The 137,955-nt window shown below is 40.1% G+C and overlaps 2 protein-coding genes across 5 annotated transcripts; both read left to right on the top strand.

Annotated features, from left to right (window-relative positions):
* Positions 1-28,925: 28,925 nt before the first annotated feature.
* Positions 28,926-135,530, top strand: LOC129766175 (ataxin-1). 4 transcript variants are annotated; one of them, XM_055766678.1, is made up of 7 exons: positions 28,926-29,783; positions 60,576-60,625; positions 110,385-111,163; positions 124,483-124,905; positions 124,964-125,734; positions 132,925-133,141; positions 133,212-135,530. In XM_055766678.1, the coding sequence occupies exons 3-7, from the start codon at positions 110,982-110,984 to the stop codon at positions 134,211-134,213; spliced, it is 2,595 nt and encodes an 864-aa protein (XP_055622653.1). In that variant the 5' UTR covers positions 28,926-29,783; positions 60,576-60,625; positions 110,385-110,981; the 3' UTR covers positions 134,214-135,530. The 4 variants fall into 4 exon arrangements, with proteins under 4 accessions (XP_055622653.1, XP_055622658.1, XP_055622668.1 ...); XM_055766683.1 differs by lacking the exon at positions 60,576-60,625; XM_055766693.1 differs by lacking the exons at positions 28,926-29,783; positions 60,576-60,625 and adding an exon at positions 85,344-85,362.
* Positions 105,357-106,865, top strand: LOC129761350 (uncharacterized). The gene has a single exon (XM_055759066.1). The coding sequence runs from the start codon at positions 105,357-105,359 to the stop codon at positions 106,863-106,865; it is 1,509 nt and encodes a 502-aa protein (XP_055615041.1).
* Positions 135,531-137,955: the final 2,425 nt, after the last annotated feature.

Here is a 137,955-nt window from a genome sequence, read left to right as displayed (position 1 = left end):
TCATAAAAAGTCGTGGTGTAAAAATAAAACACGTGTTGGACATAACCTGAAAATGTCAGTTGTTGGTGAAGGAAGCGGTCCTAATTCGGGCGCTGCTGTTAAGCAGGAGACAAATGGTGTGGTTCCTGTCGTTCGAGCTGGCATGTTTGGCCAGATCGAGCATTTCGTTATAGGAGAAAACTTCGAAGAATACATCAACCGCCTGGAGATGTTCTTCCTTGTAAACGACATGCCGGACAATAAAAAAGTCCCCGTCTTGTTTACTGTCGCTGGTCCCAGCCTGTATACAATCGCAGCCAGATTGTGTGCCCCAGAAGATCCACGCACGAAGTCATATGAGGATCTGGTTGATCTCCTCAAACAACATTTGGACCCTACCACGAATGTCGTTGCCGAAAGATATAAGTTCCGGAAGTGTGAGCAGCACGCATCTCAAGCCATTTCGGAATTTATCATCAGTCTGAAAGCCACCGCTCAATCATGTAAATTCGATGCATTCCTATCGGATGCACTACGAGATCAGTTCGTAGCAGGTATCTGTGATCAAAGTCTCCGGAAGAAGCTACTTACGGAGCAGGATCTAACCTTCGACAAAGCGTGTTCGCTAGCTCGAAGTTGGGAAGCTGCCTTGCATCAGAATAGAGAGATGTCGTATCAGTTACACCAAACGCTCGGAACGGTCAAGAAGGAGGTGCATCAGAAGTCGAGCGCCAAATGGAACCAAGAAAAGGCAGACAACAATAGGAGTCGTCCCGTCAAACAGGCATCAAAACCGTGCTTTCGGTGTAGTCGTCATCATGATCCGAACTCGTGCCCAGCACGCAACTGGTCGTGTTATTCATGTAGAAAGACAGGTCACATTTCCACATGTTGTCAAACAGTGAAGTCTGGAGGAAATAATCGCGTCGCCGAGATGTCTGAAGCCGTCGAGGTCTTACGTCTAAATATGTTTTATTCCCCTATCACGCCATCAGGGTCGAATTTGCCGTCAGCGAAAGCCGAGACAACGAATGAAGGAAAGCAGTTGAGCATCCTGGAACAACCTAAAACCTACAAATTTCCAGTCGGATCTTTAAATAAGATGGATTCTCCAGAATTTGTGTCGCTGGAATGCAATGGTCGTCGTATTGAATTTGAAGCGGATTGTGGCGCATGTCGCAGTGTAATCTCCGTGGATACGCATAAAAAATTTTTCCCCGGAACTAATCTGAAAGGTACGTTTTTGGAATTTATCTCGGTTTCAGGTCAGCGAATCAAGCCGCAGGGAACACTGGAGGTTAGTGTAACAACTCCGTCTGGTGTCAAAGGCCGGTTAGAATTGGTCGTCATTCGAACGGACAGAGAAGTCAATCCGTTACTGGGACGCGATGGGCTCGATTTGGTATTCCCGGAATGGAGGAAAACATTCAGTGTCAAGTCTGTAAGTAATATAGAATCTTTCTTCGAAACTGAACTCAGAACACATTTTCCGAAAATAGTCAGTGAGTCAGCAAATAACGCTATTGTTGGTTTTACCGCTGAGCTAGTGTTAAAACCAGATACTAGTCCCGTTTTTCACAAAGCATATTCAGTTCCATTCTCACTCCGAGAAAAAGTCGAGCTAGGTTTAGATACATTAGTACAAGATGGTATACTTATCCCAGTCCGATCGTCGCAGTGGGCGAATCCAATCGTAGTTGTTCCTAAAAAGGATGGCTCAGTGCGAATTTGTCTCGATGGAAAGGCAGTACTGAATCGTTATACCACTGTCGAACATTATCCTTTGCCAAGAATCGATGAGATCTTAGCAAAACTTGCTAATTGGAAAGTATTCTGTAAAATTGATTTATCCGGAGCTTATTTACAAGTTCAATTGTCAGAGTCATCTCAAGCGTTGTGTACCATTAATACACATCGTGGGCTTTTTCGTTATACGCGCATGCCGTTTGGTATAACTTCTGCCCCAGCGATTTTCCAATCGATTATAGACCAAATTCTCAACGATACACCTGGCCTTGCATACATTGACGACATCATAGTTGGTGGTGCAACGATCGAGGAATGTCGGCATAGTTTGTTTTTAGTACTAAAGAAATTGAATGACCATAATATCAGAATAAACGTGGCCAAATCGAGTTTCTTCAAAAACGAGATCGATTATCTCGGATATACCATAACGTCCGATGGTATCCGTCCGAGTGAGTCGAAAATAAGAGCTATTCTTGACGCGCCTCCACCACAAAATGTGAATCAGCTCCAAGCGTATCTTGGATTACTGAATTATTACCACAGATTTCTTCCGAATTTGTCTATTCATCTTCGTCCGTTGTACAATTTACTGCAGAAGAATAGACGATTCCTTTGGTCGTCTGAGTGTCAGCAAGCTTTCCAAGAAACTAAAAAATTACTAGTAGATAATGATCTTCTCGAACCGTATGATCCTGCGAAACCGATTACATTAGCTGTCGATGCTAGTCCGTATGGTGTAGGTGCTGTATTGTCTCACGTAGTCGAAAACGTAGAAAAGCCTATTTGTTTTGCTTCTTCTACACTCAGTTCAGCACAGATCAACTATGCTCAGGTCCACAAGGAAGCACTTGCAGTAATTTTTGGTATCACTAAATTCCATAAATTTCTTTATGGCGCAAAATTTAAATTAGTGACTGATAATACTGGCATAAAAGAAATTTTTAACCCGTCTAAGGGTACTTCTTCTATAGCTGCTGCCAGATTGCAACGATGGGCTCTAATATTGGCCGGATATAATTATACGATTGAACACCGTCCGGGAAAATTTATGCATCATGCTGATGCACTTTCACGTCTTCCTCTACCATGTTTAGCAGATGTTGAACATGTTGACCTCGGGATAAAAGCTTTTTCATCTAGTGGTTCTGAAGTTGTGAATATTGATGTTGTTCGTATTCATCAAAAGTCTGATTTGATCATATCCAAAATTTTCAAATTTGTGTCAGGTGGATGGCCTAAAAATGTTAATGAAGAAATTAAACCATATTATCAAATTAGAAGCCATCTAGGTGTCGATAGAGAAGTTATATATTTTGACGATAGGGTTGTTGTCCCGGATAGTCTGAAAAGTACCGTTCTAGCACAACTGCATTCAAATCACGATGGAGTAGTGAGAATGAAAATGCTAGGTAGAATGTACGTTTGGTGGAAAAATTTCGATAAGGATATAAACGATCATGTAAAACAATGTCTAGTTTGTCAGAAGCGACAGCCTGTCGCGAAAGAAGTCGTTGAATCAAAATGGCCAAAATGCGAACGTCCGTTTCAAAGACTTCATTTAGATTTCTTTTATTTCGCAGTGTGTGATTGATAATCATTGATAGTTTTTCGAAGTACATCGATGTCAGAATAATGAATGGTACAAATAGTCTACAATTAACGGAACAGCTAGAATCGTTTTTTGCTAGTTTCGGAATAGCAGAAGAAATCGTCACTGATAATGGCCCACCCTTCAACTCTGAATTTTTCGTGCGATTTCTGGAAGCAAATGGTGTAACCGTATCTAAATCTCCACCGTACCACCCCCAATCTAACGGGTTGGCCGAGAGAGGAGTAAGGACAGCAAAAGATGTATTAAAAAAGTTCCTACTTGATGATGAACAACAGTCGCTTTCGCTGTGTAGGAAGATTAATCGTTTCCTTATTAACTATCGAAATACGCCATCTACTGCTACAAATCGTACACCGTCGTCTTTTGTTTTCGCACATACACCACGTACGTTGACAAACAGCATAAATCCTCGTAAAGTTGAATTAGAATCCGTCGAGTCAAAACCTGCAGTTGGGTTGGATAAAAAAATTGATCAATCCCCACCAGAGATTAAAAATACCTACTGCGTTGGTGATAATGTGTTTTACCGAAATCACTTCAAGGAATTAGTGCGATGGATTCCCGCTAAAATCCTACAAAAACTTAGTCCACTCACGTATTTAATAAGCTTAGAAGGAAATGTTCGTTTAGTTCACGCAAACCAAATTCGAAAATCACACTTGACAGATGTATTTCATCCAGTTTTACCGATCGTTCAGCCTGGACAACAATCAGTCGAACAGAATAGTGAAAACCGCAACCAAGTGCAGGCGTCACCTGGAGTTTCATACGAGAACCAAACCGAGTTGGACAACCGAGAATCATCAAATGAAAACAAATCGTACGGATGTCCCAGTAACCAGTCGAAATCGCCGATTGTACGACGCTCTAATCGTTTAAGAGGACAACCGAGAGTAAAGTACCCGAAATAAGTGCTTGATAATTATGATTATGTCTTGTTTAAATTGAAAACAGTAATTCACATACAGTGATTAAGTAAGTTAGTATTTAGTTAATTTGTTTGTAAATGAAACTTAAAGCGAGGAGAGCTGTAGTGTATTTACACCAGTGTGTTACCGCTATAAAAAATTATAGCATCTAGGTTAATCAATCAATCCCGATTTGTAATCGGCCTCTTTCGTACCCGAACGACAAGCAGAGCAGACGTCTCGTAAAACTTAAAAAGAAACGGTTGATATAATAAATATTGTCTAACGAGTATCGTGCGCGTTTTACTCCGCCCAAACATTTCATAAACATCAATGTAACAAGCAAGTGTCACCGTCATCCTGAGTCTGTTTCATCCGATAACATCTACGCAGTGCCCATTGAGCAAAATGATATAGCCAGAAGCCATTCACAACTGAGCAATCACAGATTAAGTGAATCACAGAATCCTAATCGCCCATCTGTCGAACATAGTGAAGTCTGTTCCACTCAAGCAGCTAATTAGTGAAATAAAAGCGAAAGGAATCACAGCAGGATACGAACTCTGCCGAGATGGAATTAGGGTGGTACCAGCATCTAAATCTAAATAATCAGATCTAAAGCGCATCTGAAACAAACACAAGCAGACTTTTGCACTCACGATATGCAGTCTGACAAATTGTTCAAATCATTAGGCGTCGTGCACAAATTACGTAACGCGATAAGGGGGTAGAGAGGGGTGGAATGCGACGAAATCAAAGCTGAGTTGAGAGCACTACAGACTCCAACCGATCGCGGTGTTCTCAATGTCTCGCCGTGAAGATGTTAAAAAGCGACGAGATTTTTATACTTAGTGCACATTTAGCTGCAGTTCTCCAACTCTGGACCGCACCAATTATTGCCAATTGTCGACAGAGGACAACTGGTCGAATCAGGGATTTTTACAGTCGGAATCGAAGTCGGAGTTTGTTGGAAAGTTGGAAAGCCAAAAGTTCTTGAATTCTTACGCAAGTTCTACATGATCTCAAATGTGTCCTCCTTAGAAGATCAAATGTTTTTGACGTATATGGCGAATTTGGCGGGTTCATCTCTTGTGTCACGAAATTCACAAGTTAACATCGACCAATACGACACGTTTTGAGCGTATAGGCAGGACCAGGTGATTTTTTCGAATGTACGAATGGTACGAAAAAATGTCTTCAAATGTCTTCACTAAAATTCATAACTTACTTTTGAACAAAGTTTATTCAATGTTTATTCTAATTGGCATTTTTATATAGCACATCTCATAAAACTCATCTTGAGGTTATGAAGTTTATTTCAATAAATATGAACGAAGAATATATTCTGCAACTGGGAACTAAATTTTTGAGTTTAAAAATGATAATTGGCTTGATATACAGTTGTTTGAGTTATTATCGCGAGCGAGCGAATGACACTGAGACAAAAGCCCTACTTCCTACTTCTATTTTCGCCCAATGGAGTTTTGTAGAAATAATATCTCTCAAAAATTCACATACACTATCATACTGAAATGTCTTCGCTTATTTCATAATATCGTCACAAAATCAAATGTCTTTACAGTACGTCAAATGTCTTCAAAATGAAGACATGTTTTCAAACCTGTCATCCCTGGGCAGGACACTAGATCAGGCCAAAACAAAGTGAGATGTTCTTTTTTGTATATTTCCTCGTTCAGCCGTAAAATCTTCACATCCACAGATCGTCTTCCTCGAAAATTTCATAGTTTTCTAAATAAAACAAACTGACACCTTGCATTTTCTAGTAGCATCTCTGATGGTATGTTCGGCTGGCGCTCGAATTGCCAAAAAATTCTTGGCCATCTTGGGGACACCTTTCACGGCAACTTTTTTTTTATCGAAAAATCCTTTATATCCAAAATGCAAATGCAACCCCTGAGAAATTCCTGGACGGAAATCAATGTAATGTCCTAATTGAAATCCGTATTGTACGGTTTAAATGTCACCCATTGAAATGAGAGATTTCAACGCGAATAATTACACCTTCGATCTTCAAAAACCAGTTCATATTGCTAAGCACATCATTTATCGCCGTGTTTATAGGTAGATAACAAAACAGAACATTTACAGTCACTACCATTTGTAAAAAACAGGAAGTGGGTTATATCTATGGTTTAACCGCAAGGGTGACGTAGGACTATCGTTGATTTAGAGATCATTTGTATGAAGTTGAATCTGAATTCATTCTGAATGAATGAATATTTGGAAAACTTCGAAAACGAGAGCGTTACGTTGGAGGCACAAGGTTTTATGCATCCAATATTGGATACGGAAATATCCTACTGATGGGGAGGAATAATCTTCAGAAGCTATCCTGTTGATTGCGATTGATTGAAAAACCACAAAACCAAATGTATTTGGTCACAGTGTTACATGGATAGAAAACATTCAATTAAACTCTTTCACATGAATATATTTTGAAAATTCCCAAAGGAACTGGTAGATTATTTTCAGTAACGATTAGTTATTTCCACATTTTCCTCGATACTGGAAGCCCACCAGTGGTTAATGCCAACTCGATAACCACCTGTTAATAGCACTTGATTGAAACATATTTGGTCACAGTGTTACATGGATAGAAAACATTCAATTAAACTCTTTCACATGAATATATTTTGAAAATTCCCAAAGGAACTGGCAGATTATTTTCAGTAACGATTAGTTATTTCCACATTTTCCTCGATACTGGAAGCCCACCAGTGGTTAATACCAACTCGATAACCACCTGTTAATAGCACTTGATTGAAACATTTTTGGTCACAGTGTTACATGGATAGAAAACATTCAATTAAACTCTTTCACATGAATATATTTTGAAAATTCCCAAAGGAACTGGCAGATTATTTTCCAGCAATGATTAGATCTTTCCGGAACTTTCTCGATGCTGAATGGCATCCTAACGGAAAGAGTTCGGCGCGTGTATGTGTCGATCCTTTGCCGTCCACCTTCTCCAGCACGTTAGGCAACGATGTTGTCTTGTCGATGTCCTCACGAAAAATGAATGTGTCTCACCACCAGAATATCGCTTAAGTATGCTTTTTGTGTGTGATTGAATCGAGAGAAGGTGTGGTTTACGATGGCAATTTGGAAGGCAAACTAGAGGGGAATGAACTCTCTGAGCTCGGAACTTTCGGCGACTGAGCAATAATCGATTGCGGGCGCATACAATATTGGATACGGAAATATCCTACTGATGGGGAAGAATAATCTTCTGAAGCTATCCTGTTAATTGCGATTGATTGAAAAACCACAAAACCAAATGTATTTGGTCACAGTGTTACATGGATAGAAAACATTCAATTAAACTCTTTCACATGAATATATTTTGAAAATTCCCAGAGGAACTGGCAGATTATTTTCCAGCATTGATTAGATCTTTCCGGAACTTTCTCGATGCTGAATGGCATCCTAACGGAAAGAGTTCTGCGCGTGTATGTGTCGATCCTTCGCCGTCCACCTCCTCCAGCACGTTAGGCAACGATGTTGTCTTGTCGATGTCCTCACGAAAAATGAATGTGTCTCACCACCAGAATATCGCTTAAGTATGCTTTTTGTGTGTGATTGAATCGAGAGAAGGTGTGGTTTACGATGGCAATTTGGAAGGCAAACTAGAGGGGAATGAACTCTCTGAGCTCGGAACTTTCGGCGACTGAGCAATAATCGATTGCGGGCGCATACAATATTGGATACGGAAATATCCTACTGATGGGGAAGAATAATCTTCTGAAGCTATCCTGTTAATTGCGATTGATTGAAAAACCACAAAACCAAATGTATTTGGTCACAGTGTTACATGGATAGAAAACATTCAATTAAACTCTTTCAAATGAATATATTTTGAAAATTCCCAGAGGAACTGGCAGATTATTTTCAGTAACGATTAGTTATTTCCACATTTTCCTCGATACTGGAAGCCCACCAGTGGTTAATGCCAACTCGATAACCACCTGTTAATAGCACTTGATTGAAACATATTTGGTCACAGTGTTACATGGAATTAAACTCTTTCGCATGAATATATTTTGAAAATTCCCAAAGCAACTGGCAGATTATTTTCCAGCATTGATTAGATCTTTCCGGAACTTTCTCGATGCTGAATGGCATCCTAACGGAAAGAGTTCTGCGCGTGTATGTGTCGATCCTTCGCCGTCCACCTCCTCCAGCACGTTAGGCAACGATGTTGTCTTGTCGATGTCCTCACGAAAAATGAATGTGTCTCACCACCAGAATATCGCTTAAGTATGCTTTTTGTGTGTGATTGAATCGAGAGAAGGTGTGGTTTACGATGGCAATTTGGAAGGCAAACTAGAGGGGAATGAACTCTCTGAGCTCGGAACTTTCGGCGACTGAGTAATCGATTGCGGGCGCATACAATATTGGATACGGAAATATCCTACTGATGGGGAAGAATAATCTTCTGAAGCTATCCTGTTAATTGCGATTGATTGAAAAACCACAAAACCAAATGTATTTGGTCACAGTGTTACATGGATAGAAAACATTCAATTAAACTCTTTCACATGAATATATTTTGAAAATTCCCAGAGGAACTGGCAGATTATTTTCAGTAACGATTAGTTATTTCCACATTTTCCTCGATACTGGAAGCCCACCAGTGGTTAATACCAACTCGATAACCACCTGTTAATAGCACTTGATTGAAACATATTTGGTCACAGTGTTACATGGATAGAAAACATTCAATTAAACTCTTTCACATGAATATATTTTGAAAATTCCCAGAGGAACTGGCAGATTATTTTCAGTAACGATTAGTTATTTCCACATTTTCCTCGATACTGGAAGCCCACCAGTGGTTAATACCAACTCGATAACCACCTGTTAATAGCACTTGATTGAAACATATTTGGTCACAGTGTTACATGGATAGAAAACATTCAATTAAACTCTTTCACATGAATATATTTTGAAAATTCCCAGAGGAACTGGCAGATTATTTTCAGTAACGATTAGTTATTTCCACATTTTCCTCGATACTGGAAGCCCACCAGTGGTTAATACCAACTCGATAACCACCTGTTAATTGCACTTGATTGAAACATATTTGGTCACAGTGTTACATGGATAGAAAACATTCAATTAAACTCTTTCACATGAATATATTTTGAAAATTCCCAGAGGAACTGGCAGATTATTTTCAGTAACGATTAGTTATTTCCACATTTTCCTCGATACTGGAAGCCCACCAGTGGTTAATACCAACTCGATAACCACCTGTTAATAGCACTTGATTGAAACATATTTGGTCACAGTGTTACATGGATAGAAAACATTCAATTAAACTCTTTCACATGAATATATTTTGAAAATTCCCAAAGGAACTGGCAGATTATTTTCCAGCAATGATTAGATCTTTCCGGAACTTTCTCGATGCTGAATGGCATCCTAACGAAAAGAGTTCTGCGCGTGTATGTGTCGATCCTTCGCCGTCCACCTCCTCCAGCACGTTAGGCAACGATGTTTTTTTTTTTTTTTTTTTATCTGTATTATAGTGATTTTCAACTCATTTGGCTGGTTCGTCACTTTTTACTTCCATTTTTGGAAGAATGTCGGGAGTGAGAATTGAACTCGTGACCTTTAGCGTGAGAGGCATGGATGTTACCACTACGCCAGATCGCCTCCAGGCAACGATGTTGTCTTGTCGATGTCCTCACGAAAAAAAATGAATGTGTCTCACCACCAGAATATCGCTTAAGTATGCTTTTTGTGTGTGATTGAATCGAGAGAAGGTGTGGTTTACGATGGCAATTTGGAAGGCAAACTAGAGGGGAATGAACTCTCTGAGCTCGGAACTTTCGGCGACTGAGCAATAATCGATTGCGGGCGCATACAATATTGGATACGGAAATATCCTACTGATGGGGAAGAATAATCTTCTGAAGCTATCCTGTTAATTGCGATTGATTGAAAAACCACAAAACCAAATGTATTTGGTCACAGTGTTACATGGATAGAAAACATTCAATTAAACTCTTTCACATGAATATATTTTGAAAATTCCCAGAGGAACTGGCAGATTATTTTCAGTAACGATTAGTTATTTCCACATTTTCCTCGATACTGGAAGCCCACCAGTGGTTAATGCCAACTCGATAACCACCTGTTAATAGCACTTGATTGAAACATATTTGGTCACAGTGTTACATGGATAGAAAACATTCAATTAAACTCTTTCACATGAATATATTTTGAAAATTCCCAAAGGAACTGGCAGATTATTTTCCAGCATTGATTAGATCTTTCCGGAACTTTCTCGATGCTGAATGGCATCCTAACGGAAAGAGTTCTGCGCGTGTATGTGTCGATCCTTCGCCGTCCACCTCCTCCAGCACGTTAGGCAACGATGTTGTCTTGTCGATGTCCTCACGAAAAATGAATGTGTCTCACCACCAGAATATCGCTTAAGTATGCTTTTTGTGTGTGATTGAATCGAGAGAAGGTGTGGTTTACGATGGCAATTTGGAAGGCAAACTAGAGGGGAATGAACTCTCTGAGCTCGGAACTTTCGGCGACTGAGCAATAATCGATTGCGGGCGCATACAATATTGGATACGGAAATATCCTACTGATGGGGAAGAATAATCTTCTGAAGCTATCCTGTTAATTGCGATTGATTGAAAAACCACAAAACCAAATGTATTTGGTCACAGTGTTACATGGATAGAAAACATTCAATTAAACTCTTTCACATGAATATATTTTGAAAATTCCCAGAGGAACTGGCAGATTATTTTCAGTAACAATTAGATATTTCCACATTTTCCTCGATACTGGAAGCCCACCAGTGGTTAATGCCAACTCGATAACCACCTGTTAATAGCCGCGCGTGTATGTGTGTGTAGCGATGTCTTCCCAGGGAACCGTTTGTGGCATCACTCTCCTCCTGATAGATTCCCTTCTGGCCTAGGGTGCACAAACAGGCTCTTGGTGACACCGTTCATCCGCGCTTTCATGATAAATAAAGAGCTTCACCGCAACAGCGACAACATGCTCCAATCGCTGTTCAATTAGAACTGAGTGGATTTCCGAGCGCCGCTCGCTTATATACCGATTGGTGATTTCAATAGCCTGTTTTGAAAGCAATTTTAAGACTATTGAAACAAGTTTTTGGATCAAAAAGTAACAAGTATATAACGCGTAGACATTTTATCTTTCGAATGAAGTGTTTATCATACCATTTCGTTCAGTTGTTTAGGAGCTATTAACGCTCAAAATCTCGGTCTCCGGCGTAACGCTTTCGTTTTCGAAACTTTGATTTTACACCCCGGTATAGAAATGAAAGACGTAGTCCTACGTCAAAAAAGGTAATATTGCAAACAGTTTCCAATTGGTGGGTTCACCGATCGCCGTTGCCCGGGTCGTAAAAGCGATCCTGCTGAGTCGTCAAGTGCCGTACTGTTGTTCATTTGTTGGCCGTGCTTTTGTTACTTGATTTTTTACAATTCTGCTCTCCGTAGTAATCCACTTCTCTCCTTCACATGCTTCTTCATTCAACTTCAGTAAAACAACTCAAAAGTGGATACAAGCAAAAGGTAGAGGTCATCAAAACAAAACAAGAATAAGAAGGTGAAAGCGCTTGATGGGTATTAACTAACTAGAGATCACTTCTAGCCATTCAGCGGTTGGAAGATATGCAATGCTCCCGTGGCTGGAGTAATTCGAGATTATCATAACTGTTCTTGAAATCTTCTTGGAAGAATGAAGAGTCTAACATGTAGGTTTATTAAATCAAGGGGTAAACTCGAATAATACACATCTATTTCATCATCAGTACTTTTTATTTATAATCAACTTCAATGAAGATTCCAGTAAATGATTGATGTGGTTTTATCTTAGAATTTTTGCTCAAAGTTTTAGAAATATACCTGAATGTTCTTGAATTCAAATTTAGGTCGAAAAACAATATATTTGATTTGCATACTGTACTGAGGAAATGGAGAGCGTCTTGTTGTCTAGCCTTCACTCCTAGTACGCAATGTCAACAAAGCTGATTTCCACTCACATTTGCATGTGTTGATTCATTAGAGACTGGAAGGGATCTCTTGACACCATTTATCAGGGATGCTTCATTATGCACCCATGGCGTTTACACTTCTAAGCCGAAGAATTTAAATCACCCCCCATATTCCTTTCACACTTGAGCTTTTGTTTCATCTTTCCCTGGTTTTTATTGTTTTATTTTGGTAATAAATCCTATTCCCGAAAACCCTCGGCGGTTGGCTTACAGTCACTTCTCTCGATGTTCTCTTTTATCAACCTTTCGTCATCCATCGCTAAGAGCAGCCAGAGGAAAGCATCTCTATAAGTGTAATTTTACGTACAGGTAGAAGAAATGTCTGAGAGATACCAACTAATGTTGGCTGCCCATTTTTGAAGAACCATAATAATAGCCACTTGAGAATTTCTACACGCTTTTATACGCTTCCCTTGTTTTCCTATATTTTTTCACTTGAAAAATAACAATGAACTGTCATAAACAAGAATGGGATCGAAAAAGCATGTTTGGGAAAAAGGCACCAAAAGAATAAAAGTTGATCAATCGTAAGGACTAAACAGAATCAGATGAACGAACGGATCAGCAGATGAAGAGATGAGATGAAGAAGCGATTTTTGTAGAACAGCTTTGCGAAATTTTGAAGGAAACATTGATGGAAAGAGATTAACTCGTTATACAACGTTATACGGATCCAATTTCAATGAATCAGGATCAGAGTCCGCGAGTCTAAGCGAGCTTAAAAATGTATTGTTGAATTTTCAACATAAAATCTCGTAGAATCACATATAATGATCGTGGTAACATTATAACAATAGATAATAGAAATAAATCATATATTGGTTCATATTTTTCATTTGGTAGAATCATTTTATCAATGGCTGGAATTACATAGTTTACAAAATATTGGGTTGCCCGATTTTTTTGTTCTATACTAGCTGACTGGTTCAATCGCAGAACTCGCCATTACTTGATCAAGTAATTTTCTTATTACTTGTACCAAAACTCGTTATGAGAATTTAAACTTATTATCAGACATAATCCACTTGCAAATAACATTTTTCTCCGTTACATGAAATACATTCGAATACAACACACTAGGATTGGGCGATCTTTTATAAAAAAGATCGATCTTGACGGATCGATTTTCTAAACGACGTAGGGATCGATTCACAGATTTTATCGGTCCCCAAGAATCGATCTTTGCTGAATTGATCTTTTTTAAAGTCGAATGCCTTTTTCCAATTTATTTACTTGTTCTATATCTTTTTATATATTGTGTTATCTTTTCTTTAAACGTGGAATAAACATTTCACATTTCTATTCAAACATCAAAAGCATTTTATTCTGATTCTCAGGATGAAGGTCACAGAATAAACTTGAAAGTCCAGTTTCCAGGACATTCATCTTGAACCGTCATGGAAGCATCTGGAATAATATTAAGGTTTAGAATTTGATTAAATAAATTCAAAAATCGATGTTTTGCCACATCAGGGAAGTCTTTCAACAGGTTGAACGGAATTTTATCCGATCCTGGAACAGAATTGTCAAATGAAAGAAGAGGAAGAAAGAATTTTACCTTCGAAAACTCGGAATTAAGATCGCACCTATTTTGTGGGAACAATTTCTCTCGAACATTTTTTTTTGTACCGGAACGGAATCGGGACAAAATTTCCGTGCGAATCAAAAAATCCATCGATATGAATATTCCTCGATCATTCGTTAAAGAGCGATTTATCATGTTCCGAGACACTTTCCGTAATTTTTTCATTGACGTTTCTCGTGACAACCCTCCATCGAAATTTTGCCAATATGTACGTTTTTTCCTTTGATCAGGTTTTTAAATTGATTTTAAAATTGTCGATGGTTCCACGTTTCCGAAAAGATTTTTAATACATGCGATTTATCCCAGTAAAGCATAGCACACTGGCTATTTCACCATTGATTGGGAGGCCTTCGACAAATGGTGGAACCTGGAAAGGGTTTCGTTGGAGAATTCGACTCAGTGGTGATGGAAATTTTGTTTTGTAAGTGATCACTACCGTTGGGATTCTGGATTACATTCCACTTGCAATCTAACGATAGTGAATTCGAGCAAAGCGAAAGATAAAAAGCACATGGGTTTTCAGGCGGTTTAGGTATACGTGTTGTCTCCACATTGTTCAAAACGGTCGTATTGAAGTTGTCGTCGTATTGTTCTCCCCAGGCGGTTCAATGAGAGTTGAAGTCTCCTAAGATCAACCGTGATTCAACCGTGAGCACATGTCAGCAAGCAGCTGACAATGCAGATGTCTTTGCCTCTGATGTTTGCATGACAAGCAACAGCTTCGAGCCCCACAATAGCTCAATTCTGAAAAAAGAACGACACTTATTGATCCCCAATAGCACCCCTCCGTATCGGAAACTCTCGCAAAGCTGGAAGTGACGCTACTCAATGAAGGTACCACCAGCACCTTCTGGAAAAATGGCCGTGAATCTATCATCGACGTCATCTTTTGCACCGGTGGCGAGCACGGAGTGGAAAGTGTGCGAATCGTATACGCATAGTGATCACCAGGCGATCCGCTATAGGATCGGTCAGCCGAACCACGAGACAGTACGAAAAACAACAAGCTGCGTACGGAAGTGGAAGACGATGGCATTTGGCAAAAATCATTTCGTGCAAGCTCTTCGTCTAGATAGCAGAACTTCAGACTAAAACGTGGGAAATTTAACAGATTTTCTGATGAGAGCATGCGAAATGACCTTGCCGAGAAAAATCAACCCAAGGAATAAACGACTCCCAGCTTACTGGTGGAACGAATGAATCCGCAACCTTCGCGCTAATTATCTCCGAGTTAGAAGACGCGTCCAGCGAGCAAGAAACAGAGTAGACAGTAAGCAAGGTGTACCGAGCGGCTAGAGCCGCCTTGAAACGGGAAATAAAACTGAGAAAATCAAACTGTTTCAAGGAGCTATGTGGAGATGCAGACGCTAACCCATAGGGCGATGCTTATTGTTTCGTGATGGCGGGGATCAGAGGTCATGTGACGCCCGTCGAATCGTATCCCGAGAAGCTGAAGGTCATTGTAGAGGGATTATTCCCGAGACATGATCAAACTACTTGGCTATCCACACCGTACGAAGAGAATGCTGCTGAACATTCACGAGTTTCCAACGCGGAACTGGTAACAGCGTAGAAAATACAGCAGGTGAAAGCGTCCGGCCCCGACGTAATCCCCAATGTGGCCTTGAAAGTGGCGATACACGCGTTCCCGGACATTTTCAGGACAGTGCTACAGAAATGTGTAGATGATTGTAACTTTCCTAAACAATAGAAGATACAGAAATTAGTGTTGCTGCCGAAACCAGGAAAGCCCCGGGAATACCAACATCATATTGGCCTATATGCCTCCTGAATATGCTCGGAAAACTCTTGGAGAGAATTATCCTCAACCGGCTGATGAAATGTTCGGAGAGTGACCATGGTTTGTCAAAAATGCTGTTCGGTTTCCGGAAAGGCAGGTCGACTGTTGATGCCATCCGGACGATGATCGAAAAAACTGAGAAGTCATTAAAACACAAGCAGAGGAGTGACCGACTCTGCGCAGTAGTAACGATCGACGTGAAGAATGCGTTTAATAGCGCTAACTGGAACGTCAATTAGGGGTCTCTGCACCGTACGAAGGTTTCTGGGTATCTGTGTAGAAAGCAAGGAAGCTATTTCCAGAACTCCGCATTCTAATCTACGAAATGAGCAGAGGGCAGGTACCGATGAAGATAACGGCCGGAGTACCACAAGGCTCTATCCTGGGCCCAACGCTGTGGAACGTTATGTACAACGGTGTGATGTCATTAAAACTTCCCAAAGGCGTGGAGATCGTGGACTTCGCGGATAATACCGCTCCCAAAGTGACAGAGGAGACACTCGAAGAGGCGAGAATGCTTGCAATCGAGTCCATTGTCACAGTAGAGAACTGGTTGCACGCAGCGAAACTGCATATTGCTCATAATAATACGGAAGTTCTGTTAGTGAGTAACTGCAAAGCCGAGCAGCGGGCGGAAATTGCAGTCGAGAAATACGTGATAACTTCGAAGCGTATGCTGAGGTACTTGGGAGTCATAATCGGCGAACGGCTGGATTTCAATAACCACGTCGACTACGCTTGCGGAAAAGCAGAGAAATTTATTAGCACGATAGCGATGGTAATGCCGAACAACGCTGGACCAGTAGCAAACACGTCTTCTAGGTACTGTATCCTCGTCAATGCTACGGTACGGAGCGCCGTCCTGGTCTGCGGTTCTTGAAACCCATCGGAATCGTATAATACTGGACCGTACGTTTCGGCTCATGGCGATGCGAGTTGCGAGCGCGTACTGGACGATCTCGTTGGAATCAGTATGCGTTATCGCCGGCATGTTCCCGATTGGCATCACCCTAGCGGAAGATGGCGAAAGCCAAACTTTTGGGCATTACGGGCGACTAATTGTTCATATTAGACTGCAGTTTACCAACGTTGGCTGTATCGAAAAATCACAAGAAAATAAATGTAGTCGTAGACGATAAAACAAAGTTTTAAACCTCCTGTACTCGCGCGCATAATCATAACTCGTATACTCACGAACGGCCGAGCGTCGAACCATCGAGCGTCCAACATTCGCGTATCATCGTGTAGCGCCGGCGTGTTCGTGTAGATTCCGAATGCTTATTATTCGAACATTTCTTAATAGATCGGAAAGATGTTTGCATCAATTGATAGGAAATATGTAAACGCGTCTATCACAATTAATAAAATGTTATTTTCCATAAGATAAACAGTTGAATAACTGTAAAATGTCAAGCGTTATCTTAACGCCCTAACTGCCAAGTTTTGATTGGCCCGGTTAACGGTTTCCCCAACACAGACTTCAAAATCAATGTACCTGTGGGAATCCGCATTGCCAATATACATGCAAGCAGAGGGTATTTTAGTTCCCACCGAGTTGTGTTTTCCTAACACGGACTTCAAAATCAATGTGCCTTGGGGGAATCCACTTTACAAATACATGGAAGTTGGGGGTATTCTTGTTCCCACCGAGGAGGCGATCTGGCATAGTGGTAACATCCATACCTCTCACGCTCAAGATCACGAGTTCAATTCTCACTCCCGGCATTCTTCCAAAAATCGAAGTAAAAGAGACTAACCAGCCAAAAAAGGTGTTGAAAGTCATTATAATAGAGGAAAAAAATTGTTCACGCCGAGCTGTGTTTCCCTAACACGGACTTCACAATCAATGTGCCTGGGGGGAATCCGCTTTGCAAATACATGCACGCAGGAGTATTTTTGTTCACACCAAAATGTGTTTCCCTAAGATGGATTTCAAAATGAAGATGCCTGGGGAAATCCGCATTGCAAATATATGCAAGCTGCGACCGGAATATGTTTCCCTGAAACGTACTTCTAAGCTGAAAAGCCTGGGAAATCGTCATTTCAGATACTAGAAGTGAATGAACTTTCGCAATTCGAGAACTACGCAAACATGAGAGATGCAATAATTTCAGAGGGAAATGTAAAATACAATGATCGTTTGATAATTCTTCCGTTCACATATTTTGGTAGTCCTAGGCATCATATCAAACATAAAAGAACGGTAATCAAATTTTCTTGTAACGAAGGACATAATCTATTACAATGTATGAAATGATCTTACATGGCAGCTGTTCAAACTTTTTACTTATATTTTACTAATATGTTGAATTCAATCGAAATCGTAAATTGTTTCATTCAATCGATAATTTAATCAATACAATACAAATGCTTACTAAGACAACGGTAGTCTCACGTTAACCTTGCGTCAACAATGACTTTTCTGAGAGTTTTTTTTTCCAAAATATATATTTTTATCAAGGCTCATATGGCGTTAGCCTCACGGGGCCGGGAGTTCAATACTTTGACAATTTTTCTTATTATCTATGTTAGTAATATGTAACCGATTACTCGCGGTTGGCTCGAGGTTAGTATTACAAGTGTTTTCGTAATTCGGATGTTGTTGTCTCCAATATTCTGTACGTGTGCCCGACACGGGATACTTCCTATTGGGATGCAGCTGACCCTTAATCAGCAACGCCCCCCTAGTCTGTACCTCATATCTAGCGTGGTGCGTCTTTCTCGACTCGAGGAATCCAGGATAGAATGGTCACTAACCGGCGCAATCATCAGTTCATGTAGAGTTGTCATGAGCGGTACAACCTTTGGCTCTTGTTGAATGATCAGTGGATTGCACAACCTTTGGCCCGTGTATCTGTAAAGAGTGTGTGTATGTATTGCCGCGACTAATTAAAAGTTTATCGATCGGATAGGAGGGATATAAAACGGGGACACAACGAAGGAAACATCATTAAACGTTGACATCGGCGTTCCTGAGGAACAGGTATAGATGAAGCAGAAGATCAGGATCACGGCTACCTAAGATATCCCGGACGGGGATCTCCGATTGTCTGCCTTGTGCTCTCAGTGCTCTAGAGAGCTGAGAGCGAGCAGTATGGAACCGGATACACGACCAGACAACATGCTCGATGTCGTGGTAGCCATCGCCACAATCACAAAGATTGTTTGCTGCGAGCCCAATGCGATAGAGTTTTCTGAGAGTTCATTTATTTTAAACACTTAAATAAGCTAAATTCAGATGAAAAACACTTCAAACTCACTGAACTTTAGGATCACTAATGTTGTTTTTTCGTTAAAACGGGGAGAAGAAAGGGATGGTTTCAACTAAGCTGCGCCATGTTATAGTGTCAGTGTGTCGACTACCTTGAAAATCCTTGAAAATTAGGGAATATCAGGGGAATTCAAACAATGTCAGGGAAAGTCAGGGAATATCGTCACAAATCAGGAAAAAAATTAAATTCCGCTAATTGGAATTTTCATTGTTGCAGTTATTAAAAAGCTAATGATACCTAAAAAGTTGTATTTGACTAGATTGACTCTCTGTAGATCTTTCAGTATATGTTGTTTGCTTTTGTCAGTGGGTGAACTTAGTCCTTCCGAAGGACAAACAGCGCAAAAGTAGACGGCTTTAACATTAGCGATGTTTTACTGGCATTTGGCATCAGTATCTGCCGTTGAGCTTCAACCAATTCCCTTGCTTTTCTTTCTTTGAAAACTATTGATAAATTCATGCTTGAAAATCATACTATGAAAGCTGAAATCCTGTGTTGCCTGAGCTTTATGATAATGATTGGTGTTGGCGAGATTTCCAGGATCTTTTCAGCAGATCACGTATCGTTGTTGGACACAGCAAAAAGCTGTAAATATATGTTTTATTTATTCATTTCTTTTATAACTTAACCTCTGTCTACTCACACTTCGTATCCGTTCTATCTGACCAACAATTTCTTCCTTCTTCTATACCCTTAAATTCTCTTCTTTCCAGCTTACAATAATTTAAATCATTCGATCATTCAATAATACGCAGTTCAAACTACTTACAATCGATTTGGTAGCAAAGAGATAATACAATTTTAGATTTTCCAATTTTCCAATAAATTCACTTCGTAATCTTTTCTCTGATTACACTTTGTTTTTCTTTTGATATTTTTTGACATTTCATTTTCTTCTTATTCTTTTATAATCTGCTAAACATCCTTCATTATCGTGGTCCATCAAAATGGTCCATTGCTCTCGCCGAGGGGGCTGTCCATGGCCGGCAAAAGAAGCCGTAACAATTGGTTCGATGAAACTTTGTAAGCTGTACATTGTTGTTGGCATTGTCGACGAGTCTTTGAACAAGACTACAAAGAGGCTACAGATGGATCTGAATGAATAAAAATGTCTCATTCTGTACTAGTATTTAAGATAACTTTGAACTTTATTAGTAAATCTTTTTTTTTAAATCTTTTACGACCCTTATCAGTCGTCGTTAAACTCAATTAAACATCACATACAATTGATTTATTGGAAAATATCGACAGACGTTTTTAAATTTCATTGTTGAGGCTAACTAAATGTTTAAGGAATTACTTTTAGAAAATTTAATTACTTGTCTACAACTTGAATTTTTCTGAAAAATTACTGGAAAATCAGGGAATATCAGGGACTTTTTTCGGATTTTTAGTCGACACCCTATGTGTGTATCTCGTTCAACGCAGAGGTTACTCATCGTTCAAGCTTTTCAAATCACTCATACTGCTTGTAAGCTGCATCTAATATTCGTACGATCACTCCTCATAAGTTCTTGATGGGGTTTCGATCTGGAAAACAAGCTGACCAGATTTTGAAGCCTTTATTCATTAAACCATACCATGACCTTCCGGATTTCTCTCAACGTTGGGGTTTCTAACGAGAGACAGAAGACCATTTTTGGTAACAACTTCCGTAAATCTGTTCTTTCCAAAAATGGTCCAGTCGTTCATTTTTCGGATCATAGTGAGCAAACTTGTTTATATGGCTAGCAATATTGTTTGAGTGACAAGTCTGCTGGAACTCCACCGAACAATCCGTTAAATATCAAAATAGTCAATAATCAAAAACTTCTCGAATCGTTTTTCATGGTGGCATGGTTTAACGAATAAAGGCTTCTAATTCTGGACTGGTTAGCTTGTTTTCTAAATCGAAAACCTATCAAAAACATATGGCCATTAGGTATGAAAGGCAGAATAAAAATATACCATGATACTTGTTCTGTTGTTCGTACAAAAGTGATGCTTTATTTTTGCTTCTTCTTCTGATCTAACTATCATAGACATTGTTGGATTATAGACCGGTATATAAATGCAAGTTCACTAAATTAAGATAATCCACAACATCTCTTCCCCCCTTGAATGGAAATACATGAAATTAAAGATCAAGTCTTTTAGGAGGATTTCTGGTCCTAGTGGATCGCCTTGGTGTATCTACTGATTTATGTATGGTTTTGTTAGTTGCCATATATCCTGATTCAACTCTAGAAGGATTAACTGCTGTAGTTTCGATTGTATCCTGAATAACGGAAGCGGTGCCTGAAGTTGTAGGTATTATTGGAGATTGTTGTCTGTTCTGAACGGCATCTGAAAAGTCTGTTTGTCTAGTCGGCAGCTGTCGTGTTCCACTTAGAAAGACTCAAAAATTCACGTGCAGCTACTCTATCATTTACCGCGAAGCATCGTACATCACCCTCTTCTCCCCGCCTTATTTTCTCCTCTCCGTTCCTAGGAACAATGAGATCAAGACGCGATTTGATTTGTCTACCAAAAGCCAACATTGAAGGCGATTTTCCTGTTACGGGATGTACTGATGTAGGCCATGAGGATTTTAAAAAGCTCAATCTTAACATCTTTTCGATCGCATTTTAATGACTTCAATTTATCCTTAAAAGTTTGGACAAATCTTTCCGCCAGTCCATTTGTGGCCGGATGATATGGTGCACCCATCTTGTGAGTAACGCCATTTTTCTTGAGAAAAGATTCGAATTGTTCTGAAGTGAATTGAACGCCTCTATCGCTCATGATTACTGAAGGAACACCAAAGGTAATGAAATATTCACGCAACTTATCGATCGTCGTGTCAGTTGTCATATCCGGTATTATCTTCACTTTAGGCCATTTTGTAAACGCGTCCACGATAACGAAAAAGTTCAATCCAAGGAATGGTCCTGAACAGTCTATATGAATTCGTTGGAACGGCTCAGTAGGTGTTTCCCAAGAATGGGTAATTACTTTCGGAGGATTTTTCCTCACCCTTGCACATTCCATACAATCACGCGACAAATCCTCGATGTCACGGTCTACGCACTCCCACCAACAGTAGGACCTTGCAAGGGCCTTCATGCGTGAAACGCCAAAATGACCCGTGTGGAGCTCGTCCAAGACTCGTTTTCGCAGTTTCGATGGAATGTATACGCGAATCCCTTTCATTATGCAGCCTTTCTGAATTGAAAATTCATCCTGATCTACTCCAAATCTATCACGGCCGTCTACCGTTCTAGTTACTTTCAAACCTTGCAGTAAGTTACGTAATTTGGATCGTCCGCGGTTACCGGTAGCGTCTCGATTAAGTTCAATTCTATCACATCGGTCTCTTCTACACGATTTTTGTTGTTCATATCCGTGATCGGAAGTCTTGACATGGCGTCTGCGTTCGCGTTTTCTTTAGATGATCGGTAACGAATATCATAATCAAAAGATTCCAGAAATACAGCATAATGCTGCATTCTCAATGCCGAAAGAGTCGGAAGTCCTTTGTCTGGAGTCAAAATTTGAGAAACGGGTTTGTGATCGGTAACGAGAGTGAATTTTCGTCCAAAAAGATACTGATAAAATTTCTTCACACCGAATATTATCGCGTATGCCTCTTTGTCAACTTGCATATAGTTCTGCTGGGTTTTGTTTAGAGTTTGCGACGCGTACTGTATAGGTTTTTCGGAACCGTCGGAATACACATGGCTCAACACCGCGCCAACACCATAAGGCAATGCATCCGTTGCAAGCACAAGAGGCAATTTGGGATCATAATGTGCGAGTATTTTGTCCGATTGCATTTCTTTCTTGATCTATCTAAAAGCCTTTTCACATTGTTCGTTCCAGTCGAACGGTACGTTGTCTTTTAGCAGGTTATTTATCGGATAGATATTGGTGCTGAGATTATTAATGAACCTTCTATAATAATTAATAAGACCGACAAACGCGCGAACTTGCTCTCGATTACATGGTCTAGGCATCTCTTGAATAGCATCGACCTTTTTCTTCATCTTTCTTATTCCCTCGCGATCGATAACGAATCCACAATACTCTATGCGATCGGCGAAAAAGTCGCACTTAGACACATTCACCCGCATACCATATTCGTCAAGCCTCTTCAGAACAATTTCCAGTCTTTTCAAGTGAGTTTCATCGTTCGGTCCTGTGATTTTAATATCGTCTAAGAAAACCGATACACCAGGGATATTCCCCAAAACCTGTGTGATTTGGCGTTGAAAAATTGCCGGTGCTCACGCTACACCGTACATCAGCCGCGACGGTTGATATAATCCAAGATGTGTATTTAACGTAAGAATTTCACGATCTTCTGGACGTACTTCCATCTTAAGATACGCCTGAGCTATGTCTAATTTTGAAAATTTCTCTCCACCCGCCATGTTTGCGAATAATTCGTCAATTGTCGGGAGAGGGTGTTCATCGATGTTCAGATATTTATTAACTGTAACTTTATAATCGCCACACAGACGAACACGATTCGCAGTTTTCATAACGGGAACTACAGGAGTAGCCCATGCACTATCAAAATTCCACAATTGACCATGCGCTCGATCTCTCGTTCCACTGTTTCGTGTATAGAAAAGGGCAACGTACGAGCTTTTAGAAATGTCGGTTTAGAATTCTGTTTAAGATTTAACGATGCTTGAATGTTCTTCATTGTACCAGCTGAGTCCTCAAACACCTTAGGAAATTTTTCAAGCAAATCCGACGTAGGTGTATGAATCACGATAGTATTTACAGTAAAATCTGAATTACGAATAACTTTGTTCCAATCATAATGCAAATCACGCATCCACTCACGACCTAACAGTGGATGTTTCTTTGTATCCGACGACGAACAAACGCAATGAGCTTGAACGTCCTTTGTACTTAACTTCTGCATTTACGTAACCGTGTACCTTAATTCTATTTCCGCAATAGCTCACCAGTTCAATGTTAATCTTTTCAATTGATGCGTCTTTCAGATATCTCTTCTTGTCAGTCAGGCTGACAATCGAAACAGCCGATCCACAATCTACCTCAAACCTAATCATTGTGTTGTTTACTTTTAATGGCAAAATAATTTTCGAGAGGGATGTGGATTTATCATCAACTTTACAAATTGCTCACAACTACCTTCTTTCTTTCTTTGTTTTTAAGAGGCTTTAAACTTGGAAGTTCATTCGCCTCTACGGACATCACAACTACCCTCATCACTAGTCTGATCGCTTTCTTCTTCTATCATATTAGCATTCCATTTCTTTTTGGATTTAGAATTTCTGTCATTTTTCGAAGCTTTCGCTTCCGTACTCTGTGATGCAAAGTTGAGGCACACCCTCTGAAGATGTCCAACCTTCTTGCAAAAATTGCAAGCCATATTTTTATATTTGCATGTACTCGCCAAGTGGGCTCCACTTCCACATCGAAAACACTGTCTGTTTGTTACCTTTGTTCCGGATTCCCGTTGTGTCGTTCGCTCCGTGTAATTTACCTCCTGTTTCCTCTCCAGCACCTCTGCACCCTTGCCCGAACTCCTTCTCGAGATATCCTTCAAACTTACAGAATTTTGCATCCCGTTGAAGTTCAGTGATGAATTCCATGATCGTTTCTCCCTCTTTTTGCTTGCGGGACCGAAACTTCCATACCTCTACCATTTCGAGTGGTTCGGGATCAAAAAATTTACCCATCGTATTTACCAGTTCCTGATAAGTCATATCTTCTGGCTCAGCGGGCGTAACGTGGTCGCACAATAAATGTAAGTTGGCGCTCCCATGTAGTGTAACAAATAATCCTTTCATTTGGAACATCGAACATCCGGAAAGCGCCCTCGAGTCGCTTCACCCATCTGGCGGTCAAATGGATCGATGGTGAAATTCGGCGCCACAGTGTCTCTACCAGTCGAGGTCCCGGGTGGCATCTCAGATCCTGGTGTTGTCATTTTTCTCTTATCGGTTCAGTCACAACATCAACAGCAATTTTCCTTCACTTCCGTAGCGTGCAGCAACAACAGCGCAAAACTAACCTAAACCAAGGTTTATATTTACAGCAGCAATAATACGCACACACTCAAACGTAGGTTAGGTATTGAAGGCAGAATAAAAATATACCATGATACTTGTTCTGTTGTTCGTACAAAAGTGATGCTTTATTTTTGCTTCTTCTTCTGATCTAACTATCAAGACATTGTTGGAATATAGACCGGTATATACATGCAAGTTGACTAAATTAAGGTAATCCACAACAGAGAACTAAAGACGACCTACGAACTAGAAATTTATTATAATTCATGTGAAATTGACGTTAATTTTGTCTTCCTACACATCTCTGGAAAGTCACAAAAAATCAGTGGTTCTATAGTTACGAAACGCAATGTACAATCTGAAAAAAAATATTAAAACGAAAACTTCGATGAAAAACATATACTTCTACAACTAATATCTTTGATTGAGGTTAGTATAAACACCTTATAAAATGATCACAGCAAAAGGTGGATGGATATTTAATCCATTGCGTTTGGAGGCGACACTATCCTAGACCAGCTGGTGGGCGCCTAGGAAAACCTACCGCTTGGCCATCCCTGCTATACACAAAGGGAAACCAGTGGTATCCGGAAAACAGTGAGAGCAGAGTCACTATTGAAGTGGCAGCAGCAATTGAACACGGCGGAGAACGGCAGGTGCACGTATGGGCTCATACCGGTACTATCGACCTGGTGGAACAGGAAGCACGGAGAGGTGAACTTTTACTTGATGCAGTTCCTGTCCGGACATGGCTGCTTCAGACAATACTTACACCGGTTCGGGCACGCAAGGTCGCCACTCTGGTCGGAGTGTGAGGAAGTGATGGAAACACCGGAACACGTCGTATTTGTATGCCCCAGATTCACAGCAAGGTGCGAGAGGCTGCTTGCTCTTCATGCGGAGAATATCGTGGAAGAAATGTGTCGTGAAGAGGGTACTTGGAGCGCAGTGAACAGCGCCATCATACATATCATGTCTGAGGGGGGGTTTAGACTAGTGATATATTCATGTGAAGAAATATGATGAGATTTATAGAAATCGCATCAACCGTTTACACTAGCGTTAACTTCTATAATGAATATATTCATATCTTAGGTGAATTTATTCACCTGAAGTAGAACTGCATCCAACTTTAGTGATTTCTCACCAGTGAGAAGTTCACAAGCGTTTACATATGCTGAATTTATTCAAGTTATATATACCTCGAATAAGTATATCATATTTATTCTGACCCGTTTACACCTTTTTTTACGTGAATAAATCCATCTATAGCTATAGATCTCCCTAATGTAAACCCGCCATAAGCTGCAGCGTAAATGGAGGACCGACCAGCGTGCTGACAACGCCTGATCTGAAAGGTGGTACCCCACGGGAGTAGCGGTGACGTATGCGCGTTATGATGGAGGGTACTACCTAATAGATGCCTTCACAATGGATGTAAGCGTTGCGGAACAACGGCATGGGTCCGAATAATTTCTATTGGGGATTTTACTCACTAACACTGTAAAATATAACTGTAAACAAAATATCAAACAAAGAAGGAAAGGTAAAGAAAGGGAGAATAATATGTTATAGGAAAGTATTGAAATTACTATTATAGCCAAGGAATTCAAAGGAAATAGAAGGAAAAAGGATTCAAAGGATAAATTTACCAAGAATTTGTAGAGAAAAATATTGTATATAGTAGTGAAATAAAGTGAATTGTAGAAAAAGGACTTTTAAAAGGAATAAAGTGGTATCAATTCGCAATATAATATATTGATTGCAAAGGAGGAAACACCAAACCGAAATTTAATCCCAAGTGTAAACTGACCAGACGTCCCGCGTTACGCGGGACAGTCCCGCATTTCAACAAAATGTCCCGCCTAAGATTACGTCCCGCGAAACGTCCCGCATTTGGCAAAAGAAACGAAAATGTCCCGCGATATCAATATATTTCAATATTACAATTTGATCATGTTGATTTTATTAAATGGATGAACCACAAAAAAAAACTATTATTTGACATACTGTTCAAGAGATCTTCCAATGCATCCAAAGATTAATACGTTTAGCTGGTTTCATCGCACCGACAGTGGACTTTTTGTTTAGAGAGTGTCAAATGGAAACGACAGCAACAAAATTAGAAAATGTTTTTTATAAAAGTCCCCTATTGATCCGCAGGGACCAACGTGAGACAGACGAAAAGTTCATCTTTGGTCCCCTAGCTCGGTCAGGACATAACGTGTTAAATAAGCCGGAATAACTAGTGAATACGGGACAGGAAGAGACAGGGTTGTTTGATGAAGTATCGTAAATGAAACGCTTGGCGGCCTTATGGAAGTTGGCCGGAACCTCAACTATGGCCGGTGAGAAGATATATGTCAGCGTGTTCTTTTACCTTCTCGTGGCTTTGATTGTCGGCTGTCTCTCCATTTTGACCATTCGCCTAAAAGTTTTCTGTCGGTCTCAGCTGGGGGATGTTGGGAAGGTTGACGGTTTATCTCCGGCCGATCCATCCTCCTGTGATCTTTTGACATAATGGACGGATCCCAGGTTCAACCACATCACCTTCGCAACTTCCGGCAAGCACTTCGTACTGTATATCTCCCAATTTACCATATGATTCGAAAGAAGAGCGGCTTGGACATTCCCTTCTCGTTTGTCAGAGAATGACCTTCTTGGAGAACTTGATGTGGGTGATATATTCGTCGCCATCACTTATCTGGGGAACGTAAAGTATACGGTCCCTTGCATTCGTTGAATCACAGCATCAAGTACGTTTTGTCTTTCATTATGAGTACGAAAAGAAGTTTTCCACTTCTTTAACCGGAAAGAAGTTTTTCACCGGTACCTCAAGCTACTCCTTCTGAATGATTGCTTGCTGCTCAGATACGGTCGGTCTCGTCTGACGCTTCCGCATAAAAATGTCCATTTTGGCCAGATTCTCTTTCATCATTTGACCGGTTGCTACGATCTCCCGGCTTTAGGAGCGGCAGAGAGAGGATATTGTAAATACCAGATTGGCTATATCTGGCGGACACAAAGTGCCTCAGAATGTCCAACTCCTTCGCTGTGGGGTGGAGCTGGCAGTATGAAAAACTCATCAAGTTGCTTGACAGTGCTGCTGCTGCGAATCAACAGCCTTGAATCATTTTTATTGTAGGCTTAATAAACCTAACATTTAATTTAATTTGTTCCATTAAATTATCTTTTGTAGCTTTTTTTCATCGTCATCCGAAATTAGTCCATTTTTTAATGCATATGTTAACACTAAAATCGATGAAAAATGGATTGGATTTTTCGAGCATTCCATTGTAGAATTTGAATCGTGCTTGCCAGACCTAAATGCTCTGTCCGAGTGAGAGATTTTCAGGCGTCAACAAAATCTAAACCACCGAAAAACCACGACTGAGTGATTACAGGTCAGGTTTAATTGCTAGGACACATGTTAAGAGTTTCACGAATAAATGAGACTCTCTAAACTATGGTTTATGTTCACATAACGTATATACATAACGTTTCGTTTTTTCTGTCCCGCGTTAGACCTCTGATCATCTGGTCACTTTACCCAAGTGCGATAATCGGGGATATATCGCAACCCAGGAGGAACCAGACCAGGGGACAAGGAATCGTATTCCGAGTAAACACTGTTGTTACTATTATTTTACTACTGATAGCAATTAGTACACCAGTTTATATTAGCAACACTGCCATCAGTTAACGTTGTTTAGCTCTGTATTCGAAGCGGCCACACTTTTTTTTTTGTAGTTCGCGCTGACTCTTCGCCCCCAAAGTTTACTTCTGAGCGCTTAGTCGATGCTCAACAAAACACACAATATTGCATGGTTCTTTCCATTAGCTTTGCACGGTTGCATCTGTGTGTATGTGTGTATCTCTCGTGTGCGCGCACTTGTATGCGGGCGAGAAGAGTGAGTCAGGTTGGAATTCTTTGAGAGATATTTAGTCGTTCACCGACAGCCGGCCTATGAACGTGTTCGGATTTATTTTTTCGTTATATTCTACGGCAGGCGTGGGCAAGCAACGTATATTATACTGAATCAGAATAATCCCAAATATGTGACGCATTTTCCTGTGTTCGATAAGTGAGAGCTTATGTGTCCGCAGAGTAGTAATAATAAAGCTCTTCGAAGTGCTGCTGCTGCAAAATCCTAAGTCGAAGACGAAGAAGTGTCGGCTCGGTTCTTGAAGACGTTGCGAATATACGATTCGCATGCGAAATCACGAACGAAAATGTGTGCTTTGAGTGTGCAGAGAGTGACGACGACTGAATTAAATAACCATTGTGTAGTTGTGTGCAAAAATAACAATTAAGCCGCTTAACTGGACATGTCCGAGGAATACAATTCAACAGTTTCAAATTAATTACCCGATACAAATAATTACTGTTTCAAATACAGATCTACCTTTCATACGAGAGTGCCGAGATTTTGTGATACGCGCGAGATACGTGTGATATTGGAAAAGTATTGATAAAAATAAAACACTGCCGATTAGTACATGCGCGTTCAGGTGTGTAGGTGCGAAAAGATAAATTCTTCTAGTCTCTCCGCGCGGTGTGTGGGCAAGAGAAGGCAAAAATCAGAAGAATTGATTCAGACGATTCTGATGAATTATTGATGTATCTTTTTTCGTGGAGAAATACATATGTGTATGTTTGAAATGTGACAATAAGATTTTTGGATATATCGAAAGCCGCCTGTTGATATGATTGGAATATTCATCTGGTAGTGGATTTCGCAAAACATCTCATTTGAGTTTGTCATTTGAAATACACCCCGTATAGATTAAGGTAAGATCATTTTTTTGGATGTGAGATACACATATATTATTTGCTTATTTATATAATTTGACTAAATAAAAATTTTACTTAAATTGAATGAATAGTTAGTTCACCGGTTTACCTTCCATTAAATTCCATACGACGTCAGGTCGACTGAAATCCAATGTATCTTGTGCACTTATTTCTTGATTTTTAGCAAATCCAACTTAATCTTTGAGTACGCTTCCTTGTTCTCTACGGTTACCGGACTTTATCAAGATGTTCCGCTCATCGCTTTCATCCAGGGTTGGACCGATCTTCTGGATATCAGCTCCGTAATTCATCACAATCTGTTCTACCCAAGTATCGTTTGTTATATGTTTAGCCATCGGTTTACCAGATTGTACGATGAATCTCACATTGAGCTTTAAAGCTTTCAGTCCGTGGTAAGGATTACTCCTAGAGAACATCAATGGTATACCTTCAAAACAATCAATAATTCATTTAGAAACATTACTACTGTTTACATGTTTTAGATGCACGTGTCAGTCTTAAGCCGGTTTTATATTATTCCGAAATAACACGTAGTGGAAGCATTACGTTATATGGCCAATTTGAATCACGACTTATTTTTTAAAAGAGCGCATTCAAAATCATCGATCTTTCTTAAAAAAAATCGTAATTCAGAATCCAGATTTTTGATTAAAATACACAGTTTGACAAAGTCGTCGGAAAATTAATGAACTATTGAAGAAAATAACATTTTAAATGTACTGTTAAAAAATCTTACTCAAAAATGAAATTTAATATTAAAAACTTTTATATCTCAAAACACCTCGTGATTGCGGTATGTTCATATAAACAATATTCTAATAATTTATTTACGTTGTCCGCTTCATCGAATTTGTATTCATACATGCTTCAAATCTCACTTGCTCGGATTACAAAATGACAATCGAGCTATTGTCATCAATCTTGATGAAACATCAGCTGGAGGCACGTGTGTAAATTCAGTACGCAAGCGTTGCTGGAATTATGGTAGACGACGTTGGAATCATGGTAGGTCGGGTTGAGATTTCCATACCAAGCAATACGCCTTGAATGTTTTCTGAGTGACAAACTCTAGAATATATGTGATATGTGTCACAAGTACTTCATTCATTATGAACATCTTTCCTCACTTTGAAATTATATTTATGAACATGCGCGAAGACAGAGAGCGAACGACTATGATTCCTTCGACACAATCAACAAAAGCTGTGTGAGAAGGAATATGTTCACTTGCGGGACGCTATCATGAGCAATACCGACCCAGCCTTTGCTATTGCCAGGCCAAAACGCAATGCATTGTCATGATATTAGAGCACGTGTGTTCAAACAAAAAATGATTCCTTTCGGATTCGGTCTCACATATTGCTGGATGTATTCCGTTGAATAAAAGAAACGAGAATTACCTCATACACAAAGTTTTAGTTTGGTTAATTGACAAAATACGCCCACAGGAAATCGATAGGATCATTTCCCCAGAAATTACAGATCTGTCTACTGATCAACTGCTAAACTGCAACTGCGTATTCTGAAATCTGATCGAGTCGGAATTATCCGAATTGCAAGCATGGTTCGTGGCTCATGTGGTGATCTGAAACTTTTATTGACTTTTATCCACATCACACATTAAAAATACGTTAGTCATTAAGTCATTAGACATTTATCTGATAGAGAACAGTTTGGGTCACAAACTGAAGACGAATGAATTCGGGACATCGGAACAGAGTTTGACAGGCAGTTTACATGAATATAAACAAAACACTAAGCCTAAAAAAATTGGAGGATTTGAGCAAGTAGTTTCCCACAAGTAAGGAATTTAATTTCCATAATGATAAGTGTAGGTTGAAATGCATAAATTAGCAACGTTAGAAACATCTTGATTAAAGCTTGATTCATTTAAGAATTCGGGATCATAAAGTCAGTTGTATCTCGGGTTTGATTAAAGGTACAAAAAATGCTTTATAATAAAATATAGACAATTCATTGTTCTTTCAGAAAAAATATTGTAAAAATTACGAGGACTGTTCAGAAAGTATCGCGACTTTCCAATTTTTTTAGATGTTTTTGTGGCATTATGTTGGTACTCATGTCTCTCACTTATGCTGACAAGTACGGCTATTTTGAATGTTCAGTTAACTTTTGACAACTGCTTTTCTTACACGTGTTTTTGGATCATCTTCGAATTTTTGCCTGAGACTAAAGCACCCCTCGACTGTAGTGGCAGCCTACCAAATCTGGCCGAAACATCACCGGACGTTTCTGTGGGCAGCCTCCACTATACTTTTTCGAGTTCATTGTTTTGTTTGTTACGAAAACCTTGGTCACGCCTTGGCTTCCGATCGTCCGATTGTCCTCTGATCCATCAGAACAACGCTTGCACGTTCACAATAAAGTCTCAGCACATCACATCACTGTCGATTTAGTAACTGATAACGTATAAACCCGGCATAGCTACTGGGCTTCCGGGCGATAGTCAGACTTTTTCCGAACCATTCAGAACGTCAGACACTCAGTGGCGTCTCATTCGCCTGTTCAAACTGTTCATAGGATAGGTAGACAATATCAGAAAGAAAAAAAAACAAAACACATTTTTTGTCTACTTTTTTGAAAGGGCAAAAAAATTTCTTCATTTTTTACAAAAAATTATAACTCAAAAACTATAAAAATACCAACATTTTTTTGAAAAAATAATCTTACTCGTTACATTTTTGTGTGTAAATTATCGTGTTTAACGTGTTCTTGACATGTTTCTGAATAGAAAAAAGTTAGCAGAGCATGTAAATTGCGATAATTTATACATGAAAATGTTACGAATTAAACATTAGTAGTAATTTTTCAAAGAAATACATGAAAAAGTTATTGTTCGAAAAACTTTTTGCCCGTAAAAGTTACTTTTTTTCTATTCAGCATCATCATTTTTTCAGAGGTCTCCATACAAAAATGCTCTATATTCCAGGAACTAAAAGATAGAAAGTTGACGTCTTCGACGAAAGTTCATATTTGAATAAGATCTAAAACTTTGTCGAATACGCTATATCGGCATCTTGACTTTAAACAAAATTAGGATTAGTTGTATATTTTTCAAAAAAACATTTAAAAGTTGTTAGGAAAACTTTTTCTCTGTAAAAGTGTCCATCTTCCGATGTATGGACGACTTGTTGGAAATTGTGAGTGCTATCCATATAATTTTTTTTGAGAATTTAAAAAAATACGTTCTTGACAAAAATGAATTTTAATTTTTGGTATATTTTTTTTTCAGCGAATTTTTCTTTCTAAAAAAAATATTGGTATTTTTTATGAAAATTTAAATAATTTCCTAAATTTCATCCTTTGACTCGAATTTTGTAGGTATTATAGTTTTTGAGTTATAATTTTTTGTAAAAAATCAGAAAAAAATTGTTGGCTCTTTTAAAAAAGTAGTCTAATTCTTTTTTTGATATTTCAAACATGCAAAGTTGCTTAAAAGACCCATGTGTGTTTGCATGGAATTCTTCTATTACTTCCAAATTATCCCGAATATCCTTATTTTCTTTTCTGTTTGGGTGAATCTTCTCCACCGTGAAGTATGTAATCTTATAGCTACACTTGACTATGCCACACAACCCGCACGAAACGCAACACAACACTACGAAATAAGTAGTAACTACTACCGGGTTTAAATACTTCATCTGAACCCGCCGTCAGTCAGCTATGTATGAAGCCATCACTACTACTAATGCGCCGCTTTGCGTAAAAATGACATTTGATGTTCAACGCTGAACGAAGCCGATGGAACGATAGAAAACACACACACGCACCATTGTTGATTGAACAGTTAGCTGACTTGGTCACACGTCGCCTCTGCAGATACTATGAATTTCGGGAATTTTAATAGATTTTGACTCTCCAGTGGATAGACCGGGATTTTTGTTTTCAAGATCAATTCGCGAAACACTTGCTTCGGCGGAGCCATGTTCTACACAATCTAGACAATATATGCCTATTGTTATATTGAAAATCTCTCTAATGAAGGAAGAAAAACACGCACAAGTGGAGGTAATCTACATACATGAAAATTAACTGGCAAACAAAGAAAAACAAATAGTAGAAAATTTTCGTTAGGTTATAATTATTGTTATAACCTCGTGAGTTACAGCATTGAGAGTGAAGCAACTTTTGTTATTAAGAAAAAATGAAAAAATCCGAATTTCGTGTATTGATAAAAAAAAGTCACAGGAGGGTTGTGTCCGAGACATGACCGCATAATTGACGTAGGATTCCGTTAGGCTATTTGTTGATTTTAGATATGTTTGAAGAATTACATCGTTAAACTCTTCGATAATGATTTGGTGGCCCTGAAAACGGCCGTTTTGTTTGGTTGTTGGATATTGTTTGTTCACTCCACCAGTGTTTACCAAGTGATGATGACAGAAGGATGGTAAACTGTCGTTGGATGGTCCATATCAGATAAAAAATACTGAAGTGGAACGAGATATGATGGAAACCGCCCTCTGTGGTCTCCTGTGATATGTATGGATGAAATAAAGAAAAAAAACTCACCAATGTAATAGAAGATAATTACCAATACCGAACACGATTATCATTTTTTCTCATTAGTAAAAACAGGTTACTTCAATATAGAGAAAACAAATTTGAAAAGGAAAAGGAAATTTTCTTTTGTAAATTTTACTTTCTGAGTGTTTATTCAAACCGATGTGAATTTTAATTGGACTAACATCACCTAATTCTATATGTAAAGCATATGGGAAATCATTTTTTCTAATATTTTTTCACTTTTCGAATTTTCCTCGCCGTGTAAACTTTTCTTGTGTGAAAATGAACTCAACAAAACAGACAGCATAAACCAAATTACTCGTTCTCGAGCGGGAACACACCTTGGTTTTTATTTATGCAAATTGAAATAATTCGTTCATTCAAGTCATTTTTAACCCAACTGCTACCATATACAATTTTACACTTACACCCGTGCTAAATTTTTCACAATACACGATTGGTTATTGATAGGAAATTTCACGAAGCAACCAACATTAAAGTTCCAAATTCAAATTTTATTTGCTAGAATTATTCGTATCACTCAACTTACTTGCAATACAAAAATGTGCCCGACTTGCATATATTTGCAATGCCGATTCCCCCCAGGCAGCTTGGTTTCGATGTCTGCTAGGGAATACATTTCGGTAGGAACAAAAGCTCCCCCTAGTTTCATGTATTTGCGATGCCGATTTCACCCAGGCAGCTTGGTTTTGATGGCTCTGTTAGTAACCTGACGCATGTGTCGTCAATTTCGGCCAATCAGAAATGGGTATTTCCGTTAGGATAGGGGTTGAGATTTTTCAATTGTTCGATGATTAGTTTTATGACATATATTATTTTCTTCAATATAAAAAAATGTTATGGAGTGCCGAAATCGATAGACGGAAAAAATTCATCAATCCATCATGAAATCGCCGAGTAATAAGCCTTTGAAATTGGACAATTTTCACGATGTACTCGATTTTCGATTTTCAATTTGTACCTCAATATGTTCCCGAAAGCGTAATCCTACGTCAAAAATGCGTGAATTGAGCCTCGAAGTGCTTCCGCGTCCACCGTATTCTCCAGATCTGGCCTGGCTCCCAGCGACTGTTTTCTGTTCGCAGACCTGAAGAGAATCCTCACTGGCAAAAAATTCAAGATCAATAATGAAGTTATTACCGAAACTGAGGCCTATTTTGAGGAAAAACCGAAAGAGTTCTATAAAAATGGTATCGAAAAGTTGCAAGATCGCTATAATCGCTGTGTCGCCCTCGGAGTAAATTATGTTGAATAATAAAATTGAATTTTGCAAACAGAAAAAAAATTGTTTTACTGTGTCACCTTATAAACTTTTCAGACGAACTGTTATTATACGAAAAAGATAAAGTCGGATACGTCATTCCTGGTCGTTTACTGTATTTCAGTGAATTTGTCTTGAAATTCATATAGAAATGGTCACGTGTTTTAAGTAATCATATAACATGAAGTAAAGATTTTCATTCAAATTTTTCCAAGTTGGAGCTGCCTTCGGGTCTGCTGATCTGGTAGAGCTTAATTTGTCTCCCTAAATCACCGTATCATCGCCAGACGTCGACACCGTTCATACGACATCGCGGATTTTGATATGTCAAATTCTTTATATGGTGTAATATGATTGCAATTACGATCTAATTTGATTTACTGTTGAACAATTTTCCATACAATTTTTTCGCATTTTTTTTACATAATTTTTTTTTTAATTTATTTTTAAAGAGACTTTGCCTAATGTGGCATTCGCCTCTGTATATTGATTAAATTTTATTTTGTGAGTTTACAGTAATTCATATATGACTGTATAGTTTGATGTCTTTTAAAAATTTCAGTTTCCTCTCGAACAGATGCTTTTTCTCGAACAGATGCTTTTTGTTGAACCAAGTATGTCCCAGACGCAATCTGGTCAGTACTATTTGCTCTCGCCTAGTTTCTCTGTCCTTCCATCTCGTTATGGTACCTTTAATGAGTTTTAGGCCTCTCGGATCTGCGTTGTTCCAGATAAATTGATGTTTTTGCCACAAAATCCTTCTACACCAGCTAACTGCATCTTGTGCGGGAACCGAGGAACAAATCACCTCCGCATTTCGTCCTTCGCGAGCCATGTCATCCGCCTTTTCGTTTCCGTCGATTCCCTGGTGACCAGGAACCCAGCATAGAATGATTTGTTTATCCTTCATCTCTTTTACAATTTTTTGAATGAAAGGATGATGCAACTTCCCTTTTTCTATCTCCTGTAAGCAGCTTGCAGAATCTGTGAAAATTACGCTTCTATTTTGTATTTGCCTTGTAGCTTTCGCAATTGCAAAAGCTTCGGCGGAATAAACGGAACATTGATTACCAAGGCTTCCACTAAGCCGGTAGTTCGGGCCTACAATTCCAACTCCAACTTTGGATTGTGCTAACGAACCATCTGTGAACCAAAGGTCGTAATCAGCGTATTTTTTTTCCACTAGTGATTGAAATAATTTTTGGGCTATCAGACGTCCTTGACCTGCTTTGACCCGTTTTTTCAAAAACCAGTCGATTTTAGGACACGCTTCATACCAGGGTCTACCTAGCTTAGTGTGGATTTTTGTGATCATCGGGAGTTTTTGATTGGTTAGAACATTAAGTGCTTGATTGGTTTTCTTCCATATTGTTTTGGTTGTAGCCTTTTCCCTCTCCATGATTCTACAAGCCTTTTTTGCCAATGTTAAGGTTGCCACAAATTCCCATGGGAGCCGTGCTGCTTCGGTCATCATCGATTGTATTGGAGTTGTTCGGCGGGCACCTGATGCAATCCGAATGACAGCATTATAGGTTGGAGTAAGTTGGATGATGTTTTGCCACTTGAGTACCTCAAGTCCATAAAACAATTTGGAGAGAACAATAGCGTATCCAATTCTTTCGAGGGTTTTCCTGTCAGCCCACCGAGAAATTGCTTTCAGCAGATTTAGTCGACTTCTGCAGTCTTCGATCAACTTTTGACGTAGGATTACGTCTTTCGGGAACATATTGGGGTACAAATTGAAAATCCAAAATCGAGCACATCATGAAAACTGTCCAATTTCAAACGCTTATTGCTCAGTCATTTCATGATGGATTGATGAAATTTTTGCGTCAATCGATTTCGGCACTCCATAACAATTTTTTATATTGAAGAAAGTAATTAATTTCATGAAACTAACTATTGAACAATTGAAAAATCTCAACCCCTATCCTAACGGTGATACCCACTTCTGATTGGTCGGAATTGACGACACATGCGGCGGGTCCCTAACAGAGACATCAAAACCAACCTTCCTGGGGGAAATCGGCTTTGCAAATACATAAAAGTAGGGGGAGATTTTGTTCCCACCGAAAAGTGTTCCCTAACAGAGACATCAAAACCAAGCTTTCGGGGAGAAATCGGCATTGCAAATATATGCAAGTCGGGGGCATTTTTATATTTATTTTTATAAATAAAATTTAAATTCGGCACTTTAATGTTGGTTGCTTCGTGAAATTTCATATCAATGACCGATCGTGTATTGTGGAAAATTTAGCACAAGTGTAAGTGTAAAATTGTATATGGTAGCAATTGTGTTAAAAATGACTTGATATATGAAATGATTTATTTCAATTTTCATAAATGAAAACCAACGTGTTGTTCCGCTCGAGAACGGGTCGTTTGGTTGAAGCTGTCTGTTTTGTTATGTTCATTTTCACCCAAGGAAAGTTCATACGGCGCGAAAAATTGGAAAAGTGAAGAAATATTAGAAAAATTGATATCTAATATGCTCTACATATAGTATTAGGTGTTGTTAGTTCAATTAGAATTTACATCGGGTTGAATATACACTCAGAAAGTAAAAATTATAAAAGAAAAACAGCGTTTCCATTTCAAATATGTTTTCTCTATATTAAAGTAACATGTTTTTACCGATGAGAAAAATTGATAAATGTGTTCGGTATTGGAAATTGCCTTATATTACATTCGTGTGTTTTTTTTTCTTTATTTCATCCATACATAATACAGGAGGCATCTCGTCTAGGATCACAGAGCCATACCCAACAACAAAACAAAACGGCCCTTTTCAGAGCCACCAAATCATTATCAAGGCGTTCAACGATGTAATTCATCAAACATATCCAAAATCAACAGAAAGGCCTAACGTAATTCTACGTCAACTATGCGGTCGTGTCTCGGACACAACCTTCCTGTGACTTTTTTGGTGTAATTGTTGAACAAGCATCTTCTGTCGAATATCACACCAAGAATTTTAGTGGTTTTTGGCCTTTGGAGTTCAACTCCGTCCAGGTCTATCTTCCCTCCGTCAAGGTGCCATTTTCGGTGTTTTTGTAGTTTGCAGCAATGCATAGTTGAAGACTTATCGACCGAGATTTCAAACCCTACGCTAGAAGCCCATTTCGAGATGGCTTGAACTGCTCTCTCCAACTTTAGGCGCAAGTGTTTGACCATTTTGCCTGTAGCAACGACCACAATATCGTCAGCATAAACGAACATACGGACGTTCTTAGGAGCAGCACCAAAGATAGGATTGATTGCCAACAAGAATAGTGTCACAGAAAGCACAGACCCTTGGGGCACACCATTTTCTTGAATTTTTGCTCGCGATAACGATCCTCCATAGCTTACTTGAAATGTTCTTTCCGCGAGGAAATTTCTTATGAATCGCGTCATGTTCTTCCCCAGGTGGTTGCTGATAATTCTATTCTATCCATCACGTGACGGTGCCATACACGATCATAAGCTTTTTTCATGTCGAGAACTACAATTTCACAATGTTCTCGATTTTTTGCTGCTTCCGTTATCACATGGTCTAATTCCGAAAAATAATCGCTTGTGCCCATACCTTTACGAAAGGCAAATTGATGTGGGTGGAATACTCCGTTTGTTTCTAGGTGGGTAGTCAGCATACGGTTGAACATTTTTTCTAAGGTTTTGGCTATACAGCTGGTCAGAGAAATGGGACGAAATTGGTTATAATCCTTGCTGTTTTTTTCCCGATTTTGGTATTGGAATCACGATGCTTTGTTTCCATGAATTCGGAAATACTCCATGAGACCAGATATGGTTGAATGCCTTTAGAAGGGTGTATTTGCAATGGAGAGGAAGCCGTTTCAGCATCGGGTAGCCGATGTTATCAGGACCCGTTGATGAACCTTTCGTGTTATCTGGGGCTAGCAGTAGTTCGTCAATTGAAAAATCCTTGTCTAGGGGTGAGGATACTTCAAGGCTGTAGTCTAAGTTATGCTTTTCACGATCTCGTTTTAGTTGTTGAAATTCTTCTGAATAGTTGGCTGTAGATGAGGTTGACGCAAAGAACTCGGCAAAGTGTTCGACGATTTCCTGAGGGTCATCCGTTTGTTTCCCGTCGATGAAGATACTACGGGCTCCAGTATGTTTTTTCTTCGCAAGTTTGTTGTAATTTTGCCACAATTCCGACGAGTTAGTATTCGAATTGAAGAATTCCGCGAATCGTTCCCAAGATGATTGTTTGGCTTCCGTGATAATTTTTCTGGCATGCTTATTTGCTTCTAGATATTCCAAACGCGCAGCTTCTTTGCTTGGATTCTCTATGCTTAATTTGCGGAGTTTCCGCAAAGCTTTCCTTCGGTTTTTTGCCGCCATCGCTATCTGTTAGTTCCACCAAAACTGGCTCCTCTTCCCGATTTTCCCACTTGATTTTGGAATTGAAAGTGATGCGGCATGGATAATGTTAGTAGTGATATTGTCTAGCGACATGGTGGCATCAGCTGGAATTTTTTCATCAATTATCATTTCAAAAGCAGTTCAGTCTGCATCCTTGAAAAGCCATCTTTTGCGATAGTAAATGTTGCGGAGCGTATTGTGGGACCGAATGAGAATCGGAAAGTGGTCACTTCCATAACTGTCTTGCTCAACTGACCATGTAAAGTTTGACACGAGGCCAGCAGAAACAAAAGAAATATCAATTGATGAAAATGATCCTGACGTGCAGTGTATATGAGTAGGTGATTCATTGTTCAGCGAGACAAGATTATTATCAACAGCCCATTCAAAAATCCTGCGACCTCGAGTAGTGGAAGTTGATGCACCCCAAGCTTCATGTTTCGCGTTGAAATCTCCACAGATTATGTAAGGAGGTTCACTTGTCCTTATGAGTTCGTTGAGCTCGTTGACCAGGTTTTCGTTGTTCGCATTGTTTGGAATGTATAGCGAAATGACAGTTATGTTCCATGGATCGCCAATTCTGGCAATACAAGCGTGCATATCAGTGGTATTGTTTATGCTTTGGTAGCAGAAGTCATTCCGAATGCCCAAACCAGCGATACCCTTCCCTAGGCTCGCTGGACGATTGTGTGTTGTCCAGTTGTAATTGTTGCATAGAAGGTTGTTGGTTTTGTCGGTCATCATTTCTTGTAAACAGATAACGGCTGGAGTGTTGTCATCAGCGAGTTTTTTGAATTCGGGATAGTTTCGCCATATACTTCGCACATTCCATTGAAGAAGGAAAGTTTCGTTGTTTTTTTTTATTTAAATCGTTTATTTTTACAGGCTCAGTTACATAGGTTTAAAGGAGCCGTACTCCTTACTGTATTGTTACTAGTATATATACATTTTTCCTTAATTCTAATGTTAATAATATAGGAAACCGATTACTCGCGGTCGACTCGAGTTAAGAAGGGTGACATATTTTCTTCAGGAAAAGGAGGGGATATGAGGATATGTTGATAATGATCACACTCACACTCTCAATCACACTCATCACACTCAATTCTTAAACCTATCTTATATCTAATATGTATTTACATTTCATCTTATTCTTAAGAAGGGATCCGATCTCTCACAAAGGAAAAGGAAAAACTAAGGGTATAAGGACAACCACACACGAAGATCCATAGCTTTAAGGAATACATATATTTGGGACATGTAATCAAGGTCTAACCGAGCCAACACGTCTCTCACCGGCACCATGAGCTGCCTTCCTCGGGCCCGAAGGGTGACTACTAAATTCGATCTGGCGACAAGATACAGCTCGCACGACCAAACAACGTGCTCGATGTCGTGGTAACCTTGGCCACAAACACAAAGATTGTTGTTGGCAAGATTAATACGAAAGAGTAGCGCATCTAACGAACAGTGGATGGACATGAGTCGGGAGAAGGTGCGAATAAAGTCCCGAATTAAGTCCAGACTATTGAACCATGGTTTGAGGCTAACCTTAGGGATAATCGAGTGGAACCACCGGCCCAATTCATCTTCGTTCCATTTGCGTTGCCAGTTAACTATGGTATTTTTGCGGACTAAAGAATAAAATTCATTGAAGGCGATTTTACGCTGATAAATATCGCCTTCAATTGCACCTACCTTTGCTAATGAGTCAGCCCTCTCATTACCCGGAATTGAGCAATGTGAAGGGACCCAGACAAAGGTAATGACATAACAGCGTCTGGATAAAGCACTCAAAATTTCTCGTATTCTCTCAAGGAAATACGGCGAGTGCTTTTCCGGCCTCACTGAACGGATAGCTTCGACAGAGCTAAGACTATCCGTTACAATGTAATAGTGTTCAACAGGTCGTGAGGCGACGCTGTCCAGCGCCCAGTGTATCGCTGCCAATTCAGCAATATACACTGAGCAAGGATTCTGAAGACTGTGGGAGGTGCTAAAAAATTCGTTGAACACTCCAAATCCTGTGGACTCATTCATAGAGGACCCATCAGTAAAGTACATATTATCACAATTGATATCCCCATACTTTGCATCGAAGATCGTTGGAACGATCCTCGATCGAAGATAATCTGATGTTCCATGGATATCCTGCTTCATGGACAGATCAAAATGCACAGAGGAATTGATGTAGTCAGGAAAACAAACACGGTTGGGAATGTACGAAGAAGGATCAACCTGCATGGAGATTAATTCATGATATGGACTCATGAACCCAGATTGAAAATTTAGCTCGATCAGCTGTTCAAAATTTCCGATCACCAATGGGTTCATAACCTTACACCGGATGAGGAACCGAAGAGATAATAAATTGAAGCGATCTTTTAGTGGGAGTAAGCCTGCCAAAACCTCGAGACTCATGGTATGCGTTGAGGGCATACATCCCAACGCAATACGGAGACAAAGATACTGAATTCGCTCGAGTTTAATGAGGTGTGTTTTGGCAGCTGATTGAAAACAGAAACTGCCATACTCCATCACTGAGAGAATAGTTGTTCGATACAACATTATAAGATCTTCTGGATGGGCTCCCCACCAGGTGCCGGTAATTGTACGGAGAAAGTTTATTCTTTGTTGACATTTTTTACTCAGATACCTAATATGGGCCCCCCAAGTACATTTGGAGTCGAACCAGACCCCAAGATACTTGAATGACATAGCATGAGTGATCGGTTTACCCAAAAGTTGAAGCTTTGGTTTTGCTGGTTTATGCTTCCTAGAAAAAACCACCATCTCTGTTTTCTCCGTGGAGAATTCGATCCCTAGCCCAATGGCCCAGGTTGAAAAATTGTTCTTGTAAGGGTTCTTGCAGGTCGGATTCGACTTACTGCCGAATCTCCGTGAGAAAAGTTCAAATGTTTCTCACAAAGCAAGTAATATAACATATTATTCAATAGAGGCGGCAGACCCCGAGATTGTAATTTGTCTGACAAAACCTCTTTTGAAACAGAATCAAAGGCAGAATACTGAAGCCATTTGTTTTTTTTCGGCGTAAGCCATTTGAATTTCTGAAGAAAGCAACGCAAGACAATCATTCGTCCCCTCGCCCCTGCGGAACCCATATTGTGTATCTGAGAGTAAGCCATTCGTTTCAACCCAATGATCAAGGCGAAACAAGATCATTTTCTCCAACAATTTCCGTATACAAGACAGCATTGCTATTGGGCGGTACGAATTGAAGTCGGACGCGGGTTTTCCGGGTTTTTGAATAGCTATAACTCGTACTTGTCTCCAATCATCTGGAACAATATTATGCTCCAGAAACCGATTGAATAAGTTCAACAAGCGATGTTTCGCCACATCAGGGAGATTTTTCAGCAAGTTGAACTTAATTCTATCCGATCCCGGAGCAGAATTGTTACATGAAAGGAGAGCAAGAGAGAATTCTACCATCGAAAACTCGGAATCAAGATCGCACCTATCTTGTGGTATATCTCGAATAATTCTTTGCACTGGAGCGGAATCGGGACAAACCTTTCGTGCAAAATTAAAAATCCATCGATGTGAATATTCCTCGCTTTCATTGGATGGAGAGCGATTTCTCATGTTTCGAGCCACTTTCCATAATTTTTTCATTGATGTTTCTCGTGACAAACCTCCCACGAAATTTCGCCAATAAGCACGTTTTTCCCTTTGATCAAGTTTTTAAATTGATTTTCAAGGTCCAAATACGTTTGAAAATTCTCAATGGTTCCACGTTTCCGAAAAGCTTTAAATGCATTCGATTTATCTCCATAAAGCTTGGAACACTGGCTATCCCACCATGGATTGGGAGGCCTTCGACGAATAGTGGAACCTGGGATGGGTTTCGTTTGAGCGCGAACCGCGCTGTCATAGATCAAACGAGAAATGAAGTTATACTCCTCCAATGGAGGCAAACCATCTCTGGAATTGATGGCTAGAGCAATCGCGTCCGCATATTTTTTTCCAGTCAATGTGTCTTGTGAGGTCGTATGCCATGTTTATTGATTCAGAAGAATTCAACCCATTGGTGATAGAAATTTTGATTGGCAAGTGGTCACTACCGTTGGGATCCTGGATTACATTCCACTTGCAATCTAACGATAGTGAATTCGAGCAAAGCGAGAGGTCAAGAGCACTTGGGTTAGCAGGAGGTTTAGGTACACGTGTTGTTTCCCCAGTGTTCAAAACGGTCATATTGAAGCTGTTACAAAGGTCATATATCAACGATGAACGATTGTCGTCGTACTGTTCCCCCCAGGCAGTTCCGTGAGAGTTCAAGTCTCCCAAGATTAATCGTGGCTCAGGAAGGAGTGAGCACATGTCAACAAGTTGCTTGCGGCTAACCGCAGCTCTCGGAGGCCAATACAAGCTGACTATACAGAGGTCTTTGCCTCTGATGTTTGCATGACAAGCAACAGCACTTTAGACAAGTCATTGGCTTTGGAATAAAAAGTCGCACGGCTAACCTCAATTTATCTACCATCACGTAGTCAGGGAGAGCTGAACCAGCGAAGGTGACTCGAAACGAGTTGGACGGCGTAAATTTCTTTTCTTCTCCTTCATGGGAGACTGTTCCGAGCTGGCGGCAACCCAAGATTTTAACAGTCGTCGAGGGCAGTTTTTTAAAACGGCCGGTACCTTCACTCGTAATGTATTCGCACGTCAAGCCCGTTTCGGTTATCACACCCTCAATTTCGACTATGTGAGAGGGAATGTAAACCCGATACTCAATTGTAAAATGCTGATCGACAACAATCTTGTTTGCGTCTTTTCGATCAGTCACGACAACTCGCAATTTGTTTGGTCTAACCTTCGAAATTTCCGAAACGGAGGTATACCTTGCCAGATCTTTCGCGATCTGCATGACTCTCAACGCCTTTCCATTTGGCTTAGGCTTGAAGAAAACAACCCAGGGACCAGTTCCGGGCGCATCTTCTGGATAGACCTTTACACGGGGAGTGGGAATAACAGGAAGGGAAGGCGAGGACGGGGATTGAGAGGGATCGGGGACAGTAGAGTGGGAAGGCGAAGGTTGAGAAGGAGCGGGAAGAACAGAGGGAGAAGACGAGGTTGAAGGTAGAGTGGGATCGTTAAGGGCAGATGGGAGATTTGCTAGTTTTTTGGAGGGAGGCTTGGTAGGGTTAGCTGACTCGTCCCCAGAAGAAGTATCTTCCGTATTTGGAACACGTTTGAGTGACTTTTTTTTGTCCGTTAGGAGGGAACTAGAGTCAGAGACCTCCATATCCGAAGGTCCCCCACTCTCTGCCATTTTAAAATTTGCACTTATATTCTAAGTATTTTTTTTAAACAATATTTCACAATAAAATAATTCACAAAAACAAAAAAAAAACTTATAATTATTAAATATTTTCTCTCAGTATATTTAATGTTATTCACCTATGAACGCACTCCAGTGCAGATGAACGGGAGCGTGCTGAAAGCTCGTTGGTGGTGGGAATGTGCCTACGACACCACTACACACAGTCGTCGGTGAAAGCTTACCCGCACTGTCACTGTTGGCACGATGATTCGGCGAAATCTCCAATGTCGGCGAAGCAGCGACAAAACAAAAACCAATGCTTGACTTTCCGAGGATGAAAGCTTCTATCCACTTGCAGGCAGGGCACTTCACTCACTATCCAGATAGCGAAATGAACTCAGCGGCAAAAAAAACAATCACGCGGTAACCGATAACGGAACTTGGACGCGACTTTCCTTCGTCTGGTTACTTCGGGCAATCGGCGAAGAATGAAGTTTCGTTGTTATTTGTGTTGATTTCGGAGATATTGCTGAACTGACTTTCGTTCTCGTTGTCTCGTACTCGTCTGAATTCAGTATCTGAGAATGAGAAGGTAGCTGGGGAGAATTGTCTGTTGTCAATACGCTTACTTGTACTTGCCTGTAAGGGCAAGTCCCCAACACCGGTAGCTGCTGTAGGATCAGTCCGAGGTACGGGAACATCTACAATCAGGACCGGTGTTAGGAAATGCCCGGGGTTAACGGACCCCTCACCGGTAGTAGTTGCAGCTTGTGAAAGATGAAAAGACGTTGTAGGCGGTGATGAATGATGTTGAATCATTGGGGCTGACATTCAGGAGCTCGAACCTTCGCCTGGATCCCACAGTTGGTAAAAATCACGTAAAGTTGGTTGTGGGGACAGGCCCCTCACATCGAAAGCTTTTGAAGGGTTGCTCCGAGATTCGAGAACATCTACTGTCAGGAACCGTGTGTGGAAATGCATAGACTCTTGATAGGCATCGTTCGAAGAAAATTCTAGAGTTTTGGAATCATTTTCAATGTTGGAAGCAGAACTAACGGTGCTAATTGGCGTTGAGCAGCTGCTACTGCTTTTACTGGTCGTAGAGAGGGTTTCGCTATTAACAGGTGTGGGTGTAACGTCCTGGACACGTATGTTATCCTGCTGGGCTTCCCGGCCGGAAAGTGAGGGAGTGTCTACATTTTCGTTCGTCTCAATCCAGTTAGATGCGTGGTTGTTGTTAGTGTTGTTGTTGTTGATGACGTCTGCGTCGTTGAGTCTGGTGGGTTGATTGTTGTGCGTTGGTGTTGACTTAATGGGTTTTCCGAACATAGTGAGGTGAAGAATCTTCATGGAACTCTAATTCATAATCGGAAATATCCACCACTTGTTCTTCCGCGTATAATACAGGAGGTTGATAAGTTGCTGGTAATTGTGACTTTTTGGAGGGAGGTTGGTTGTTTTCGGGAGAAATTTCCTGACTGTGTTGATATGATGATGCTCGAGCATTCAAACGCTTTGATTTTCGTCTAGTTTCAGTTTCACTTTTGTTGGTACTACGCGTCTCGAATTGGATTTTTTCTTGAAGTTTTTGAATGTAATGTTTCATAGCAGAGTTTTGTTTTTCAAGCTGTTTGTTTGCTTGTTCATGCTCCTGGACTGTTTTAAGTAGGTTGTCAAATTCGTAGTTCTTTTCTGCTTGCACTTTGAGGATTACATCCATTTTCTGTTCCAACGCTTCACTTTGCTTAACTTTTTCGGTTAGGAGTGCAATTAGTTCATCTTTTTTCTTGTTTTCTTCCTGTAGTGCATCTAGTCTAGCCCGATCAAGGCGAGGTTGAGCGGCCACTTTAGAGTAGGTAGTGTGTCCAGTTGCTACACGTTTTCTAGCTTCATCAAACGAGAGGTTGAGAACGATTTTTGTTTGGATGACAGCTTTTTCTTCTTTGTACTTTATACATTTACGACTGGACAGTCTGTGGTTTTCGTTACAATGGAGGCAATGAGAGTTTTCTTCGCATGATTCTCTTGCATCTTCATGTGTTTGGGAGCAATTGTAACATCTTATTGGGCCGGGACATTTAAGTTTGGGGTGACCATACTGATAACATTTGAAACAAAGCATCGGTTCTGGGTAATACGTCCGCGTTTCAATTCGTAGCAGACCAACTTTCACATGCTTAGGGTATGTTGATTGATTCATAGTCAGAACAAAAAGTGGCGTATTTTTTATATGTTTCACTGCTTTTACTCGTTGACTTTTCAACTCGCTCAGTAGTTCATCGTCGGTCATGTCAGCAATGTCCCAAGACGCGATAACACAGCGGCATGAGTTAAACGTAGGGTGCAGCTTAATTTCGATCTCTGTCCCATCTGACAAGTGAGTGAGGTTGAGCAGCTCTTCGATCTGATTTGGTTTTCTTGTTTTAAGAATTTATTGTGTACCTTTTTCTACTGTCCGTGCACTCTCGATCTGACCGACCTGTGCTCGAATGCTTTTTGCAATTAGAAGAGGTTTCTTTGGAAGTGGAGATTGGTTTTTGCCTGTCATAAGCAAAGTTGTTAATGCTCCAAACTCATTTTGATGGTTGTAGAGTTCAGGAAAACTTCTTCCGGGAGGTTCATCTGAACCGCCCTCGCTGGAAGAGGCCATATGGGCCTCGATACGGTGAGATCTAAAACACTGTGCGGTTGATTTCTTTAATCACGATTACACCGACTTTTTTTTATCGATTGTATGGGTTGTTTGCTTAGTATGGATTTCCAATTTTTTTGTTGCACTCACTATTCACAGCAGCGTTATGGAAAAATATCAAAGCACGAATATTAATTATATATATTTTTCAATTTTCCAAAAATTGGAGCAGGTGAAAAAATTCGACAGCTACCGTTCAAGGCTTGCTAAGGTTCTGATTTTACATCATATGCGACTTAGAATATGCCAAGTTACGCGCTTCTATGTTTGCTGGGTAGTTCATATCAACGTTCTCTTTTAAATGTAATGCTAAGTCTGCTTGATTTTCCGTAGGGCCGGGTTTTTTTTCACCATTTCATCATTTTGAAGTAATCTTTCATGAATGTTTAAACATTGTCCGTAGACATGTTGTTCTGTATGTCGTAATGAATGATCGCGATTATTTCGTTTATTCGCATATGGTTTGCAACACCTCATCGAATTTTGCGGTATGAATGATTTTCTGAAACATAATTGAAAAGTTTTGTGCTAAGATTACCTACAAAATTGGATATTATAATTGACACAAAGTGCCAACAAGAATCTAATTTCGAAACTGGTTCGCGGCATCTCAATTGCCCGGAATCATTCCAACGCATATCGTGTACATCAAACCATGTACGTTTTGTTTGCAAAGTAAAAAGTGGGGTGATAAGAACGGGTTGCAGCATGATAAGAGTAATGTGATTGAGGAATCAATTCATCAATAAATTTCATTCAGTAAACTGGTGAGGACTCTTCTCTCATGTTATCAAATTTTAAGGTGTGAACCATCATTGGTTGTTCAGTACATTATATGTGTCTTCGATTCGTTCCACAAGTTAAGCAAACCCATTCCTGGGCTCCTAACTGAAGGTGTAATCCTTCGTTATCCCGAAAATCTTCAAGTTTCAAGCTGAAATATGTGTTGGTGGTGTCATTCAATTTTCTCTCCGAAGGCGGCGAGTTCGCTCTTCAGTCATCCATCCATACAATCCGGCGCTTTTATTCGCTCAAACTTGTTTTTATTTGTATACATATAGACAGACAGGACAAACAGAGTTATAACAACAGCAGCAGCGTGAACACAACACAGAAACAACAAAATACAGTGCAATACAATGCTATCGCTTAAAATAATAGTCGTAGTCGCCAAGCGCGCTCCGATTTATTTTTAGAATATTATTATGAACATGTTTCTGATGACTGTTCTTGTTGTTGCCTCTCCTCAAAATGTTGATTGTGGCCATCTTTTGTTTGGTCTTGACTTTGTTCCTTGTTGACTTCGACGACGTCCAGCGGAACAGTGCTCCTGGTGGGCAACGGCAGTTTGATTGACCCCTTTTCGGCTGATCCAAACCCCAAACACAAAAACCTATCGCATATTGACCCACTGCTGATGATTGGATTTAAAGTTTAATACTCGGCAGCATTTGTTGAACCGATAGAAGCAGAGCATGTGTTCGCTGATTGGTATTGTGCATTTAGTTTACAACAATCGGCTCTTTTATATTGCCCCGTTGAGTCACGAGCAAGTAGTAGGTGTACTTGAAATGGTTACGTGTTAGATTTATTTATACAACATTGAAATTTAGAAATTTATACAGTCTGTGCCCACGCTCCTTTGGCTTGATCACTCAACTTGCGTAATTTGAAGTAGAAAAAAAGAGCGTTCTCCGCGGAAGGATTGCTAGGGATACCACCGTCGGATATCGATTCTGATTCGTCTTATATAATGGTTGTCTATTTTGGATACAGCCGTCGACGAGTTCGAGAAGCCGTCATACATTGTTGTTTCTGGTCGTGATTGTGTTGTGAATATTCAATATTTCGAACGTGTGTGCTATGGTAAAGTGACTTTTGTCACACTAGAATCGGTCAAAATAACTGACAAAAACCTGTTGAATTTATCGCAGTTTATTTATACAGTGTATCGAAACAGCCAATTTTTGTATTGTTATGGGAGAGCTCTTCTGCCATTCTTCCATCAGAACTTTTTTCAGGTGCTTTTTCGTTCAAATTGATCCCACAAATTTCCGGTGAGTTGGGATGTGACAATTTGCAAGCTTCAATTTGCAGTCTCATCCGGGAAGATGATTTTGTTTTGCAGAAAGCTCTGAAGTACATACAATAACAATCGACGATCGAGGGTGATTTCATATGTATGCATTCTCGGACAACCTTCTTCCAGATCAACAAGCTTCAGGTTAACGATCAGTTTCCGGATTTTAACCTGTATTGCCGGTATGCTGGTATGCTGGGGATTTCCTATTAATTTGCATATTTGGAATGAAAATCCATCCATTATGGATAAGAGATATTAACGGTCGAAATTTACACATTTTTTGCACCCGAAGCACTGAAAATGAAATTTAAGTTACAAATTTTCACTTGTGAAAGTGTTATAACTTTTGGTTCATATTTCAGGGAGTCTTGTCAGGTTCAGCTTTAAGTTATTGAAATATAATTAAAAAATCCCTTTCTGCACCAGGGAGGTGACTCCACCTGGAATTCATACTTTGAATTGATTTCAACACATCGAACTAGAGGTTTCCAAGCAACTGCCGGATCACTCTGACCTAGCTCATTCATTTTTTTAGTTATTATTTTATTCGAAGGAAAAAAAAGTAATGGAGTCGTCTACACTTTTCAAATGTTTCAAATGTTTTAAATGGCTAAAAAAGTAGAACATATGGAATGTTTCATATTTCATTCACTGTATGAAACCGAATATGGTAGATAATTTCATCCTTCATGTTATTCTGTAAAGTTGAAGTCCGAGATGCTGATGACACTTGAATCTTGAATCTATAATTCAAGATCATAAGAAACAGAGCATGTCCGAATAGGTTCATAGAGTTCAGGAACACAACGTACAATCTATTGTCGTGTATCCTAGAGGTTCTGGAATTCTTCAAATCGTTGTGAAGTTTCCAACGAATGACATTTTCTTTCATCAAACAATGAATGAGAATAATTCAGCAGTTCAGAGACGTGATGTGCAATCCTATATCACGTATATAACATGTTCTAGATGTCGCACAGTGCGTTGAGTCGTTTTTCGGGTGTTCAATGCACTCACATTTGTTTATGTATTATGCCTGAAACTGTGTAAACAAGTACAGGTCGGACTCGATTATTCGGAATTTTAGACTCGATTATCCGGAGTATTTAATTTTTTTTATTTTTCTCATTTTTAGATCGGAAATTTTGAATAATCAATATGGGTATCAAATGAAAGGGAATGACTAGTAGAACACAGTTATTTATGAAAAAGGCGAATCCAAGATGGCGGCCACTATAAAATGGCGGATTACATATTTTCTCAGAACCCCATCGATATGTATATCAAATGAAAGGGATTGACCAGTAGAACGCAGTTATGTATGAAAAATTCGAATCCAATATGGCCGCCACAACAAGATGGCGCCATATATATATATTTTTTTCACAACCCCATCAATATGGGTATCAAATGAAAGAGCTTGACTAGTAAAACACAGTTATTTTTGAGAAATGCAAATCCAAAATGGTCGCCACCTCAAAATGGCGCTATATTTTTTTCCCAACAATATGGGTACCAAATGAAAGTGCTAGACTGATAGAACACAGTAGATGATGAGGTTTGGAAAAAATATATATATGGCGCCATTTTGTGGGGGCGGCCATTTTGGATTTGAATTTTTCATAAACAACTGTGTTCTACTAGTCAATCCCTTTCATTTGATATTTATATTAATGGGGTTCTGAGAAAATGTGTAATCCGCCATTTTGTAGTGGCCGCCATCTTGGATTTACATTTTCCTAAATGACTGTGCTATACTATTCAAGCCCGGTTTATATGCGAACCTTATTTTGAACGAGCAATCTGTAGTAGAGTCACTCATCAGTGAATTGCTGCCTTACGAAGCGAAGAAGAGGTCTGAAATCCGAAGTTTTGATTGTCCAAGATCGAAATGCAAATCAGAATTTGGAGACGAAAAAGTTAGAATGTGCGTATACTACATATCGCGATACTAGGATGATCGTTATACCGATATACGACTTAATCCATCAATGATATAGAAACCCGTGTTTTCGCATGTTATACGATTTCGGATACACATGATGCATCCTTTGATTAATATTTTATACGATTGTAAATTGATACGAATTTTGGACTAGGACTTGTTATAGAAGTGTTATACAGATTTCAATACAGAGAAAAAAACTAAGATAAAATTTTTTTTTAGATCGGAAACACAGATTTTAATATGGTAACCCTGCTGACGACATTGAGCTTCGTTTTACAATTTTGAGGAGCGTCACAGATAGTAATTGATTTTCAGGCGGAACGAACACGTTTTTATAATGAAAATTATGAATGAAAATAAATATTTCCGTATCAAATTAGTATGCTATTTAAATGAAAAACACTTTTTTTGCAGATGATGAAAAAATATCATACGACAAATGTGTTTGAAAACAATTTTCTATTAATGAAAAGTTTCTGTAATAGTATCGGAAATGTATACACAAATGGTTAAATAAGAGTCAGGAATACGTGTTTAAAATAGTTACATAACCTAATGTGAATATTTTCATTCAAATTTTAACATTTTTCAACTGGCTTCGTGCCTTCTAAACTGATAGAGATTACACCATAAAGTTTGGGACGCAAATTATTATAAATATATATAAAATTTATATATAAAATTACTACTGTCATCGCGAATTCCCAACTTTTCATTTTAGATATGATGGCATATCATGAAGAAAACCTTTTTGAAAAATCCTAGTGAGGATTTTCTGGTTTAGTACTAGTTATGGTCGAACAAGGGGATGCGTAAAAATCATGCAAGAAACAATCTGAATAGAAAAAAAAATAAACAGAAAGTTACACGAACAAATATCTCCTATCTCTCTACTAATATGGTTCATTGAGATCAATACAAACTCCTTAAAAAAATAATCACGGCAAAAGACAAAGTAATATTTAACTCGTTGACTTTGAAAGAGACATTAGATCAGCTGGCGGGCGATTAAGAATAGCTACGCAGGTTACCGGTAGACCGCGGACTACCCTTTGGGCATCCATGCTTTAGATCCTTATTTCAATCTTTACGATCGTATCTTCGAATGACAAGCTCGGTGCTCCAGTGTCCAATGCAATTTTTAGGTGATTCAAGAAAGCCAAAATTGAATCAAGAAGTTCACATCCATCATTGACCGCCCGGGTCACCCGGGAACACGCAGATGTCACACATGATTTGGAAAGTTGTAGTTGATTTCGGACATACACGTCTGGTATGTTTCGCACCCGATTTCAGCTTCATCATCATCAGAAAAAAACAAGCTTTCGGCGCCATGCTTCTGGCACTACCGTTGTTTGCGAGAGTTATGCGAGCCGTGCTGCCAGACTGGAGAGGTGATCGACTTTCGCATCGCATTGCATCGTTTGCGCGTGTCTGCGTGTCACGATTACTTTTGAATCATAATTCTGAACACTCCCAATAAATCGCTTTTCCGCGAAAAGCGAGAAACCGGAGTAAGACCACAATCTATGCGCTTTTCAACTGGACGGTTTTTTTTCTCTAACTGATTCATTCGTTTTGCCTGTCCTGCACGATCTACACATTCTTCATCATTCTTACGCGTACCCGCGTACCCCGTGGTACAATCAGGTATTCCAACCCTCTCTCTCTCGGTTACGGCACGGTCCACGGTCCAGGTCGATGCTGTCTCCACTCCGTGCGCTCTTGAAAGAACGTGTAGTTCAGTAACGTAGACGAAAAGCATTACTCTGGTCTGGAAGAAGAAGAAAACGAAGTCAAAACACAAAAATTATGGAGAGAATGACTCTCGGTAAGCAACGGCCGGAGCCGCAGCGAGATCAAGTGATCATGCCAAGAATTCCTGGAGAATATGATAAAACATGGAGAAAATAACGATAAAGAGAAGGACAAAAAAACTACAACCATCGCCGCACAAAAATACGATGTGTACACAAACGATTCTTTTTTTTTTTTTGGTCAACCTCAAAGTTGTAGAACCGGTTCCATTAGTTCACTATTGATGACCAACCGGCACTAAGCAGAAGGAATTTGTGTGAAGCGCGAGTCGTGCCCGAGAGAGATAGAGAGAGATGTGAAACGGCGAAAAAAGCACAAAAACTAAAGCACGAACTTCATTTACTCCTCCAACCTTTTCCACCCGATTTCAGCACAACACAACAGGAGCCTTTCAGCCTCTGGCGTTAGAGATGAACGTCGTCATTTGCACTTTGCGTTTTTTTATGCTCTCCCTCTGAACAACATGTGTAGTGGGTAAATAGCCGGAATAATGAAACATGACTTCAGAGGTTTTCGTTTTTTTTTCAGAACGCACGACGCTTGAATATTTTGATTAGAACTAGATCCTCGGATTCGCAGTGTCAGATTGTGACAAGATTCAATGATCCATAATGATTGTCAAGGGTTACATTTATCACTCAGTGATGATAATGCAGTTAGGTTTAAATATTGTACTACTCGTAACAGTTATCTTATAACTTCGTCAAGAAGAATTGAAAATTCTATCGTTGCTATTTTTCTAATATAGCAAGCAACTTCAACCGCGCACTGCCAGGTGGATTGCGTTGGGGTTTGTTTAACGCTGTGAACACTATCTTATCTCATCGTCAACGTTCTTCAATATTGCTGCCGTGTTCTGATGGTGTGTTTACACTTCCTTCAAAGTGTTGTTTTTCGTTTTTTTTACTCATTCCTCGCGATCGTCGTCTTCTCACACAGACCTGGTAGCCGCGCGCGTTACCAAGAGCGAAGAAGTCGGCGGAGATCGCAATGGAATTAGTGACGAGAGTTAAAGCCACTAATGAAAAATGACCAAACAGGCTTATTCGTATGGCTCGGGCTCGGGCTGGCCTGGCATGGCCCGGCATTGGATGGCATGGCCTGGCCTGGATGGATAAATCTCATTCGATGTCAAGATGAAGAAGGTGCATTCCACGTTTACGAATGAGCCGCCCAAAGCATACACGCGGATAGGATAGGAATGTTGCACGGTTCGCTGATCTGACAACATCGTCGTCTTCTTGGATCGTGAATCGTCGTCCACATGATGATGACTATTCCTCCTATCAAGTGCTTGTTTCGTCTTTCCTCTCATTCTCAGATTTCCTCCGCTTGTTGTTGATGCATTGCTCATACAAGGGAGAATTATATCAATTAATAATGAGGTTAAATCATTTATTATTATCGTCACGCTGATCGTGTTTGGTTTGAAGTTTCTGCTTTCGCGCGAGTCTCCGCCGGTTCTCTCACTACAAGTCAGCCAGCCGTCTGCAGTGCAAAGGCAAATGGATCGGCGCGTCGTGGCCAGGGCTACGTCATTAAAGATCTTTGTTTCAAATTGTTGTTTTTTTTCTCTCGCGATTCCGGGAAAAACGCAACGCCGTCGCCATTGATGAGTAGTGATCTCTTGTGCGAAACCACCAAGCGCTGCGTTCCCGCACATCATCATCGTTGTGAGCAGATTTATGTTGTGAAACAAGTGTGCTTAATACCATAATTAACAACTTTGTTGAAAGTGAAAAATGCACTTTTGAGGGACATTGTCGTTGTTTGATGTCTTCTGGTGCGCGCTATGGATCCCGCGATCCCCAGTACCCTCAATATATTTTGTATTATGCCAGTCAAATTGTAGTAAAGTATAACTGAAGTATTTTGAGTGTGACTCTCGCGAAATAGGGTATGACTACAATTGTATTGTGTATCTTAAAATCTCCAAAATTAGGGATGTGGAATCGTTCGTTCTAAGTATGCGTTATTTTCAGTTACAGTGGTTTTTAGGCTATATCCAGATACCTTGACTATAAAAGTCATGAACCTTTGAAGAAATGTACTTATAAAGTCAAGATTTCGTTCTACTGTGAGATCTTCAGGAGGTTCTACTGTGAGATCTTCAGTCTGCTGAATATTGTGGAAACACTTCCCATTCCCTTCTATTGCAGTATTCGTCTACGACACATTTTTTTCTGTGTTATAGTGGCTTTCAATACATTTTGGCTGGATCGTCTCTTTACTTTCAGTTTTAAAAGAATGTCAGGAGTGAGAAATGAACTCGTGACCTTCTGCGTGAGAGGTATGGACGTTACCACTACGCCAGATCGCCTCTAGGGGGGAAAATTATTTTTCGGATCATCGGTTCATTTTGAAAAATCATAACTCAAGAACAAAAAAAAAACGCCTATCTGAATTTTGGATATGTTGTGTAAGAAAATCTCTGCCTTCAATAAAAAATATAAAAAAATTTTGCGCTCTTTGTCCCGAGACCATATAAAACATGAAAAACAAATACAATCAATAATTACGAAAACAAAATCCAATGTTTGCGCAAGTATGATATTTTTTTCAAAAAATACTAGCTAATTGGCTTCAATTCGATGTGTTGGTCGTCAAAATCGGTCCAGTAGTTCAAAAGCTAGGTTTTTTTTAAAGTCATTTTTCGAAAGAAAGGGGAATAAGTTGATTTGTCGGACCACCTTAGAATGGAAATATTCACCCTAATGAATAAATACGAGTATAATGTTTTGCGATAAAGAACAAAACTACCACTTTTGACGAAAATCTGAGAACCACTATATCGGATTGGCATGGCTGAATAACGAAAACCTGAGAAATCATTGCTTATTTTGCTTGCTAATCCCGCTAATTATGAGCACAATGTAACAGCGTGCAGAGGATATTTATGAAATCACGTCGAAAAAGACGAATAGAAGTTATATTTCTGAATGTCATTTTCACTCCCCCACGGCTTTAGAAACAAACGAACTTTCATTATCTTTAGGATACCAATAAAATAAAAAAATATTACTGGATTACTGGAGATGGAAAATTTATTTAAAAAAAGTACAGATTGGTACAGATTTTTTCCATTTGTGAAATTGCTTACATTTACAAGGATCGTCTGAAAGGATTGGCGTCGGACGGTGCGACGTATGTTTTGCCCCAGATCAACAGATTGAATCGTTTGTTCCAGGCTGAAAAACCTTAATTCACGATGATACATGAAGAGCAGAAAGATTTTTACTTCATCATTTTCACTAATATCTGCGAGGAATCTTACGTTGTTGCAATGTATGAAATAAATATGAAGATCATTTGGAAAGCGACACGAATTTTAGGTTGAAATAGCAGCAGAAGAAACTATCAGAACAATGGACAGTGAAAGGATGATCATTTCAAAGAATATTTGTCGCAGTTTTTTCGTGGAGTTGATCAAACAAATGAGAAAAAGATTCGATTCGATTCGAAGTCTACGGCAATGTTAAATCCCTGAAGCTTTTCCAATTAGACTAGAATTACCGTTGTGTTAGAAGCGTTACCAGGATTCTACAATTGGAATGTACAAGATGTGGAGAATCAATTCTGTAGCCTAAAATCTGCAAAGAGTTAACAAGACACCGCTTCTGATGGGGCTTATTTAGTATCCATTACTGGAAACCTGGAGAATTGTAGCTGGCTGAACAAAACCATTAGTACTTCTTGACATCGCGAACTAGTATGCGTGATAATACCCTTACGTACCTCTCAATCGCCAGCCAGTTTAGTTCTTCCATTGTTAACTTTTGAACATAATGAACATACACAATGTAGTACTACATCATAGAGACAGTACTATATGATAGAGACGTGCATTAAATGAGATGATTAGACAACAACCTTTCCGATGAAATTTCTATCAAAGTTTAACACTTCCAGGCTCCCGACGAAAAATTGGGGAACATAGAGTGTCGCCATCTTCCAAGTCATCTCCTCGCCTCTAATTTTGATATGTGCCTGTTATGAGCAAATATAAAATAATTTTCAATACGCATCGACTCACCTTGTCCACCACGAAAAAAAAAGTGAGAACGAAAAAGAAAACCAGATCAAGGAGTAGAGATGGACAAACAGTTCACATTGCTGAACGGCTTAGTCGCTAACCGTTTACCTAAGTAAATCAGATCTGTTGAACCGTTCATCCGTTCTTTTGTTGAGCGGTATTAATACCGGTATCAAGAACAACAACGAATGTTAGCTTAGAACCTCCATTCGCTCCATTTCTCATTTTCTGTTCATATTCAAGGGGGTATTCTAGTGTAGAGACACGCATTTCGGACGTTTTTTCGAGCCCCGTAAAATTAAAACGAAGAATATTTTTAGTATCTATTATATCAGTATTTGTTCATCTATCTTTTAACAATAGAACAAAAATTGAACGGAGAAAAAAAAATGCTGATGAAGTGAGAGGGTTCAAAAAAAAATTTGCCATGGCGTACTCGATTCCAGCTCTTCTGGTTATCTTAAACAAAAAAATCGAAAATATTCGGAATAAGTAAAGATGCCACTACCGCATGAACCTCGGGCAAGTCAAAAACATCTTATTTGACAAGATGGGGGGCATTTCTCTATTGGGCGAAGCTCGCTTTGGGCGGGTTCATTTCCTTTGGCACGAAGGTGACCCCGTTGGCTTCGTACCACTCCAACACGTCCTTTGAATAGTGGCACGAAGCGAGATCCGGTCAGAAGATGGTCGGGCCCTCGTGCTGCTTCAATAGTGGTAGTAAGCGCTTCTGTAGGTACTCCTTAAGGTAAACCTGCCCGTTTACCGTGCCGGTCATCACGAAGGGGGCGCTCCGCTTTCCGCAAGAGCAGATCGCTTGCCACACCATGTACTTTTTGGCAAACTTGGATAGTTTCTGCTTGCGAATCTCCTCCGGAACGCTGAATTTGTTCTCTGCGGAGAAGAACAACAGGCCCGGCAGCTGACGAAAGTCCGCTTTGACGTAGGTTTCGTCGTCCATTACCAGGCAATGCGGCTTCGTCAGCATTTCGGTGTACAGCTTCCGGGCTCGCGTCTTCCCCACCATGTTTTGCCTTTCGTCGCGGTTAGGAGCCTTCTGAACCTTGTATGTACGCAGGTCCTCCCGCTGCTTGGTCCGCTGGACGAATGAACTTGACAAATTCAGCTTATTGGCGACATCCCGGACCGAACTTCTCGGATCACGTCTAAACTGCTTAACTACGCGCTTGTGATCTTTTTCACTGACGGAGCATCCATTTTTGCCGTTCTTCACCTTCCGGTCGATGGTTAGGTTCTCGAAGTATCGTTTTAGTACTCTGCTGACCGTGGATTGGACGATTCCCAGCATCTTACCGATGTCCCGATGTGACAACTCCGGATTCTCGAAATGAGTGCACAAGATTAATTCACGTCGCTCTTTTTCGTTCGACGACATTTTTCCAAATTTACGAAAAATTGACAGTGAAGCATGGCCAACGTGATCTATACACTCTTATCTGATTATAAGCGAAAGCTGAAGATATAATTCCTAAAAATTAAATTTCTACAGCGTTTTTTCCGTGATGCAATTTGATGAGACACACCCTTTAATATCTATATGGTACGGTAAAACTAACGAAACTTCGTTCGTTTCTATGGCCGTGGGGATTGAAAATGTTGTACTGAAATATTACTTTCATTCGTCTTTTTCAACGTAATTTCACAATAATATCCACTACACGCTGTCACATTATATTCATAATCAGCGGGAACTTCAATCAAATGTATGTTTGATAAAACGCATACTGAAAATAGCATTTTCACATGGATGTGGTAGACAATCGAATATAAACACAACGGCTGACGTCACTATTTGAGAAATAGTTATGGCAGCGCATGCTATGTCGCTCGAAAAATCACCTTCTTCATTACCTTTTTTCCAGGACATTGATGTTAGAGATAGGATTTGTGTTTAGGTAAGGAGGGAGTAGTCCAAAATTCTGATTTTTAGCGTTACATAATTTGTGGTTATGGTTATCACGATTGCACGTATACGCAATAAGCCAAAGCAACGACAAAACAATCATAATTTTAAATTCAAATTGAGCCACTTGTTACATCCTTTTTACTTGTGAATGACAATATCGTTATCTTTTTTAGTTTTCCTCAAGCGTTTTGCCAATCAGCTCGTCAGTCAGTTCGTATGACGAACTACCTTTTTTTTTTTACATAAAACCCTTTTAGCGAACTAGTTGCTACGTCCGTTCGTTAACGGTTTATCCATCTGCCATGGAGTCTAACGCCCGAATTGTATGCAACCATGTTTGTCTCTTTTCCCCCACAGCGCAAGCAGCGAGTAATATCTAAAAAACATGCCTATATACACTTGTTTCACTACCTATACTGTATGTGTGTATAACATATATCGCCACAACCATTCTGCGTAATATGCATTTGCAATCCCTTAATTTTTCGTTACACTTTTCGTAGTTTTTTTATTGCTATATAAGGGGGTCACCCTTATATAGAAATCAAAAACGTAGGCCTGCGTCAAAAAGTAACTTATCTGTTGAAAAGTTTATTCATACTGAAAGTTCTCTAACAATTAACAACTGTCTTACAACTTGTCAACACATCTCAGTCAAGACAACTTTAAGCTCTGCTGCTTATTGCTATAAATTGTTATTCATATTAATCTACAGTATCCAAAACACTTCGGCTGAAAATCTCTATAATAAACAAAGAAAAAATAATATAAGGCTAACAGTCTCGCTTTTTTCATATCATCCACAGGTCGTCGAGTAAGTGCAACATCAAATTATATCGACATCATAATCAGCCAGGTATGAATCTCTTTCAGGGGGTGAAAACAAATAAGACTATTTATAATACAAATCCGTATGAAAAAGACACGTGAAAGTGCTGGTATGTTGAGGCCTCTGAAGAGAAGAGGAAAATACATTAAGGCAGGATCACACTTGTCTTTTTTTAACGAAAAACATCTTCTTACACTGTCATATACGCATATTCTCCAACTTGCCACTCAGAATACAATCGTGGCGTGTTGTTTGGCATAGAAATCTCAACCAAGTATTAAGGTGAAGGTGGAAGCAAGCCTTTGTAGTAGTATAGGTAAAACCACGTGTAAAAATAGGGTAATAGTGTTGGTGAGAGAAGAGCAATTTGTTTCGTTTGTTTTGATAAATAGATCAATTCACTCATCAGACTGTGTGACGCTTCACTGACACGAGTCTTAGAATACATTTGAAAAAAAAAATAATTCAATACTGAAGTTAAATGTATAAACAATTGCAAATATATATATATATATATATATATATATATATATATATATATATATATATATATATATATATATATATATATATATATATATATATATATTCTCTTCGTTGGCCGAGGCATTTTGATTGAATGCAATACTTTTCCGTTTACTATTTTTGAAAGTATAGGCAGCCGTGGCAGTGTTCCGAGCTCTGCTATACAATTTTCTTAACCAATGTTCAAGTTGCTAAAACTTAAATTATAGACACATTAAACGTAAAAATAATAATTGTATTGATATCAACATAAGTTTATTTTATTGATTTTCATGGCATGAAACGCTATGACTCAGGAATACCATTTTATTGAGTGTTTTTCATATCTGTTTCAATGATGTTGTCTGACGTCAGTGTCGAAAAAATAAAGATGTCTTCACCAATACAAACGAAACCATTGCGGAAAATTGAAAAATGAAAAATTAGCTTTCAGAGCACTAGCTCGAGTTTTACACTATACATTGCGACGGCAGATGAAAATTTAATATTTGATGAGTAACCGATTATATTTTGGTTAATATTACTGGGTGAGAAGTGTGTGCAAACGATCATTCTCTTCACACTGTTTCGCAAAATTATCGATTTTCGGGCGAGGTGTAAGGGAGGGAGATGAAAGAAATGAACGCCATTGTGGCAGCCATTTGTGGCTAGCTTCCATCTTCGCCTTAAAGATAAACATGACGGCGGAGCATCTCTTGAAAGGCCAGTTCTATCTACGAAGAAGAAAAGATAGTATACAGATTTGAAGCACTTATAGTCGCAAGGTCTACTAATCTAAGGATATGTTCCTTTTTGTACCACCGAACTCTAGTAGTACCATATCGACGAAAAATGAGAACGGTTTGCTTCCGCTGGAATACGGATTTATTTCTAGGTCATCCTGAGCAACTTCGAGGTTATGGGGCCGTCCAAAAATCAACTGAACCCCATTCCATTTTTTATTTTTACAGTATTTTTAATACTATATTATATGAGGGGCTTAACATGAAAGGGGTGTAAGTGATTTGATCGATTTGGAATTTTTTGGAATAATTAACTAGCAAAAAACTTTTCGCGAAATTTTCTGGCGCGCATAGTTAGTTAAATGTGTGTGTTGTTAATATGTATCAGAAGAAGAAATGTATTCAAAATATTTTGTACCAAATAAATGGAGAGTATCGTCAAGTAGCTTGTGTATACTCAATATTGCGATTGACTGTGTATAATTATAAGTAGTTTATCAACGACACACATCTTTTATCATGATGGAGAATATTGCTTTCTTCAAATTTTAAAATGAATCAAAACTCTGATTGACGTGAGAAAATAATCACAAAAATAATATTCATTAAGAGTTGAAACAAATCGCAAGATAACAAGCAGCGCGATAACAATTTCATTGAGAACACCGAGTACAGTACAACAGTGCATCGCCATTCCATTGACTGAATAGACCACGTTTTGATACCCACCCCACACAGAGCACAGAGCCCTCGGACACGGTATACATAATACCCCAGCGGCAGATATCCACGATCAATAACTACTAATAAAGACAAACTTCAGAAACAATAGCCAAGTGGCAGAGCGCAGAGTCGCGCGAAACGTAAATAACACATTCTTGAGTCAGGTTTTGTTGATACTATGAGTGGATGGATGTTGGCACAGTTGGAAACCGAGAAAACCAGATTCATCGTGAGGTTTTCTTCCCGCGTGATACCAGGCCAGTAGACTCAGTCTCGGCGTGTTCGTTCGTTTTTCGTTCGTTCGTCGTCTGCTCTATACTTGGAATTCTCTCTCTCCATCTCTCGCTCTTCTTTCTCACATAGGCATCTATACAAACACATGGTAGGAATAATTAGACACTCTCAGCAAGTTTACCTACAAATGCTGAGGTAATCGGAATTGATAACAAAAGCGATTGAAAATTCATAATGGAAAATTTCACAGAACGGAGATACACTCTTGCGAGCGACTCTAGGTTATCAGGAGGAGATCGTGTCGAGCTGCAAAACCTGCTCAAATTGGATTTGATGCTAAATATACGATCACTTGATCAATTGGTACAAGGAGGACGCGTATGCTCTATCTTCCGCCGAATTCTTATCGCGAAATCCAAACCGTTTACTGTAGTGTGTAGAAAAGCACAAATTGGTATTTGAATATAGGTATGATAAAGAGGAAGAAGAAACAAAAAAGGAGAATGAGTTGCTTCTTTCACAGTTGATTGGTACCACTTAACCTACTATTAACAACGTGCAAGAGCAACATTCTTAAATCACCTAACGGTAGCAGCTACCCTTTTAACTCTCATGCATTCATGTTAATTTTGGGCATAATATCTCTAGACAACTCTTCATAAATAGCAGCACTGACTCGCTGAGTTGGATCATTTTTTCCCTGTGCCTTTTTGATTACACTTCAGACATACAAAGACATGCACCCGGTTTTGCATTCCCTACTGTGGAAAGTGGGATGATGTTGCGAGAAGAGAGAAACATTCTCATCCATCCTGCGGGGTGGCGCGCCATCAACATCGTATCCAGAGGAGGTTAATGTAAACTTTAATACTCCGATAAAATGGTATCCCCTCTGGAGCTTGCTGTATGAATTTTAGTCGTGTCATTATGTTGTAACCATTCGAACGAAAAGTGTAAACGAGAGAAATGTTTACTAGCCGGTTTATCCGTTTCGTATGGACTCGTAACAACAAACGTTTTGCATTCGAGGATCGCCAATAAATCACAGACAGATGATGTGATTTTACTGTGACATACTGTGGCCGGTTGATCACTAGCGCTCTCTTGTGAGCAGAATCAATGCAACTCGCGCACACCACACTAAAACTACACCGTGTCCAATACATTCTGATGCGAGTTAAAACTTACTTTGAGATGCCTCAGTAATTCTCATTTTATTGGTGATGGTGTTTTCAATTATTCGACCAGGTCCAGGCGTTTCTCTAATTCGGGATCTTTCTTTGGCGTTTTGTGTCATGATCATTGAACTGCAGTTTTCAGCGAAAGAAGTGTATGATCATCAATTGCTTCAATAAAAAGACTTAACACCACAATAAATTAAAAAAAAATAGATGAGGTTGCGAACTTTCCGGGTGTTCGGTTTTGGTTCGAACGGTACGAATGAACTAGTTCGGCAAAAAAAATGAACGAACGGTCGTTTTTTTAAAGAGCCACACGAACTGATAGTGAGCGAACGGTTTGCGAACGAACTGATCGAGAGTGAACTGTTCGGGAGCGAACTGATTGAGAGTGAACTGTTTGCGAACGAACTAATTGGGAGTGAACTGTTTGGGAACGAATTGTTTGTGAATGTATTGTTTGTGGGCGAAGTAAAGTTCTGTTCGTCTACAGAAGAGGAACAATTTGATGCAGCGAAACTGTAAGTTTGATAACAATAAATGAAATTAATTGAATTTTAATTTTTGCATGTTGTGTGGGGTGACATGGACACGTTTCGGTGGGGTGAATTGGTCCTACAGGTTTGATGCTTTTCTTTGGTCTAATTGATTCCAGATTTCGTACAACTTTTTAATTTTTTTCTTTGAAAAAATATTACTAATGTTTAATTCGTAACATTTTTATCTATAAATTATCGCAATTTACACGCTCTGCTAACTTTTCTCTATTTGGAAACATGTCAAGAACATGTCGAACGTGATAATTTACGCACAAAAATGTTACGAGCAAAACATTATTTTTTTCAGGAGTCTTCATACAAAATGACATATATTCCAAAAACTATAAAAGATAGAAAGTTGATGTCTTCGAAAAAAGTTTATATTTTAACAAGAGCTAAAACTTTGTCGAATACAGTATATTGCTATCTTGACTTTAAACAAATTTAGGATTACAAGGAAACTTCGATAAAACGTACCCTCGTTATAACATAACCTCGATATAACGTCACTCGATATAACGTACACATTTCCAAAGTGTAAAGAATTTTTTTTAATATTCTTTTTCTGAAAGAGCAATTATTATCTGTATTGTGATGCTAAAACATGTTTTGTATCTTTGATCAATCACGAAATACAGCTGGTTTTGTGATTCCGGATTCTAAATGAATCAAGCTTCAATCAGCAGTACGAAGCGAAATGTCATGAGAAAGGCTAGCTTCGTCTTCTAAATGAATTTCTTCATTAACTTTGCTTAAACAGCAACAAAAAAATGTATTATAGGCTACGGCTGAGTTCTTTGTTATGCTTCGATATAACGTACAATTCGATACAACGTACAATTTTGAAAGCGAAATGTACGTTATATCGAAGTTACCCTGTAGTTGTATTTTTTTCAAGAATAAAAAAAATATAAAAAAATTATTGTTAGAAAAACTTTTTCCCTATAAAAGTGTCCATCTTCCGATGTATGGACGACTTGTTGGAATTTGTAAGGGCTATTCATATACAGGTCGGAATCGATTATCCGGAGTATTGATTTTTTTTCACTCCGGATAATCGAATCCTCCGCATAATCGAATCATAAAAAAAACAATTTTTTTTTTCGGAAACGTAATATAATTATTATTTGCACTCATTTATTAAACGGTTTTATCTAGCTTGGGCCCGTTTGTATGTTTGTGACTTTGTAACTTTGTCTGTAGCGCTGTACCAAATTAATAGAAATTTAACCCCCTTCCTGTTGACCGTTTGATCTGAAATTTGGAACCCATCTTTATCTCTGGTGTTACCTTATAAAATTACGTATTCCATGATCTTGAAAATCCAAGATGGCGGTCGGTACAAAATGACGGATTATGTACATATTTTCTCAAAATCCCATCAATATGGGTTTTCTTTTTTTTCAAAGCCCCATCAATATGGGTATCAAATGAAAGTGCTCGACTGGTAGAACACAGTAGATCATGAAAAATCAAAGTTAATTTGGCCGCCACTAAAAAATGTCTGAATGGCTTGAATTGGAGAATGCACTACATTATGAACAACATAAATTCTAAAAGGTTGCCGCCACAAAATGGTCGACTATGTATTTTTTGCAATGCCTTCAATATCGGTATCGAATGATATGATTTGACTAATAGAACACAGTATATCATGAAAATATTCCTAAGAAAATTAGGTAAGAAATAAATGTTAAATTTCCATTATCCACAGTTAGTTGTTTCATCATATAATCTACGATTTTATTCTAGTCTCATCAGGCCTAGATTAGAGAAGAAACGAATGTGATAACTACTAATTGCTACTTGTCTAATTATTTTCTAGCTTTTAGTACGTTTAACCGTATAACTAAAAAAATCATTTTACATATATCAATTTCTAGTTCTTAGTAAATTATTTGTATTATTAGTATACTTCTCTACAATAAAACCATTCAATTTTTTTTTAAATTTTTATTTCTTACCTAACATTCTTCGAAATATTTTGATGATGTACTATATTCTATTATTCAAATCATTTCATTCGATAAATATCGGTATCGAGGGGATTGCAAAAAATACATAGTCACCATTTTGTGGCGGCAACCTTTTCGAATTTATGTTGTTCATAATGTAGTGTATTCTCCAAGTCAAACCATTCAGCCATTTTTTAGCGGCGACAAAATTGAATTTTCCATGATTATGCAATACGCAGTTTTATAATGGCAGTAGAATTAAAGATATGTTCCAAATTTCAGATCAATCAGTGATCAGGAACGGGGTCAAATTTCAATTAATGTGGGACAATCCTACAAACACTCAAACATACATAGAAACAGGGCAAGCTGAATGAAACCATTAAAAAGTAATTGTTTATTTGGGAACTGCGGCCATCTTGGCCTTTGATTTTTCATGATCTACTGTGTTCTACCAGTCGAGCACTTTCATTTGATACCCATATTGAGGGGCTTTGAAAAAAAAATATGACGCCTTTTTGTGGTGGTGGACATTTTGGATTTGCATTTTTCATAAATAACTGTGTTCTACTAATCAAGTTTTTTCATGTGATACCAATATTGATGTGGTTCTGAGAAAATATGTAATCCGCCATTTTGTAGTGGCCGCCATCTTGGATTTGTATTTTTCATAAATAACTGTATACTGTAATAACTGTATACTAGTCAAGCCCTTTCATTTGATACCCATATTGATGGTGTTGTGAAAAAAATATGTATGGCGCCATCTTGCGGTGGCGGCCATATTGAATTCCCCTTTTTCATAAATAACTGTGTTCTACTAGTCAATCTCTTTCATTTGATACCCATATTGGTGGGATTGTGAAACAAATATGTAATCCGCCATTTTGTAGTGGCCGCCATCTTGGATTTGCATTTTTCTTAAATAACTGTATTCTACTAGTCAAGCCCTTTCATTTGATACCCGGATTGATTGGGTTGTGAAAAAAATATGTAATCCGTCATTTTGTAGTAGCCGCCATCTTTGATTTGCATTTTTCATAAATAACTGTATTCTGCTAGTCAAGCTCTTTCATTTCATACCCATATTGATGAAATTGTGAAAAAAAATGTAATTCCGCCATTTTGTAGTGGCCGCCATCTTGGATTTGCATTTTTCATAAAAAACCGCGCTCTACTAGTCAAGCCCTTTTATTTAATAGCCATATTGACTATTCAATATGAAATTATTATACAAATTATTCAAAATTTCCGAAAATTAAAAATAAAATACTTCGGATAATCGAGTTTAAAATTCCGGATAATCGAATGCCGGATAATCGAGTCCGACCTGTATATATTTTTGGGAATTTTAAAAAAATACGTTTTGAGAAAAATAAATTTTAATTTTCAAAATAACTTTTTTGTCAGCGAAATTGTTTTCCAAAAAATTATTGGTATTTTTCCGCAAAAATTTAAAAAATTTCCTACATTTCATCTTTTAACATGAATTTTGTAGGTATCATAGTTTTTAAGTTATAAATCTTTGTAAAAATTTATGAAAAAAAATTGGCTTTTTCCAAAATGTTGTCTAATTATTTTAGATAAAATTTAGAAAAAAGATTTTTAATATCGCTACGTTTTGTATTAACCCACATGTCTTCAAATGTTTTTCAACGTAACTCCTAAATTTACATTTGTACCATAATTATGTATTTTGAAAAGTTGTTAGAAATTATAAGCAAATTCATAAAATTTCATGAACATGACGGTATAACACGATATTAAATTATATTAAAAAAGTCTATAAAAAGGTCTATAAAAATAACAATAAATTAGAAATATGTTTTTATCCAGAATGGCTGCATTTAGAAGGAGATTGATAATGAGCCTTTTTTGTTTTAAATCACATCAGAATTCATAATTTGTGGCTAAAATTGATTGTTAACATACAAAAATTCTATGCTTCGTAAATTCATAAAAAGTAGATATTCGACAAAATTCGTCAAAAATAGTGGTTCCATCTTGGAAATATTTTTTTTAGATTTTCTACATGACTTCTATTTTATATGAAAAAAAAAATACATATTTTAGATGTGGCAGATTAAAGTTTTTTTTTCATAGATAAAAAAGAGTGCCAATTTTTTTCTCAGTGTATATTTTTCTCATTTAGTTTTCGATACTCTATAACTCTTTCTAAGACACTATTTGAGTACGACTCATAGTTTTTGAGATACAGGTCGGACTCGATTATATACAGACTCGATTATATGTGATTCGATTATATACAGTTTGGAAAAAAATATTTTTTTTTATATTTCAAATATGACTTATTTCAAGAAGAAATGTAACCTAACATTTTGGTGAAGTTCAAGTGTCTATTACATGTACAGTGGGGTAAAAATCGTGATCTTTGAAGATTTTGCTTGAATTTTCACCAGGAATTCTTCATATCGATATTGCAGCCAAATGAAGAAAGATAGAAGTTGGGCGTCAAAGAACAAATTGTAAAGCGGTTAAAGAACTTCAATTTAATTCATGGAAACAATTTAGTTTAATATAAATTTTTAGGATAAAATTAATAATAACACATTAAAAATTATTAACTTTTGAGTTTTTCACTTCCAAAATGTTATTAAAATCCACTAATTTAGTTGTTCCACTACTATATCCAGTTTGAGGCAACAGAGTCCGAAACAAAAAAAAGTTCTAAAAAAGAAGTTCTTGTTGAAATTCGAACATATGCGTAGGAGGATTTTTTTTTCATCAAATATGATCGTCTATCACCTCCAGAGAGAATCTGGATAAATATATTTTTTTCATGTGAGAAAGGTGTTTTCTGACTTTAAGGGGATGAATCAAAAATCAAATTCCTCTTTTATTTTCAAAAAACGAAAAATACAAGCAAAAAAAAACAAATAACTTTTTTTTTTGACTCGATTATATACAGTGAAAAGAAATCAAAAACAGTATATAATCGAGTTCGCGCTGTATAATTTATTAAATATTTCTCTCCTAAAACCGATACGCCGTTTCAAAAGTTACACTTGAGTAAAAAAAATCCCAATTGCTGTGGAAAACTCATAGGTGTTTTCTGACTTTAAGGGGATGAATCAAAAATCAAATTCCTCTTTTATTTTCAAAAAACGAAAAATACAAGCAAAAAAAAAACAAATAACTTTTTTTTTTGACTCGATTATATACAGTGAAAAGAAATCAAAAACAGTATATAATCGAGTTCGCGCTGTATAATTTATTAAATATTTCTCTCCTAAAACCGATACGCCGTTTCAAAAGTTACACTTGAGTAAAAAAAATCCCAATTGCTGTGGAAAACTCATATTTGATAACCTTCGTGGATCAAATAGTGTTCCACTCGAATACTAAACTTCGTCCTATCCAAAATTAGCGAGCTCCTCTTCTTAAAACAACACATTCCCAATCGATTCAACAATTCGAATAATCCACTTTAATTTAGTAATACGTAATCAATGAATAAAACATGAAAATAGATTGGTGAACATTCCGAGGCACATTGATATTCACATTACCATTTCTTTATTTCCCGATTGATCTATTGTTGGGTGTCAATGTTGAAATATTCTAAATACATTTTAGCATTGAATTAATGACATGCAGAGCTACGTACAACAACACAAAATGGCGAAATTTTAATGTTTCATGAGGTAGCTCCGCTCGGTCTATTCCAGATTTGGTTTGCGAACGAACGAGAGCGGCTGTCAATTCGAGCAGATGATAATGATCCCTGTTGTTTGTCGTACTTAGTATTGCTATTAATCGCTTTATTGAACATTATCAGTGTATGTATGAAAAATTACATATCTTGGTTCAGCGACTGAGACAATGTAAATTTATGTCTCCGTAATAAACTATCATCAATGTGACATAACATGAAATTTGTGAAGATGCACAGCTCTGCTTCGCTCGCGAAATTATTGATTCCAATCGAACTGGGAAATGACTGTGTGTTACATTGTACAAGTTCAAATCGTTTCCATACATATTGTACAGTTAGTCAGTGTATCAAAGTGCTCACTATTATTGTTTTTTTTTTTACTGTTTTTCATCGTTCAGTACCCGTCTGACGGTTTGTTGCGCCAGAACATACAGGTTACGCTACGATTGCTCCATTGAATATAGTTATGGCGGCACCCGCCCACACGTACGGAACTGTGGTGGCGGTGAGGGCGGGAGAGTTTGGTTGTGAACAGTCAGTCACATTGCAAATCAGCTTAACGTTATAAGCGACAACAAAGCGTATTCCTCAACACTTTCCGACCGCCACCGCTGCTGCTGCTGCTGTCACATACTTTAGATACAGATTCAGATGAATGAATGAATATTCAAAGGTGAATAATGGGGTGTAGATGGGATGAAAAAAATCATGATTCGAGAATCGACACGGGACACAGATGTGCTAGAGGCAAATTGGAAATTTAGCAGGTCACTAAAAGTCAACTAATCCTTTGGTTGGTACATCTCGTACTAACGAATTCAAAATTTGCAGTCGGGACATGAGGTGCATTTAATTTAAGACATTAATAAATCATTCCGATGGTTTCTATGCAGCGACAAAACTAAAATTAACCCACCCAAATCTCTATAATTTGGTAACATGCCACGACTTTCTCCTGATGGATCTTAGAAACTGTCCCTACGATTTATACTAAAAAAATAAAAAAAGGTCTCCGTCTGCGAGAAGTGAACCGTCAGACGACCGCGCAAAACGTTCATTTGATGCTCGCTTAATTCTTGGCTGAGCTGACTGAACGTCATTCCTCTAAGTACGCCAGCCAGTGCTGCTCGTACGACGGTTTAATACTTTCAAATATAAATAGGTTTTACTATAAACAGTTTTTCCGTTCCTTCATTTCTTTCAACATTCGCTACTGAGCTGAGAGTGAGATGCACAGGAGGAGGAATTTATACGATATTTTCGTATTTGTTGTTTTGGTTTGTACAGAAATTTTACTACTGGTAGTACGTTTCTCGATATAATATTTTCAGCTTCCTTATACTCGACTGTGTCTATTTATAATTATTAAAACGCTAATCGTTGAAACACACAGCCTGCAAATGTAGCAAAACAAACCATTTATTACACTCACGAATTGAGGAGTGTGTGTGTTGAGTTTGCACTTGCCTTTTTGGAACACGAGACGAATGTGATGTGTTGGTTACTTTACAAAACCATTGCAGTAAATTTTAGTGCACTGTGAAATGCGACGCTTTTGCTGCTGCGCGAGCACTACTTGGAAGGCGAAATTGATTAATTAAATGTGCTGATCGTTTCGAAGCAGATTCTCTAGTCGGGGGTTTATTAGCACTGTCCTTTTAATGTATTCTGACGGGAATGTGACCACGCTCTGGTGGGACTATCGAGGGGCACAGAGTAACACGGCGTTCTGAACTAGCGGCCTTAAGTGTGTTGGTTTAATTCGTCCCACTAATTAATCACTTTGCGCATTTTAACTTGTTCTACTGCTGTGACTCATGGTTAATTTCACCAACAAGAGTGTATGTTTTTCCCAACAAAAGTCTTTGTTCCTCACAGCGCAGAGGAGTTCACGGTGCCATCAACCATCGGATCGGAGATTGCAACGATGCCCGAGTTCTGGTTCAGGGATTTCACGACAGAACAAAGAACCAGACGACGGTGGGTTTTGGTTGGAAATTCAAAACTGGACGCTATTGAAATTGTGGCATTGTTACCCCGAAGCGTTCAACTTGACATAGAAATCCAGCAGAAGCACTAACATATTCTGTGCTAGCTTATTCATTGCCGGTATATGCATGAGTGCATCTCTCGGTAATCTTTCATTACAAACTGTGCACCGTATTGTAATTTTGTGTTTGATTACATCGGAATTAACAACAGGTGACTGGAGACGTTTAGCTCGATAGTGAAGTTGTATCGTCCCATGGACTATAATTCTCCACCTGATTTTCCTACAATTTTTGATCGATAATCAACCACTGGGAATTTCCTTTTCTGTTTGGGCACCACACTACATCTTGAATGGGCAGATGATTTGGGTTATTTTATTTTATCCTGGGCTGGTTCGCTTCTGTTGCGACGGCAGTAGACATTGCCGCAGGTTCGACAAATTACATAAAAATAAACATAAATTTGAAATTGAACGAACAATATTTTGAACTTGAATAATAACAATAATAATAGGGTGACCATCTGTCCTGATTTAGCAGGACATGTTCTGATTTTGAGATCTATTTGGGGCGTCCTGATTTATTTTTCACAATCTAGCCTTTGTCCTGATTTTCATGGGAAATCCTATTCTGTTGCAGAATCAGAATTATTTTCAGTGTATTGTATTTTTGAGTAAAATCTTTTTTTATTGGAGACTAAAGTTTTCTGAGCATGTAGAGAGTTGCAGTGTGACCTTTCACGAGATCTTTAAATTTTTCCATTTAGAGATTTTGCTTCACAGTGATATTTTTGTGGTTTGTCTCGGAATTCCAATTTCTACCAAATGTCTAAACAAAAGTGTCATTTTACCGACGTATTGCACCAGAAGTATAGTAATGCATTGAAATCCGGACGCTTAAGCGCTTACGCATATAAGACTCTGTGTTCTAATAGTCAAGCTTTTTCATTTGATACACATATTGATACTGTTTTGGAAAAAAAATACAGTGCCATTTTGTGGTGGAGGCCATTCTGGATTTGCATTTTCTATTAATAACTGTGTTTTACTAGTCAATCCATTTCGTTTGATACCCATAGTGATGGGGTTTAGAGAAAATAGGAAAACCGCCATTTTGTAGTGGCCGCCTTTCTGGACTTTCAAGCCATTTTGGATTTTTAATATCATGAAATACGCAGTTTTTTAATGACTGCAGAGATAAAGGTGTGTTCCAAATTTCAGATCAATCGGTGAACAGGAAGGGGGTTAAATTTCTATTAATGTGGGACAGCGCTACAGACAAAGTTACCCACGTACAAGCAAACGGGTCATATAAACGACCCCGTCCTGTATACCGAAGAGTTTTGTGGTTTCCTGGATCGAAAATCTGCTCCACACTCTATACTCCATACTAAGGCTTCTAACATATCCTTATGCAACTCCTTCAATGAGAAATTTAATCGTCAACTTTTGACCGTCCGGATTTAAAATCTTGTTCTGAATGTGCTTTTTGTTCCGGACATGGATTTGTGAAATCCACATTGATTTTTGATTTTTGACATGTTTTTGTCAACAGTTATGTTTACTATGTTTGACACCAAACTAAATTGACACAATAGTAACTATCCATCACATTAATTCAACATGCATAAAATGTCATGGTTCTGGCATGATATTGAATGTAATGAAAAAGTGTCTGAATTAAAAAGCGTCCGGATTCAGAGGCATCACCGTACTCCTTTTTCACAAAAGAACTTAAGGCTAACGCGTGATTCATAAGTGCTGGTGGCTCCAGAGGTATTAAGATTTAGTCATTTTGTTGAATCAGAAGTTTGAAATCAACAATGAAACTGATCTGATTGTGAAAAGCATATCCAAACACCGAAATATTGCCAGAATATTCGATTGGCATCCACTTCCAAATCCATGCTGAACTATGTGGTGCAGAAATCCAACCGTTCAGAAAGGTTGGGTTCCAGAAGGAGCTCTTGCGTTTCATACCCGTGGCTTGTACGTCGGTACTATTGCACTTGATGTTTAATGACTCTGAGACCGCCAAAAAATCTCCTGTGTTCGTAAAAAGCCAGAAGCCATCATCTTCGGTATTTTAACCGCATGGATCGCCCAAATATGTTAAATATATAAATTTCACGTGTTTTTATTTATTCATGACTCAAAGAATCACACTGGTTTGGTCATAATCGTAACTGTGACAAGTGTCCTGATTTTTAACTCCCGCCAGATGGTATCCCCAAATAACACATATTAAAACATTTTTTAAGTAATTAAACAAAAATTACTGGTGCAGATGATCTGGCGTAGTGGTAACATCCATACTTCTCACACTAAAGGTCACGAATTCAATTCATACTCCCGTAATTCTTCCGAAATGTGGATGGTCGATGATCTGATCCATTGCTCACACGTTAAATCCTGAAGAACAGTTTGGCCTCATTTAAATAGCAGAAAAGCGCTGCTACCCTCGCTGGATCGTCGCTCGAGATGTCCCGTACACTCCCGCTGATTGCATAAAGATTTCGCAGATCCTCATATTTCGGGCAACCACACAGGAAATGTTCGACGGAGTTGTGGATTTGGCAGTGGTCGCAGAGTAGACGGAAAGGTCCTTCGTTGAAACCGTGCGAGACCGAGCAATGGCCGGTTCTCAGCCTGGGCAGGATTCGTTATTCTCGCATCATTTTTACGTCCTTGAATCTTGCAATCGAGCCCTTAACCTTTCTGAACCACAGTTCGGACCAAAAAGTGCGGAAAAAGTTGGGGATCCACAACTTCATGTCATCAAGCGGCACCTCCGAGTGAAAAAAGGTCAGATGTGAAATCGGTCGGCCGTTTCGCAGATCGCTGACGCTGTGTCCGGGAACCCACATAACTACAGTGTCAGGCAATAGGCCACCTCTTGCGAGAAGGCCTGGCAGATGTCAGCGACTTTTTTGCTGGAAATTAATCTGTCTCGTCCCGGCTCGTAAGTTGTTCCTGATACCGTTCTCCGCGTGAACAGTTGGGAGCCTCCAGTCGTTCGTCCCAAACCAGGATTGTTTTCCCACCGGGGGAAGTTGGAATTCGCCACCCGCTGCAGTATCGTGTTGCTGAGGGCGGTCAGGTGGTTTAGGAGGCCCCTACCGCTGGTTTTCGACAAAAAACTGGTAGTCCTTGTTACAATGGCCGAGTCGATGATTAGGTCGAAAGGGTGTTCCCCAATTTCAGCGCAGACGGAGACAGCTGTTGTTGATGACAGGAGGCTGGAGCCGTAGTGCCTTATTATAAATCGGTGCCAGAGTTTTTGGAAGATTATCTCCGGCCAAACATGTCAGCTCGAGGCCATAGGTGAGGCGGCTGCTGATGATGATGATACCGCGTAGACGAACACGAAGACTATCCTAGGCAGGACCTGGAACAGACTATTCATGGCGACGAGGAATAGGGTGACGGCGAGAACAGAATCTTGAGGTACTCCCGTCTCCTTGTGGAAACCTCGGGAGCTGATGCTACTGATTTTGACCTCATAGGTTCGGCATGTGGCGAAGTTTTTGATGAAGTGAAGTAGTTTGCCGTCAACACCCCATTCAGCCAAAGTTTTCAGTACTAGCAGGATCCATGTTCTGTTGTGCGCCTTTTCCAGGTCCAGTACTAACATCTTCATGTGCTAACGGTTCCTGTTGGCTTCGGCTATCATGTCTCCGAGGGTCGCGAAGAAGATGTTGGTGCCCATACCCGACCGGAAGACGAACTGCCGATAGTCCAATTTCCTGTTTTCGAACAGAAAGGTGACCAGGCGTCTGTTCGCCATTCTTTCCAAGCTCTTGGATGAACTTGGTAGGATAAGGAAATTGGGCGGTGGGCTTTAACGTAGTTGCTGCTTCGGCCGACCTTAGATATGAGTATTACTAGGCTGTGTCTCCAACCCCCGGGAAGTTCGTGTGTACTCCACAGGTCGTTGAAGATGCTGAGAAGGACGAACTGTCCAAGCAGGAACAGTAGTTTGTGATGAGCGTGGAAGTCCCCCAGGATGACTATGGGATCCTTCAAACCTTCTGACGCCACAAGCAGCCTACGTCATAGTTCCGGGATTGTGCCACATGACAAGTATATGCAGATGATGGAATAGGGGCCTCGATTTGGACTGCTATTATTGGCAGGTCGGTGGAAATTTGCTTCCACAGTTGGGGAATGTTTTTTGGGCGCCTAATGCAACGGAGTGTTGCAAGACGGAGCCCGTCACGGAGGAGTGTCAGTGAAATTCACCCCCGAGGATTTTCTGGATGTTTTTTGGGGAAAACTTGATTCACTTCTTGGAGTGTGATGATAGGCGGGCACAGCTCTCGGTCAAGGATCTCCAGTTCTCCTAAGTTGTTGTATAGCCCATTGATATTCCATTGAAGAGCGAGGTTGGTGGACAGACTTCGCTGCTGCTGGTGGTGTGGCGGGGAATTGGAGGTGTAGTGGTATTGGCTGCTACGATTCACGACATTTCCTAGTAGTAGAACGCAACGACAGTTAGGGCGATTACACATTATCCGGTTTCAGCAGGACCGGTTTCAAAAAGCGCCGCTGGGTTTGGACGGATAACCGGATAACAATGTGAAAGAGACCTCGCGCTACACAAAACCGTACATCTTTCACATACACATAAATGCATTCATTTATATAGCGGAATGACAGATAAACATTGCTGCAAATATCCGCGATGACGGCGGAATGGTGAATGGTCTGGATACGACATTAGTTTGTATCTAAGACGTTTGTATGAGGCAAACTATCATCCGCTCGTGGATAATCGGGGTTCCACTGTATACGAAAAATATTGGAACCACAGCTGCTGCGGCAACTACGAGCCTTCTCGTATTTGCGTCCCTTGGAGAAGACGGCCGAATGTTTGAGTGTGGCACACCAGGACATTACGCGCACCCTGCATCAGGACGGTGTTCTTACGCCCACTTCAGAATACGTTTACGAGCATTTTCCGTAATTCGCACAGCACACACACACACGTTATACATATGCGTTATACATATGACTCATATACATATACATATGGTTCTACAACAGTTCCCACAACAGCGACAATGTAAATTTGTAATGATAAAAATAAAAAAGACGGGTGGGTAATGTCAGGGACATAACCGGAGTGACGTAGGACTATACAAAGGGGACAGCTTTTGTTAAATATATATTTTAAATATATTGTTTTATTTTCTTCTCCTACGTGAATACCTACCTATCTACCTGAAAAATGGATTAGTTTACTGTTTACTCTTTATGAATATGTTGAGGGTTGAAAAGAACCTTTGGTGTTGTGTTTTTGTTATCACTCGATATTCCCATCTTGTTCGGTTAAACCTTCCTGTTTAGCTATTACGTTTGCCACTCGCCACAGCTTTCACAGTTGGAAAATTTCTTCCTATCCAGCTTGTGACATATTGTTCAGTAAATTACATTTAATGCGACGTGCCGGAGAAGCAGTTTGCCACTCACTGAAACTAATTGTTGCCTTGATGAGCGCCGAACCGAAGCTGCTCTGTTCTTGATGCGGGTTTTCTGATTGTCGTGAGCAGCTTTGCAAGCAAACTCGAGCACTCCGACGGCCGAAACTCTATAATCGCTGTTAGGTATACTGGTGCTCCGGCACCAATCCGTTCGGCCTAGTTACCCTTGCGGAGCAATCAGTGAATGCGACCAACAGAGAACTGGAGACCTGCACGGTTCGAGTGAGACTTTGCCTTTTCCTTAACTTGTCCTCCTTTGTTACGTCCACGGTGCCGATGCCGTACAACCACAAGGGGTTTACGGTTTGAAAGAAAATAAGATATTTTTTTGGGGTCCGCGTGTTTTATACTCTAGCGGTACACACTCACAGGATAGAGACAAATCGGCAGACTCAGCCAGAGGGGCGAGTCCAACGAGACGAACGAATGAGCGTTAAAAGGGAGCGATGGCAAAAAAAAAATACATTCATTACGATTTGTTCGCTCGTTGGATTCACATGCAGGCTGAAAAGGGTCCTTTTCAGGATCACAAAATTATCTTCAATCTAAAGAGTTTATTGTTTTGTTGTCACTCGATATCCCCATCTTGTTCGGCTAAACCTTTCTGTTTAGCGATTGCATTTGCCACTCGCCTCATCTTTCACAGTTGGAAAATTTCTTCCCATCCAGCTTGTGACATATTTTACAGTAAATTACATTCAATGCAACGTACCGAAGCGCCACTCAGTGTCGCATTGGAGGCGATTTGAACCTGTAATTGAACATTTGCGATGACAGTGGTACAGTGTCGACTTTCAATGTGCGGTCATAATTTGGATCTCTATGTTCACAAAAATGTCCAACTAAATAAGTCGCATTACATGTCCGTCCAATTAGCTAAATGTCGAACTAATTGTAAATTACTGTACTTTCAATCTGGAAACAATTTAAGAGTTGGTGAAAATTGAATAATCTTGAAAGTCCCCAACTATCAATAAGCTCAGAACTACTGTCAAATTCACATACTCATCAGATCCTGGCAAACAAATTATGAAAACATCAATTTGTGTTTTATTATTATTTTGGATAATGTTTTAGAACGCATTGAACTTTATTTCCTAAACTCTTTTTTTGGAAGGTTTAATGGCCCTGAAAAGCGCCTTGTTTTATGGAATGGTTCCAATTTAGAAAACTTAGTACTCGTGGTTTTGAAAAAAAAAAACATTTCGAACGCCCTCGAAGCCGCCTTGTTCTGGATTTGCCACCAAAGCAGATTGTAAAAAGAACAAACTTTTTTCTTCTGCTACCTGCTGCCGTTTTGCGATTGCGCTTGCCACTCGCCACTCGCTGCAACTGCCTGTTGTTGTCTTGATGTGTTCTGTTCTGAATGCGGTTTTTCTTATCGTCGCGAGCAGCTTTACCAGCCAACTCGATCACTTCGGCGGCCGAAACTATATAACGGCGGCGACTGGTGCACTGGTATTAACGCGCTCGACCTAGCTACCCTTGCGGGGAACTCCATATCAACACGGTTCGAGCGGGACTTTGCCTTTCCCTTCACTTTTCCTCCTTTACCATGTCCAGACATGGGTGCTTGGGTTGGTTTGTTGATGTGTTGTGATGCGAACCGATGTGGTGTACGGTTTGAATGAGAATGATCGTTACGGCAGCGGAGCGGGGATTTTTAAGCTGACTGGCTGCCTCGAGAATTACGCATGTGTGAGACTGCGACCAATGTTTCGTTCATTTTTTTCTTTTTCCTTTCCAATCGTGCTTCATTCTATTTCGCTGCTGCTCTGGTTGCCCGTTTTGGTCGGTACGATTTGAGGAGCACAAAATGGACCAATCAAAAATGGGCACATAGTGCATTTGGACAATGCTTGATATTTCACAATTATTCAATTATTTATCTCAAGAAAAATGAAATGTTATTCGTTATGATAGATGCGTAGATATATTTCCTATCAATTGATGCAAAAACCTTTGCGATCTATTGAGAAATGCTCGAGTTATAAGCGTTCCAAATCTTGCATTTTTTCGTACTTGTTCAGTGCCTAGATTTCCATTTCACCCCCTATATCTTCCGGTTAGACGTAGTCCTACGTCAAAAAAAATCAATTTGTGTTTTATTATTATTTTGGATAATGTCTTAGAAAGCATTGAACTGTATTTCCTAAACACTTTTTTGGAAGGTTTAATGGCCCTGAAAAGCGCCTTGTTTTATGGAAAGGTTCCAATTTAGTAAACTTTGTACTCGTGGTTTTGAAAAAAACCATTTCGAACGCCCTCGATGCCGCCTTGTTCTGGATTTGCCACCAAAGCAGTTTGTATAAAGAACAAACTTTTTTTCTTCTGCTACCTGATGCCGTTTTGCGATTGCGTTTGCCACTCGCCACTCGCTGCAACTGCCTGTTGTCTTGATGTCCACCGAACCGAATGTGTTCTGTTCCGAATGCGGGTTTTCTTATCGTCGCGAGCAGCTAACTCGATCACTTCGGCGGCCGAAACTATATAACGCCGGCTAGGTGGACTGGTGCACTGGTACTAACGCGCTCGGCCTAGCAACCCCTGCGAGGAACTCCAGATCAACACGGTTCGAGCGGGATTTTGCCTTTTCCTTCACTTTTCCTCCTTTACCATGTCCAGACATGGCTGCTTGGGTTGGTTTGTTGATGGGTTGTGATGCGAACCGATGTGGTGTACGGTTTGAATGAGAATGATCGTTACGGCAGCGGAGCGGGGATTTTTAAGCTGACTGGCTGGCTCGAGAATTACGCATGTGTGAGACTGCGACCAATGTTTCTTTCTTTTTTTCCTTTTTCCTTTCCAATCGTGCTTCATTCTATTTCGCTGCTGCTCTGGTTGCCCGTTTTGGTCGGTACGATTTGAGGAGCACAAAATGAACCAATCAAAAATGGGCACATAGTGCATTTTGGCAATGCTTGATATTTCACAATTATTCAATTATTTATCTCATGAAAAATGAAATGTTATTCGTTATGATAGATGCGTAGATATATTTCCTATCAATTGATGCAAAAACCTTTGCGATCTATTGAGAAATGCTCGAGATATAAGCGTTCCATATCTTGCATTTTTTCCTTCTTGTTCAGTGCCTAGATTTCCATTTCACCCCCTATATCTTCCGGTTAGACGTAGTCCTACGTCAAAACTTACTGGACAAAACACATAGGTGTCATCAACGGTATTACAAAAACTAACTTTGGTCCAGTTGCGGTGTGCTTATTCGTACGCTAAATTATTTTATTTTCAAACATACACAAATAGCATAATTTATTTCACACGCGATTGAGCCTTACAAATAAATTAATTGAAAAAACATAATTTCCCTTCAAACACTAGCTCATTGTTGCTTCCGCAGATCTTTCTGCAGAAACACGCTGAGCATGTGTCGCAATTCCTGGAACACGTTCCCCTGGGGCAGGGACAGCTTCTGGAGCACATTTCGCATCAACGCACATCGGATCGTGGGCGAAGAATGGCCAAATCATATATGCCAACAGCTGGGTGTTCGCCGGAAAAGCACTCGCCGTACTTCCTTGAGAGAATACGAGAAATTTTGAGTGCTTTATCCAGACGCTGTTATGTCATTACCTTTGTCTGGGTCCCTTCACATTGCTCAATTCCGGGTAATGAGAGGGCTGACTCATTAGCAAAGGTAGGTGCGATTGAGGGCGACATTTATCAGCGTCAAATCGCCTTCAATGAATTTTATTCTTTAGTCCGTAAAAATACCATCGCTAATTGGCAACGCAAATGGAATGAAGATGAATTGGGCCGGTGGTTTCACTAAATTTCCCCTAAGGTTAGCCTCAAACCGTGGTTCAAAAGTCTGGACTTGAGTCGGGACTTTATTCGCACCTTCTCCCGACTCATGTCCAATCACTGTTCGTTAGATGCGCTACTCTTTCGTTTCAATCTTGCCAGTAGCAATCTCTGTGTTTGTGGCCAAGGTTACCACGACATCGAGCACGTTGTTTGGTCGTGCGAGGTGTATCTTGTTGCCAGATCGAATTTAGAAAACTCCCTTCGGACCCGAGGTAGACAGCCCAATGTACCGGTGAGAGATGTGTTGGCTCGGTTAGACCTCGATTACATGTCCCTAATATATGTTTTCCTTAAAACTATCGATCTTCGTGTGTGATTGTCCGTACACCCTTATCCTCTCCTTTTTTTCCCTTCGCGAGCGACTGTTTCCCTTCTGACTAACTATAGAATAAGCTGAAATGTATATACATAATAGATATAATAATAGATTTAAGAATTGAGTATGATGAGCGTGAGTGTGAATGCGAGTGTGAACATTGTACAATATCCTTATATCCCCTCCTTTTCCAAAAGAAACTATGTCACCCTTCTAATCTCGAGTCGACCGCGAGTAATCGGTTTCCTACTTTATTAACCCTAGATTTAAGGAAACATGTTGATATATACTAATAAAAGTATAGCTAAGAGTTCGGCTCCTTTAAACCTATGTAACTGAGCCTGTAAAAATAAATTACTTAAATAAAAAAAACAGCTGGGTGATGTCGTTCTAACAGAACCGATACTTCAGCGCCGGGCAGGGGAACATCTTGATCACCGAGCACAGATCGGACAGTTTGGGTTGGAGTTCTTCGAGCCGAGTTGCGACCACCTCATCGTCGATCGTGTTCCGGGTCAGGTCGAACTGTCTGGAATACCGAATAAGAATATTAGAAGAGGGAACTATTTTGGTGTGTTCAAATCAACAAAAACTCACCTTCACAATCAGCTCGATGAAGTTATTTATATGTATTGTGTGCCCATATTTTTGTGTTTTTTTTTATTTCACCATTGCACTGACAATCTTTATGATTAAAATAACGTCATAATTTTCCTTCGAACTCTATCTCATATACGCGGATCTTGGGCAAAGAATGTCCGACTCAGATATATTGGGTGATTTCGCTCTGACAGAACCGATGCTTCGGCGTCGGACAGGGAAACATCTCGATCACCGATCACAGATCGGACATTTAGGGCTTGAGATCCTCGAGCCGAGCCTCGTCCACCTCGTAGTCGATCGCGTCTCGAGTCAGGTCAAATTGTCTGAAAGGATATGAATATAATATTAGGAGAGAGCTATTTTTGGTGTGCTCAAATTACCACAAACTAACCTCCTCATAAAGTCTCGATAAGCTCACTCAAAATATGTCCCTTGATGAACCAGTTGGAAATTTGTTTGACATCATCGAACTCGTTCAGTAGCGAATCTGTGAACAAAACAAAAACGGAAGTTAATTTAAGAACTCGTTCAATTTGTCGAAAGACACCACCCACCGTTGATAACACAGTCCACGGCAATATCTCCATGATGATCTCGTGCGCCTGTGACCATTGCTTACCTTCGTGCAGCAACTTGTATCGCCGAATTTGTTCCGCAGCACAGATCGTTGCCGAAGAAGCGAAATAAAAATTTCGACATCCATATCACTTGTAAATTCTGAATTAATTTCAAAATCAACAAACAAACGTCAATAGCACACACACATACTAATTCAAGGGGATAAAAATTGCCTGAATTGTACTAATACTAACAGACATGACAAACAACTATCAATTCGCGTTGATGGCATGGAGTTTCGTGTTCCGCTTTTGGGAAATGATAGTGATAATGGATTTTCAGGTGCAGTAAACACATATTTGAAAAAAAAAAGTATGAATGAAAATTAACTTCTTATAAAATATGTTCTTTATGTAATAGAGTAACACCTTCTTTTGCAAGTGGGGAAAACGCCCTGAAGAAGAATTGTGTTTGATACTGATTTCATATTACAATGATGAGTTTTAGTGAAAATGTCAAGAAAATTATACAAAAATGGTTAATTAAGAATCAGTACTACGGGTTTTAAGTAATCAAATAACATAAAGTAGAAATTTTCATTAAAAATTTAAACAACTTAAAACTGTCTTAAGATCTGCTAGCTTATAAAGAATGATTTGCTTTCCCAAACCGAAGTCTCCACCAGACTTCGACACAGTGCTACTGTCATCGCGTATCATTCTTGTCCTGTCGCCGGACATCGTAGTCGCAGTAGACGGCTGCATCACGGCGCCGTGAAGAGGTTGGTACGGTCGAAATTTGCCATTTGGGAAATTTGACGGTCCGGCTGAAACCGGATAATGTGTAATCGGCCTTAGACCGTTTTTGTGCGGTTTTTTTGAGCGGTGTATGAAAAGAAGCATATTTGACAAAGTTATCGTCCATTTAGTGTTTTTCGATGGTTTATATGTATTTCACTGCGAAAAAAGCATATTTGCGTCTCAATTATCCTCTTCTGAAATCATTCCCCTCCTCTCATCAAATGCTCTAGGTTTTTCTAAGTTTTTGCATGACATGATTTCTAACAGCAACACGTTCCGATATGCAACTAAAACTACAAAACAGCTACGCGCAACCGAAAAGGCAAAGTGTTTCATCGCAAAGCAGGGAAACAAAAGGAAATTGAACGGTGAATGGCGTGGATTTGAGTTTTTTTCTTTCGAAACGTACTCACTGAAACAAATGGAAACGGTGTAGTGAAAGGGCCAGCAAAAGTAATAAGTTAGCAGTGTATAGCGGTAAGCGTAACTACTATATCTTTCTAATACTACTTTTTTGGAAGACGGCCCGGAAAAGTCCAGCCACAAGCATCTTTCCGCATGCGAGATGAAACACTTTGACGATGATAATAAATATGAATCGCCAATGAAAACTTCTGTTTTCCACATTGAAGCGAGCTGACAGCAGAAATGAACGAAACAGAAGTATCAATGTTTCATTATGTGCAGAGAATAGGCCGATTTCACTTTACCCCGATTAATTGAAAACAAATCAGTATGTTTGAGCACATATAGATCTTCAAAAAAGAATTAGACTACTTTTTGGAAAAATCAAAGCTTTTTCTTAATTTCTTGCAAAAATTTATAACTCGAAAGCTATAATACCCAAGAAATTTTGATGAAAAGAAGAGATGTAGGAAATTGTAATAAAATTGTAAAATAACGAACAAATTAAAAAATATCATTGAAAGAAAAATTAAAATTTTAGGTCATTTTTCTCAAAAATAAGTTCATTTTAAATTCTGAGAAAAATATATATGAATAGCCCGTACAATTACCAACAATTCATGTATACATCGGAAGAAGGGCACTCATACAGGCACATGTTTATATGTAAATTATTGCGATTGACATGTTCTGCAAACTTTTTTTCTATTTAGAAATATGTCAAGAACATGTCAAATGCGAGAATTTACACACAAAAATGTTATAAGTACAACATTATTTTCTCAGGAGTCTCCATACAAAAATGACATATATAATATTTCAATAAGATCCAAGACTTTATCGAGTATGAAAAAGTTATTCTTAGAAAAACTTTTTTACTATAAAAGTGCCCATCTTACGATGTATTAATGATTTGCTGGTTATTGTAAGGGTCATTCGTATAATTTTTTGAGAATTTAAAAAAAAAGTTTTTGAAAAATAATAAAAAAAATCAGCGCTCCTTTTGTTTCAATAAAAAAATTATTTTTCAATGAATAATTTTGTTTAGTAGGCCAATTTTTATTCCAAGTTTTCAAGTATGCAAAGTTGCTTAAATCACCAAAGTTTTTACGCCCACAAATTTTCACTGAAATTTTAGATGATGCTGCCAATGCCCAGACAAATTGGCATTAAATCCGGATGAGGAAGGAATACGGTGAGACACAAATGGCTTCAGTACGGCTTCCGAGGTAGGCAATCAATACAAAATTGAGTTTGTTGGAAGCTACCACTCTGACATTTTATATTGAGATTACAAATTTTCGTAGAGAGTTCATTTGAATATCTTGGATTTGTTTCAAAACAAGAATCTGAAACCGATCAAAGCGGTTAAAAAGTTACAAATTAAAAAAAAAAATGGGGAAAAAAATGTATATTTCCCAAACTCAAAAAACGTGTCTCTCTGTATTTTAATCTGTTCTGTAGTGTCAGTTATTCAAAAACAATATAAACAGTAAGAGGCTCTTTGTCGACATCTCGAAAAACAAAACAAAAATTTGGTACGCAGTACAGTATTTTTTGAAGAAAGTTCACTTAAATACATTTCATTTGCTGGTAATAGATCAGCGATCGGTTCAGCGGTTGAAAAGCAACGTATTTCCGAATATGAGTATATCGTATAGTCAAAAAACAAATAAGTAAATTGCACTGCTTGTTATAATTTGACCACCTAACGTATTATCATTCGCCTCGATGGTCAGTTCTTCCACAATTTCGTTTCATAGCCATAGCCTAATGTTTGGCAATGATCAGTAAAAATAATCTTTTTTTTCATTTTAAAGTCAACAACTTACAATGTATTCTAATGGTATAAGCATCGTAAATCTAATCATAATTGTCAATACGCACTACTCGCTGTTTTTTTTCTCTTCCACAGTGTGTGCCGAATAGTTACTCTAGTATTACTCTTCCAGTATCACTAATTCGAGCTTACACATTTCTTCGGCGGAACGTGATTCGGCGCTGCTGCACTTGCAGAGCGCGCAGACTTATCTCTGATTACTGCGGTTGGTCATCCGAAATTATCAGTATGCAAATGTTGTTCACAGCATGACTTCCAGGTATAGAAGAAGGCTTTAGACTTCGCCGTTCGAATACATTATAGATTAATGAGTTTAAACCGTATCATATCATTTCGCATGTTGGCATTTGTTATTGTTGATGCGCAAAGTGGTTATGTAGAAACGGGTGTCTTCACAATTGGCGCGCGAAGAGAATCGCTCTTTTTTGTTTGAGCTAGACGCAGAATATCGATGGAAGCTAATTAGAGTAGCGAAACGAGCACTGACTTCGAGATACCTCTGCACCATTTGTGTACTATTGGCTAATGAATATTCAAAGGGGGTGCTCTTCACATCTTTATGACGACATCAGATTTTCTGCGCCAATCGAACGGACATTCAAATGGAGCACACCCACCACGTAGTCTCAGTCGCCTGTTTGGCCATTCAACATTCTTTGCTTCAACATGGCGCGTTCAAGAATTTAGGAAAGTAAAATACGGAACACGATAAACGCGCGTACCTCAGCTATTCGGCACATCGTGTGCGCACCGGTAGTGGACTGCGAACAGATAACATTGCGAAAATTACCAGTTGTGTGGACTTAACCAATGCAACACCATCGTCAAACTCTGTTAAAATTTTGCGAAACTTTCATTCTGAACGACTTCTCATTTTGTGCTTTTTTAGAGAACGTCGACTGCGTTATCCCTAGGTTTACATCCACGTTTGGAAGTAAATTTGTAATATACCCCAACATTGTTCACGCAACATCGAGCGATTGCGGTTCTAATAAGACCCAGCATTTTATTAAACAGTCGATCTTGGATTGAATCGAATAAACAATGTTTTTAATCGACAGAAATGTTTCTATGACCGAAGATTTCCGTGTGATTGGATCATTAACTCCACTATGGAAAAATGAAGCTTTTCACTCAGCTATCGGATACTCTGTATTTATAGATTACACCCAAAAACCAATTTATGAACTTGAGGAAGCCTCTGATCACACTAAAGCAAACTACCAATAAATTGGGTGTAAGCTAAACTATATCAATTGGTCGTGGTTCTGCCAAAAAGAACCATAATTGACTGTGTCTGATCAAATCTATCATTTTATCGCTCACGTGTTAAAAACAGGATGTCAAACATAGTACTCCCTTTCATGCTGTAGGCACACATCTTCGTCAATTTCTGATTCAGAACCTTTATGAAAGTAAAGAAAACTAAATTTCGTTGCTGCTAGACATGCAAAACTTCGTTCTCTTCGTAGCCAGAGCGAACCAAGTGCATGGCAACTATTAACATAATATCATTACACAACATATTGGTATTTTGTAACAGCTCTGGACTAATTTCATGAATGGTATTGGTATTAACTCACTTTTGCTGTTTTTGACAAAATGATATATTAATAAATGAAAATTAATTGATTTAAGAACGCATTACACTTGATTCGTTGTGGTTGAACGCAATTTTGAAAAATGCAGACCAGCCCCTTAACACGCTTCTTCACTTCATGGCAGCCCTTTGGTTTATAGATGAGCGAGCGCTCACGAGCCGCTTATTTGAGCTGGTTCGTCAGAACGAGCGTACGATCCACAGATCTTTAAAAATGAACCGCGGTTCAAAAAAAAAAGCCGCTTTCCAAAAGAGTCTCGCCTAAAAAAGAGCCGGTTTTGGAAAGAGTCTCGCCTTAAAAAAGAGCCGGTTTTGGAAAGAGTCTCGGCTCAAAAAAGAGCCGCTCAGATGAGCCGGATCATTTCAATGAACGAGAGGCTTTGTGCCGCTCATTGAAATGAACCGTTTTGCCCACTTCTACTTTGGTTGTCTTACTTACCAGATCCCGATGACATCTGATAGCAGGAGCTGTCCGAAACAGAAAATTCTGTTAAAGATTCGGATCTGCGGTCTGTCTGGTTCTTTTGGACTCGGAAACTACTGAACCGATCAACATGAAAATTGGTATGTAGGGGTTTTAGGGGGCGGGGAAGGTTTTCGTGATAGTTTGATACCCTCCCCCCTCTCTAAGGGGTTGCCATACAAATGAAACACAAATTTCTGCATTACTCGAGAATTATTCAAGCAAATGAAACTAAATTAGGCATATTGAGGTTTTAGGATGCAATGTAGTTAGACTCTCCACCCCCCTCTCTAAGGGAGGGCTGCCATATAAATGAAACACAAATTTCTGCATTATTCGGGAATTATTCGAGTAAATGAAACCATATTTGGCATGTGGAGGTTTTAGGGTGCAATGTAGTTAGACTCTCCACCCCCCTCTCTAAGGGAGGGCTGCCATATAAATGAAACACAAATTTCTGCATTATTCGGGAATTATTCGAGTAAATGAAACCATATTTGGCATGTGGAGGTTTTAGGGTGCAATAAATGTTTCTTTGATGGTTGGATACTACTCCCGCTCTCTAAGGGTGAGCTGTCATACAAATTAAACACAAATTTCTGCATAACTAGAAAACTAATCAAGCACAATTTGGGATGTGAGGGTTTTGGGTATGAGAAATGTTTCCATAATGGTATGACACCCCTACCTCCTCTGGAATGGAGAGGAGGTCCAATAAAAATATTACACATATGTCAACCAAAAATATTCCAACCAAACATGACAATTGAAAATCGGAAAACTCTGACGGAAAAAGGGAAAATTCGGAAAAATAATTCCCATATGTTCTACAATTACATAGTGGCAAGTGCTGTTAGTCCATTTGATGTTTGCGCTAGCGAAATTGATCTTTGTTCGAAACTGGAAATGGATTTCAATGTGATGAAACGCACTCCTATATCTTCTTCTATCTATACCAAAAAAGGGATCGCCGGATGTGTTGATAACAGCATAACTCGAGGAAGGAATTGTTCGATTTAGGGCTGTCTTTATTCTATCATATTTTCTGTATAAAACATTCATTCCATGTAACGGAGAAACATGTTATTTGGAAGTGGTTGAAAAATATTGAACGAGAATTAAATAAAAAACACATAAAAAACATTAAAAAATCTGAAAAATAAAAAAAAAAAGAAGGTACATAAAATTTATTAGAAATACAAATCCGAACATTTGCGAACAGCTCTACTCAACTGTCAAAGACGCCTTTGAAGATTACAATTCAAAAACAGAGTTCAACATAAAGTCTAACCCAAAAAGATTCTTCAGTTACATAAAAACAAAACTAAAAAGCAATAGTTTTCCATCACGTATGCAACTTGACGAAACCGTGGGGAATGACCCAGAAGAAATTTGCAGCCTCTTTGCAACATTTTTCATGAAGTTTATATTGAAACATCTGAGGAGGACCGATATCGTGATTTCTTTGCATTTCTTCCAGAATTTCCACGTGATGTTGGCGTCAGACAACTAACTGCCAGTGAAATTTTTGGCGCATTAAATAAGTATTTATAAACAATTTGGCAACTGAATTAACTCACTTTTATGGCTTTTATGGCGGAAAGGTTTCCAAAAATATGGAAAAACTCCTTTCTTGTACCAATCTTCAAAGCTGGAATTTGTCACATTCACTTTGAAAACAATGGATCAAGTTGACGCTCTATACACTGACTTTAGTAAATCTTTCGACCGTGTTGATATATCATTACTCCTCCTTTAACTTCGAAAGTAGGGATAGAAGACAAGCAATCAAAATGGCTCGAATCATGATTAACTGATCGTATGCGAATGCGAAGATTTGATGGAAAAATTTCGAAACCAATATCTCTTACATCTGGAGTTCCTCAAGGCTCTCATTTGGGATCACTTTTGTTCATTTTATTTGCTAATGACTAGCAACCCAGTACCATGTTTTCATAAACTTCCCGCATTAGGATAGCTTTGCTTTTGCACTCGAACAGACTCTCGCAACTTTTTTTTCCTTTTCTTTCCTTCAATGTTTCTTTTTTGATTCTGATTCTATGTCTCTTTTCTTCTACTCTTTCTCTGCGTTCAATTGTTGCTCTTTCAACTTTGGATCTAACTTTTAACTCTACTCTTTATTTTCTACTCTCAACTCTCTTCTCTCTATTCTCTTTAATCTTTAATTCGCAATTCTAGATTTTCAACAATTTGGAGATTTTCAAAAGAAGAATTTCAAAATTTCAAAGATTTTAGAGATTTCAAAAATTCTCGAAATTTTGGAGATGTTGAAGATTTCAGTGATCTTAAAGACTTTCGTGATCGTGATTTGATGTACTATCACATTTCAATATTAGCGCATGCCTTTGTCAACGAGCTTTTCTGGCCTGATAAATAGCCAAATAAAAGCTGGTCTACATTTACAGATTGATAATCAGAGAACTGACAGAAGACTTAAACACTGTTTATGGCTCCGTGCATTTTATTTTTGTAATTGATTAGGGCTATCACAATTTGGCAAGCGCATCAGTTTTGTTTGAGTTACAACGGTTCGTCGATATGATTCAGGAATGTTTGTCAGAACATAAGACGACAATGTTGTATTTGTATTTGAGCGTTGTAAAACTATAACGCAAAGCAACATTCAAAACAAAAATATTTGTGGCGATTTATGAATTTGGCATCATAATAACGCGTTCACACTATGTCGTTTCACAGTGATGGTATTTTTGACTACAAATAGAGTGGAAATCATCGAACAATAACCAAATTCACCTGAAATGTAATGTTTACTTGTGAGTGTTCGATCAAGCAAAAACCCGAGAGTAGCAGTCGAATGAAGTTAAAAAAAAAGGACTAGCCATACAGAACCAGAAATGTCTCGATAACCAAATCAACCGCTAGTAAAAGTGCATTTCAGTGTATGGGGAGTACTACTTTGAAGAAGGGGATGAGAAATTGCTTTCCTTTGCAGGATTTTCCGATTGATTTCCGAGAACTCCCTGATCGATGGTGGTATTTTAAACATTCCACCTTTCTCATAATCATTTTATTTCAAGGCATTATAGCCCCAATCAAGCAGGGGTCGCTCAAATGACTTGGAATCTTACGCGAGTACCACTATTGCTCTCTGTTGATTTTTGTATATTTGCAAAAATAACATGACACTCAAGCAGCATAAAGTGTGGGAGTGTTGTTCTAAAGTTGAGATCAGATGGTGTACACAACGAATAGGCGAGCGTGTGTCGAAGCATTTCTGTCGAACTACACCCACACCCAAATCAGTGCTTCTTCTCGGTTCTGTTTGTCCTTTTTTCGTCGTTTCGCTTTCGTCCTGCTGCCGCCCGTTGTCGGATGCTTTCCTAGCCACCCTATCTGCGGGGTGATGTTTATAAATATGCCCAGCAACGTGTTATATAGCCTCGGCCTGTTCGAGTGTGTGTATGCGTTAGATAAAGCCGAGACAAACTGTCTTTGCATTGGCGGTGAAAATAGATTGTGTCTGGTCGCCTGATAAATAGCGCTTCGTCAGATTCTCCCACTAATGGGTGTTGGTGATGAGCTTTCAATGTGGAACGAAAACAAGGTGAATTTTATTTTGTATTCGTTGGTTGTATCCTGATATCACCCACAAGCCGGATCGAAAGCTGCTAATAAACTTAAAAATCACAAGGGTTTGGCTTTTCTCCTTTTTCAAACTAGCCTTTTGCCGGTATAAATCCCCAGTGCTAATTACTGTTCATCTAATCCCGCTAGCAAATCCCCAACAAAACCGCCCATCACTGACCTTCAAATCCTTTCCTATGCTCTCCACTTTCCACCCGCGCGAATCCGTTCATATTTTCACCCTTACATGCCATTACCAATACCAATACACGCCAACCCAATTTATTTGCTCAGCGGAAGAGAGGAGCCGGTATTTGAGCTTCTAAAAACCTGTTGCATTATCGGGCGTTACGATAGAGCACGGGTTTGTTGGATTTTTTTTTCTATCATTCATACTCCGGTATGCGACATTTCGATGGTCGAAACAGATGATTTCTTGTTGAGATTACCTTGTTGAAGTAATCTCATTCACCTTGTTCAAGACCTCTGAAACTGATGATGTACTTCACGGGTCGGTTATCTATTGGTTTCTGTTCGAACTACTATTGTTTCAACGCTGTCAGATTCTATTGCTTCAAAGAATGACAGAAACTTACTATTGAATTTTTAACGTACGACAAGGGTCGATTATTTATTTATTTGTCGTCAATCTATTGTAGAACAATACATTCTTAATACTACTTACTTAAAACTAAAGATAGCCGACTGGATAATTGATTTGTTTGATTTAAAAGAGGAATTTAACAAGTTACATCATGGAAAAAAAAATCTCATTAAACCAGCGTTGACATATGTTGCTCAAATATAATAATGATGGTATACTTAACTTCATCCCATTCTATTCAGATAGTTTTCAAGCATTGACCTTGACATGGCTACATTAATTATTTCACTTTGTTCGTTACAAAGACTCTACATACGAATAATAGGATTATGTTTGGCGTAATTTGTTCTTCGGTAATCTAAGTAAAAAATGTTAGAGTTTCTCAGATGCCTAATGGGTGCTTAAAATTCAGATTTCCCAATATTTCTTCTGAGTCCACTCGTTGTGATATGATGTCAATAATAAATAGAATCATGACATACTTCCAACGTTCTTTTAAGCTTTTCATATTGATTAGCATGCAGCGTGCTTCATATGGAGGGAGATTATATGTAGACCAGCCTAGTTTATGATGTACAAAAATGAATAATGCCGCTTAGTTTATAAGTGCAAATAATGTAACGTACAATGTTTTTATTGTGTATAGATCACGGAAATGGTAGCTAAAGCGTTTAATGTAGCTCAACATATTATTTGCTCTATGGATGATTGTATTATAATGATCAACAAAGGTTAGTCTCGAGTCTGAGACCACACATAAGTCTCTTACTCGTTGACACCTTTTTATGAGTTGATTTTCCAGCTTAATACCATTGTTCAATGATGCTCTTCTTCTTGTAAAAGATATCAAAGTACATTTTCTAACGTTGAGCTGTAATGCTATAGCTGTAAGAGTTTCTCACTCTTACAGCTATAGTATTACTCGGTATAACAAGGGAATTTCAATTGCACCAAGTATAACTTGGTATAACAAGGGAACTTCATTTTTGAATGTTTGAGAATCTTTTTCATTCTTTATTTCCACTTACAGGTTCATATCATCTGAGTAGATATGTGCCTTACCACTTTTAAAAATAAGGGAAGCATCATTAACAAATAAAAGTAGAGAGTAGAGATTAGAGAATAAGATGAATAGAGAGTTGAGAGTAAAGATTAGAGATTAGAGAATAGAGAATAGAGAATAGAGAATAGAGAATAGAGAATAGAGAATAGAGAATAGAGAATAGAGAATAGAGAATAGAGAATAGAGAATAGAGAGTAGAGTGTAGAGTGTAGAAAATCGGCGCTCCGTTGGGAAGAGAAATCTTGCGAGGGTGGCTGTGACAGGGCGCGCGTCAAGTTGGAGGGCGCTTCCTAATCGGTGCACGTCTCGGCAGGGGTATGGACACTGCCGCGGAAAACAGCAAAATGCCTGCCTGGCAACGCCTGATCGTGGCCTGGATGGAGGAATACTGCGAACGTTTCGAAGGAGCGAGCATAAAGGAGGAAGCTATCAACAAACAGGTGCATACCCCACGAGAGTGCTGTGACGGAGTGCGCGTCATGTTGGAGGGCACTACCTAATCGGCGCTCCACTGGGGAGAGAAATCCTGCGAGAGTGACTGTGACGGGGCGCGCGTCAAGTTGGAGGGCAATTCAAAATCGGTTCACGTCTCGACGGGTAAATGAATGCCTGTGAAATGGACATAAGTGCAGTGGAGAGCAACGAATGGTGAATATAGAGAAAAAGGGAAGGATCAACGCTAGTCAGCGTTGAAGACTTGTGAGTGCATGAGCACAGCCGCCCCCTGGACTAGTCGCCAAGGTGTGGTCCCTGGGGAAATGAGGCAATGAGTAGAGGGCTTAGTTTTAGTGGGTGAGAGCCCCACTCGACGTCTGGGTTAACTCTTCCCAGATAAGGCTGGTAGAGTCTAGAAAATGAAGAGTAGAGAGTTAAAAGTTGAAGCCAAAGTTGAAAGAGTATCAATTGAACGCAGAGAAAGAGTAGAAGAGACATAGAAACATTTGGAGTAAAAAAGGAACATTTAAGAAAAGAAAACGGAAAAATAAAGTTGCGAGAGTCTGTTCGAGTACAAAATCAAAGCTATCCCAATGACTTTGCGGGAAATTTATGAAAACATGGTACTGGGTTGCTAATCATTAGCGAATAAAATGGTCCCAAATGAGAGCCTTGAGGAATTCCAGATGTAAGAGATTGGTATCGAAATTTTTCCATCAAATCTTACTATTTGCATATGATCAGATTGCTATCCCTATTTTTGAAGTTAAAGGAGAAGATTTCGATCTAAAGCTTCACTAAAGTCAGTGTACAGAGCTTCAACTTGATTACCATTATCCATTGTTTTCAGCTTGAATGTGACAAATACAAACAAATTTGATGTTACTGAGCGTCCTTTGAAAAAAACCGTGTTGCTTATTCGTAATTCGTGTTTTTGGTTGTTGAAATAGTTTTTAGTTTATTATAGCCTCAAAGAGTTTTGGAATGCAAGAAATAATTGCTACTCCACGATAATTTCTTCTCTCTTCAAAAACTCTACAATCTCTAGAATCTATAAAACCCTTAGAATCTCTGAAATCTTTAAAAATCTCTAAGATCACTAAAATCTCTAAAATCTTTAAAATTCCTAAAATCTCTTAATTCTTTGAATCTCTAAAATCTCTGAAATCTTAAAAATCTCTCTCTGAACTGTGGACTATCTGGGACCTCTGGAGTCACCGGTGTCATTGCCGTCTCAGAAATCTCTAGGGTAGCTGGAGTCTTTAATGTCTTAGGGATCTCAGGACTGGCAGGAGTCTTTGGGTTCCCTGAAATCTCTGTAGTCTCTACAGTATCTTCTCTTGAGTCACTGAGGTCGCTAGAGTCTCAGTAGTCTCAGAAGTCGTAGGATTCTCAAGAGTCCAAAGAATCTCGTGAGTCTTTGAAGTCTCTAGAATCTTTGGAGTCTCTGGAGTATCTCTGCAGTGTCTTCTCTGGAGTAGATGGAGTCGCTAGAGTCTCAGGAGTCTTGAGAGTCCAAAGAATCTCTTGAGTCTTTGAAGTCTCTGGAATCTCCGGAGTCCCTGGAGTATCTCCACAGTGTCTTCTCTGGAGTATCTGAAGTCGCTAGAGTCTAAGGAGTCTAAGAAGCCGCAGGATTTTCAGGAGCCCCAGGAGTCTCGTCAGTCTCTGGAGTCTCTTAAGTATCTAATGTCTCTGAATTATCTAGCGTCTCTGGAATTGGTGGAGTCTTTGGGGTCTCAGAAGTCTTGAGAGTCGTAGGATTCTCATGAGTCCCAGGAGTCTCGTAAATCTCTGGAGTCTCTGGAGTCTCTGGAGTCTCTGCAGTCTCCTTCCTGGAGTCGCTGGGTCTATGGGGTCTCGGAAGTCTCAGAAGTCACAGGATTCTCAGGAGTTCCAGGCAGGGTCCAACATTTTCGAAGACAAAACATGAAAATCGACTCTCCCCTCAGTCGCTTTGCATCGAGTAGAACTATTAAAATACAAATTGTTACAATTTCCGTTGAACAGCAATCTACGTTCAACTAGTGCCAACATAGGAATTAAATGCAATTCCCGATCGGTCAATGATTTCTTTGGGCTTGAAAATCTATCGATCTTCCGAAGATAGTAATGTCTTCTGTTTTTCTTTTAGCAGCTCATTTGGCACAACCAATCCATTTTGTTTTATCTTTTATCTTGCTCGCTGGTTCAGTTTGATGACACGAAGTAACTATCTTAAGATAACTCGTCTCTCTCTAATCTTGCTAGGGAATAAAGTTAGTACATTTTGGACATTAGTCGTTCAGTGAGTGTTGCGAAATGTTTCTAATCGATTGAGATATTATCTATTGGAATGACGCAAAAAAGGTGGAGAAATTGGTTCGGTTCTCTCACCATTTTACATTACGGTATACACGTGGTTTACTCTACTAAAAACGAGTAACTACATTTCATAAATGATCCGGCAACCGAATCATGCGAACAACCCGCATTATAAGAACTTTTATTCCATTCAAGCAAGGAGTTTCGGTTTTTATAGCGTATATAACCTTAGCTTGAATACACTCGTGGGTGGAAAAAGCCGACATTCAGTAAACATCATCAACCCCATCCTTATCCTTCTCCTCCTTCCCATTTCCAACAGCACGAGCCTTTTCTGTGCTCAAGGACGAATGTGCTTCGACACTGCCCAATGCCAATATCACACCGCCCGGTAGCCCCGGTGTGTTGGTAAAACGTTGACTCTGTTGGTGGCTCTCCGGAGTTGTCAGCCGAAGCTTTGCCAGATTTGCCGAATGGCAGAGTCTGCGCAGCACACACCTTGTAAAATCGTTCACTCTGGAATGATGTCCCGGCAAGCTCCTCCAGAGCTCAGTCAGCTACCAGCCAGCCGGCTATTATTGTTGATTCGCGTATGTGTTGTTTGATCCGGTAGCACATAACAAGAGGGGAGAGTAGGATAGGTCGTACTACGAACCCGTGTCGTCGCCAACCGCGTTCTGTGTTGTTACGTTACGAAAGCTGCCTGCGTTCCGTGATAATAAGCGACGGGAGCTAGAGAGTTTGTAGGTTATGTATGTTCATTCAGAGAATTCGTTGTATCTCGAAGCTGGAAACGGCCGGGGCCAGCTGAAGACGACGAGTGCCGTTCACAATCCGGAGCCGTTGTAAAGGTCCGTTTTGCTCCCGTGTATGTATGTATGCATGTATAGACGTTCAAGTTGTTTTGAGTCGCAGTGCTTGGATCCCTGTATCCTTGAAAATTTCTATGGAATGCGGTGAAATGGGTGGGGTGGGGGAGGAAGCGGATGCTTTCACTGGTTTTTCTTGCTTCGAAGAATAGTGAACGTTGTGTAAAAGGGTGAAAATATTAACAAGTATAGAGAAAAAAAAAAGCCAATGGCACATAACGGTAAGAGGGGCCAAAGGGTAAACAGCTTCTGTTGCTGTCGGAGGTGTGTAAACGATAAGAGAAAAAAAGCGTAATATTGTGAACTGCTGAAAATAAAATTGCCCATCTGATTCCCCGCTGTCGACATTTGGGCGTGTTATTTGGGGTGTTGTCGGAAAAAATGCTATACAAACATTCGACATCTGTACCGGGAGATCTTTGTGTTGCGTATTTACATTCCGATACACATTGTGCAGTTAAAAAAATACAATTCATTAGAAATATATCGGTGATAACGTATAATTGATATCGAAAATCATACATGAATCAGAACTCCGATTTATATTGCAAATATAATCTTTTTTTAATAATCATTATAAATTTATTTTACGTAACTTGCCTTCTTTAGTGCTAACATGTCGAAGAAAAAGAATTGCGGGATTTTCCAACACTTCTTTATTAAAAAAAAACAACAGGTGAAGCACACGAAATTTTTGACTTATGGCGATTTGTGCTGCCGAAAACAACATGGAAAGATTTTTATCGCGTTCTGACACATCAAATATAATGCATTTGATGTTGAAGATGAAAAAAGTTATGTCAGCATTTTACAAATGAAATGAAAAACTAGCGAGAACTCAAAGGTAGAACCCTACGTTTCTATGTTGCTTTTAACTCATAAGAGATTCCACACAGAATCGGCCAACGAAAGATTAAGATTAGGTTATTAGGTTATGTATTAACTATCTTAGTTTTTTTGCAATGTTCTCCTTCTTAATGATGATTGGTGCCCAAACGCCATTTTTCATTCTTATGTGGTGACCAGTTTTAACTGAGGCTTTTCAAAGCAAGATTATGAATGATTTCATCAGAAAACCAGAACTTGAAAATCGGATTACTTCATTTGGGAACATATTGTGGAGTGCGAAAAAACAATGATCCCAAAAATTAGCGAGTTTTAAATCGCTTATTGCTCAGTCATATTTTGCGACCAACGAGCCAGATATATACATCGAACTGTTTTCGGAGTTAGGGCCTTCGAACTGTGGTTGGGGGTCACCTCTGCAGACTTCTGTGGCAAGTAGGTAAACGGCTGTGTGTTGATGGTGACTTCTACTTCTCTCAACGCTGTCTGTAAGATCTCATCGGCAAGCTTTCTTCCATCGTATAGAACCGCCATCGTCTTGTCTCCTTCACGGATCCGATCATGCGCTCCCAGATACCGCATGTGAGGAGCTTCGGGCTGATTGAAGTTCCACCTCATAGTGGCAATGGTTACTTATTTAGATTCCTCATTCTCCAAGTGTAACAGCACCTTATTCGCCTCTTTGCCTTTGATTCCGTTAACGGAGAAGAACTCATCTGGACAACCGTGCTTGTTCATGAAACCCCCTGATTGCCAACAAGCACGACTGCGACGACAGTGAATGTTCAACCTTCAAATAGACAGCTTGATAGTCAACTAAGCACCGTTTCTGAAGGGTCTAAGATAGTCTATTCCTACGAAAATGAACGGACGCAGTTACGGTGAAATTTTTTGAACTGATAGTGGACCAATAACGGGAACATCGTGAATATTGATGATTATCTGCAGCACTCGCGCATCCCCGCACGGTCGCCATTAATTCCAAACGTGAAACTGACTGTCGCTTCATTGGTGCCACCTTGAAACGCAACACTATCAAGCAACAACGTATGGTACGGTATTGTGGAGGGCACCAGCAGCCCAGCGGATCGTAGAAATGCAGCTTAGTACTATTTATACCACTTAAATACTCTCGCAGGTGATCTCGATGTTTCGTCGAAAACTGAAATTTTACCTGATTCGGATTTCAGATTATTCTCAGGACTCCCTCGTTGTCAGTTTCATTGTCTCGGCACCGTAGAAATAGTCGTCAACATAACTCTGATTGATGATTGTCGCCGCTTCTTCGCGGTTTGGTTCTTTGCATATTAGGACGACTAGTAGAAGCAAGTCGACCCGAACGTGCCCATGTCCATAATGTCCCTTGTAGGATCGGCCTCACACGCTTCGTCGACGATTCTTGAAACGATGTTGGTGAACTTTGACAATATCACTTCCTTCCTCTTCCACATGTATTGTATCCACTTGCGTTTGTCTACAACCGATGGCTTGTCACCCTTCTTCTGAATAAGTAACGGGTTGATCAGATACTGGTGCAAGCCAACCGCTCCCAGATGATCGTAGAATTGTTCTACGGCGTTTGCGAATTGGATAAACGATGCCGATGTTTGTTGAACTAACCGTAAAGCTGGCGAAGTTTGTGGATCATCTTTGGGGCAGATTTTAAAAGAAGTCGCACATTTTAGAGAGTCGAAACTTTTTCAAACGCTTTGAGTTTTTCCTCCTGGTTAGAAATCGAGTCCGACTTCGTAGCGGAACGAGCAGAGCATTTCTTCTGAGCTAAAACTATTTATTCCCTTTCTTCGCGGCTTCCGTGACAGTAAGGTATCAGTAGTGAAAACATCTACTACAGGTAAACTTCGATATAACGTACCCTCGTTATAACGTACCCTCAATATAACGTCACTCGATATAACGTACATTTTACCTCGATATAACGTACACACTTTCAAAGTCCAAAGGGATAATTTTTTGAATATTGTTTTTCTGAAAGACCAATAAATTATTTGTGTTTTGATACTAAACTTTGATTTGTACTTCTAACCAATCCCGAAGTACAACTGTTTTGTGATTCCGGATTCTAAATGATCAACATTTTAATCAACAGTACGAAGGGAAACATCTTGAGAAAAGTTGGATTCGTCTTCTAGTTGAATTTATTCATTAACCTTACTCAAACAGCAACACAATAAAGTAATATAAACTAGGTTTCTGAGTTCTTTATTATGCTTCGATATAACGATATAACGATACAACGTACAATTTTGAAAGTAAAATGAACGTTATATCGAAGTTACCCTGTACAAGCTTCGCAATCGGCCATGCTCTCACTCTGCGACGTTGTTTTGACACAGAAATTATGCGGAAACATCGGTCAAATATTGTCCGGCAAAACAGATTAAACGTGTATTGAAACATAAAAAATGATTAAAAATACGGTTTTTCGACGAATACTTTTGTATCCTTCCTCTCACCTCCTCTTCAAGACAGGACACTACAACACTTAGAGGTCAAATCATTATGATTGAAATAATAGTTGGATCCCAGTGAAATCATATTCTTTCAAGGGATCCGAAAAGAGTGCACAGATTAATTGTTATAATAAACGTTTTCTCTTTATTCTTATTCTTATTCTTATTCTTATTCTTATTCTTATTCTTATTCTTATTCTTATTCTTATTCTTATTCTTATTCTTATTCTTATTCTTATTCTTATTCTTATTCTTATTCTTATTCTTATTCTTATTCTTATTCTTATTCTTATTCTTATTCTTATTCTTATTCTTATTCTTATTCTTATTCTTATTCTTATTCTTATTCTTATTCTTATTCTTATTCTTATTCTTATTCTTATTCTTATTCTTATTCTTATTCTTATTCTTATTCTTATTCTTATTCTTATTTTTATTCTTATTCTTATTCTTATTCTTATTCTTATTCTTATTCTTATTCTTATTCTTATTCTTATTCTTATTCTTATTCTTATTCTTATTCTTATTCTTATTCTTATTCTTATTCTTATTCTTATTCTTATTCTTATTCTTATTCTTATTCTTATTCTTATTCTTATTCTTATTCTTATTCTTATTCTTATTCTTATTCTTATTCTTATTCTTATTCTTATTCTTATTCTTATTCTTATTCTTATTCTTATTCTTATTCTTATTCTTATTCTTATTCTTATTCTTATTCTTATTCTTATTCTTATTCTTATTCTTATTCTTATTCTTATTCTTATTCTTATTCTTATTCTTATTCTTATTCTTATTCTTATTCTTATTCTTATTCTTATTCTTATTCTTATTCTTATTCTTATTCTTATTCCTAGGAGGTAATTTGCCAGAATTTTTCAAAACTGCTGGGGAGGAGTGAATAGTTCCGTGATCTACGGCGTCACATTTTCCCTAACGTTCAAGGGCATGCGATCTTAGTAATCCGTCCTATGAGTGACTGAAAATGTGATGAAAATTTGACTTTGGCTCTCCCCCACCGCTAGCTCAATGAGCATACTTACTCTGTCACATGTTGGACACAAACGGTGTCTCGAGTTCTTCGGCCCAATAACTATGTTCCAACTCCTCAATTGTTTGTTCGACGCAGATCTTACAACAATACCAAATGTTACGACGGACGCCCTGTTGCAACAGCGCTGTGCGTACGTAACGCGAAATGAACCATTGTCCTGAACTTCACGAAATTTATGGCGGTCTTTTATAACAATCGCTATTGGTTTATACCAGAGGCAAAACAAAAACAACTCAATAGAAATCCAACGTGTATTCTCGATTGTATCAATATTTTGTTATATCATTACATAAATTAATTGCACTTAAACTAGTGGACTTAGTACCTATTCCTATCCATAATCGTAATCTAACTACACTAAAAGTGAGTCAATTTGCTTAAATCTATCTTATATATATTGAACTAATAATATCTTAACCTAAATATAGTCCTAAATACTGCAGCGTAGAATCCGACGACTCACAACTTCAATCGCTATCAGTTTACCAAATTTGTAGGTTAATTCAATATTTTGTTAAAAATTAAACTAAATATATTATTTTCTAGCTAAAAGCTAACAGCATATCAAACCAGCGTTTGCTATAAAGAGTTGGAAACCCCCTTCGAGTCTTCTACCGTACATTTTCTTTTAGAAATTTGTTCGAAGATGTATCGGAGTGATGAAGTGGTGAAGGACCGTCATGAGATTACGTTGCACAATTGTCAGTCCTGCGATCGCCCAGATGCTGCAGAAACGGACATGGTGGAGTGCAGTATGTGCAAATTGTGGGAACACTTTGGCTGTGCTGGCGTTAACGAAGAGATCAAGCGTTCAGACCGACGTTACAACTGCAAGTCGTGTTCCACGAAGCTTGGGGCCATAAAAAAGCAGCCGATCAAACAGCTACAGCTTCCCGGGACAGATCGTCCTACTCGCAGCACACGAGCAAGTTCGAAGAAAAGTCAACTAGATCCGACAGCAAGGGTCACGTCGAGTGTTCGTGCAGCAATGCTAGAGGCACAACTGAAAATAGCAGAAGAGGAGTTGCGACGAAAGGAACGTGATCTGAAAGAACAAGCGGAAATGAATAAGAAAGAATTGGAGGAATCAGAGCGTCAGTTGGAAGAGAAGAAAAAGTTAGCAGAAGAAGAAAGAAGGTTACGTGAAAGAAAATTGAAAGAGGAAAAGGAATTCAAAGCGAAGCAGTCACAGCTGTGGAAAGATTCTATGGAAACACGACACGAAATCATTCGACAAGCGGCTTCGCATAGCAGTAGAGGAGGATCTATTCCGGATTCCAAGAAGAAGGTAACTGATTGGCTGGATGGACAAGCAGCTGCTGGAGAAACGGGAGGAAACGGAAATTTGGTGGCAGAAAACGACATTATCCATCCCCATACAAATAATATCCCTGGGGACCCAGTGCTGCAAGCTGAAGAACACAATCCGTCGGTTGGTGGACATGCTTCCAGACAACTAGCAGCTTTACCCGATGAACATCCTCGACCCGTGAAACATTCCACTCCTCTTATCAGTGGACACCCTCATCGTACTACAATCCGCCCACCTGTCAACTCTCCTGATCGCCCATCGATTCATCCTAACCCGAACGATCAGCCCTCCAGACAAGTGTCTGGTGAGAATCAAACGTCGTATTCGAATCCAGTCGTCCTCACACAGCAACTCATCGCTGCGCGACAATTGCTGGGCAAAGAACTACCATCATTTAGTGGGAACCCCGAAGACTGGCCCATCTTCATCAGTAGCTTCCAGCAGTCTACAATCGCTTGCGGCTACACGGATGCGGAAAACCTCATCCGTCTCCAGAGGTGCCTACGCGGCCGAGCTCTAGAGACGGTTAAGAGTCGGTTGCTTCTGCCATCAGGAGTATCGCACGTCATACAGACCCTGCGGACACTCTATGGACGGCCCAAGCTGCTTATTCATTCGCTAATCGATAGCATTCATCGCGTGTCGGCGCCTAGGCATGACTGACTCGACACTTTGATCGATTTCGGGATTTCGGTGTAGAATCTCGTGGATCACCTTGTTGCAGCCGACCAGAAAGATCACCTTTCTAATCCGGTTCTGATGAGAGAACTGGTCGAAAAACTTCCAGGATCGATGCGGCTGGAATGGGCTTCATATAAAAGCTGTTTCCAAATAGCAAACCTGGAGACTTTCGGCAACTTCATGTCGGGACTGGTAAATGCAGCTAGCGAAGTGACCTACGAATTACCTGGTGCGGGCAGTTCATCAAGGATGGACAAGCGGAGGCAAAAAGATACTGGGTCCATTCATACTCACGTCTCCGGTTCAACTGAACCCTCAACAAAAGGTTCATCTTCTGTGTCTTCAACAACAAGTAGAACCTTCATGGGTTCAAATAGACCAACTAAAGTTTGTACTTCTTGTGGTCGTGATGGCCATCGTGTAGCAGATTGTCCACAATTTAAAGCGGCCAATGTTGACGAGCGGTGGAAGTTAGTTCAACAAAAAGGACTGTGCAAAACGTGTCTTAATAGTCATGGCAAGTGGCCGTGTCGATCATGACGAGGTTGTGAAATCGAAGGATGTCGTTTAAAACACCATACGCTCCTCCACTCGTGTCCCCCCGATAATGTTGTTATCTCCGCAAGCCATATGTCTCTTGGAGATATAACTTGGCCTCTCTTCCGAATATTACGGGTCGTTCTCTCTGGGAAGCATGTTTCACTGGTGGTGTTCGCTTTCATCGATGAAGGTTCCTCATTTACGCTGCTGGAAGACTCGGTTGCCGAAAAGTTGGGCATATCAGGACGAAGGGAAGCTTTAACGCTTCAGTGGACCGGCAACGTTAAGAGGAACGAATCAAATTCAATGGTAGTACAGGTTGATATCTCCGGGAAGGGTAATTCGATCAAACACAAGTTGGGACATGCTAGAACCGTGAACAATTTACTCCTACCGTCGCAAACGTTGAGGTACCGCGAATTAGCACAACGATTTCCTCATTTGCGTGGTCTTCCAGTGGAAGAATATGAACATGTTCAACCAAAATTATTAATTGGACTCGACAACCTACGTCTATGTGTTCCGTTCAAACTTAGGGAAGGGGGCCAGAATTATCCCATCGCTGCCAAGTGTCGACTGGGCTGGAGTATATACGGAAGCATTTCGTCCGAAAAGGGTACAGAAGCAGTCGTTAACTTCCACACAGCGACATTGCCCGATCATGATCAGGAGATGAACGAGCAGATGCGTGATTATTTCGTCATGGAGAATTCCGGTGTCAGCTCGCCGTTCAACAAAATCGAGTCTAAGGAGGATAAACGGGCGATCCGAATCCTACAGGAGTCAACACGCCGCACGGAGGAAGGATCTAAATTTGAGACTGGGTTGTTGTGGAAAGTAGACGAATCAAATTTCCCGGACAGTTATCCGATGGCCGTCCGTCGTCTAGAGGCACTAGAACGAAAACTAAAGGCGGATCCTCCATTAGCTGCACAAGTTCGCCAACAGATAGCTGGCTACGAGCACAAAGGTTATGCGCATAAAGCCTCTCTAACGGAACTGACATCTACACCTAGAAATCGGGTCTGGTATTTACCAATAGGAGTTGTAACCAGTCCAAGGAAACCAAACAAGATCCGGTTGATTTGGGATGCAGCCGCTAAAGTGGGTCATGTTTCATTCAACTCCCAACTTCTGAAAGGACCCGATCTCTTAACGCCGCTTCCAAAAGTTTTATGCCAATTCCGACAATTTCCAGTGGCAGTCTCTGGAGATCTGATGGAAATGTTCCACCAATTAAAAATCAGGTATCCAGACTACATATCTCAGCGATTCGTGTTTCGTGCCAAGCCCTCTGATTATCCGCAAATCTACATCATGGACGTGGCAACGTTTGGGTCGACTTGTTCTCCAGCGTCTGCCCAATACGTGAAGAACCAAACGCCAAAGAACTGTCCAATGAATTTCCCCGTGCTGCCGAAGCCATAATCCATAAGCACTATGTGGACGATTATCTCGATAGTTTCCGTACCGTCCAAGAAGCAATAGAGGTAGTGAACGAGGTCAAAACAGTGCATTCGAGAGGAGGTTTCAAGATGCGACACTTCTTGTCCAATAAGGTAGAGGTCCTACGTGGTATCGGCGAAGTTGCAGACGCAGAAAGCAAGAACCTGTCGTTGGAAAGAGCTGGGATTGTTGAATCGGTACTTGGAATGAAATGGCTACCAGGAGACGACGTTTTCACCTACTCCTTCGTTATGAGAGACGATCTCAAGCGGATATTGGAGGAGGACCATGTTCCAACGAAGCCCGAAGTTGTTAAAGTGGTGATGACATTATTTGATCCCCTGGGACTTATCGCATTTTTTCTCGTTCATGGGAAAATCCTGATTCAGGACATTTGGGCCAGAGGAATCGGATGGGACGACGCCATTCCGAACGATCTATATGAACGCTGGCGTACTTGGACGAACCTTTTTCCGGAACTGGACTTACTTCGTATTCCACGATGTTATTTTCGGTCGGCTCTTCCTGAAAACGTAAACAACCTACAGATTCATATTTTTTGTGATGCCAGCGAAGTGGCGTTCTCATGTGCTGCTAACTTTCGTGTAAAATTAGACGGTGAAATACAGGTGGCATTCATCGGATCCAAGACTAAGGTTGCTCCACTCAAAACGATTTCGATTCCCCGGCTCGAGCTGAATGCCGCCGTGCTCGGAACTCGCTTTCTGGAAACTCTACAAAGCTATCACAGTCTACCAGTTTCCCGGAGATTTCTCTGGAGCGATTCGAGTACCGTCCTCTCGTGGATTTGTTCTGAGCATCGCCGGTACAATAAGTTTATTGCCGTCCGCGTCGGTGAAATCTTATCAAGCACAAATCAAATAGAGTGGAGATGGATCCCCACGAAGCTTAACATCGCCGATCAAGCAACAAAGTGGAATAGTGGACCACGGCTTTCGACAGAGAATCCTTGGTTTCGAGGACCAAATTTTCTGTACGAAGAAGAAGGCTCATGGCCAATACAGCGTTTAGTTGCTCCGACTACAGAAGAGCTCCGCTCAGATGCCATCATTTTGTGCCACCACACACCGCGGTTGGATATCCCAATCGATGTATCCCGGTTCAATTCGTGGACTAGGATTCAACGAACGGTAGCATTCGTGCTCCGCTACGTGGATAACTGTCGTCGAAGGAAAAGACACGAGAGTCTGCAACTGGGAGTTCTCACTCAGGACGAACTGAAGCGAGCTGAAGAACTACTGTGGAAGGTCGCTCAAAAGGAGGTATTCGCGGAAGAATTGTCAATTCTCGCTAAGTCACAGGGACCTCCAGAGAAACGACACTGTACAGTGTCCAGATCCAGTTCTATTTACAAGACATGGCCATTCATGGACGATCGTGGGATCTTGAGAATGCGTGGCAGAATCGGTATGGCTCCTTACATACCAAAAGAAGCTAAATTTCCCGCAATCTTGCCGAGAAATCACCCAATAACATTTCTGATAATTGACTGGTATCACCGTCGCTTTAACCATGCAAATCGGGAAACAGTCGTGAACGAGATCCGTCAACGATTTGAGATTCCGAAGCTTAGATAAGTGGAGAAGATTGCAAAGAATTGTGTTCCGTGTCGTATCTTCAAAGCTGCTCCGTATCCTCCACCAATGGCTTCTCTACCAGCGGTGCATCTTACATCCTTCGTCCGTCCTTTTTCATTCGTTGGGCTCGACTACTTAGGACCGGTTTTCGTAAGAGTTGGCCGAAGTCTCGCAAAACGGTGGATTGCACTGTTCACATGCCTGACAGTTAGAGCAGTGCACATGGAAGTGGTGCATTCTCTCAGTACGGTATCCTGTATCATGGCCGTTCGTCGTTTTGTGGCTCGCCGCCCACGAGAATTCTACTCGGACAACGGGACATGCTTTCAGGGTGCCAGCAAAGAGCTCAAGAAGGAAATTGAAAAACGAAATGACGCCCTCGCATCAACATTCACGAGCGCCGAAACAAGCTGGAAATTCATCCCTCCTGCTGCGCCCCATATGGGGGGTGTTTGGGAGAGATTAGTTCGGTCAGTCAAGGTGGCAACAGGGGCTGTACTGGATGCGACCCGCAAACCCGATGATGAAACCTTGGAGACAGTCATCCTAGAAGCTGAGGCTATGATCAATAGTAGACCGCTAACTTTCGTGCCACTGGAGACAGCTGATCAGGAGGCTTTGACTCCTAACCACTTTTTGCTGGGCGGTTCTACTGGAGTGAAAATTTACCCTACGGCTCCCGTGGACAGTCGCAATGTATTGAGGAGTAGCTGGAAGCTAGTGCAATTCATCACTGAAGAATTTTGGCGGCGTTGGCTCAAGGAGTACTTGCCTGTAATCACCCGCAGGTGTGAATGGTTTGAAGAAGTGAGGGATCTGGCCGTTGGCGACTTAGTGTTGGTGGTCAGTGGATCCACGAGGAGCCAGTGGTCAAGAGGACGCATCGAGCAGGTGTTTCCCGGCAAGGACGGGAGAGTACGTCAGGCGCTCGTACGCACTGCAACGGGAGTTCTTCGACGACCAGCAGTAAAACTTGCCGTTTTGGACGTCGTGGACAGTGGTAAACCTGGTTCAAAGACATCCGGAGTTCCAGAAGACCACCAAGGTTTACGGGTGGGGGAATGTTACGACGGACCCCCTGTTGCAACAGCGCTGTGCGTACGTAACGCGAAATGAACCATTGTCCTGAACTTCACGAAATTTATGGCGGTCTTTTATAACAATCGCTATTGGTTTATACCAGAGGCAAAACAAAAACAACTCAATAGAAATCCAACGTGTATTCTCGATTGTATCAATATTTTGTTATATCATTACATACATTAATTGCACTTAAACTAGTGGACTTAGTACCTATTCCTATCCATAAATGTAATCTAACTACACTAAAAGTGAGTCAATTTGCTTAAATCTATCTTATATATATTGAACTAATAATATCTTAACCTAAATATAGTCCTAAATACTGCAGCGTAGAATCCGCGAACTCACAACTTCAATCGCTATCAGTTTACCAAATGTGTAGGTTAATTCAATATTTTGTTAAAAATTAAACTAAATATATTATTTTCTAGCTAAAAGCTAACAGCATATCAAACCAGCGTTTGCTATAAAGAGTTGGAAACCCCCTTCGAGTCTTCTACCGTACACCAAAAAAGCCTCTTCATCACCGGCCGAAGAACAACCCGATTGTGATCTCCTGAAGCGAAAGCTGAGCTTAACTCGAGTAGGGGAGACTTACAAGCGGCTAAGCGAATATCCGCTGGGCATCCGGACAAAATGAAAACAACACATGGTACCCGCAACGAATGCCGGAAAATGCAGTCGCAAACGCCCTGGGAATCCACTTCCATTCGCTGTCAACGTTGTATGGATATCCTGAGGAGATACAAAATATCAAATATAGACCAAAATTGTCCTTCAACCGACAACCAACCGAACCTGCCTATGACAAATACGAATTAGCGGGACCGGACGGAACAGGTTTCCGCTCTTTGAGCATTTTTCCCCAACAGAAAGGCGAAATTGCTAGAGAGTTATAACCGGATCTGGACTGAATGCAATTCTTCTAAAAGAAAAGCCCGTTATCGTTGACCTGCTGCGCCTACAATTTCTCGTCATTTTGGTCAGAATGTTATTGGGAACCAAAAATCGAGGGAATATGCCGAAAAAAGTGGAGTTCCCCAAGGTTTCGTGTCAGTCATGACACTTTTCCAAGTAAAAACGAACAGCATCTTCGAGAATCTACTAAAGGGCGTTCGTACACGCGGATGAGATGCTAATGGCATTCTCGAAGACCCGTAATGCTGTTAGACGAAAGTTCGCTCAACCAGTTGCACGGGTGGTAAAATGGACCTCCTCAGCTGGCTTCCCGATGTCACCTTCCAGAAGTAAGTTTACTAACGTATGTAAAACCCGAACCAGTGGCAGGCCAGCAGAATCTCTAAAAGAACTCAAGGATGAACTTGTTGAACCCTGACTACTTTATTTGATTCTTCGCTTTCGTCCGGTCCGGTTTACTCTCCCACCTTTACGAACGCATTATTGACCATGTTACAAAAACACAGCATGGTTCCTGAAAGGAAAATCAGTTGTGGTGAACCAGTGTAATTTTCTCTGTCGTCCCAGATTATACCGAGTCGATACTATCCGTCATAATTTCCAGAAGAACCTGAAAGTATTTTTTTTTCGAAGGTATCCTCGTTTAGTTCTACACATTTCGCCCATCTTGCAGACAAACTGTGGATTCATATTCAATAAAACTATTTTTGTTTTGTTTCGACGAAAACCTTTCGCCAACCCATTTTTCGACATCTTCATATAATCGGCGGAGTGAAGCTCTGCAAGTGCGAGTCTCATCGAAAGAGAAAGATGACGATCTGATGAGGCTAGATCTTGAGAATACGGCGTGTGCGATAACGTTTCCCAGTAAAGAGTTTTTATTGCGTCATTTTAAAAAAAGAGGTAATAATTTGGTAAGAATTTTGAAAAGCTGCTACTGAAATTTATGTTGCACTGATGGAAGTGTATGGCAATGAATTTCAATCACGTGTACGCATTTGGCTTAATCGTTTTTAAGATGACCGATAAGTGCGACCCTTCCATGACCACGTATTTCAGATGATTATATTTTTTTGGATAAGCTCACAAGCTCAGTTAAATTGTAAGACAAGATTTTGATAACTAGAAGATTTTAACGTTGTTTTTTTCGTGTTGAGCTGCACACTGTTGGGAAGCGAAAAACAACTCACCAGCAGCCTGTCCACCGCATCCGTCGGACCCCATGCCTATCAATGCTTGAAAAACAAAAACAATTAATGCTAATATCTTAGACTGAGCGCAGAAAGTTGACACTGGCGATCATTGTTGTTCGTGCGATACGGTCACTCCCGGCTGTTCGAGACGATTACCGATTCTGCGAACGTTGTTCACAATAAAGCAGTTAAGATACGATCAGAAAGAGTACATCCCTGAAACCACGTTAGCTTAATATAGTGACCGATTAGACAAACGCATTCATCACTAAAACATGCCTTATTCATAACATCCTGCAATTCTGTTTTTTTTTTTACTTTCCAGAGCTAATACATACCGGTTCCTGTGAGAGAGGGGTTTGCCTATGGATGCTAACACAGCAAGATTTGATCTACATATACGAATTCAGACGAACGGCATCATCGGAGAAATAATGCTGTAGAGACCATATTTGTGCATCTACCGGCGGCAACGGAATACCGACGAGCAGTGGTAGTGTACATGTATATAATACGTACGATCGAAAGAAAAACAAACCCAGGAGGAACGGAACAAGCGCGAAGACGAATGCAGAAGTGGAGCCCGGCGGAACACGAGAAAGATTTTTCGATAGAATTACGTCAATAGAATTGATTTTAATGGATACAAACGTGAGAGGAAATGGTTTCAGTCTGAAAGTCGATAGCAGCGAAGAAGTAGCAATCGTAACGAAATCTTTGTCAGCGCCAATCGCAACCGGAGGAACAGCAGGAAAATAATTTTCGAATTTGTTTGATGCATGTATTCGAGAGCTGGGTGTATGGAAGCCACAATCGATTCAACAATTGAGACAAAGTTACAAACTTATTTTTATCTACCCCAAGCAACCAACGTTGTTGGCAAGACGCCCCGAAGTCATTATTATTTCGCAAAATACGGCCAATGCTTTCAGCCGTGGAGAACCTAGGATCCGGTCGGGTTTATCCCCATCCGTTTCCAGGTACAACGGCTTCTTCCCTACTGGGCCAGCTCCCACTCTCGGCAGCTGGTCTTCCACTGCTGGGGCCTAACATGGTCGATATGTCAGTAGCTGAGTTTGCCCGCCCCCACCCAAAGCAGCAGAGGTAAGTGATCGTTTCTGATATTTAGAAATTCTACTGAATGCTAGCAATATGATAAAGGTGTTATTTAATCGATTGAACTATAGAGAAAAAAGGCCCAGAAAAGCTGAGAAGAGTGGGAGAAAATGTGTGTATAAAAATAAAACCTATCGAAAAGTTCAAGGTTGTTCTCTCTCTTCCGAGCCAACACGTTCGTACTATACAACTCACAGCTCGCGCCGACTGTGGCATATTACATATCCCCTTTCGCATCCACACCACCTCTTTTGGCTTCTTGCATCCACAGAGACCATTCATTAATTTATTTTTTATCCACTCACTCACTCTGAATTTCGATTCTTCCTGCCACAAGTTCCTCATGCCGATGCGCCCAGTTTGTGCAATATCTTCTCGTCATTTTACTCATTGTGCACTCTTCTTCGCACCTCCTCCGGAACCGATTTCTCACACCTTGCTCATTAAAATGTGCCGAACCACCTCCGAGCAATAACATCGTCCTACTCCTTCTCTTCCTCCCACTCGTTGACTTCCATCATCCTTCCGCCGCCCGCTAGAACACGTATCATCAAAGAAATAGCTGAAATGTCGTTATCCAAAAATAACCGCATGTCAACCAGACACATTTTTCTGATCGTTTTTTTTTTTGTTTCTGTGGCTGCCCATTTGATGACATGATGCGACCGCGTTCTAGGGCTGAGTTGCTAATTTTTTTTAATTGCAATTGTAAGCTATTACAATTCTAATTTACAATTAAATTCAATACTTTATTTAGATTTAATTCAGTTACAATCCGGAATCACTGTTCATTACATAGAAGCGGTCGTAGTAGGACTTTTGGCAGCAAATTGTTTGGAAAAATTGTACCTCTCAACGGAAAAAATTTTGGACACCCACATTAAAAATCCGGCGTAATGTAATAAGTATCTGGCGGATACTAAAATCGCGAAATCGCTCAAAGTAGTTAAACCCGACTGTGTATGATGTACTGAGAAGTTTCCGTAACCGTACAACTGTTGTTCGGATGGATCAGAGGCCCCGTCGTAGAGGAATATACGATCGGAAGCTGGGGTTGAAACCCGGGACTTTCGGACTACGACATTGCCAAGAAACACAACTCTAACCAAAGTGCCATTCGGAGATTCCGCATGCGAGAAGGTTATCGTAATTTTCGTGGCTGCAAGCAACCAAACAGAACGCTCAAACAAAATTTGGTGATCAAAAGACGCGCTCGAAAGCTGTACAACAAATTTTTGTCGAAGTACGAAGTGCATGCTGATGGATGACGAAAAGTACGTGAAGAAGGATTATGGACAGCTCCCAGGCCTGAAATTCTATAAGCTTCTACTAGACAGTTGCGTCGAGTGAAGCTTTCGCACTCGGGGCGGGAGAGCCGAATGCAAGACAATAAACTCGGAAATGTATATGGAAGAGTGGCTGCAGAAACGTCTCTTTCCGTTTATTAGGGATCTCAAAAGTTCGGTGAAGTTTTGGCCAGATTTGGTGCTTCAGTGGAAACGTGGCAATGGGGTCTTGTTTAACACTTTCGTCGCCCCGTCGCCCAGATATGGGTGACACTTTCCTCGTTCAAATTGAATAGGATTTTAAAAGAAATTTGATAGACAAGCATAAATTGAATAAGAGCGCCAAAGTGACTCTTGATGCTGCAGACATGAAGAGATCGTGGAATAAAATGGCGACTCAGGTTGACCAACAGAGAGTTCAAACTTTGAAGGAGAATATCCGAAGAAAATACGAAAATTCGTCAAAACAGTAAAGGAATATTTTTTTTTTAAGCATTCGAAATCTTTAATTTTTTCCTGCATGTTCTGTGTTTAGGTTTTCGTTTTACCATCACCCCCCCACCCCACTTCGTAGTTAGACGTAGTCCCACGTCAAAAAAATATATTACAACAATGTTGTTTCAGTAGCATTATTCAGCAACCATTGAAGGGCTGTTTTTATAATACAAACTAACATTTGCATTACAAAAAAGGACAAAAATCGCCGATTTTTCATGAGTTTACCTTCACACGCACTGACGAAACTATCCATGCAGCATCAATCATAGTAACCTATGAATCAGCAGAAAAAATTGACAGTTCTATCAGTCGAACTCTAACCGTGATGGCGAAAACAGTGAAGCTGGATACGTCCGTTCCGGCATCTACAACATCTTGGCACTATTGGGCAACAATCAGAGCATCGGAAGAAAGCCCGGTTCCGGACGGCTGACTACCCTGAGCGACAAGAAGCTGCAAAGGATGCTGGAGAGGAAGATCGAGGGTAATGTGGCTACATCGCTTGGCCGGGAAGTCGGTGCAACCGGCCAAACAGTGAAGGAGTACCTGGCAAACATGAACATACATGTTAGGAAGCGGAAGTCCCGTCCACTGGTCGCGGAGCTTCAGGCAATGACGCAGCAGCAGCGGCTGAATAAGATGGTCAACTTCGTATTTTACTTCCCCCACGAAGGAAGTGAGCTCCGAAGTGAAGTTTATTTCACACACCAAGTTCCCCAAGAAGGTGCTGCTGTGGCGGACAATCAGCGAGAAGGGGATGTCAAAACTTTTCTTTTTAGCTACGGGCTGGCCATGAACGGGGGTAATTTATAGTACGAAGTGCCTGTCGGAAATTCTGTCGTTCATCAAGAAACACCATAAGGATCTGACGTCGGCCCACTACTCGAAGCGATCGTTAGAGGAGATATCGATGTGGTACCCAAATCGGCGAACCCGCCCAACGTCCCCCAGCTGCATGCTGCATGCGTTCCATAGAAAATTTCTGAGCAAACCTGAAACATGAAGATCTACTTCAACAATTTTGTCGCGAAAACTGAGAAGGAATTGATAAATAAATCGAAGAAAGAACTCAAAAACATGCCTACACGCATGTCTTCGTCCGCCATGGCGAATGTTTCGGGTAACTGTCGGAAAGCCGCTCGTAAGAGCGTAAATTTTTTTTTGCAAGTAAGCTAATATAACCTTCCATAGGAAATTTATCAAACTCAATTATCTGTCTTAGTTTTTCTATCACCATCCGAAAAAAAAGGAATTTTTTAATGCAAACGTTAAGAAGAATAACAAAAACAAATACTATGCGATGAATTCCAATTTCCAAAATTTATGTAGACATGAATAAAGAAAATTCAGGGTTAGTTAGAATGATACAAAATGTAAAACCAAAATATAATATTGAAATGTGTGATCACAAACAGGATACAAATGCTACTTACTGACACGGCCACTATATATCGTAGTTTTACTGTTAATATAAAATAAATTGTGAAAAAAGAACAATCAATTCTTTCCACATTTTTCCAGTTTTTGTCGATTTTTTCCAGCTGTTTTGTTTTGGTCATGGCTTACACTAGTGTTCATGGCCTTACAGATGGATAGTTTAATGATTTCTGTATTTTTTTTTCCAAAATATATATTTTATTAAGGCACATGTGGCGTTAGCCTGACGGGGCCGGGAGTCCAATATTTTGACAATTTTGTCTTACAACTATGTTAGTAATATGTAACCGATTACTCGCGGTTGGCTCGAGGTTAGTATTACAAGTGTTCTCATAATTGGTATGTTGCAGTCTTCGATGCTCTGTACGTGTGCCCGACACGGGATACTTCCTATTGGGATGCAGCTGACCATTAATCAGCAACGCCCCCCTAGTCTGTACCCCATATCTAGCGTGGTGCGTCTTTCTCGACTCGAGGAATCCAGGATAGAATGGTCACTAGCCGGCGCAATCATCAGCTCGTGTAGAGTTGTCATGAGCGGTACAACCTTTGGCTCTTGTTGAATGATCAGTGGACTGCACAACCTTTGGCCCGTGCATCTGTAAAGAGTATGTGTATGTATTGCCGCGACTAAGTAAAAGTTTATCGATCGGATAGGAGGGATATGAAACGGGGACACAACGAAGGAAACATCATTAAACGTTGACATCGGCGTTTCTGAGGAACAGGTATAGATGAAGCAGAAGATCAGGATCCCGGCTACCTAAGATATCCCGGACGGGGATATCCGAGCCTTGTGTTCTCAGTGCTCTAGAGAGCTGAGAGCGAGCAGCATGGAACCGGATACACGACCAGACAACATGCTCGATGTCGTGGTAGCCATCGCCACAATCACAAAGATTGTTTGCTGCGAGCCCAATGCGATAGAGATGCGCGTTTAGGTTGTAGTGATTGGACATAAGCCGGGATATCACGCGAATGAAATCACGACCTACATTCAATCCCTTGAACCATGCCCTCGTCGAGACCTTAGGGATAATCGTGTGTAACCAACGACCGAACTCATCACCACTCCACATGCGCTGCCAACTTACGAGCGTATACTGACGAGGAATGTGGAAAAATTCATTATAAGCAATTTGCCTTTCAAAAAGTGTACCTTCTGAAGCGCCCACCTTAGCTAGCGAGTCCGCTTTCTCATTCCCCGGAATCGAGCAATGAGAGGGAACCCATGCTAAGGTAATCTTGAATAATTTTTCGACCAAAACACTCAATAGTTGTCTTATTCTTGTTAGGAAATAAGATGAGCGTTTATCAACTTTCATTGAGCGGATTGCCTCTATTGAGCTGAGACTGTCTGAAAAAATAAAATAGTGGTCGATGGGCAATGTTTCAATCCCTAATGCGTAATATATCGCACCCAGTTCAGCGACATACACGGAACAATGATCTTTGAGTTTGAAAGAGGCACTGGAATTTTCATTGAAAATGCCGAAGCCAGTGGACCCGTTTATGAATGAACCGTCAGTAAAGAACATTTTATCAGATCCAACTTTCCCATATTCTGCCGAAAATATCGGCGGAATAGAATCGGAGCGTAGGTGATCTGGGATTCCATGGATTTTTTGTCGCATGGACAGATCAAAAATGACAGAGGAATTGCAGAAGTAAGGGAAGCAAACTTGGTTAGAGATGCCTGGTGAAGGGTGCACGTCGTGGGTAAGGTACTCATGGTATAAAGACATAAAACTTGACTGAGGAGTCAGTTGGAGTAGATTTTCGAAGTTATCAATCACCAATGGATTCATGATCTTGCAACGGATGAGAAATCTGTAGGATAATTCTGTGAACCGAAGAGTAAGCGGAGGTACTCCTGCCAAAACTTCGAGACTCATCGTATGTGTCGAATGCAAACACCCCATGGCTATACGCAAGCAACGATATTGTATTCTCTCCAGCTTGAGAATATGAATCCTGGCAGCTGATCGGGAGCAAAAACTGCCATATTCTAACACTGATAATATCGTTGTTTTGTACAACTGAATGAGGTCTCCTGGATGGGCACCCCACCATGTTCCGGTAATTGTTTGGAGAAAATTGACTCTTTGCTGGCATTTCTGTTTCAAATACGCAATGTGTCTCCCCCAGGTACATTTAGAATCAAAATATACACCCAGGTATTTCAAAAACATAGAGTGTTGGATCGTTTTGCCGGATAGGTGAAGCTGGAATTGGGCGGGTTCGTGCTTCCTAGAAAAATCGACCATTTCAGTTTTCTCCGTAGAGAATTCGATACCCAGCTTGAGGGCCCACGTGAACAGATTGTGCAGGGTATCTAACGACTTTTGCAGAACGACGGGATTAGTACCCGTGATGGAAATAACTCCATCGTCTGCAAGTTGTCTCAGCGTGCAGTCTCTAGTTAGACAATCATCCATATCATTGACGTAAAAACTGTACAAGAGGGGGCTTAGGCAGGAGCCTTGTGGTAGGCCCATAAAACTGTAACGAGAAGATTTCGAGCTGCCATGAGAGCCATTTCTGTATTGATAAAACATAATTTTCATGATGAAATATATTTTTTTCGTGTTTGGAACTTATTTTTAGTCATTTATTGCGTTATCCGCGTATTTAGTTATTCGGGTTGAGCTAGCCAGACTATTACGTGGATAATCGGGGTTCTACTGTATTTATTTAAAGCAAGAGATATAAATGAATGAAAAAACTTCAGAAAATATGTTTTACTTAACTCATTCAGCTTTAAAAGTAATTTGATTCAGCCGCCTCATTGATTTTTGGTCTATCAGACCTTTGCGCGAGTATAGGAAGGTTAATGGATCTAGTATTTCCAGTATTTCATTTTATGTAATTGAATTCAATTACACCGTATGAAAAAAAGTGGCCTTAAAAATCGTCCAGTATCACTCGGGTTTCTCTCTGCAGGAGCTGAGTTTGAAGCTCCTGCAAGGTTAGCATAGAAGATCATCCTCCGAAATTACGAAGATTGTTCAAATTTGATAAATAAATTTAGAAACTCCTTTTTCAACGTCTTTAAGATTGCCATGTTTCACAGGTGATTAAATGTTTGTTCCTCTGTCATCATTATTCCACATTATATAACTAATTCTGCCTTGAGTAACACACAAAATGAAAAACCATGCTTGCCTGTGATCCATAAATATACAAGCACTTTAGTCCAGATAGCATACAAATCGACGCTTTGTATCATTTTCTGTGGTTCCTCATTGGATTTACGAAGAAATCGCCTTGTGATTAGTTTCACAATATACTATCAACCCTGCGAAATGACTCGGCTTTTAAATTTCGTATCAAGTAAAAACATTTTATATTACATCTGCACTGAAAAGACTGTTTACTGCACGCTGACAAAAGCGAGACTGTGTAACAGAAATCACAATCTGCTTTTACGCTCTGACCCGTGTCAGTAGGTTGCCATCGGGTGGAGCTTACATTGCGATATTTACTCTTCCCACAGTGTCCGTTCACATGTGGTACAGTGGTACATAAAACTTATGCACGGCGCCGCATTAATTGCCCAGAACAAACGTACGAAGAAATGGTAACTCTTCCTACAGAATTTACAATGTCATTGGTGTTAAAATCCTCGAAATTCATCCACGGCATTAATATATATCAATATTAAAACTTTTTTATAAAACGTGACATGTTTTCTGACATGTTCTGATCGGGCACTTTATCCGATCTACTAAGCATTAAAATTTCGATTTCCCGAATTGATACACTTTTCTTCTTATATGTAAAGTCGCGTAGATGCGATCTGGCGTAATGGTAACATCCATACCTCTTACGCTAAAGGTCACGAGTTCAATTCTCATCCCCGACATTCTTTCCAAAATGAGAGTAGAGGTGACGAACCAGCCAAAAGTGTTGAAAGTCACTATAATACAGAAAAAATATAATGTCGCCACTTTTCCTCACTGCCCCACAACACTTTCTTTTGACATTTTAAGCTCTTTGATCGAGTAAACTTTCGAAAACCAACTCAACCGAAAAAAAACGCGGCCAACAAAGTGTCCAACATATGATAAGTCGTGTTCGAAGAAAAGTCTGAGATTTCATCAAAACCAAATCGGAACATTTTTTTCACTTTTTTTCTTTGAAGTGCAATAAATGAACTCCATTTTGTGTACTCAACTTTTTTATTTCATTAACATGGTTCCGAGATACATCCATTTTTTGCGTCCAGATATTAAATGACTGCAGTTTTAGTTTCAGCTGCACTAAATGCGTATCAGGGCGTATCATAGTCATAGTCAACTGAGGATATTGAGCTGACTATCTGACTGACTATACCCGTATTCAGTTGGTAATGACTTTTGGCTTCTTCACGCAGTTTCTCCGCCAAAACGACTAAACAGTCAGTCGGGAGTTTAGTCGCTATCTCCCTGTACCGACTCGACTATATCATTTCATTCTTCCCAGTCAAATTGTCTTCATTGCATTTTGAAGTGACTTCCCCCAAAACGATTTCGTTCCTCTCTCTCTCTCCCATGTATCATGTTTGCATGCATCGATGTTTGAGTTCAACGTGTTTGACAAACAAACGCTACAGGTGAGCTAGATTTTTTTTGTATCGTACACGAAAATTACTCAAACGTATAAAATAGCGTGCAGTGTGTGTGCGCTATTTTGCACGTTGTTTACTAATACTAACGCGAGGACCTTTATAGCATACCTGATAACTGTTTAGGTTCGTTGGTTTAAGTTCAAGATGGGTACATAACACAGGACAACCCTATTCGTCATACCAAGTTGTATTGATGTTCGTTGGTTTTGCTTTTGTTTTGTAAAGGAGAACCAATACTTTGTGCTTCGCGTGGTATATTTGTAAGCGATTTTCTAGCTCGACCGTGCTATACATCTGTTCAATATGAATTCGACTTGCCATTCATGTGCAAACGATATCACGGATTCGCACGTTACTTGTCGTGGATTTTGCAAAGCGGAATTCCATCCTTCCTGCTGCGGTATTCCCTCCTCCGCATTCGACGATGTTTTGAAGAATCATCAGATATTCTGGATGTGCAAGTCGTGCACGTCACTCATGAACAACATGCGCGAATCTGGCCAAGAAGAAGTGATTTCCGCGCACAACGAGATAGTAGAACGAATGAAACAAGAAATACTCAGCGAAATGAAAAAGGAAATCAAATCGAACTTCGCAGCGTTAATCAATTCCAGCTCGATGACACCTAGATCGACCAAGTATTCTGCATCGGGGATTGTCACAACTCGCCGACGTCGACTCTTCGGAAAATCCAACGCAAATAAGCCACAAGCTCAACCACTTTTAATTGGCACTTCCGAATCGCAGTCACCTTCGCTGGGAAATTTCGTTGTTACTGCTCCCAGTCAAAAATTTTGGCTGTATCTCTCCCGTATCTCACGCGATGTTACTACAGACGAGTGCGAGCTCTGGCTGCACGTCGCTTAGGTACTGACGACGTTGAAGTTGTTCGTCTTGTGGGCAAAGGACGCGACGTGAGTACTCTATCGTTCATCTCCTTCAAAATTGGATTGAATGCAGACGTCAAAGCCAAAGCCCTCTTCGACCTGGCCGAGAGGAATTCACTACCGCGAATTCCAAGACAATCGCACTGGTGCAAATTTTGGAAAGCCTCAATTAACACCGAATCAGCATATAGAAGACACCATTATGATGGACTGAAGATACCGCGACGCACATTAAAAAGTTCTGTGGAGGCCTCTGCTCTGATCGACACAGTCCGGCTACTTGCTGCCAACGTTCATTTCAGCCGTCGCGGCCCTGCTGTCGAATCTGTAGTCGAGGTCCTCCAATTCGCTCTTTCAGGCAAGTACATTCGTTATGATGAACTTCCTGATCGCCATTCCGCTTCCAGAAATCGTCTACATTCTGGCGAAACATTTGCACCACGCACACAACGTATTGTGCCCAGCCAATCTTTTCAGGGACGCAGTCGCAGTCGCGCTTCCAACCAGCAGCCAACACAGTCGTCCTGGACCTGTGGTCCAGGACGACTGTGTCCTGGACCACGTCGAGAGGGGGTATTCCAAATTTCACTTGCAGGCGAGTACTTGAATTCCGAAGATCTTCCGATGCTTGATGCCTCTCCGGTTTCCAGATCTACACCATCACCAACTCGTTCGAACTCTGCAGAACATATGCTCTGTATGAACATATGCGCTGATGCTCGACAACGCACATTGGACTGGTGTGGAGCAAGTCTGGATTTCCATGGCTTTTAAAGACCGTAAGCTGTACCTTTGTGCCGTCTACATTCCTGCGGACCGTATTCGAGATGCAACACTGATTAAAGAGTATTCCCATTCCGTATCGTCAGTACTATCAAGCACTTCCACCTACGACGACATTGTTATCCTCGGCGATTTTAATCTACCTGGAATCAAATGGCGTCCGCTTCGCGATGGCTTTCAGTATCCTGATTCATCACTAACAACTCATCCCACCATCATCTGTAGCTTGCTCAATACGTATAGTGCAGCTACACTTCGTCAAATCAATAATATAGCGAATGAGAACGGCCGCATGTTGGACCTATGTTTCGTTTCGCAACGAGATTATGCTCCTGTAATATCAGTGGATGACTTGAAAATCTTTAGCCACATCAGATCGATCGATGACGCCATGTTCCTCCAAAGGCAACTGGACTCCTTTGCAGCTTGGTGCGAGGTGAATAGGATGATACTGAATCCCAGTAAATGCTCGGTCGTGTCGTTTGCAAGGAAACGAAATCCAATCTTCTTCGATTACCGACTTTCGAACGTTGTTCTGCCTCGGGTGAAGTGCGTTAACGACCTGGGTGTGCTTCTGGATGCAAAGCTCACATACAAGGATCACATCGCATATATCGTTAACAAGGCATCGAGACAATTAGGCTTTATTCTTCGAACGACGAAAGCATTCACAGACATTTACTGTCTAAAGGCTCGTTCGTTCCATATTGGAGTATTGCTCTGCCGTCTGGAACCCGTACTACCAGAACAGCGTGTACCGCATCGAAAACGTGCAACGACGGTTCACTCGCTTTGCTTTACGTTTACTACCGTGGCGAAATCAGCATAGTCTACCCAGCTATGAAAGCCGCTGTCAGCTTATCAACTTAGACACTCTGGAAGTGCGTAGGAACACTGCCCGAGCCATGGTGATAGCTGACGTTCTAACTTCAAGAATCGACTGTCCTGCAATTCTCCAACGGACCAACCTTCTGGCTCGCCCAAGGCAATTTCAGAATGCTGCACTTCTTTGGTTTCCCACCCAGCGAATGAAATATAGTGCTCACGGTGCTGTTACAGGCCTGCTACGCATTTTCAACCGTGTAGTTTCACTATGTTTGACTTTAACTTGTCTCGTGTTTGTATCAAGCGGAAATTTTTAATGTTTTTTAGACCGTGACTTTGGACAACTTTCTTAGGCAATTTTTTTTTTTAAATGTAAGATTTTTATGTGAGGCAAATTTTTATACCATGATTACCATTGGGGCTTTGAGCCTGTTGGCTTATGAACATAAATAAATAAAAAACCGTCCATTAATGGGGTAACTACTTTTTTGCATCAGGAATAAAGTTTTTGTTCCTCTTTATATCGACGTAGAAAATAAAATACGTTCCTAGGAGGGTAGAAATGCGGATTGAAGTCAGTTGAATGAAGAGGCAGATTTGTATTCATTAGTCGAGTCAGTTAGAATAACCACTGACTGGACTAGTTCATCAGTTATCCTCGCTAATCAACGCTATTCAATTCTCTTTTTGTTGATGGCGACTGTCGAAGCAGTTCTGGTCGAAGCGAAGCTACTGAGAGTAGAGTCGGTCTTTATTTTTCATCTTCGAAAATTCCGGGTTCTGATGCGTACACTGCCTGGGTCAATTCAACTTTTCTAGTTGTATCAAATTGAAACCAAACTTTTTTGATTAGAATTTTTTTCTGAAACTGGATGCCAAATTTTCTCCTGAAAGTTTCGTTTGTTGGCTTAATCTGTGCTGAATATTGTTGGCTTCCGCGAACTTAAATTCCAGTCGTCGCAAGTTTATTATCTTTATTTTTCTTCTACAGGGATTAACCACTCAACATATTTGTAAAAAACAAAATGACGATAACAAAAAAAAAACCACAACAAATCATGGCATTACTAGTATGAGCAACTTCCTCAGAGATGGTTACGATTAAAAATGTCCGTTCCAATTCGGCGCAAGGAGATTCCAACCTAAGCACTTTCTACTATCTCAAGAGTTACCGATGGTTTTTCTTCGTACAACATATTTTTAACGAATATTACTTGGCGTTTCTGCGAAAGCCACTGAAGTTTTTCCCCAGAACAAACGGCAACGACAACGCATCAGCGATTTATACGGTCTCAAAATTAATAGAAATAGGGTTTCAACTCGTTTCAAGTCCCCCTATTCTTCAGACTTTGCTCCCTCGGACTACTATTTGTTCCCCAATTTGAAGAAATCGGGAGAAAAGAATTATTTAAACGGAGAGAAACGAATAGATATTTTTCAGACTTATTTTTTTAATCCAAAATATATATTTTTATTAAGGCTCATATGGCGTCAGCCTAATGGGGCCGGGAGTTCAATATTTTGACAATGTTTGCTTACAACTATGTTAGTAATATGTAACCGATTACTCGCGGTTGGCAACAGAAAACAACTCTAACAGAAACAACCGATCAGAAAAAGTGTAGTAGGCTAGAAATATTGTGACGCGGCAAAAACATCATGAGTATAACACGGTCTGTGATACCGTTGCGCAAGTATACGATTTATGATTTTGCGCACTAAATGTCCAAACCAAAAAAGCTGTAATTAACTGGGCAAACGTAATGCACCAGGCAAAGCTCGGTCAGACCTTGCTAAAGGATATTTCAAGCTAATCGGCAATCAGTGGAACACACGTTTCCGTGCGAGGCATCGCCGCTTCTGGCGGGTCGGCGTTGGATTCAAACCGCATCATCTTGGTGACATGGATCGCCTCGATTCCCCTTGAAAAACTCGATTAAAAAAAAATTTAAAGGTCAAGCCTCGATTTCATCGCCATCTACTTAGATTCTGGACGGGAGACTAAGGGTGGGTTTAGACTAGTGATATATTCATGTGAAGAAATATGATGAGATTTATAGAAATCACATCAACCGTTTACACTAGCGTGAACTTCTATAATGAATATATTCATATTTTCGGTGAATTTATTCACCTGAAGTAGAACTGCATCCAACTTTAGTGATTTCTCACCAGTGAGAAATTCACAAGCGTTTACATATGCTGAATTTATTCAAGTTATATATACCTCGAATAAGTGTATCATATTTATTCTCACCCGTTTACACCTATTTTCACGTGAATAATCTCCATCTCCAATCCATCTATAGCTATAGATCTCCCTAATGTAAACCCGCCATAATATTGTTCTATATTAACACTTCTGATCTCATGTATTTACTCTGCGAAGCCTGAATCTGCAGTCCGACTCGTCTAAGTTCCAACATTGTCTAATGATAATGGTACGATAATTATGACATATTACTTGGATTGCAAAAAAGGTAGAATAACAATCATTTTGCACAATTGAACGAACTGGCAAATATCATCCAATAATATCAATTAATTTTTGACATACAACATCAATGCTACAGGATCGCCCTCAATCGCGGTACAACAAACTCGTCGAAAATTTGTCATCGTTGCTTTTGTAGAGCATTACTCTTGCGTTTGTTGTAAAAATGAACGAACAAGCGGAAATTTACCGAGCCAAACATTTTTGTTGTTGTTGATTTAAACGATTCAATAACAGACAAAGGAAAAAAATGAGAAAAAACCAAGCACAGCACAAACATATATTTTGGCTTAGGTTGACATGTGTCTTTCGAATAGATAAAGCGATACGCATGTTTTGCTATTTACCGATATTAATTTTCTGTCCGCCAACCAAAATAAAAACGTGTGATGTTACATACTTCAAAATAAAGAATGGATTTTTTAAAATGCTGAATTAATGTTCTATGCACTCAAAAAAAAGACTGATAATTTATTTTTCGTTTACAGATACAATGAGACACCGAGGAACGGTTTGCTCTCATCGTCGAGATCGAAATACTCAGAAGCACCCCAGTCACCACAAAATGGACCGGTGAATCTAGCTGTGAGTTCAAGCCTGCCAAATCATCATAGCACCCAATCGATAAGCGCTGCCGCCAAGCTGGGCCACTACAGTCATGAGTTTCACGAGCGCACACTCCAGGCCCAGGCACAAGCTCGTGTTCACGCACAGCAACAGCAGCAATCCCAACAACATCGACACCAGCAGGAGCAGCAGAAGGAAGCCGCGGCAGCTGCTGCTGCAGTTGCTGCTGCCGCGGCTGACATTGGAAAGCTGTATTCACCGACAAATTCTCGTTTAGCGTTTTTCCCCGGCCCGTTGGATACCAACTCCTACCCCAGCCTCAATTATGGACTGTATCCTTTCGGGTATGTTTCAATTGATTGAGAGAAAAAAAAAGTATGACTGATTTGATCAATATTACAGATACTCCAACGCTCATTTGGATGCTCGGATGCTTGGCCGACCCACTTATCTACCGGGACAAAGGGAACCGTATGCTGCATCTTCCTTCCTGGCGCCTGGTACATTCGGTACAACCGATAGTTCCAAAACAAAGCTATATCCACCAGTTTCCTTATCACATTTGAATGGCCACAGCGGCCTTAAACCTACCTCCCTATCACAATTACCTCAGGACAAACTACTCTCCGGCGAGAGAAGTCCAACAGTGCCACATTCTCCTTCGCCATCTTCGCTGATTGGTGGATACTCCGATAGGGAACGCGGATTTCTGAATGGACTAACAGGCACCTCAGAATATTCTGCACTGCACCACAAGTACCAAAACAGTCATGTTGCGCCGCCTCACGAGAAGGAGAGCAAACACGAATCCAAACAACAGCATCATTCTAGTCACCATCAGCAACATCACCATCCGGCGGCAATTTTAGTGACAGGAGGACCGTCTCTACAACACCCTCAGCACAGCTTCCATCCGCCACCACCATCGTCTTCCTCCAGCATGCACACATCGTCCCTTTCAATGTCCATGGCGTCTCCTAATCAGCGCCATCACTCGATGCTACAACTTCATACTGCGGACGGTGTGCGTCATGAACAACTGCACCAGGACAACGAATTCAAGGTACCCTCCGGTAAGGAGGGCTCCCTCAAGCATCGCATTCTCACACGTCCTGTCAGTGAACGGGACGCAAAGCGACGATCTCCTACAACGAAGTCCTCAACCATATTCAGGTGAGTGCGTTGAGTCATTGTTGCATTTTGTTTGGGTAATGTCTTGTGCTGCTTTGAATGAACGAATGTTTGATGTTGAACGATCGTAGAATTCCCACTCTGCATATGAACATTTCATGTATTCTTGGTAAGCAGTGTGAAGTCCTAGTGGTACCAATGGAACGGTCATATATTGGGCTGTCCGTCGCCAGGATCTCAGGCGTCTCACGCTCGCAAGTCACTCTCCATCTGATCGAGCCATCGTACGCGCTGTGTTCCTCTTTTTATGGTGCCGGAGGGATCCTGAAAAGAAGCTTTTTAACCGGATTGTCGTTCGGCATTATGCGACGCGCCCGGCAGCCTTTTGATTTTTGCCAGATGTGCAATGGAGGTCGTTCCAAGCAGATCTCATGGTTCATGTCTCTACGCCACTCTCCAGCTTCGGCTTGAACTCCACCATAGATATCCCGCAACACTTTTCGCTCAATGACTCCAAGTACGGTAAGCTCCTATGTGAACAATGTGGTCAATGTTTTGTACAGCTTCAACTTCGTGCGGCGGTGCACCCAATTTGATCTCAGGGTCTTCTGAAGTGAAAAGTAGGCACGATTTCCACCTTGAATGCGTCTACGTCCTTGCTAGTATTGTTGTCGGCGGTTACTACGATTCCATATACAAAAACTCGTCAACTACCTCAAACTCTCCGCCATCCACGATTACCTTTGGTGGGAGGTTGACGTTTTTCTTCTCTTGCCCTCATGTATTTTGTATTAGACACATTAATCAGCAGTCCGATACGCCTGGCTTCCTCTTTTAGGCTGGTGTAACTGTCCTGCACCGTCGCGAAGTTCCGTGCTACGATATCAAAGCCGTTAGCGAAACCTTACAGTTGGACCCGCCGTGTGAAAATTGTGCCACTCGTGTCGATGACAACCTCAAGGACGATGTTGAATAGCAAACATGATAGTCTATCCCCTTGTCTTAAGCCTCTGCGTGACTCTAAGGGACTCCGTAGCACATTACACGGTTTATGGCAGCCTTGAACAGTCGCCCTAGTTTGTCGGGAAAATGTCCCGATTCGTGTGCATTATTTGCCTTAGCTGTTCTTGGTCGACTGCGTCGTATGCTGAAAACCGTGGCCACGTTGTACTCCCGACATTTTTGTAGAATTTGTCGAATTGAAAAAAATTGGTCCGTGGTACCGCGGGCTCCCCTAAAGCCCGCTCGGTACTGACCATTAACGCCAACGGCGTTGATAAGCGTAATGCCACGATAGTTGCAGCATTCCAGCTTGTCGCCTTTCTTGTGGATGAGGCAGACTACTTCTTCCGTCCACTCTTCCAGTAATTGTTCCTCCTCCCAGGTCTTGGAAATAACCCAGTGCAGTACTCTAGCAAGCGTTTCTCTACCATGTTTATAGAGCTCTCCCGGTAGGCCGTCTTTACCTGTAGCTTTGTAGTTCTTAAGCCTTCCAATCTCACTCTATATCTCATGGAGATCGGACGTTGGTACCTCGTCATCTGCTACTGGCTCACCTAGGTCAGTCCCATCTCCGCTTTCGCTTACTACAACGCTATTCAGTCGCTCGTTGAAGTACCGCTTCCACCTGTCGATCACTTTGCCTTCTTTCGTGATCAGGTTTCCTATGTGTACTTGCGGCACCTATCGTTCGCGTAGACCAGTAGTGGTCAACCTGCGGCCCTCCAGCTGCGGCCCGCAGCCTGATTTGAAAAAACAATCATATGAGCGAAATTAATAATATAGTCGATAATTCTTCCATACAATTGAATAAAAATAACTTTGTGAATTATTCTTGTTAATCGTATGTATCCAAACTGATCATTTTCTGTTCTCTTTTTCGTTTGCTCCGTGCTAGTTTAACCTTCTGACAATTGTTCTCGTTAGTGCTCAATGGACTTTTTCAGGTTTTTGGTTCTGTTCCTCTCACACTCGCATAAATTCGTGCAAGTACCGGAAGAATAACCGGGTTTTACGTTTTCAGTTACTCGGTTGAGAGTAAACATCAAACGATCCGAAGAATTACGAACGTACCCATACCATAAAACTTGACATTTTATTTGTATGTAACTTTAAATAGTTCGGTTGCGAGTACCCCCATACATGAAAATCAAATGTCAAATTTCGTTGCATGGGTACGTTCGTAATTCTTCGTATCGTTTGGTGTTTACTCGTTTACTCGGTGTTTACCCGAGTAACTGACAACGTATAATCCAGGCTTAACTACTGGAAACTTTTTCAAGAATCATATGAGAGAGAACGGGAAGTATGTACACGTGAGTTCATAAGAGAGAGAAAGTTTGGAAGAAAATTCATTCGATTTTGCTGTGCTCTCGCCATAAGTAGTCGAGTTCATTCACCATTTCAGTGTCCATTGCCACACTGTTTTATCGCAGTGTGTGTTGTGTAAATTGAAGCAAAATAGAAGCATGCACTAGTAAAAAAGAAAAATGGTTTACGTAGGACGTGTATTTCAAGGAAAGTTTTCTGATATATATTATTTTACGTGCATAAATCATGGTTTATTTGATTTGTAATGAAGCTGCTGCTGTTTTGAAGATTAAATCTGGAACGAAAACATCAGTTGAATCATGCGTCAAAAATAGACAAGTTTGCTGGCACATCCTGTGCTGGAAAATTGGCTGAAATAGGAGCGAAAATTGTTTGTTTGAAAGACCAAGCTGTCAACTATGTATTTAATTCGAAGTTGATTTCGAAATTACTGAGGAATTGGCTTGCCTTCTTCTTATGGATGTAGGATTCGAGGATGTCTTGAAGGATATCGTCCAAATCATCAATCAACTCGTACACTTTGGATCGTAGAAAGTTTCAAGCTTCTTCTTTTTCTTTATTCTTTTTTTTTCACTCGAAAAAAATCTCAAGTACAATTTTACCCAATTCAAATCAACTCAAGTCTCGAAACTACAGTCTCGAAACTAGGAAAAATGTTGATGCCCTACAGTCGATTAATGCTGATTTTTCTCGCAAATTTTGGTACGTCAAAGCACATGAAAAAAATCTCCAATTTTCTCTACCCCATTCAGTTTTGATGATGTACATGCCGCTGAAGACATGCAGATGAAACTCATTGAAACGCAGTGTGATTTAGAACTACGTGACAAATTTGAAAACCATGATGTCTTGGATTTCTACTCCAGATTTGTTCCAGAAGCGCGAATTGAAAAACTAATAAAATATGCTCATTTTATTACTTCTTTGTTTGAATCCACAAATATTTGTGAGCAACGGTTTCAGTAATGAAAGAAGTGAAATCAAAGTCAAGGAACAAATTCACTGACAGTCATTTGGAAAACACGATTCGCATCGCTATCTCTCACATTCAAGCTGATTTAGATAAAATGGGCCAAGAAAAGCAGTTCACGTAAAATCGAAACGGTGTTGATTTATTTTTTTATTTAAGGATTATCTACATTGAAACAAAGAAAAATATTGTTGAAACTTTTCGATGATTGAAAGAACGTCCAATTTAATCGTGATACCGTATTCACACTATCAAGTATAGCCATAACTCTGTCAGTGAAATCGCGACTGCTCTGAGCAGAGAAATTTGGACCGAAAACAAGCCGTTACACTGCAGTCCTGTAGTTCGATGTTCCCCTTCACTCTCACCAAGTTTCGTGATCTCATCAGTACTTGTTCGGTTTCCTAGCAACGATCAAGTTCGGTCTGTACGAGAAGCATGTGGCAATTGAACTGCTGAGGTGCTCAAACCGTTTTCTATAAATTAATGATTCGTGTTCCGTACACTACAACAGATCGGTACGGCTGCACAAACTTATATACACTGGAGTCGCTTTTTACGCGGGGGATACGTGCGGCGTAAACAAAAACCGCATAAATTTCAAAATCCGCGTAAAAAAATACCGCGTAAAAATAAACCGGGTAATTTTCAAATTTCGTGTAAAAATCTAACAAACAGTGAATTATTAGTTTAAAATGTAACCCATATTCTAACAGTTTTACCTGATTTTTTTTGCATGCTACAATCCGGCTATCTGTATCTTCTTTTATTTGTCAGCTACTAATCAGTGAAGCAATACTAAATTATTTCGTGAAAAGTCAAATCAATTAGCATATTGAATTTTACGCGGTTAATAAGCGCCGCGAAAAAAACAGCGTCAATTCCGAAATCCGCGTAAATTTCAAAACCGCTTAAAAAGCCGCGTATAAAAAAAACGCGTAAAAAGCGACTTCGGTGTATGTTGTTCATGAACGCGTTCAACGTAATCATTTTCGGAAACAAATGCGTTCATCAGTCGAAATGAATTGGATAAATTAATTGGTGGATAAATCGATGTGTGAGTCGTTTATTGACGCCCAAATTGAAGCGAATATGTTTGGAACGATGCAGAAAACTCCTAGAACGGTGGATCCTACCAGACTTCACGATTGACCATTTGCCAATCCATCGTGTTATTCACTTTGGCCCAAGTTGGAGGAGCACGCCTGTGGACGTTCTCATTGGAATTACCAATCGCCAAAGAATTTTGTCGAGAAGCTGCAGCGATTAACGATTAGCCTCAGCGTTTTCGACTCTGCGTTTTCGGTTGGTTTGACCTAGCATCTGTTCTCACGACGCTCGTAGCAAATTCATGGATGTCCGCAACGGTCGATTGTACATAGCTTCAGCGGGTGATATTCCGTTCTCAGAGCAATATTGACTAAATTCCGCGCTTTCGAATTGGTTGCCTTTGTCTGTAGCCAGAAGCTTCGGCATTCTCTTGTTGGCGAAGAGCGGACGAAGCATGTCGTAATTTGCCGGGTTGCAAAGATTTCCGGCAATTTGCTGTAAACGTCGACGACAATGAGGTAGAATTCCCAATCCAGTGAGCCCGCAGACTCAGCGTGAACACGCTGCCATGGAACTCCCGAACAAACAGCAAACGGTTTTGAAGTGTGAGACTGGAGCTTAACACGGAGCGTTCTTCCAGAAAGGTATGACCTCAGTCAGTTAATGAATCCTTCAGAAGCACCAAGACGGGATAGTTTCTACAACAGGATGCTGTGGTCAATTCGGTCGAAAGCGGCTTTTATGTCGGTATAAACAGCATCAATTTGAGCTCGTTCTTCTAGGCGGTTGATACAAAACGATGAAAAGTCGAGAAGATTTGTGCTAACCGTTGTTGTACTAACATGGTGCTAACACCATGTTGTACTGGTGAAATATAGCTCTTTACTTCGAAGAAGATAACATCGTTCACGATCATCTCAAATAGCTTAGATGCGGCAGATAAACTGGTTATCCCGCGATAGTTGGTCACGTTGCACTTATCTCCTTTTTCAAAGACGGGAAACATATAGGAGTGTTTTCAGACATCCGGAAAGATTCCTTGATCCAGCGAAGCTGTGTAGATACGAGAGAGTGGTAAAGCCAAGGCTGAAACACAGCGACAGAAAACTATTGCTGGAATGCCATCTGGACCAGGAACTGTTGACCGTCCCAACTTTTTTACGCTTCTTTCAACCATCTGTTCAGTAACAGGGAATGACCGCAAGTCTATTAAAGTCTCCGGAACGTTAGCTGCAGCACATTCGGCTTCTGGCTGCATCAGCTACAAACACTGAAGCAAAGTGTTTTGAGAATAAATCACTCGTTTCGGAACAGAGGACGACTCCCGATCTCCCAAGAACACCTTAGATAGGATATCTGCAGTTTTCCGCTTGGTGTTTACCAAATTCCAGAAATTTCTCGGATTCCTGCGCAAGTTTGTCTGGACACGAAGAACGTATGATTTGTAGAGAGTTGCGTTAAGACTGCGGTATGCATTGCTAGCGATTTGAAAGTTGTGTTCTGTTTCAATGGTCCGTCGATGACACAATTTGCGTTGGTAGACATTTTTGTCGCGTGTTGGGACGCGTAGTAGTGGAGTATTCCATGCTGGAGACATCTGAAGTTTTTTTTTGCAGATTCCGTTGGTGCTCTTTAGTATCCTTGTCTCCAACGATAACATCGTCGAAATAGCCAGAGGTACCCGAAAGTCCGCCCAGCATGGTATAAATCAACTGCTGAAATGTCGCTGGTGCTGCTTTCACTCTGGGTGGTAATCTGTTATATTCATACAATCCCCGGTGCGTGTTTATTGTGAGCATACGGCGAGAATTCTCATCGACTTCCATCTGCAGGAAAGCATTAGGCAAATCGATTGTGCTGAACACGATGCAATCGGTCAGTTTGAAGGAAATGTCCTGTGAAAATGGGAGCGGATTGGAGCCGCTCGTTGAGCCCAGTGGATCAGCCCCCACAAATGCATATCCTGCCGTTCGCCTTCCTAACTACCACTGTTGGAGCCGCCCACTCGGAGTAATTTACAAGGTGAAATAGTGTTTAACCGTTACAGACGATCGAGCTCTTCGTCCACTGTTGATAGCATAGCATAGGAAACTGGTGCTTGCTCTGGACGTTATCCGCGGAAGGTGGCGTTTCTTCACTATTGATTCTGTGGTTCCAAATAGTGCTGTAAGCTTCTGAACTCTTCTTATTCTTATTCAGCTGCCGCTGCGTCATTGCCTGCAGCTCCGAGATCAGTGGACGGGACTTCCGCTTCCTGACATGTATGTCCATGTTCGCCAGGTACTTTTTCACTGTTTAGCCGATTGCGCCGACCTACCGGCCAATCGCACGCAACGATGTAGCCGCTTTTCCCTAGATCTCCTCTTCAGCATACTTTGGAGTTTCTTGTCGCTCAGGGTCGTCGGCCGTCCGGAACCGTGCTGATGACCCGGGGAAGCGGGTGCCAACATGTTGCAAATGCCACACATTGTCTGTTTTCAAAGCGGCGGAGTGCAGTTCTTTGAACGCGCACACTTCTGAACGGGGAGCTTCACTGTTTTTGCCATCACGGTTTTCTTGCTGCCTCATGAGTTACTATGATTGATGCTGCATGGGTAGTATCGTCAGTGCGTGTGAAGGTAAATCCATGAAAATCGGCATTTTTAGACCATTATAATGCAAACATTACTCGCGGTTTACTCTAGGTTAAAAGGGCAACCATTTTTGTGGGACAGGATAGGTTCGGGATAAGGATAAGGGGTACTGTTGTCTCAACCGAGGGTTGCCAGACGCACTGTAGCATTGTGCATAATGATCGGGCTGAATCCAAGGAAGTTATGAATAACTGAATCCTATGAAAAACAACTTTTGCTATCTAATAACCCTTGTTTTTTTATTCCAGACCTTTTGAAAACGGTTCGACGACAAATTTTACTAAGGGAGCGCTGATTCAACTGGCGGGTGAGTGTAAACGCGTGGAAGATGTGCGAACGGAAGATTTAGTACAAACAGCCGAGAAGTCATCGGAGCTACGACTAGCAGAATCGACTATTGTAAAAATTACTCCCCGTAACAACAATGTAATAATCACATTTAGTTATGATAATAACAGATCTAAGGTAAATTGCCATTTTTCTGTCAAAGGTTGGTTTCTATATCATACTCTTTTTCGTCTCTCCAAAATTCCAGATCGATATCGAATCAACTATAGAGCATCCATATTTTGTGTACGGACAGGGCTGGGCCTCGTGTAGTCCGGAAAAATCTAACCACCAGTTTGGACTGAAATGCCAAAAACTACAAGTCGGCGATATTTGCCTCTCTTTGGTTCCACGTGAGAAATCGAAACCCAACCATTCCGTATCCGCATCCTCGTCTTCCGCTTTCCTTCAGGCACCACAACCGTCCTCGGCAGGCAAGTATTTATCGCCACCGTCACAGCTTCAGCAACACGATATCAATGGTAATCAGAAAACACATAATCATGAGCATCCGGCATACGGCGGAGGCGGCGCTCATCACACAAACTCAGCATGCGAAAGGGGAGACAATAGTAACCAAAAACAGCAGCAGCAGCAGTATCTACCTCAAAATCTCTCGCGCAAAATGACCCACCAATTACCAACGATTCCGACAACGGCTACAACAACAACAACATCGGCAGCGGCCGGATCATCACGTCCATTAGGTGTGCCCCCGTACAGCAGTTTTCCGTCTGTGCCAGTTTTTTCGATGCCGTTCTCTGCAGCTAACCTCAGCAAACCACATGAACCACATTACCCACTGAAGATGTCCCCTGATCAGTTGAATCTTAGTTCACGATCATCAAACGCTTCATTCAACTCTATCGAATCCAACGACCAGCCGGTTGCAATGGTCGTGGACAAATCAAACCATTCCTCTTCGTCATCGGGTTCTTCGTCTTCGTCTTCAGGGCTGAGCGCTAGTTCGCTGTCAGGCTATTCAACCTCGTCGTCATCTTCCTGTGCAACAACAACAACAAGCGCGGGAAATAGCAGCATCTCGCTTCCTCCGATGAAAATAGCCGCCGATGACGATTGCGCGATCGACGCCTCCCTCTCGCGGAAACGCCGCTGGTCCGCCCCGGATGTGTGTGACGAAGCTACGACCGATGATCAATCAACTAGCTCTGAGCAGCCTCCAATGAAGGTAACTAACGTTGTCACTTAAAACTTTGGTCCGAAACTTTTTTCTCCGCAAACGCTTCAGAGGGTTGGGGAGGTTATCCGAAATTTTCAACGTGACTTGGGATGAAATTGTTTGTCTTGGAATGAGCATCGCCAAATGAGAAACATTTGGAAGCTTATGTTCGCCTTCAAGCGCACATTTGCTCGATATTTCATGCTAATTTTGGACGACTTTGTAGACAATTTTTACAAATTTCCATTGAGAATATTATCAAACCTTCGTTCTTGGGTACATTTCGTCGAACCACGGCAGCTATCAATTGTTGCTGAAACCTTTTTACTAGCTTTTTTTTCTCTGAAAGAGATTTTGTAAATTGAGGTAGTTTTCTCATTCTGCTCCGCGTTGTGAAATATGTGTTGGGAATTTTTGTATAGAAAAACAAAAAGAAAAAAGCTCACTTTGCATATTAATGATAGATGTTTTCAAACGCATATAAAACAAATAAATACTTGTATGTTCAAAAAGTATATAATTAAAACAAAATGCTATAGATGTGATTCAGAAACTGGAAAGTATTGATTGGAATCAAATATAATTTGTTGTTGACACTCGAAACAGTACCCGAGCATATGATTGTAAATAGAACATACTTCTTTAAAGCAAACATTAGTTAAGGCCTTAGGTATAGGATTTCATTGGACTAATTGCCATGTTACAAACTAGATAGAAAGAGATGACATAAATGCTGTTTTATTACTAAGCTATATTTGTGAAGAATTTCCGAAACAAGGAATGTTGTCGTTTTGAAGGTTGGAATCAACATCCTTCACTAAAACTCATACGTACATTTTTTGCGCACTGACAAAGAGAGACAAACAAGTAAAGTTCTCGGGGCATTTAAACAAAAAATAGGTAAATCTAAATCATAGTGAAACAGAGAAAAAAGGAAGTCCTACATATATATTTTTCCTAACTGCAGTCAAATATGTGCCTTTCAATTACAAGGTTTTTATTTTCTCAGAGGATAACGCATAGAGGTACTTTGGTACCGCCGAAAGATATGCCTTTTTATATCACCGAAATTTGTCATAGCAGTCAAATTTGGAAATCTAGCTCACACACAAAGACTCATTTCTGTGCAACAGCGAGTGAGAGGGAGAGAGATGTCTATTTTATTTGTTTGTGAACAAGAACTGAACAATTATCCGATGGTGACTTCCGACAGAATGTGCGGAGCACAGGAAATTCGGAGCATGCAGTGTATAGAAGACAAAGTTATCATTGTTAATTCACGTCAATCAGAATGGAAAACAAATAAATATCGCAAAATAAAGAAAATGTACAAATAATTTGGTATAACTGAAGCTCAATATGGTTATAACTTCAATCATCCGAAATTCCGTACAAAAGTAGTTCGAGTACTCGACGGCATGAACAACCAGTAGCAGGTCGGAGAAAAATGTTGGTGGTAAGTCTCTGCATCATGTGTAGAAATGATGCACTCGCAATCATTGATACAACAGTAAACAAAAGGCTTCCTCGATTTGGTAACCATAATCAGTTATCTAAGGCAACGAAATGGTGCTCGTCGAGAAGGACTCAATTTCCTCTGATGTATGTTATATTGCAGCCAGATCAGGTGAGCTGTGATGAATATGGTGTGATTTGTACACTGGAATACTGGCGACAAGTAAATAGCCCAAAACAAATATTCAATTACATAAACTACAAGATCTGAATGCTATGATGAAGCAAAAATTAAAAAAAGAATTCGCAATGCATGGTAGGTAGCACGGAGTAAATTTTTGAATGATACCGGAACGAAAAAAAACAGTTGGAAATGGGAATAAGCTTTGTGAACAAGAAGTTCTGGATGCTGAAACAATGACGACCGGATGATGAGTAAAGCATCCGCACAAAACAGAATCAGTAAGGTGAATCTAGGGCGAGAGAATCTTCTGGGTACCAATCAACTATGGCTATATATATGCGAATATTTCTGTCTTGCGTGATCAAAACTCGCAATAACGTACAAGACAAATATGACACAAGTGTAATTCAGTCGTCGCGCAAGTTGCAAATTTCCGTTGTAATTTACCACTAAAAATCGTCAAAACGTCGCCGTTGGATTGTGGTTGTGGCATCGTTATTGCTGTGGATTGATCTCGGTGATCAGGTCGGTGTTTTCGCTGAAAATCAACATTTGTTTGAGTGGATTTTCTACAATACACCTGTGGAAGAATAGCCATATTTCGAGCAGATCGGAGAAACAAGAGAAGGTTGATCGCCGCCCGTTAGTATACAATCGAAGAAATGTCTGACGAAGAAGTGGGAGCGAAACGCCTTCGTAGTAACTCTCTTCCAAAATCAAGTGAAAGCAAAGATATGACGGTTTCTGAGCTCGCGAACTTAATGAAATCCCAGTTCTACGCATACCAGCGTAGCACGAAAGATGACATTAAAAAATTGGGAGATAAACTCACCACTCAGATGCAGATTTTAAAATCGGATCTCACAGCTGATATCGAGAACCTGAGAGATGAAACCAAACACATCGTGGGTGAGTTGACCGAATCTGTGCAGAACAACAAAGTTGAGGCATCACAAGCTTTGGAGAAAACGACCAGAAGAAACGATCTCATCATCAGTGGTGTGCCTTACGTCAAAGGGGAGAATCTGCTACAATATGTGCATGGATGGTGTCGCAAGCTCGGATATACAGAGGAAGGTTTTCCTCTACTAGATATCCGCCGCCTTTCCAAAGGGAGATTGAGCGATGGTTCCATATACGTTATTCTGCTGCAATTCGCCTTCAACACGCAACGAAACGAATTCTTCTCTCGGTATCTTCAGTCTCGCTCATTATCGTTATCCGACATTGGGTTCTCAGTCAACAAACGAGTCTATGTGAATGAAATCTCACTCAGGCATCCAGGAATATTCGGAAGAAAGCGCTTCAAGTGAAAAAGGATGGAAAACTGCAGACGGTGTATACAAGAGATGGAACTGTTTACATTCGGCAGAAGTTAGGTGATCGTGAGATGAGGATATCATCGGAAAACGAATTAGATCGACTGTAGTATTGTACCATAATGTACCAGATGATGATGGAGATGGATTCTGTTGTACCTAATGCTGCTGTTATTGTGGTTTCTACCTGTTGTTGCTATCATTGATAATGCTAACGTTGAGTTTTTTTTTTTTTTTTCTGAAGTTGAATGATGAATTTTGGCGATTTTTTTTTATTTAGATTTCTATGTTTTTTTGCATCTTGTGTTTGAGATTTTTAGAATAGTTATGGAAATAGACATTGTATCGGTTACTGCCAATGAATTGTTCAAAACATATCTCTTTCTAATGCTCTACGTTCATAACTGCGATCATGGATGACACGATAAGGAACGATACCTCCACGACCCTGTGTATTCCAGGGATAGTCATGAAATCTGCGTTAGTCGCGGGGAAGTTGTCTGTGTGCTCCATCAATTGCCAAAGCGTGTGTGCTCGTCGTTTGGTAAAACTCGATGAATTGAAGCAAATTGTGCACACTTCAAGTGTCGACATTATATGTATAAGTGAGTCCTGGTTGAATGAGTCTGTCGATGATGATGTTATAAATTTGAATGGTTACAGTGCAGTCCGCAATGATAGAGTTGGTCGGCTGGGAGGAGGCGTATTAGTGTACGTGAAGACTGGAATAAAATTCAAAGAACTAAAAAAATCAGTGGTTGAGAGTAATATAATTAGAACTGAATATTTACTATGGAATTAGAGCTTGATAACA

Source organism: Toxorhynchites rutilus, chromosome 1, assembly GCF_029784135.1.
Source record: "Toxorhynchites rutilus septentrionalis strain SRP chromosome 1, ASM2978413v1, whole genome shotgun sequence".
Taxonomy (NCBI): Eukaryota; Metazoa; Arthropoda; class Insecta; order Diptera; family Culicidae; genus Toxorhynchites; species Toxorhynchites rutilus.
This window is presented reverse-complemented; position numbering and strand designations above follow the sequence as displayed.

What these genes read in the sequence shown, in the direction of transcription:
- LOC129761350 (XM_055759066.1), top strand. Translation starts at nt 105,357, where the DNA reads ATGCGACACTTCTTGTCCAATAAGGTAGAGGTCCTACGTGGTATCGGC.
- LOC129766175 (XM_055766683.1), top strand. Translation starts at nt 110,982, where the DNA reads ATGCTTTCAGCCGTGGAGAACCTAGGATCCGGTCGGGTTTATCCCCAT. An exon ending in AAGTCCTCAACCATATTCAG is followed by an intron (nt 125,735 to 132,924) that starts GTGAGTGCGTTG and finishes TTTTTATTCCAG; the next exon opens with ACCTTTTGAAAACGGTTCGA. An exon ending in ATGATAATAACAGATCTAAG is followed by an intron (nt 133,142 to 133,211) that starts GTAAATTGCCAT and finishes CCAAAATTCCAG; the next exon opens with ATCGATATCGAATCAACTAT.